This window comes from Nilaparvata lugens, chromosome 2, assembly GCF_014356525.2.
Source record: "Nilaparvata lugens isolate BPH chromosome 2, ASM1435652v1, whole genome shotgun sequence".
NCBI lineage: Eukaryota > Metazoa > Arthropoda > Insecta > Hemiptera > Delphacidae > Nilaparvata > Nilaparvata lugens.
Window position 1 is genome coordinate 46026398 of NC_052505.1, and position 126539 is coordinate 46152936.

Sequence of the window (126539 nt, forward strand, 5' to 3'; positions counted from 1 at the left end):
GCGCCAATAAGCAACTTTGGGCGCTGGTCCAGTACACAGAGAGGCACGCCTGTGCGTTTGAGGCAAGTTGTATCAAGCTTGCTGTGCGGTGAGTCAAGTAGCGAGCTCGCAAGGCGGTGTAGTTTGCCGTGTGTTGTTTTCTCAATGCGCAATAGCCGTCTGTGACCAGTTCAGTGCGGTTCAGTCTCTCAGGGTACAAGATAGTTGATAGCTGGTGCATACACGTCGCAGCGTGCTTTGAGTTTCAGCCAGTACTGAAAATTTGAAACAAGTGTGTGAATGCTTAATATTAAACAATATAAACATACAAAGGTACAATGAAATAAAATATACTCTAGAGTGGGACCTAATCATTGGCGTCAAGCTAGACTATTAGGCACACGGTCACTGGAACCCTAAGGTTCAATGGACCAAGAAATGGGTAATAAAAATTAACAATTATCCTAGGTAAACTGGGTCAAAGATGACGGGCAGGAGGACCAATTTTTACAATTGGTCCAATTAACAATAATCCCAGGTAAATACTGGATCAAGAAATCTGGCCCGGATGAACCAATTTTTATGACAGAATCCAAGGGCAGGGCAGTGGACTGTGAATGATAGTTGGTATAAATACCTACAAATAAATCCTTGAATTCTGTGCATTAAAATACTGATAGCTTGAAGTGTGGTAAGTACGCCAATAAAAGACTAAATGAATCAACAAGATAAGATTTAATAATAATAAGATAATAATAGGCAGATGGCCACATACAAAAACAATTGTGTCAAATATTTTGGGATCAATAAAATAATAATAGGCAGATGGCCACAAACAAAAACAATTGTGTCAAATATCTTGGGATCAATAAAATAATAATAGGCAGATGGCCACATACAAAAACAATTGTGTCAAATATCTTGGGGTCAATAAAATAATAATAGGCAGATGGCCACATACAAAAACAATTGTGTCAAATATCTTGGGATCAATAGAATAATAATAGGCAGATGGCCACATACAAAAACAATTGTGTCAAATATCTTGGGGTCAATAAAATAATAATAGGCAGATGGCCACATACAAAAACAATTGTAAGTAGATTAAGTTAAATATCTTGGGAAAATTACAACATGTGAAAAAACGTTAGAGAAATACAAAATTTAAATGAAATTAGGTCAATGACATTAATGACCATTGAAGCCTGACAATAATCGAAAAGGTAGTATTAATGATACCTGAAATAAATATAAATTGAGTGCTATAATGAAAATTATTGCTGTAAGGTTCAATATAATGAATTATAAGAGGAATAATAATAATATTATTATTAATAAAAATATGACAATGATCTGCAGATAGTGTTCAACAAATAGAGTACATAAAAATATGCGACATAGGCCTTCAGTAATTAGAATGTCAAGATAGACTTCGACCAAACAATTAATAGGCGTCACTGGCCTTAAAATAACACTTAAGAGCTAAGGGTAGCTAATAAATATAATGTGAAGATTGTCCAGGTTAAATATAGGCGACATGGGCCTTCAATGAATTGAATGTCAAGACAGACATCAATTAGAACGATTAATAGGCAACAGTGGCCTCAGAAAATCACTTGTAAAGCCAAGGGTAGCTGTCAAATCCAAAGAATAATTGCTACTATTGAATACAATTATATAGGCGTCAGTGGCCTCAGAAAATCACTTGTAAAGCCAAGGGTAGCTGTCAAATCCAAAGAATAATTGCTACTATTGAATACAATTATATAGGCGTCAGTGGCCTCAGAAAATCACTTGTAAAACCAAGGGTAGCTATCAAATCCAAAGAATAAGTAGGCGTCGGTGGCCTCAGTGAATTGAATGTCAAGATAGACATTAATAAATCAATAAGTATATACGTAAATGAAAATTGAATAGAGCGATTTACATAACCTGAATAAAATTTTGAAGAGGAGATGCAGCCAGGCAGACAGGCAATGACACCGCAATACCCACAGAAACAGGACATCAGCAAGCGATGATGTGATCTGGCCATGCGATGACAAGCATGGAAACGTCCACTACAGCAGGCGAATCCCCCAGTGGAAATGTAGGCTGGAGCAAGTGGAATTCCAAACGAATAATCCGATCTTCAAGTTGTGGAATTTTTGGATTGATTTCCAAACGGTAGAGATGATGAACTTGAAAGTTTGAGTTTCATGAGGTGAAGCCAATTGTAGAAGAATGGCAATTGAAGCCTACACGAGGTTGTAATTTTTGACAAAGTTTATCAAAGCAATATGCGAAGCAATCAATGAATAATTTAATCACAATTGAAGAATAGAATAAATGAATCAATTTGTAGAATAATTCACACTTTAAAAACGTTCTGTAGATCAAATGAATAGCGATGAACGCTCACACAAGGTCGTGAACTTAGCAAAGTTTATCAAAGCAAATATGCGAAGCAATCAATGAATAATTTAATCACAATTGAAGAATGGAATAAATGAATTAATTTGTAGAATAATTCACACTTTAAAAACGTTCTGTAGATCAAATAAATAGCGATGAAACGCTCACACAAGGTTGCAATTTCTGACAAAGTTTATCAAAGATTTAACAGAGTAAATGAGTGAAGAAATTGATGAATAATTGAATCACACTTGAAGAATAGAACAAACAAATTAATTTGAAGAATAAGTCACACTTTAAAAACGTTTCGTAGGTCCGATGAATTCAGATGAAAAGTTTAGACCGGGCACAGGATGCACGCCTGACGACCTCCATTGAAAGACAACAAGCAAGCTAAAGGCGCCAGCAACAAAAAAGGGGAAGGTGGAAATGACAGCCACGAACAAAATACGTTTACAAACGCATGGTGAAAAAGTAACAAATATCTAGAAAGTAAGATGCCTAAAGACAAGATTAAATTCCAAAAAATCGAATAGTAAAAATATTAAAATTGCAACGGCAAATAATCCGACGAAAAAGTACGAATAAAAGTATAGAAAACCAGCTTGACTAAAGCAGTGTCGAAGAACTGACTGTGACGTCACTGGTCAGCAGGACGGACAAAATGACGACATGATGTCTACGTAGTAGCGGAACGAGTAACAAGTGGAACCGTTCCAATAAATGCTTTGTCAGATTTTACAGCTTACTAAAAATCATTGATTTAAAAATCATTATTTTATTTCTGATTAGTCTAATGCCGATAAATGATATAAGTGTTCTGTCTGTCTGCTTCCTTTATCCATTGCTTTTTCGACAATTTTATCCTTATCGTTCGATTCACTACATTGCTACTATAATGATTTGAGGGTCACCTCTTCTTTTGCGTCTACATTTCACATTTCACAGGAGAGCATCCATTTTAATTGCATATGTTTTCAAGTTTATCAAGCTATACCCTTATTATTTTAATCTAAATGGATGATATAATTACTAGTTTTTATTCTGATGCGTTGGCATTCAACAATGCTATGTGTCATAGTGGATCACTCTTCATAATGCACCAGAATATTAGGAGTATCAGTAGGAATTTTGATTCGTTCATATCATTTGTAAGCACGTTGTATACTAAGCCCGATGTGATTGTTCTGACTGAAGCTTGGTTAAAGGAGGGCAATGATAGTCTTTATCAGTTTGATGGCTATCAATCGTTATTGGTGGCCGGCCGCACACGGGCTGGTGGCATCGTTGTCTTCTATTCTAAAGATAAGCCTCTCACTTGTAAACAAACAAATGTTCTTATCGAAGGAGCTGACTCTTTAATGTTCGACTTGCTGTTGGGAGAGTCTGTTTACTGTACTATTCTGGCTATCTACAGGTGGCATAGTCAACCTGTTGCTGACTTCCTCAATAGTTTTTCGAGCGTAATAGCTGGAATAGGTACTAATCGTACCGCAATATGCGTAGGTGATTTCAATATTGATTTGAACTTGGATAATGAGATAGTTGATAGATATAAGAGTATTTTTAGTGGCAACGGTTTTGAGAATATAATTAACTTAAATATGAGAGTGACAGACACCACTTCCAGTTGTATTGATCACTTATTATTCAGAAGTAATAAGCCACTTATGAATGAGGCCTTTGTAATTGATCCTCAAATAACTGACCATCGAAGCATTGGTTGTTTATTGGCATGCACTTATGAGCATACTACCCACAATGTCAGTGATGAGAGAGTAATTGTTGATTACAATATATTGTTAAATATCCTTACTGGGGAGTCGTGGTCGTCCATGTACTCGGCTGATTGTTGTAATAAATCATTTGACTCTTTTATTAAAATACTGAATGATTCAATTGCTGAGAGTAAAGTAACTCTTGCTCGTCCTAGTGATCGCCGCTTGAAGAAACTGAAACCTTGGATGACGGATGGGCTATGTCTGGCAATATTGAATAGAGATAAACTAAGGAAAAAAGTATCAAGGTCGCCTGACGATGCTCGACTTCGGCTTCAATATAATAATTTCAAGCGCAAAATTGATCTTTGGATTAAGGAAACAAAGGAAAGATACTACAGTAGGCTGTTTGAGAAGGTCAAGGATAATTCCAGAGCTCAGTGGAGGGTCATTAACTCTTTAGCTGGCAATAATAAGGCGAAAAATTGTGTAAAGAGTCTCCAGATTAATGGTAAAACTGTTGACGACCCAAAAGTTATTGCTGAACAATTCAATGAGTATTTTGTTAATGTGCCTAATTCATTGTCAACTTCCCTTATTGCTCCCAGTATAGACCAAAAGGAAGCATATTATAGAGTTTTTAATGCAAATCACGTTTCAAATTCTTTCTTTTGGTCTCCAGTATCTTGTGAAGAAGTAGAATTATTTATCTCAAGACTGAAAGGAGGTACAGCGACAGGTGATGATGGTATTTCTACAGCTCTGGTCAAGACAATTTCACATGTTATTTCTCCTGTGCTGGCTTACATTTTCAACAAATCATTCGCAGAGGGCATTTTTCCACAAAATATGAAAATCGCTAGAGTTGTTCCCATCTTCAAGAAGGGACAAGCTCCTTCGATTGGCAATTACTGACCAATATCTTTGTTGTCAGTTTTTTCAAAGGTGTTTGAAAAAATTTTAAAATTTAGATTGATTAATTTCATGGATAAGCTGAATGTGATTTCTGATGTCCAATTTGGTTTTAGGGAAGGTCTGAGCACTGAGATGGCCCTTCAGAGGTTCATGATGATGGTTCATAATAGTTTGAACTGTAATGATAAAAACCGAGTCACAGGTGTCTTTCTTGATATAAGAAAGGCATTTGACACGGTTAATCATGATATTCTCCTCAGGAAGATGGAAAGGGTTGGAATAAGAGGACTGGTACATAAGTGGTTTGCATCGTATCTGGAAGAAAGGCATCAATATGTTTTCCTCAATGGTCAAAAAAGTTCACTGAGGAAAATTGATAGTGGAGTACCACAAGGTTCGGTCCTTGGGCCAATATTGTTTCTTATCTTCATTAATGATCTGTACTCTTCATCATTCAAAGGAGAGTTTACAGCTTTTGCGGATGATACGGCCCTAACCTACGGTGAAAAAACAACTCAATTGCTGATGGAGAGTGTTACTTACGATGTTAAAATGCTGTCATTGTGGTTCACGTGTAATAGGCTAAGTCTGAATATTGAAAAGTCTGTAATTGTTAATTTTTCACTGTCTCAAGGTTTTCAAATGCTCACTCCCATTAAATATCATTCAATTGATTGTCAGGGGCGGCTAAATGATTGTCCTTGTAGCAGATTTCCACAAACGGATGTTGTAAGATATTTAGGTTTAATGGTCGATGAAAAGCTCAGTTTTAAGCAGCACATCCTATCTCTCAAAAACTATTTATACATGTTCATGCGCAAATTCTATTTTTTGAGATCTCTGTGTCCATTGAGTGTCATGAGGCAGATTTATATTGCATTTGTGCACTCCAGACTAAACTATGCTATTACTTGTTGGGGTAGTACTTATCATACTCTTGTGAAGCCGCTATCTGGATTACAGAAGTCTTTTGTAAGAATAATGATGAAGAAAACAAGATTGCATGAATCCTTTCCTCTCTTTTTAAATTTAAATATTCTGCCACTTAGATATATGTACGTTTTTAGAGTTTTGCAGATGTTCTTTAATAGGAGTGGCAATGCTGGCGCAATTGTGGATACTATTCGATTTTCATCGTGACATGGTAATAGAGCTCAATTGTCAAGACCAAGATCCACCATGTTCCAAAAATCTTTCTTGTTCTTGGGTCCAAAATTCTTCAATAATTTGGCTGACAATGTAAGATCTTGCCAATCGTACCCTTTGTACAGTAGATTGATAAGAGAGTGGCTATTCGGTCTTCTTCCGGAGGCGGTCGAAGCTATGTTTTTTGTTGTTCAGTGAGAGATAACATTTCTCAAATTCTAAAAGTTATTTTAATTACTATTGTTTCGGCCAGAGCATTCAAATTGTAGCGCCAATCCCAGACTACAATTCTGCCCGTAGCAGGCTTGTGCGCTAGTGTCGATCGTCCAGCTGTTTGCCTTGCCATCTTTTCTAGCCCAGTCATCTTGTTCTTGTTCAGTCGTTCTTGTTAGTTTTGTCTTGTCTCGTTGTCTTGTTGTGGAGACCGAGTTTGTATTTTGTAATGTAATTTCCATCAGAAATTTCTAGTAATTGACTATTTAAGTGTCGTGTGTGTGAATAATAAATATAACAGCGTAAATAGTGTTAAATTGAATTAATATGCATCAGTTTTGAATTTATAAAGAATCAGTTTGAGCTTAGTTCAAACATAGTACAGTATACAGAGCCTGCAAGTTGAACACGGAAAACCAGCCTGGAAGCGAAAACCTATCTATTTCCCAGATTTCTTCCCACCTCGAATCTGACCAAAACACCTAATAAAGGCTTCGAAGGGCAAGTAGACAAAATTGGATTAAATCTGGTGAGTTTTTGCTCTTTTTATTGTTCATTAATGCAGAGTTTAGCTGTACCAATAACCTGGCTCAAATTGAAGACCAAATTTAGCTCATTGTTAGTATTTGATAAATTGAATAGTAAATTACAGTCCACTGGTAGCTCTAGCCTGAGCTTTGTTCAGATCATTTTGGTCCTCCGGGCCGGATGAATTTAAATTTGTAATTTGTTGATTAATTCACACACATTGGATTTAAGCAATTTCGTATTTGTCTAATGTTGGCATGTTCAGAATTGTCTGATCTATGCACAACTTTAGTTTGTTGTAGCCTTATTCTAGAGCAAGGTTTCTTGTCAATTTGTATTTGTCTGAAATTAAATTTATTTCAGTTGAAATTGTAATTTTTCTGAAACTAGGCTCATTGTGCTCTTTTTCTCAGGAATTTGTTTGTTGGATTTTGTATTGTCCATTTTGTATTGTACATGTTAGTGAAGGTTAATCACAGCATGATTTTGTTTGTTCAATTCAACAAGTTATTGTTTGTTTGTGAGTTGTTGGAAGAACATTATCTAATCATATAGTTTTGTCTTCAGCAGTAACTTGTCTTGTGAATTGATAATCAAAGTTTAACTTTGATAACTTACTAGTCGTGATTCTTCCTTCCATTTAGTTTTGAACTCATTCTTGTTTTTTTGTCTGTTGTTTTGTATTGCCGGGGCTGAATTGTTTTGTGTATGAGTTCAAGATGGAGGAAAAATTACAGAAACAAATCAGGGTTCATCGCGCTAAACTGGAACAATTGTATGCCAGATTGCAAAAAATTTATGACCTGTCTAAAAATGTCTCTGATCCAAAAGTTGCTGAACAATTTTTAGTGTTGTATCCTCGGGTGTCTCAGACCATTTTGGATTATGAAAAGACAGAATTAGTGGTTAATGAGTTGGAACTTGAGTTGAATAAAGACCATGTTGTAGCATTCAACGACTCACATCTAGATCTGTTTCAGTATATTGAAGTAGCGGCTAACACTATCAAACAGAAAGAGGCCACTGATGCTATTGCTCAATCTTCGGCAGCTCCAGCAGCTAGTGCACAGCCGGTCGTGTCCGAGTCAGTACTGCCCAAAATCGACCTTCCAAAATTTGATGGGAACCAGACTCAATGGTCGGTGTTTTATGAATTATTTAAGGCATTGGTACATGACAACAAGAGTTTGAATGATCAGCAGAAGGTCCAATATCTTGTAAGTAGACTTACTGGACAAGCAGCAAATATTTGTCGTCATTTGCCACCATTGGCTAATAATTATCTAATAATTTGGCAGGCATTATTGACCCGCTATAACGATCCACGAGCGCAAGTCGATGCCTATTTCAAACAAATTTTTGAATTTCGTCCAATAAAATCAGAATCAAAGGCAGGTTGTATTGCGATTTTGGATGGGTTTTGCAGTTCCATCAATGCAGTGAAGAGATTGCGACTCACTGATTTGTCAGACTCGATATTCCTCTATCATGGCTTGAGATTGCTGGATCCAAGTTCTCGTAGAAATTTTGAATCGGCCGTACGTGACAAGGCTATGCCAACTTATGCCGATTATGTCAAATTCATTGAAAAGCAAATTAAGACTCTTCCTTCTGATGAGAAACAGACTGAATCGTTTAATATGAAGCACAAAAAAGATAATAAATCAAAGGTGTTTGTGGTTCAATCCAATGATTCATCTAACGATGCATCTAGTAAAAATCCCAATTGTCTGAAGTGCTTAAAACCGGGTCATCGGTTAGTAGATTGTGCTAGTTTCTTGAAAATGACTCCTTGGGATCGTTATTGTTTGATTAAAGGAAAGTTTTGTTGTTTTCGTTGTCTTGATGTGGATCATTTGAGTAAAAATTGTCGTAGTAAAACTCAGTGTGCTCAATGTCAAGAATCTCATCATTCTTTATTGCACTTTTCCAGATCAAGTTCCAATGAAGGTGTTGCGTCCTCGTCGAACTCCAAGGCAGGTGGCACATCACCTATTAGTTGTTGTTCTACATCCAATGATGTAGAAAATTCGACCGTTGTGTTGTCGACCGTCACTGCACATATTCGAGATTGTAATGGTCAGCTTTGTGATGTTCGTTTCTTGATTGACACCGGGAGTCAGTGTCATTTTGTTACAGCCAAATTGTGTCGGCGTTTGAGACTACCATTCCAGCCCATGAAAACCGTTGTTCGTGGATTCGGTGGTGGTACTAGTGAAGTTCGAGGTCGTACTTGTGTGTCGATTCAGTCGAAGTTGGATCCTACCGTCAAATTTTCGATGGATGCCACAGTGGTAGATAAAATCATCGACAAGTTGCCTTCTTGTGAAATCGACAGATCCAAACTTCATCATCTTGAAAATCTCACACTGGCTGACGACAAATTCTACCTTCCTAGTAGAATAGATGGCATCATTGGTGCAGAGTTAGTTCCTCACTTGCTACGTGGGAGTCCTAGTACAGGTGAATCGCACGAATTGATGACTGTTAATAGTGTCTTTGGTCACATTCTGATGGGGAGAGCGCCGATTCTCACTTCAACAAAGAATGTGTCGAATTGTTTTACAGCCATCTGTAGTCCATTCGTTAGTAGTCCATCATTGGATAGTTTTGTGGAACGTTTTTGGGAGTTGGAATCGTGCCCTGCACCAAGCTGTCAACTGAAACCGGACGAGTTGGAGTGTGAGGTAAATTTTCGGAAGTCTGTACATCGTGTGAATTCTGGTCGTTTTGTTGTTGCCTTGTCATTTGCGGAGCCGCCCAGCAGCTTGGGAGATTCGTATGCTGTCGCCGAACGCCGACTGCTGAGTTTGGAGAGACGACTAGAGCATGACAGCAATACTCGTATTTCATATCATGAAATATTGATTGATTACCTACGTCAGGGTCACATGTCGTTTGTAGCAGATCAGACAGACCGAGGTGGTTACTACATACCGCATCACGCCATCGTGAAAGCAAGCAGCACTACCACGCCCATCCGAATTGTATTTGATGCTGGTTCCAGAACATCATCGGGTTTGTCATTGAACCAGGTTCTTCATGCTGGTCCCAAATTGCAGACTGACATTTTTGTTTTGTTAGTCAATTTTCGTTTGTTCCCAATCGCACTAACTGCCGACATTAAACAAATGTATCGACAGATATTAGTGGAGGATTCCTGCCGTCGTTATCAGCGTGTATTGTGGAGATTTTCGCCGGAAGATCCGATCGAAATGTATCAGCTCAATTGTGTTGTTTTTGGTGTTTCAAGCTCTCCATATTTGGCACTTCGCACCGTCCACCAGCTTGTAGAGGAGGATGGAAATCGTTTTCCAGGAGCCAAGGCGAGAATACCAAGAGACATGTTCATGGACGACTTTGTCACATCTGTCGCCACAGAGTCAGAGGCCGCGGAGCTGTATCATCAGTCCAAGCAGCTGTTTGAGGGAGGAGTTTTCTCGCTCACAAAGTGGACGTCAAATTCACCATCAATGCTGGAGAAATTCTCGGAGGAAGAGAAATCGTTTTCGTACAAGGATTTCGAAGCAGACAACTCCTTGGCTATCTTGGGATTGAATTGGCAACCTAGTACTGATCTGTTTCAGTTTTCCGTCAAGTGTGGTGAGGTCGTCGCTACTAAGCGTTCTATTCTGTCAGTGATGGCTCGTATCTATGATCCACTTGGTCTCTTGTCACCGTTTATATTATTTCTCAAGTGTCTTGTCCAGAAACTGTGGAAATTAGGAGTGGATTGGGACGAGAAGCCGCCTGAGTCTATATGCACTCTTTGGGAGAATTGTCAAAAAGAGTTGCCTCTATTATTAAAATTTGCTGTTCCACGTCATGTTGGTTTGTTTCAGAATTCTCACATCAGTTTGATTGGTTTTTGTGATGCATCATTGTCTGGTTATGGTGCAGTTATCTATGTGAAGTCGCAGAAGGAGAGCGAGGAGTCAAGAGTTGTATTATTGTGCTCAAAGTCCAAGGTAGCACCTTCTAAAGTTGTCTCAATACCTCGTTTGGAGTTGTGTGCGGCACTCTTGTTGGCAGAACTCATGAATTCAGTAGTCACTATTATTAGTGAACGTTGTCATGTGTCTCGTATTGTCGCACTCTCTGATTCGACAGTCACCTTGTGTTGGATTAATGCTCCATCCGCAAAATGGCAAACTTTTGTTGGTAATCGCGTCGCAAAAATACAGGACTCTTGTATACAGGAGTGGATGCATGTTGCCGGAATTGAAAATCCCGCGGACTGTTTGTCTAGAGGTTTATCACCAGTTGAGCTTGTGAACTTTCCGTTGTGGCTCTCAGGTCCATCATGGTTAGCAGAGGACGAATGCGATTGGCCCGTCCGAACTCAAATGGAAGAGATCGTGGATCCACCGGAGGCGAAAAAACCGTCAGTGTTGACAGTCACAAAATCTCCTGATTGTAACAGCAATGCAGTATATTCATTGATTGGTCGTTGTTTGGATTATGGTCATCTTTTGAGAATTGTAATTCTTGTTCTCAAATTCTTACGAATCTTACCCCAATCAGAGGAATCAGATTTCGATGTTGCTGAGAGGTATCTATGTAAAGTGGTACAGAAGATACATTTTTCATCTGAATTTGTGCAATTGGAGAAGGGAGAAGATTGTTCTATACGCCTACGTCGCCTGTCTCCATTCATTGATAAAGGTGTGAATCGCGTCGGCGGTCGTTTGTCTCATGCTGGACTGGAATTTGGGACTTGTCATCAGATGATCTTGCCAAAATCCGACGCTTTCATATCGATGTTGATTGATTATCATCACAAGAAGATTTGTCATGCTGGACCTTCGTTATTGTTGTCCTTGATCAGACAGAAATTCTGGATACTGTCTGCTCGCTCTATTATTCGTATTTGTGTCTTTAAGTGTAATTGTTGTTTCCGTATTCGACCTAGTAAAAAAATTATATCCACTCCCAACTTAATAGTTGTTGTGATTGTTGCATTTTTTTTCTTTTGTGTTGTTTTTTGGTGTTGGTGTTTTGTTCTTTTTGTCATGTCTGGATTTTTCCCTTCCTTGGTTTTTTCAGTTTTGTAACTTGGCTGAAAAATAGTTTTTCAGAGGCGGGGGTATGTTTCGGCCAGAGCATTCAAATTGTAGCGCCAATCCCAGACTACAGTTCTGCCCGTAGCAGGCTTGTGCGCTAGTGTCGATCGTCCAGCTGTTTGCCTTGCCATCTTTTCTAGCCCAGTCATCTTGTTCTTGTTCAGTCGTTCTTGTTAGTTTTGTCTTGTCTCGTTGTCTTGTTGTGAAGACCGAGTTTGTATTTTGTAATGTAATTTCCATCGGAAATTTCTAGTAATTGATTGTTTAAGTGTCGTGTGTGTGAATTATAAATATAACAGCGTAAATAGTGTTAAATTGAATTAATATGCATCAGTTTTGAATTTATAAAGAATCAGTTTGAGCTTAGTTCAAACATAGTACAGTATACAGAGCCTGCAAGTTGAACACGGAAAACCAGCCTGGAAGCGAAAACCTATCTATTTCCCAGATTTCTTCCCACCTCGAATCTGACCAAAACACCTAATAAAGGCTTCGAAGGGCAAGTAGACAAAATTGGATTAAATCTGGTGAGTTTTTGCTCTTTTTATTGTTCATTAATGCAGAGTTTAGCTGTACCAATAACCTGGCTCAAATTGAAGACCAAATTTTGCTCATTGTTAGTATTTGATAAATTGAATAGTAAATTACAGTCCACTGGTAGCTCTAGCCTGAGCTTTGTTCAGATCAACTATTTTCTCTGTTGTTAGCTTTCATCTTATTCTTTATTTGTTGTATGACTTTTATTTTTGTTTATCAATGCCTTGTTTTTCATTTCCTAGTTATAATTACTGGATACATTATGTAAGGAATTCAATAAATAGAATAATTTTTTTTACTATAAGAGAGTTTCTAGGGTCTGCAGCAACTCCTCCATGCGTACAGGGAAGCTTCCCTTGCATGAGAGTATTTATTGTCAAGACAATTAAATGTATATAATATTCATAATATTTGAAAGTTACAGAAGATTTTAAAAATGGCGATTTCAGATTTTACATTTTTTCATGATTTTACTGTTGATCAAGAGTTTCTAAAACGAGTCTGATACATCATAGAAACTCACGATTGATTCCAAATTGTGGACAAATTCATCTTCTACGGGCTCAGTTGCCTAAAATCCATCTTGAATCACTTTTCCCGATCATAGAACTTCCAAAACCGTTTATATGAGAAAAATATCTATAATTTCCGGATTTTTTCAGCAATCAAATCTCACTTCACGAACATATTTTTTTATGAATCGTTCAGAGCAGATGAAAGATTGTACATTTCAAGATTAAGTAATGATTTTTTATAATAAGGGGTTACCGAGATACATAGCTTTGAATATAGAAATTGGCCATTTTTTGTATATTGGAATATGGGCTTAAGTACACTCAACAATAAATTTTCCATTTTTTGACCGAATTTGACTCATGATGCATGATTTTAGACTGCCTTGACAAGCCGAGAATGAAGAGTAGTACGATGAAATCTGAGCATTGTGTCAAAAGTTAAAAGTGATTGAAATTTTGATCCTTAAGGTGTCCTTAGGGGCGCCTCTCCACTAGGAAATACTGAAATGCATCTAACGGGGATTCACATAGATCATAATATCATGTACATATGTCATTGCGTGAAATATTAATGTGAGGACAATGTAGTTGGTGATTATGGTTGAAGCTGAAAATTAGGTGTTTTTCACAATACAAGGAGCATTATTGTTGTCAGGTGTACCTGGAAATATATATGAGATAGAGCGCTCTACCTGATCTCAGATTGTAGAGCACAAAAATACGCCCAGAGGGATTTTGAATTATACATCTGAATGGAAACAATCGGAAGATATTGTTGATTAAAAACTAAAATTCATCAAAATTTATTTTTTCTTCAAATTTCACTCATTTTTGAAAAATAATAACTCAGTACTCATTGGAGATAGAGAGTTCCGAATGATCTCATTTTATACAGAATTTCATAATCTAAAAAAAAAGGCGAGAGAAAATTTTTCTGTCCGATTACGAGATTTGGCAGAAATAGCTAAAATTTTAAAATGAGCCGAAAATATGAGGTTTTTGGGCCACTCTGTATCTAGCACGGGGAGATGTCAGTATACACCACCGTCAAAGTCAGACACATCCATCCTAGCACTGAAAATCAGTCTTGTTTTTGCGGTGGCTGCTTTTGTCGTTCTTGTGCTGAAAAAGAAGTGTCTTGTTCTGGCGGGGCGAGTCCGTGACTAATTTCTCTACCTGTAAAACAGTCTCTGGTTGTCGCTATCACTTTTTGTCGTCTATGCCAGTTTTGCGGGAAGAATGGCGAGGAAGTAAACTGGTTTGCATTTTGGCACAGACTGTACCTTCTTGGAAATATTCTATTTATAACCTAGTGTGACTGGAGAAGTGTGTGTGACCATTCATAAGACAATACTCCTGCGTGACATTGTCTCTTATCTCAACCTTATCCAGTTCTGTTGCTTTCTCTCACTCTCTCTCTATCTCTCCCTCACCCTCAACCGTCTCTCTATCAGTCCTGTGCCACTCTATCTTACACACACACACACTCTCTCTCTCTTACCCGGTTGTGTGCTGATGGGAATGATACTATTTTATATCCTTCTCAGAGAATCGAAAATTCAAATGGCATTTAATCATTATTCTAATTATTAAATTTTTTATACAAGGAAATTCGTCGTTTATATAATACTGTCATTTGATGTAAATCAATGTATAAGGTACAGTTTATAGTTCACTATATTATTATATTATAGACATTCAAATTGCATTTTATATTCATTGTGATTAGTAATATTTGTCATACTTCTCTCCTTTCTTTTCTCTCAGGGTTTTGTTATTATTTCATACAATGCTTCAGCGATATTATCTTCTACCTATATTGTATTTGACTTTCCCATGCCTACATTTGTAATTTTTTTTGTGTCAATTATATCCATTACTATCAACTCTTGCTTGTAACATTGTGAATTCCCCCATTCCACTGAGTAGGATTGTATGATATAATATTGATGGAGTATCATAATGGAGAATGCGAGAGGTTGAATGTGAGAGAAGGCCGGCTGTGCAACAAAACTAAAGCAGTGATTCAATTGAATCCTCTCTTCTTCACTTTCTCACTATAGGACTATATCCCTCAGAAACATACTCTACTGTGAAATATACCCCCTACATTGAAATAATTTGACTCCTTCAAGTTATGTGCTTCCAACTTGAGCATACCGCCCGTTGTTCTCTCAATAATATTCATTGAACGAGCGTTAGCAAGCTCTCACTTTTTACCCAAGTTCAGAGTTGTAGCCAGTCTGTGGGTTTGTTTGTTTGAATGTACTACAATAACTTTGGAAAGAGTTGATCGATCAGCTTCAAATTTTTAATACTCACTCTTCAAACCTTTCTACAGGTCAAGTTCGTTGAACAACAAAATATTTTACTCACCTTTTTCAGGAAACAAAAGTAACATGTCTGCCTTACTATTATTCTTCAATAACATACGCGTAATATTGATAATACAAATCCTGATGGCAGTTTGCTCTGACGTTTGTATTATTAATTTTACAAATTTGAATTTTGATTCTGAATCATTCACCCATACGGAGAAATCTGTGAAGTTCTATGGATTCATATAGGCCTACAGCTAAATATTAATTGGAAAACAACTTAATGCTCCTTTTCGAAAGATAATTTGACAGTGGGCTCCACTGGGAAATCCTATTCAAATTTAAAAAAAAAATCTGTAGGTAGCTTCAAAATTTTGGTCTTCCATCTTGATTCATTGGTCATTGAATCTAACATTTTTTATGGGAAGGTTTTAATACAAGATTCAAAAATAGAATTTCAAGAGATAATGAATAGTGGAAATCGCCCATCAATTTATATCAAACCGTTTCAAAGAATATTCACATTCTAGTGTTAAAGTTTTTGGATATCTGTGATACAGAAATATTGCTCGCCTAGAACAGGATAGATTATTCATCACATATTCTTATTATTATCGTTCCCTAACAACCTATGTTAAGCGTTTATATAGTCGCTGCTGAGAGAGATTTCTGTGATAGATATATAACCGAATAATACTATAATATAAATACTATATAATCGTACTATATTCGACTAAACAACGAGAGACCCAAATGAAGGGATTCAAAATATAAAAAAATGAAAAATGGGAATGCGAAAAATATTATAATAATTGAATCTCCAGAACTTATCATTAATTAATAAGAGACATTTATGGCATTAATAATTTTCTGAAAAACATTAATAATTGGCAATAATAATTCAGCAATATAGCACTAATCGTTTTAATTTTAGATTAGTCTCTCCTGGGTTATTGAAATCTCTGTTGGAGATTCCTCAGTGATTGCTGCATCATCTGAGAAAACCCCGTGAAAGTGAGCTCTGTTTGAAATTAACAGAATGCTCAAGTATAGAGATTTAGAAGAAAACAACCATTTCATTTAATGTTCATTGAAATCGACCACATCAGTATTTCACTTTTTGTGTAGTTGAGAAATTGATATTGTGGTAATTATTCATATTGAATGAAAAAGACTAAGAAATTGTCAAAAAACACAGATTTTTCTTAATCAGATTAATCTGTGGTTTTTTGACAATTTCTTAGTCTTTTTCATTCAACATCAGTATTTACTCATGAATTACCGGTTGCGTATTGTTAATGTATTAAGATTTGAGAAGATAATATGAGAAACTTATTGGTTTTTCTCTCAATGATTGTAATGGACGGCTTAATTGCTTTTAAATAATTATAAAAATATCACAGTTTATTGACCGAACGTAGTGAGGTCTATGTTTTAACACGGATTTTCTTTTGTCTGTCACGCATGTAATGCAATTACGGCCAAACGCGTTAATAGAATTAGATGAGATTTGGCAGGAATATTCCTTTTTCAACTGCGCGTCGATGTATAAGTTACACAAGGTTCTTTGAAATTTTGAATTTTAAGGATAATATGAAAAGAAAAGGAATTCCTCCATACTCTGATATCACTGTATTTATATATCATCTACTCTGAAGATAGGATTAATCAGACTATAGAATTATTCATAACAATCAGCTGACAAGTGGATTACAGAGATGTCTGGAAAAACCGTGTCAATTTCTATAAGGTCTACAGTTTTGCCGTGCTACCAATTTCTCCTAAATCGGTTGGATAGCAAATGTTCACCTATTAACCTAAGGAAGGTTATCGGCTCCAACGTAATAGATTCTTGGTAAACTATGAATGGATCTATCGCCTATGAATGAGAAATCCAGTTTTCAGAGCAAATGAACTTATAATCTTCAGAAGAATTTTGGCAATATACTACACAAATACACAAAGAACAATATCTTACACGTTTAAGCATCTAAAGTCACTACAAGCTAAATACTTATCCAGTTTATATAGTTGAAAAACAATGGCTATAGGCTTGCATACACACAAATCAATTATAGACAAAATAGAACACTATAAACTGTTCAAAACTCAATTTAAAACATTAATAATTCACTTAAACAGAAAAATATTCAGAGAGCACAAAATTACAACACACGCAGCCAGCCATATTTTTAGAGAGAAGAAGGAACAGGAAAAACCTAGCTACCAGGAACAGAGCAAAGCTTCTTCAGTGTCGATGTTACGGACACGTCACCAAAAAAAATTATAAATTACAAGTTTAGAATTCACATTTTATATTTGTTCTCAATAGAACTTAATTTTCAAAGTTATTCATTATTTGACAATTTTAAGTGATTAGTGAGTGTTATTTTGTTATTCAATTTGTTTGTAGATAATCTAAATTAGACCTTTTTTGTTTTTAAATTTTTGGACTGAAAATTGAACCTGAATGGAGGTGTATGTAACATAGCCTACTTTCTGGACTATTTATAGTATGAAAAAAGATTAATGTATAAATAAAAATTCGGGGAAGAAACAGTTTTGGGCTGTGCCTGTTAGTCCTTCCCCAATCATTTTAAAGAATTGTGTTCTTTTTATCAATAGTTTATAAATAAGTAACGAGCGAAGCTCGGTGCCCCGATATTGGTATTATTATGCGTGCCCATCATTATAAATATTCTCACTTTCGAAAAAAACTAATTTAATAGTTGATTAAAAATAATCAAATGAACTTAATAATGCTGAAGAGATTATTATATTTTTTATTGTAAAAAAATAATTCTCATCAGATAGAAAGATTATCACAGAACTGGATGAATTATATCATATGGAATACAAATTCAAACGTGAACTAAGTTCTTTCAAACAGGTGACATTGGATACTTGTGGATGAGAAAAGTGCGTGAGGTCTACTGTTCACAGAACTACTCAATACATTCCAGTACAAATTATCTTGTTTCAAAATCCAATATCAGGGCACCGAGCTTCGCTCGTTATTATTTTATTTATTGATAAACAGAATAAAATGATTGGGGAAGGACTAACAGGCACAACCCAAAATTGTTTCTTCCCTGAATTTTTATTTTGAGGTCGTGTTTATATTTTTAACAGCTGGCTATACGTCAGTTTACGAATTTCGGGGATGAGATATTTTGATTTTCCACAGATGCACTCGCTCACTCACTTTATTATCCACAGACGACGAAAATCTCAGCTATTTTTCCAAGGATGAATGATCCTTTCAATTTCCTTCAGCGAGTTTTACCAGGGATGAGACCTAGTGCAATCAAATTTTTATATCATAAACCTACTATATTCCAAATTTCGTGAAAATCGTTAGAGCCGTTTTCGTTGGACATAAATAACCAGGTATAGAAATAACCAGATAAATATAAAAATATATACAGAAATTGCTCGCTAAATATAATGGGATTTCTAAGTAGAGTTCATAAGTATCGTAATCTTGCCATACAATTACCATACAATAATTGAAGCTGATTTCATTCAACTTTATTATACTTTTCAAAGTTTTTGTACAGTATTCTACTCATTTCCATTGACAACATGCTCACATATCCAATCTTCCAGGAATTCTATCTTATATAAATATGCCTCTACATCCCCATATTCCAAGAAAAGGGTATTTCTATGTTGAGGAAGCTAATACTAAAATTAGCTTATAACAATCAGGTAGTTTTCAGGGAATATGAAAAGATAGACCAATTGTCTCAAAGGTCTATTGCTGGTTTTCAAAAAAAAGGAAATTCAAAATGAAAAACAATTCTAAAAAAACTATTATCTTCAAAATACTCAATGTTCGAGTATATTCACCCTCCAGTAGACTATACATTCAACACAGTAGAACCTCTATAATTTGTAGCCTACGGGACCAAGCACTGAATACAAATTTTGGTGGGTGACGAATATATATCAAGCTCTGCAATATCAATATAATATTATATATCAGGCTCTGCAATATCGTGGCTGATAGAACAAAATACGAAAAAATTGTATCATGGATACTGATCCCATCATTACCCATAATTAATTCATAATATAGCCTCTATGAATGGATATTAGAAAATATTGTTATAAATATCAATTTGACATACTTGTAAAAGGTTCCAGAGATCAATAGGTACCTGTTCATGAGCGACTTCTTTAACCCAGGGTGTATCTAGTTATATTATTATATGTGAATCAATAGAGCTTTCAATGAACTCATAACTGAAGTTATCAGTGTTACAATGGCATATTAGTGTATTTATCTTTATGGGAATACTAATTACAGTGTTTTTGATGGCAAAACTACGAATTATAGAGTTATCGAGAGGTTTCAGTGTACTCACTAATCTTGAAATTTAACTATAAAGTGAAGTTATTTTTGTTTTGAGTCAAGAAATTCACTAACAGCTCTATTATTTATGCTCCAAATAACTGCAGAAAAGAGAGACAACTGCACAAAATAGGAATGATATACGAGTATAACGAATTATACAGTTACAAGATAAGTCATCGCCTGATATAACTACTAAGAGAGATAGAAATGAGTGATAGATTTCAGAAATAAATTGTCAATGGTCTTGTTAAGAATAGCCTACACATGGGGGTTCATCAAACGATGACCATTGTTTGAATAAGAGAAGACAGCTCTGCGTAGTACAGTCTGTCCAAGAAGTGTAACCTAACCGTCTTCTTCTGGAAGTGTCAGAGATTCGATGTGTCTGACTTTGTCGTTTCTGTACGAATGTAAAAGTGTCCGGTTTTGGCGCCTAACGCACACGCCAATTCGAAACTCTTTCAAAACAGTCTTTTCCTGTCGCTGGCATACGGTGGTGTCGATGGATGAGATAGTCGCTGTTTACTCCTGTCATTTATCTTGAAAAAACATTCCTAAATCTTCAGTTCACCTTCTCGCCTATAAAAGTGTAAATCCACCTAACGGTACACGATGGTTCGACCGAATAGAGGCACACCGAAGAATGAGGTCAATGCTCCGAAGCCAGCTATTTCTGGAGCATTGTCCGAAGAGACCCTCCTCATTATTCGACAGCAAATCGAAGAGTCTGTCCACAGTGCTGTATCAATGGCTGTGAAATCTATTTTCGAGGAACTTCAGGCATTGAAGGAGGAGAACAAACAGCTGCACGATAGAATTCGTGAGCTGGAGGTGTCTTGTCACCTGAAGGTCGACGACCTCGAGCAATATGGGCGCCGACATTCTATACGTATTTTTGGGATCCCGGAGAGTGACAAAGAAGACACGGACCTGCTGGCGCTCGATGTCTTTAACAAGAAGCTGAACGTGCCCGTGACTTTGGCGGATGTCAACCGCTCGCATCGCGTTGGAAGGCGTCAACCACCTCAACAAGGGCAAGCTAAACCCAAGGACCGACCCATCATAGTTCGACTCTGCAGCTACCGGACCAGGAAGATGATCTTCGACGCTAAGAGGAAGCTGAAGGGTTCCGGCGTCACCATTCGCGAGGATCTGACTGCGGAGCGCCTCAAGATCCTCAACGCTGCGGCCGACCGTCATGGGCATAGGAATGTCTGGTCATCGGACGGGAGGATCAAGATCTCTATCGGCGAGGGAGGATCCAAGAGGGTCCACACAGTCGAGAGGATGACCGACCTTCAAAAATAAAGGTAAATTAAATCATTTCAGGATTCGATTACTAAGGTGCCCTTCACTACAAAAATAGGAAATTCGTATTAAAACATTTCACAATAGATATACCTTGGCATTTTTCATGAGCTGGCTTTCTGTTCTATAAATGAATCTTTCCACTGCTATTTATGATTATGTATGAGGCAATTATTTCAAACTAAGGAGATCCACATTTGTTAATACTGATTAATAATTTATCTTGATATTAATTCCCAAAACTACGTTCAATGCATCAACTACTATACTCCAGAGGGTACTTAGAGAATCATTATCTCTATTCTTACTAATAATTATTACATCTCTTACCAAAATTATTTCCATAATTAATAATTTTCGAAATGCTGAATTTCAAATAAATTGGATGATTAACATACGTTATAGATATGGATGTAATCTATAGGTAAAGATAGTAATCTCTTCTATATTAGGTGTACATAATGATATCTCCTACTGTTGCCACAGCTCGAGCAAATGTGTGAAGAATTATTGATAGAACGGAGGGGTGGGTAGTCTGTTCATATGCTTATATAGGGGCTGTGTTTCATTTAATGTTATCTTAGACATTCATCACTAAAATATTACAGTTCTCAATTTACTACTTTTATTGTTATTGCAACTCCCAATAGTTAATTATACTTCTAATACTATATAATATTTTTCACACTTCACCGTTCAATCCTATTTAAAACTCATCTAAAATAATCTAGCACTTTCTCCATCGTCTCCTCTACTTCTTATTTTTCTTTCTAATTTCTCTTCTTGATCTTATATTTATAATGATTACTTGAATATTGTTGTTTGCGATGATGATTATTATTCTTTTCTATTCTTCTTCTTCTTCTTCTTCGTCTTCTTCTTCTTCTTCTTCTTCTTCTTCTTTTCTTCTTCTTCTTCTTCTTCTCTTTCTTTTTCTTTTCTTCTTCTTTTCTTCTTCTTCTTCTCTCCTTGATTAATTCAAGATCACAATACGATGTTCTATTTCTTATTCTATAGTTCAGTTTCATAAGTTCTTCTCAATTTGTGCACATTCCTTCTTTCTCTTCTTTTCTTCTTCTTCTTCTTCTCTTCTTTTCTTCCCCATTGTTATCATTATTTTCCCTGTGATTTTTTCACTAGCTATCCAGCATGTTCAAATGTTTATTTCTCTTTCTATATCTATTTATCTTCCTACCTTTTCTCTTTCTATCTGATTACCTTCTACTAGTATCCATATATTATATTATAATATCCATATATTTATCCATATAATATTCGATTCTTTCCCACATTGAATCATACTATTCCTCTTCAATTTTATGGGGATATTATTCATTATCAGTTGTATTATGTATCTTTTCTCAATTGATAACTTTCTTCAAAGATTTTTCGTTTTTCTGCTGGCTTTTTCTTCTCTTTTTCAGTTTTTACTGGATCCCATTTCGCTCTATCTCCACCATGAACACGATCTTCCACTACTGGATTCCATCTCTCTCTATCTCCACTTGGACTCGATTTTCCACCACTGGATTCCATCTCTCTCTGTCTCCACTTGGACTCGATCTTCCACTACTGGATTCCTTCTCGCTTACCTCCACTTGGACCCGATTCTTCCACTACTGGATACCTACTCGCTCTATCTCCACTTGGACCAGATCTCCCACTACCAGCTCTTCCTCAATCTTCGTCTTATTCACCATTAGGATTATTCATCACCGGAACTCCACACATCTACATCTTATTGTGTTTAGTGAATTTTGTTTTGAACTAGTGCTTTAAATAGTGAAGGGAGCCGAACTGTCAAGGCATGCTGAATGCACTCGAATCAAGAGACTTTTTCATTTAGGTTAAGTTTTATCAGTTTCATCCCCATTTTCCCCGTCATGTGTTGTTCTGAGGTCGGTTCACGATTGGTCTGCTGCTTCCATGATGCCTCTCACTGACACGTCAGCTCGCTCGCCCTCAAGTAGGTATGATTATTTCAATAATAGTAATAATGACGCAGGTATGTTTCTAGCAAATAAGCTCCACTCTTTCAAAAAACTTTTCAAGGCTGCTCACCTTAACGTACAATCCCTCAGTTGCCACATTGATGAACTCAGAGCAATCTTCCGTTTTCAGGACTTCAATATAATCGGAATTTCCGAATCATTTTTGAAGCCTAGTATTTCATCAAATTTTGTTGCATTGCCTGGATATAATCTTTTCCGGAATGATAGATTAAATAAAGCTTGTGGGGGTGTAGCAATTTATGTGAAAGAAGGTATCAAAACAAAAGTTTTAATCACATCTAAACAAGAGTATTGTTCCAGACCAGAGTTTATGCTACTTGAATTATCCTTATCTAGTACTGATAAATTACTCGTTGGTATCTGTTATCGCCCACCAAAAATAGGTCATTTCACAGATTTCGAAAGTGCCTTGCTTTCTCTTATGCCTTGTTATAACCGTATACTAGTTATGGGGGATATGAACACCGACTTGAACATGACAAATCGTAACTTTGACTACTTTCAACTGACTACAATTTTCCAATGCCTAAACATGACTATTTTACCTCTCGATCCAACTCATCATACTAATGAATCAGACACACTCATTGACCTTCTCATTGTTAGTGATCCCAATGAGGTTGTTCAAGCAGGCCAAATCTCAGTCCCAGCTATTTCTAGACATGATTTGATCTACTGTGTACTTTCCCATAAGATACCCAAGCCAGAACAGAAAATTATCACTTATAGAGACTTCAAAAACTTTGATGAAGCCGCCTTCCTGACTGATGTGGCTCAGACTCCATGGCATCAAATTGAAGCATTACCCTCAGTTGATGACATGGTCAAGACTTTCGAGAATTGGACTTTGACTTTGTATGACAAACATGCACCTTATGTGACAAGGAGGATTAATAGAAAACGACGAGTACCGTGGATGACTGAAGACATACTTAAGATGATGGGACGTAGAGACAAAGCACATAGAAAATTTAAAAAGACATTTGACTTGGACAGTTTGATAGAGTATAGGAGCCTTAGAAATAGGGTTAAACAGGAATTACGGAACTCAAAGATTAGGTACTTGAATTCGTTTATGACAAACAATAGACAAGACTCTAAATCACTTTGGCAGGGAATAAAAGAATTCGGGCTTGGCAAGAGAAATCGAATCCACAAATTGACTTACCATTGAATAATATAAATGACCATTTCGTTTCACACTCTAACCAACGCGACGAAGTTGTCATTGCTAATCACATTGATGATCTTGAAGAGCAGGTTACAAACTTAGATTTACCAATCACTGATCAATTTCATTTCCATCCAATCTCAGAAGAAGACACTTTCAGAGCAATTCAACGTATTCATAGTAATGCTATGGGTGTAGACAAAATTCCTATTAAATTTATCAAGAAGATGTTATTTGCTGTTTTACCAACCATTACATACATTTTCAACAAGTCACTTGAAGAAGGCATTTTCCCTGAAAACTGGAAGTTTGCTCTGGTTCGCCCTCTAAATAAAGTTCCATCACCCAATAAAGTTGAGGATTTTAGACCAATCAGTATTTTACCTGCATTGTCCAAAGTGCTAGAAAGACTCATTCATGCTCAAGTTGTAAAATTTCTAGACAACAATAGTAAGCTTCATAACTTTCAATCAGGCTTTAGAAAATTCCATTCAACTGAGACAGCTCTGCTTCGTGTCACTGATGATATAAGGTTAGCTATGGACCAAAGAAAATGCACCATCCTCACCCTATTTGATTTTTCTAAAGCATTCGATACTGTTGATCATACAGTCCTTCTGAATAAGTTGGCTATTCTTGGTTTCAGTCACAACTCGTTAGTTTGGTTTAAATCCTATCTATTAGGTAGGAAACAATGTGTATCTGTCGGTGACAAAAAGTCAACTTGGAAAAACGTTATGCATGGAGTACCACAAGGTTCAATTTTAGGCCCTCTCCTCTTCACTTTGTATGCTAATGACCTTTCTTCCATTATCAAATTCTCCAGTTTCCATACTTATGCAGACGACCTTCAAATCTATTTAAGCTGTCCCATAACAAAAATTAATGAAACAGTTGGAATAATGAATCAGGATATCAATTCGATAGTGGAATGGACAAAGAAAAATGGCCTTAAGCTTAATCCCATCAAAACACAACCCATTATAATTGGATATTCTCGTCTTATAAACAATATTGACCTTGAATCGATTCACAAAATTAGTGTAGACGGTAATGACATTCCTTACTGTAGCTCAGTTAAAAATTTAGGCATTATTATGAATAATACTCTTGACTGGTCAGAACAAGTGAACAAAACTTGTAAAAAGGTATTCTCAGCCATGCATGCATTGAAGAAAATGCACGATATCCTCCCTAGAAACATTAATTATTATTGGTTCAATCTCTCATCTTCCCACATTTAATGTATTGTAATTCTGTTCTTAACGATATGCAAGTCACTCTGAATGATAAACTACAGCGTTGCCAAAATTATTGTCTACGTTTCGTCTACTCTCTCCAACGCCATGATCATATCACCCCAGCCCACATTGCTAGTTCAACATTAAAGCTTCCCGATCAGAGGCTTTTTCGAATAGTCAAGCTTGTTAGAGATATCTTGATATACGGTAATCCGAACTATTTTAAAGATGATTTCAAATTTGTCTCTGAAGGTAGGAGGATAGATGCTTCACATACTAGAACCGGAGAAAGTACTTTAAGGATACCCAATCATCGAACTACTATTTTCACAAAATCCTTCTTAGTCAGTGCCTGTCGTGCATGGAATGCACTTCCTGTTTCTATCAGGTCCATCGAGAGCCGAGCGAGCTTCATCCTAACTTTAAAAAACATCTTTTGGAACAAATGACTGAAACTGTCCGGCCCTAGAACGATCACATGACATCCATCCCCCACCCATCCCACAAATACAAACCTTTAAACCATGTTATAGAACGAATTGTATATATATATTATATAAACTCATGTTATTTCAATTATCCACTGCATAATGCTGTATATTACTGAAAGTTGATAACCCTGATCTACTTTCAGCCTACTTCATTTTATTAATCAATTATTTGATCTTATCTACCTATATAATTATTTTACTCTATCAATTTCTGTTTTTTTTTCTCTTTAATATTCATATTGATTAAAACTTTTACAATATTTCCATTAATAAATAAATCCTTAGTTTAAATAACGAAATTAACGTTTTGGTAGAGAGTTAGTGGGGAGGATATTTTTAATATTCTTTCCGAAGAATGGACATTGATATGTCCAAAGCTCCGCCAATTTATGTAGATGCATAACAATATGATTATTATCTATAGTTATTATATTACAAACTGCTTTTTCATATCATATACAGTTCAATAATTATTTTCTTAGTCTATATTATGTAAATTCATCTATAATTTTGCTGTATTGTAAGCTATTGTATATAAGTGTATAAGCCAGTATATATTGTAATCTACAGAAACAAACCAACTTGAAAATCAGAATGAGTTGGTTGATGAATCATTGAAGGAGTACAGGTTTGTGGTGAAATCGTTCAACCCAAACACACCTTTCAAGATGTGTACCGCAGAGTTTGTCGATCAGCAAGTTACTCACCTGCTGGCAGATTTGAACGAGCAAGAGGAATTAACTGTTGGTAATGGGCGAAATGTCTGTTTGTTTTGCACAAAATATGAAGCCAGCAGGTTGAGTATACCCTGCGGTCATTGGGGTGGGGTGCTATCACTGCATTTGTAATTGGGTGAGAAAGAGGCAGTATTTACAGATGACAAATGGAGATTGATCGATAAGTAGGCTACTGAGTATGAACACGGAATGAATATACCATATTGCAAGTTCTTCTATTGTTCTACCATACTGTAAGTGCTTCACTATTGTAAGTTTGAAACACATTCCAGTGTGAGAGCTTGTAGGCTATTAAGGTGTGTACAGATATACACGCCACAAACATGAGCAATTCACTTCTAATCAGCTGACTATATCTGTATTTTCACAGAAACGGTAAGATATAGATATAAACAGCTTGGCATCAGCTGATTAAAAGTGAATTGTGCATGTTTGTGGCGCGTAAATCTGTACGCACCTTTAGATGCAATATTGTCAATTGATTGTTTCGAAATTGGTGTTTGGAGAGATATTTCTACATTATATTCTCAGCACCAGAAAGTCACATTTGCCTAGTTCATTCAATAATGAATGGAAATTCATCAGAAATGAAGATTGTTTAGAATATTGTAGTCTATCAGAATATTTTTGTTTGCTAATTGGAATCAATTTTAGAAGCTTTTAGAGTTGAAAATTCGAGTTTAGCAGCCTATGACACATTTCAGATCATGTAAGCAGAACATTATCATACTATTCTGTTGGAGTAGGCATATAAATTGTGATAAAAGTCTTATCAACTACATCAATTTTAAGATAACCCAGAAACTTTTGCAAAGTATTCATCCTCAATATTTTTTATACATATGCCTATTACTTTTGAACTGCCTTGGAGGCCTGAGAAGAATCAGTTATCACGCAATGTGGAAAAATGGTTGGTTAAAATTCTCAAACTAGGGGGCCCCCTCCTTGTTATAATTATTATTAATGATTTATAATTTATCATGTATAATGTACCTATGTCTTCTGCAAATATGAAGAGTACTTTGTCTTCATTATCTCAGCATGTATCTGTTTGTAAAACACCTATGTATAAACTAATCACATCAGGACTTAAAAGTAGCCCAGTTTGGCGGCATGCAACTTTGTCGTTTGGTGACAAAATCTCGGGAGTGCCAGTTTGTCATTGCATGCACCGCCAAACTGGCACTCTAAGGAATGCAGCCCAGTTTGACGGAGTGCAACTTTGTTGTCTGGTGACAAAATCTGAGGAGTGCCAGTTTGTTGTTGCATGCACCGCCAAACTGGCACTCTAAGGAATGCAGCCTAGTTTGACGGCGTGCAACTTTGTCGGTAGCCCACTTTGTCGTCAGCCCAGTTTGTCATCGTCCCTCAGTTAGCACCGTATCGCGCATGCGTTAGAAACAGTTTTTTCCCGTTCCATTCAGTCAGTTTTTTGAATGTAACGTTCTTTGTGATGATGGTTACCGAGCACCGTAACTGGAGCCGTCATTCCATTTTGATGATGATATTATTATCCAATGATGATTTATCATTTAATTCGATTTAATATTCAACATATTATCATCATTTCATTCAATAAAAGAAAGAGTACTTTTCAATAATATAATTAATAAAATATAATGGTTGTTATTTAACTAATGTTTAAAAAAATAAACCAAGTCAGCATATTGTCATTCCAAAGCAAAAACTCAACCCCCTAACCTCCCTTTTCATATTTGAAACATTGTTAAAAATAAATCTCAGTGAAAACTCTTAATCCCTTCCAGCATATTGCAATTTCAAACCAAAATCCTAACCCCCTAACCTATCTTTTCACCTTTGAAATATCAAAAACCATAATTCTACCTGTACCCTTTCTAGCATATTGCAATTTTAAAGCAAAAACCTAACCTAGCCTCATGGAACATTATTAAATATAACTTGAAAACCCCCAACCCGTAACCCTTTCACATTCAATATTTTGGATTTCAAAACAAACTCCTTACCCCCTAACCTATCCTTTCACCTTTGAAACAACAAAAAACATAACTCTACCTGGACCACAACCCCTTCTAGCATATTGCAATTTCAAAGCAAAACCCTAACCTATCCTTATGAAACATTATCAAATATAACCTAAATAAAACCTAACCCTTAACCCTATTTTGTCAATAAGTTCAATTTCCACATTGTTGATAAATGATGTGGCAACCTTGCAATGCGTGTAATAGATAGCGCCATCTGCTTTGTTGAACAATACACAAGGATAGCAACACCATTGCAAATCACACACTGCCATTATAACGTGGACCTCACCATAGGTACTCAAAGAATACTTATGAATAACTATGTGATAACTGTGACCGTTGCTGGCCGTTACCCTGTATCAGGGACAAAGAGAAGCTGCTTACCAGAACGCGAACTGGAGCTACGGTTACCGTAACTGTAGCCACTGTGCACCATTCAGTTTTCAGTTTTGTTTCCGCAGCTGACCGGAGTAAACGTCGAAATGTGTTATTTTTTCATTAAGTTAGTTATTCATCTTAAAATCTATTATTTTATGTAACGACTAAAAACTTTGGGATGTAATTTTACTTATAGATCGCTGATTAAATTACAAATTTGGTGGGATGGAAATTGCTCAATTACATTTGGCGAAGGCAAATAGACCACAGCGTTTGTGTACTCGCTACCTGGCTCTCCAGTGCAATATCACAGAATAGGTACAGAATGGAAACTTGTAATCAAACGCCTATCTAACCAATGCTTTTTACGTGACGCAAATACTAGACACATCACGTGACCTTAGGAAGTTCCAATCCTGGTCTTCTGATTGGCTCGTAGCAGTGAATGAGATCAATTGATCCGGATCATTGAAGTGATCCGACCCTTACATCAATACTATTACAATGCGGCGCTTCCTAACAAGATGTTTGAAAGGCCATACTATTCTGTGGATGAGTTTCTGAGTTTCTGCAGGAGTGATATATATCACTCTGTACTCATACTATCATACTATAGTGATAGTGTTTCTTGTCTTTGATTCTTCCCAGGTCCTTGTACATAGGTACTCTTGACTAACTGCAATTTTATATATACTGTATATATATATATTAATATTTCATGTGACTATTGTATAATTACAGCATTTTATCAATGTATTAAGATATGTGTTGAGAACCTCCTTTAGGTTGTTCTTCTTGACTTATCCTCAGTCTGATTATTCGGATGTTTGGGATGCAATGAGAATAATAATAATAATGGCGGATTTTTGCGTCACTAGCCAAGTTTCCATACTGTATGTATACTGTGGCCTTATCACAGAATAGGTACAGAATGGAAACCTGTAATCAAACGCCTATCTAACCAATGCTTTTTACGTGACGCAAATACTAGACACATCACGTGACCTTAGGAAGTTCCAAGGAAGTTCCAAGTTCTGATTGACTCGTGGCAGTGAACGAGATAAATTGATCCGGATCATTGAAGTGATCCGAACCTACCATCAATACTATTAATGCGGCGCTTCCTAACAAGATGGTGGATTTTTGCGTCAGGGTACTAGCCAAGTTTCCATACTGTATGGGGTCGCATGAATTGGGAATATCTGGAACTCAAAATATCTTGCAGCTGGCCGGAATTGGAAATATATGGAACTCCGAATATGTTGACAGGGGGAACTCCGAATATTGTGCAGACCGGTGGAACTCAAAATATCTTGTCAGCTGCTGGAATTGGAAGTATGTGGAATTAGAAATATATCGAATTCACAATATCGATCGTTATTAGCAAGACTGTGTAGATGTGGGATGAAACAAATTTATCGCAAAACAAATGAAGGGTTCTATAGTTAGCCTAAAATGAATTCATCGACACATCAACAGTCATCAGTCTTGTTTGTTGAAACAGATAACAGAGTTTTGAAAACTTGCATAATATGTATGAATATAATGAATATAATTGATTGAGAAAGAACGACAGACCAGGTCCAAAAGTATTCTATTCCCAAATTTTGATAATGAAAAACAAGTCCAAAAAGATCAGTCAAGTTGATCTACTGTTTGAAGTTCAAGTCCAATATTTCCATTCAAAATTAATAATATATAATGAGCTATGAATTACCCTAAGTGGGCTAATTAGTCCATATCATTCCAGAAAATGAGTCAGACTTGAACCATTTCTCAATAACAAACACATTACCAGTACTCCCACTTTGGCACTGATATTCTGAGTTCCAGATATTTCCAATTCCGCCATCCGACAAACAAATAATTTGAGTTCCAGATACTCCCAATTCCGCCTAGCAACATATTTCGAGTTCCGGATATTTCCAATTCCGCTGTCTGACAAATATTCGGAGTTCCACCCAGCAACAGTTTTCAAGCATAGGACGTTTAACATTGATATTTTTAGTTCCAGATATTTCCAATTCCGCGGCCCCACTGTATGTATACAGTGGCCATATGTCACGCCTAAAACTAGATCGACTGGAGACTGCATTCCTTCCAGAGACCAAGATACATGCGGTAGACAGTAGGTCTTAGCTTAATTGACGGAGCGAAGTGAGGTCTAAGATTCAAGTCGACGGTTTTGCATTTCTCTTAATGTTTAAATGTTTATATGTTGCGCATTTACGGCGAAACGCGGTAAAAGATTTTCATGAAATTTGACAGGTATGTTCCTCTTTGAATTGTGTGTCGACGTATATACAAGGTTTTTGGAAATTTTGCATTTCAAGGATAATGCAAAAGGAAAAGGCCAATATTACCGTAAAAATCAGACTAGAACTATTCATCATTGTAAAATCTGACAAAGCATTTATTGGAACGGTTCCACTTTGTTACTCGTTCCGTTACTACGTAGACGTCATGTCGTCATTTTGTCCATCTGCACTGTCCAGTGACGTCACATTCACGGTTCCACGTCACTGTCATATCAAGTTTATTTCTATTATTCGTCGTTTCAATTTTAATATTTGTATTATTCAATTTTTTGGAATTTATTTCGTCTTTCAGGCATCTTACTTTCTAGATATTTGCTACTTTTTCACCAAACATTTGTAAACGTTTTACGTACGTGGCTGACATTTCTGCCTTTTTTTTTGTTGCTAGCGCGTCTAGCCAATACCTACTACTACATCAAGCCCCACAACTGGAGCTCCAATGAACTATGACGTCATTACATGTAGATCACTGATCTACTGGCGGTAGGCAAGCGAAATAAGAGCGCTGATACTTGTTATTACATCTGATACGGTAACCATCGAAATTTGTATTACGAATTCTATTTTCACGGTCTATTATTTCAATAAATATAGTTTGTTTATCATAAATCTAATATTTGTCTGTGGAAAGTAATGGTGAATGGAGTTTTAAATCATGGGATTCTGTTGTTGTGTACCCAACTGTCGCGGGAATTATCAGAAGACTTCAAAAGTTTCTGTATTTTCTTTTCCGAAAGATGAAACTTTGAAAAGAAAATGGATACAAGCGATAAGAAGGAAGAACTTTAATCCTACAAAATCTTCAAAGGTAAGTTATCATATTTTAATTTTAATTGCCTCAAGTTTTTCTGCAAAGGCTGCAAAACAGACATTCATTAATAAGCATAGCTACTTTGAAAAAATCAAAATTCATCATAAGTTTATCATAACAGACAAGCGTGTTTTTATTTTTTTGGAAATTTTTTTTCCGAAAATCTTCAATATGTCTGCATTTTATGCAGAATTACTCTGTAGTTTCTCAACTAATTATGTTTATTCAGTTATTATTTGAAAAATGTTTATCAGTTAAAATATCTATTTTTGTAAGAATATTAAAGTAGGCTAGATGTGTTGAGAAATTTTTCATCCTAATTCATAAATTTGTTGATCAGTGGAGAGCAGGGATGAGAGGAGAGAAATGGAGGACCTTTTCTTGACAGGTTTAATAAATTCGCACCTTTGTTTCAGGTATGTGAAAAGCACTTTGATGATAGGGATATCATCAAAGTAGTAAGAGCATACAACGAGCATGGAGAAAATCTGGAAGCCAAACTCAATAGAGTCAAGTTGAAAGAAGGTGCAATTCCCAGATTCTTTCCCAATTGCCCAAAACATTGGTCAACTAAATATTCTTCAAGAGAAAGTGTTGAAGAGAGAAGAGAGCGTCAAGAAAACTATCAGTTGAATCAAGCAATTCAGAAAAGTTTGCAATCAAAGAAGAAATACGATGATGAATTCAAATTTAAAAGTTTTATTGAATTATCAAATTTAGTGGATTCAGTGAGAGTTGAAGTACCAAGTGAATGGAGTGTCGTAAAAAAACCAGACAGTGTTCTCTTCTTGATTGTTGAAGCTGTGCCTGTGCCTAACATTGTACTTTCAGCCATGGTGAATTCAAATTTACAGTTTTCGTTATTTGTGGGGCAAGTCGAATTAAAAGCAATGAACAATGTAAACTATCCGCGTGATGTAAATGACATCAACGATTTGATTGAAACATTGCATTCATTTACCAAATTCATTCAAAACTCTAATGGGAGGCCAAATAAAAGTGATTTATTCAGCACAATTGATGGGTGTCTGAGCCAAATTGAGGAATTGGAATTTGCCTCCAACTCGGAAAAATTGAAGTTTATTAAGGAACAATTAAATCTTTTAGATACAAATAAGTTTTCCAACCGTTACTCAACAGAGTTCACCGTTTTATGCAGTATTTTCCATAGCATTTCATCTCATGCTTACAGATACTTGAGAAGTTCGGGCATACTCACATTACCTCATCCGAATACACTTCACAATCTATGCTTGGTTCACAATTCAAATCCAAGTATAGAGCTAACTGATAAAAACTTTCTCAGTTTTGCCAAGCGCAAATTCAATCTATTGAATAAGAATGATCTGACTGTTTCATTAATGATTGATGAAATTCATATCAAGCCGTATCTTGACTACACTGGAGGAGGAATTTTGGGCCATGCTTACTATAGTCAAGACATGGCAAGTTCAGCACATGTCTTTATGATTCAGAGCCTATGTTCTTCTTTCAGAGAAGTGATTTTTATTCTACCAGTGAGAACTATCAAAGCAGAAACATTATTTTATCACATAAAAAAAGTTACTGTTGGCCTACAAGAAATAGGTTTCAATGTAATATGTGTAATAAGTGACAACAATGCAATCAATCGCAAAGCTATGTCATTATTCAGTAATCCTCCTAATTTGAGTATTGTGTATCCACATCCTAGTGACAAACCCAGGTAGCACAGAAACGTTGAAATAACGTTACAAACACGTAATACCTTAACGTTGAAAAGACGTTGAAATTCAACGTTGAAAACACGAAAAAATGTCCGCCGTTTCCACGTTATTTTCAACGTTGAATAATAGTTGAAAAAACATTGTAACAACCATTATTTTCAACTATAAATAGACGTTGAAAGCACGTCGTGACAACCATTATTTTCAACTATAAATAGACGTTGAATTAGCCATACTTTTGAACCGGTACCTTATCAATTACATGGTAATATTTCTAAAATCATTTGAAAAGAGATGAAAATACGAAATCATATTTCCATTTATTTACATATGATTTCATGTAACAGAAATATTACCGTGCAATGCGGTACATTGGTAAGGTGACATTAAAAACACACAATAAAAACCATATTACTTCATCTCTTTTCTGTATAGGGCTACTTTTTATAGAACTAGAAAGAAAAATAAAAATCTCAGTACCCTTTTTGAATTATTTAATCACTATTATTTAAATGATTCAAAAAGGGTACTGAGATTTTTATTTTTATTTCTATTTCCATATTACTTCAATTTTGATCCACAAAAATTAGTATGATAAAAGTTTGTTTAAAAAACTGAGATGGTTACAACCAAATTACCATGGTAATTTAATATACTCTGCAAAGCTCAAAAACATTTTATGTCTGTAAGAAACATACCTAACTTAAAACTATTATTTCAAGAATTCAGCAGTTGTTTTAAAATCTTGAATTTTTAGTATGATAATTTCATCTGTGGTGAGTAAAAATAGCTCAATTCTTTCTAGCAAATAATATAGATCATCTAAATTTTTACTTGACATTTATGCCAGGTTTAAACTATGCCAATTGGCAAAACAATAATAATTGTCTTCTTAAACCGTCAGCTGATGTTGTCAATAATTAGTTTTTATTTAGCCATGCCTAGATGATGGTTTTAGAATTAAAAGATTCAATTGATAATTTACACCAGCTGTACATTTCAGAAGACAATATTATTGTCTTGCCAATTGGCATCGTATAAACCCCCCTACATTTTAGTTTTCAGGTATGATGATTGTTTGTGATTTATGTAATAGCCAAACAAATATTTTATTACAGTGTTTCAATAGAAAGGAACTTTCAAAATAACTTTCCACTTTCATTTCATAATACTTTAATATTTTATTAAATATTTGTGTAAAATAAATATAAATATAAACATAAATATTAATGTGTTTAAATATTTGATTTTATACCTTGATATTTTTAATTACCGACAAAATTAGATTGTTTTTTTTTCTCCACTGAAAATACTCTGACCTCGCATATTTTAGCCAATCCTTAATAGCGTCTTCAATTTGGGTCTTAATGCCCACAGTCGACCCACAAGATTGTTTGATAGAATCTGAAACATAAGGTAATATAAATTTTAATGAGAAATTCTATAAATATGAAGGCAGATGAAATTTTGCCACCACATAGGAGTTATTATTTGATACAGGTGTTGCATGGTTAAAAGGGACAAAAGGGATAAAGGGACAAGTACAAAAATTTTTCTCAAGTGCACATCTAATATTTTGTTATACACATTGATATTTTGAATCACAAGGCGAGGTGATGACTGTTTTTTAGATATTCGTTCAAACATTCAAATTGACTAAGAATAAAGTAAGAATATTGGGTTTCCAAATTTTGTAGCATAGACGAATTTTAACTTGAAATACTCCTCTTTCATTAGGCCTATAGAACTAAACAAATAAGGCTCTATATAAAAACGGTAAAAAAGTTACTTTTTAGATTTATGAGTAAAATGTAATAGTTACTGTAGGTACATACTTAGTTTTATGAAAAAAAAACAGTTGTATGCCGATATTTTAACCATTTTTTATTGGCCTACTAAATTTTGTAAACCTAGACCAAAAGTTAAAATCACAATGAAATTAATCAAAAATATCCTTGACATATGAGTTGTAAACATTCATAAATTAATTGGAAATTAAATTTTAAAATGAACAAGTTTAAGCTAAATTTCGTCACCATGGAATGACGATATTTGGAAAATGTTAATATTTATGAGGTGAACTCCGGGCACCCGTTTCCAATTTCTTGGATCACCGAGTTAATTACCGGTACTGAACTTGTTAAAAGCAATCACTTTGATGTTAGCCTACATAGACAATTTATTAGTGCCATAGCAACAGACTTCCATTGTTTGCAGGTTAAATTGGGTTATGTTTTAAAAATTTATATTTTTCATTATATTATTAAGTTTCATTCAATTTCTCAACACAAGCAGTCCTGTGACAAAAACAATACATAGATAGCATAATGAAAATATTTGTGTAGAAATCAAAGTAATTGTAATTTATTTGGAAGTTAAGTAGTAGGCTACATGTACAATACTTAAAACCAAGCTTATTGTATTATATTAATTTTTAATATATTAAATTAGAGCCCACTAATTTAACAAATATACCTAACCCTAACCTCGAATGTAAACAAGTGTAAATAACACACAATATTTGTTTTCAAGTTTAGACAATAAATCACCAAACAATCTCATTTTTTAAATAAAAATAATAAATTAAAGAAACTTACCAAGTAAAAGTGGATTGGGTAGACACTTCTAAAAGAGTTCACAGCTTTCATCAACGTGATGAAAATAATTCTAACCATGAAATGGCGTCGATCGGTCGTTGACGAAAGTTTCTAGATCCGTTTTTGTAAGGACTACATACTGTAGCGCTGTGAGTGGTGGAATTGGAAGCTCGTTTTCAACGTGTTTTTAACGAGAGATCAACCGTTGAAAACAACGTTGTATTTAAAACGTTGAAAAATTCAACCGCTAACGGTTATTCGACCTCAACAACCAAATTTCAACGTTGGAAACACGTAGGTGTGCTACCTAGTCATAAGCCATAAGTCATAAGCCACTTTTCTATTTATTCGACACTGTGCATATTTTGAAATGCGTAAGAAACAACTGGATCAATCAAAAGGATACTGAAAAAACAATCAAATATCCAGAAATAGAAAGTAATGAGGACACGCAGTAAATTTAGTTAGTGCTTCATTTGGTTGTTTGAAAAAAGTTTATGATATTGAGAACAAATCAGCAAATGTCATAAAATTTTCACACACATTGTCAATGAAGACACTTTCACCCACGAACTTTGAAAGGCAGTGTGTAAAATTTTTTCATAATGTTTTCAATGAGCATGTGGTTGAAGGGTTGTTGGCCATTGGAAGATTACATTCAATTGAGCACTGTGATTCAACAGCAGACTTCATCAAGTTCATTTCGAAGTGGTGGAGAATTGTGAATGTTAAAACTATGTTCAAAGACATACGTTTCAAAGATGACTTACAAATGCCTCTTGCTCCTCATCAAGAAAACTTCAAGTTTATGGAAAAGTTTCTAGATTGGCTTGACGTTTGGAAGCAAAAAAATCTTCAAAAAAACAAATTGACAAAAGAGAGACAGACACATGAAGCATTAAGTCACACCACTCACGCTCTTCTAGAATTGACAAATTATTGCATCAATATGAGCTTAATTTCAATTATATTCTTCCTGGAAAAATTCAAACAGATGCACTAGAAGCACGTTTTGGAAAGTAGGTATAGAACAATGGCAGGATCACAATACCTGATCTCGTTACGTCAGGTATTTGAGGTGGAATCAAAAATTCCACTGCAAAATCTACTTCCACTAACATTGAAATCCAGCAAATTTGGCAATATTCAAGTTGAATTGAGTAAAGAGGTATTGAATAGTACAAATGATCCTTTAGATCAATCAGTGAGTGGATCAATTCCAAAAAGTTTTGAAGACCTTGTCTTTGAAGAAGAGGACTTTGCAAATATTGAAGACAATGTTCCAGTACTCATGTATTTAGCTGGCTATAGTGCAAGAGTGGTGTTGAAAAAGAACAAGTGTGATCACTGCCGTCAGTCACTCGTCCTAGCTGACAAATCATTCATTGTTGAAGAACAGAACTCTGCAAACTATAGTATGATACAAAATATTGACAGAGGTGGATTATCATATCCTAAACCCGAAGTTGTGAATGCCATTATTTTGAATAGCATTATGATTCAAAAATTGGTTGAGAAAACCAACGAAAAAGAGTTTCTTCAAGTTGAAGATCAACGGCAATTATCAATGCAACTCACAAAAAAATTGATGGATGAATATGGTTTATTCCAAAGAAGTCTAAATTGTGGAGTGCATAGCAGAGAATTGGTGCTAAATAGTCTTCTGAAGGCATCTACGAACATAATGCTCAAGAACTATGTGAAGATAAAGAACGATAATTTTTCAAAAAGTAAATTGAAAAAAAGAAAGTTGAAAACTGTTCAACACTGAAAAGTTTTGATGAGTGAGAAATCGTGTAATAACTTTGGAAGAACTGTACATAAAGTGTGGGACAACAGTTTACATGAAGTGTGAAAGGACAGTGTAAGAGTGTGAAAGGAAAATGTAATTAAAGTTTGAAAGAACAGTGTAAATAATGTGTGGAATAACATTGTGATAAGAGTGTGAAAGAGCAGTGTAAATAAAGTATGAAAGAACAGTGTAAATAGTATGTAAAATAACAGTGTAATTGGAGTGTAGAAGATCAGTGTAAATAAAGTGCGAAAGAACTGTTAAACTAATGAATTAAAAAGTAAATGAAAGTTTTAGAACTGTCCATAACATCATAAGATGGAAAGGTTTTACCTAACTAGAAAACATTCTAATAATAGGTTTTTCTGTAACCACAGATTTATTGTCATCCAGGTCTTGGGAGCCTCTTTTCTGAAAATGAGTTACCTCTGATTTGGTTTACCTTTGCATTATCTCTCCTTTGATTCTGATACAGGATGTTATTAGGTATATTATTTGGTTGTTATTAGGCTGTTATTTGGTTGAGATGAATTCATCAATATCTCTATCACCTAATCAAATATGTCTATTAAGCTGAAAGTATGAGGAAATTATAGCATTAGTCGAATAAAGTGTTTTTATTTTAATAAAATTCCTATTTAATATGTAGTTTAAATATTATTTCACCCGATAAAAACCGATATAGCAACAAAAGTTGGAGAGCATACAATGATAAGCTAGTATAAACTACTATGATTCTAGGAAGAATCAATCTACATGCTATGACGTCATTAATTAGTTGTGGGGCCTGATGTAGTAGTAGGTACTGGTCTAGCTAGCCTCTTGTCTTTCAATGGATTCTAGTCGGTGAGTGCACATCTCGCTCCCGGTCTAAACTTTTCATCCAAATTCATCTAGTTTACGGAACGTTTTTAAAAGTGAATTACTCCTTCAAATTAATTCGTTCAATCTATTCTTCAATTGTGATTCAATTATTCATCAATTTCTCCACATATTTACGCTGATAAACTTTGTCAAGATCACAACCTCGTGTTGGCGTCTATCGCCATTCTCCAACAACTGGCTTCACCACTTGAAACTCAAACTTTCAATTTCATCATCTCTACCGTTTGGAATTCAATCTAAAAATTCCACAACTTGAAATTCGGATTATTTGTTTGGAATTCTACATGCTCCTGCTCACATTTCCACTGGGGGAATTGCCTACTGTGTTAAACGCTTCCATTCTTGTCATCGCATGGCCAGATCACATCGTCACTTGCTGATGTCCTGTTCTTTTGGGTACCGTGGATTCCTTGCCTGTCTGCCTGGCTGCATCTCTTCTTCAATTTTATTCAGGTTACGTAAATCATTCTAATCAACTTTCATTTACGCATGTATTACATAACTGTTCATGAAAATGCTACAGCGTGTCGATACTGGACCACGTTGTTCTCTATTTCTAATTCAAACATTCTTGTGTGCATTCATATGATTTTTGTAGCTATCATTCAACTTTTTCGGCAATTAAAAACATTTAATTGTCCATACCTTTGGCAATCGAGCCTATGTACATGAATTCAATATGTTACAGTGTATGTCTCATTGAGAGCACTGTCCTACATAATGTCAAGGTTATAATATGTACTTCATTCAATTTTGATAGCTACCCTTGGCTTTACAAGTGTATTAATGTCGACCAAGACACTCAATTTTGTTGATAGCTACCCTTGACTTTACAAGTGTATTAATGTCGACCAAGACATTCAATTTTGTTGATAGCTACCCTTGGCTTGCAAGTGTATTCCCATATCTGAGTTGTTCAATTGATGTCTAGCTTGACATTCAATTCATTGAAGGCCCATGTCGCCTGTATTCAACATTAACAATTTTTACATTGTATTTGTCAGCTACCCTTAGCTCATAAGTGATATTTTAAGGCCACTGACGCCTATTAATTGTTCTATTGATGTCTATCTTGACATTCGATTCACTGAAGGCCTATGTCGCCTATATTAATGTACTCAATATTAACAACTATTTCATTGTATTTGACAGCTACCTTTAGCTCATAAGTGATATTTTAAGGCCACCGACGCCTATTTCAATGTGTATGACATTGACCTTTGAACTTACTTGTGTTAATGTCGACCAAGGCATTTTCATTTCTGAACTTACTTACTTGTGTTAATGTCGACCAAGGCATTTTCATTTCTGAACTTACTTACTTGTGTTAATGTCGACCAAGGCATTTTCATTTCTGAACTTACTTACTTGTGTTAATGTCGACCAAGGCATTTTCATTTCTGAACTTACTTACTTGTGTTAATGTCGACCAAGGCATCTTCATTTCTGAACTTATTTACTTGTGTTAATGTCGACCGAGACATTCAATCATTCTAAGATTATTTGTATTAGTGTCAATCAACATTTAACCATTTCTATATATATAGCCTATATAGAGCATTATCTACATCTCATGGTCATTTGTTATTATTCCTTTTTTTTAAATCATCAAGATTGAATTTTTCAGCAGTAACTTTATCATTGTATCACTATCTTAAATTGTCTATTCTCAATTCAGGTATCATTAATAATACCTTATCAATTATTGTCAAGCTTCAATGGTCATTAGTGTCATTGACCTAATTTCATTTAAATTTTGTATTTTTTCTAACGGTTTTATAACATGTTGTAATTAAATTTCTAAAGATTTTATTCGATTTAATCTGCTTACACTTGTTTTTGTATGTGGCCATCTGCCTATTATTTTATTAATATTAAATCTCATCTTGTTGACTCATTTTGTCTTTTATTGGCGTACTTACCACACTTCAAGCTATCAGTATTTTTATGCACAGAATTCAGAGATTTATTTGTAGGTATTAATACCAACTATCATTCACAGTCCACTGCCCTGACTTTGGATTCTGTCAATCATAATAACCAGCTGTCTAGTAGACTATAATACTACCTGTTCAAAAACATCGAACATCTTGAAAATTTATCTTTACATCAACGTTAGTAGACAATTGACTATAATACTACCCGTTCAAAAACATTGAACATCTTGAAAATGTATCTTTCCATCAACGTTGTAGACAGTTGCAGCCAGACCTGATAACAGCGCTCACACATTCCGGGACGACACGTCACGGTACGATAGGACAGAATGCTCCATGTTTATTTAGGATTTTTTCTAGACATTTTAAATTTATAAATTATTTATTACCGTAATTTTTGAGAAAACATAACAACAGGTCAATGTAACTTACTGAGCGCGAGGTCTACTGTTTACAGAACTACTAGTTGTAAGGTCCATATTCACACACAAGGCAGAACAGCAACAGACGTTGGGCAGAGACGAGGCGCGGGTATGGCAAGTACTTGACGAAAGCGGGCGGGCGGGACTGAAACATTGAACAATTATTCTATTTCATTCAACAGGTTTTTTCTGTTCTTATTTCAAAAAAAGTAGCGTGCCCTCTCTTGTATGCCACAAGTGACATGAACCGCGTGGGAAGGTGATTCCAGCGCCACATCCCTTCTTGGATCATTTCTTTGCATGGAAGGGACAAAAGTCCGCGCTACACGTCTCTGCCCAAAGTCTGTTTGTTGTGAATTAGGCGCAAGTATAAAGACTTAATATATGGATTTTATTATCATATACCGTATATTATAGTACGGTATCTAGCTTTTGTTTATTATATCTTATGGGATGGGAGATATCATCCTCCCATCCTGGAGTTTTCAAATATATACTAGCTGATCTTGGGGTATGATCACACTGGATGCACCTATGTGCAAGAGCACACTTGCTGGTGTGAGCAGCGACAGATAAGTAACAACGTGTTTTATACGTGCTTATATGGATCTTTCCAGATTTTGTTCTCATCTGCAGGTGTGATCATGTATGGTCTCAATTTATTGCACTTCATGTGCATCCAATGTTAGCATAGGCCTACTGTACTCTTAAATTCAGTATCATCCAATGTTTTAGAGCTTTTTAGCAACAAATCTTTTCCTGTGCTAATAATTGCCAATTTGCCATACTAACTGTAGGTATGAATACATGAGTTACATGCGTATATACATGAGTTCATCTATAACAGCCGAGAAGTAAATTGAGCTCATAATAATTCACATTATGCCAATAAAATCGGCATCGCTGTTTTCCTATCTTTCTCTACTGTCATTATAACGTGGACTTCACTATATAAATCTTAAAAACCAGGATAAAAGAGAAAACTGGGATGAGAGATCTAGGTAAGTGAAAGGGTGAAAATGAGGCAACTAGGACAGAATAATCAGTACCTACTGTAGATGTGGGATGTTAGCAAAACTTAAGGCTGTGCTAAGGCTAAAAATAAACTTTCTACTGGTGATATTTTTGAAAGTTTATCAATTTGTATATCATCAACCTATCAAAATGAAAAAGTTTTATCAGGAAAACTTTTTTTTATCATTACTTTTTGAGATATGAGCGCCTGAAGTATCAATTTTTGGGACAGAACATTTCAAATTCGGTGAGATATAAATCCATGAGATTTACAGGATAGATTCTTCATGGTATTGCTGATCTAGTAAAACAAAAATTTTCTGAAAATATCATTTTTTGAAAAAGTTATTCAATTTACCAAAAATTACTCAACTAAAAGTTATTTTTAGTTGATATTTTCAGAAAAATTTTGTTTTACTAGATCAACAATACCATGAAGAATCTATCCTCTAAATCACATGTATTTATCTCTTACCTAACTTGAAATGTTCTGTCCCAAAAATTTAAACTTTAGGCGCTCATATCTCAAAAAGTAATGATCGGAAAAAAATTTCTTGAGAAAAATTTTTCATTTTGATAGCTTAATGATATTACAAATCGAAAAACTTTGAAAAATCTCACAAGTAGAAAGTTTATTTTTAGCCTTTGCACAGCCTTAACAACACGTGCTTGAGAGATTGCAGAAAAAAGAACGGTGGGCGCCCAAAAGTAATACATATAAAAAGGGTGATAATGATGAATCTTGTAGTTACGACTGAGAAATGAACAAATTTATTTATTACACTTCCAACAAACATTTATTGATAATTTAATTAAAGTTAGAAAACACAGACTATATGGGAAAATGGATAGTTGATTTTAATTCAATTTCTATACAATAATGTAATTAAAAATGAATGTGTAATCTGAAAATTGTGTACAACAAATTTGATAACTTTAGAATAAGTGTCAAATAAAAGGTGTAGAAAAGCACAAAAATTAAATATCACAATCAATCACATTATAAAAAGAATTTTACACCAAACCTTAAATTAATAGTATATATTTTGTCCACCATGTATTATAATATACATAATATACATTGAAAATTGAAATTAGACAATTGTAAAGGAGTTAAGGCTTTCTTAACGTTTGTATGAAGTACTTTCTCAAGTACATAAATTGTTAATATCTCCAACAAGTGTCGAATAACTCCATGATTGGGTTGAATAACTCAATCATCCTACTACAAAGCTAAACCAATTTGTGAAAAACCTAATTGGAACATAAGAACAGGAATTAGGCCTATGATTGATCAAAGCAACTATCTATATGAGAACTATCTAAAGCAACTATATGAGAACAAAATACTAAATTAAAAAAAATAAATGTAATGAAGAGAATCTCAATTCACTAATGACAATGATTGTCACATGAAGAGTATAAAAATATAAATACACTTATATTAATAGTGATGTTTAGATATTGCATTCTACTTTGAAGAAAATAATGTTAGGGCGACCAAAATGGACAGTTCAATTCTGAATAATAATAATAATTTTTGTTAATTAAAATAAGAAGTAGACTAGTCGTAAATAACTCGATTGAAAATAGCCTACATCTTATTGGTGTTAAAACTTTCAATGGTACAATAATACAATTTGAGAGTAGTTCTATAAGACATTTTTTCAACTAGATTCAACCCGATTCCATAATTATTATATCCCTCACCTTGATCTACTTCATTTAATATGATGCAATCAAAAAATAATTATTTGCATTTATTTCAACATTATCCTTTCCTCTAATAAACTTATCTAGCACAATCTTCATTCTACATTGTATCTCCAAGTTGAAATACTGTATTTTTGTAATTATGCATGCAAATACAAATAGTTTTTAGAACCGTACTGTGATATAGAAGAGAGAAATAAATTATTAAAAGATAAACATTCTAGCACCTTAAAACATAGGTATTCTCATTTTCCTGCGTTTTATCTATTATTTGATCAGTATAATTGGATCTCATAACAAGTTATATTAGATTTAGAAGCGGACGGAGAGAATGGTAATGAGACGGTATGAAATATTATTAGTCAACATTTGTGATTTTAGTATTCGGTTCAATACTATAAATGATTGGTGAACAGCATTTATGGATTTGAAAATATTAAACTACCGGTATTCAGAGTGAATACCAAATTAAAACCCACAATTTAAAATAAATAGATTATGTAATATGTTTCAACAGTTAATGTTGTATATTGATAGTATATCATATTTAATTAGAATCGATAATTAGTGGTATGATTCTATTAAGAAAAAAAAACGCTTCTCATTATTTCCTGAATGAAAATGCAATACGAAATAAACTTAGGTGATAGAACATTTTTTCTCAATATTCATCATTACCTAGATTGGTTCGGAAGTTAACCATTACATGTGAATTGAATCAAATGTAACAGTAATTGATAAAAATAGTGGGCCTGTGATACAGAACATGTTGCTCTTACACCAGACTTGCTTAGCAACTAGCAAGGCGTGCTAAGTACAATCTATGATTTCATGAATCAGGTCCTTTGCTTTGGAAATCTTTCTATAAACCACCCGTAGAGAATGTTTTCATAAATAAATAATAACATTGTAGTACACAAAATAATTTACTAACTTTAGAGAGCGTATTTGCTAGTGTCTAACTATAGAAACAGTGAAAATAATCCTATTGATCAAGCTCGATTAGCCTACATAATTACTATATTAATAGAAGTGAGTTATTGAAGATTGAAAAGAATGTAGTCTAACGAGTTCTCACATTTAAACAAGATATTAAACTAAACATGCATCATATTTACATTTGAACTTAATTGGTACAATAATGAATATTAAAAAATAATAACAAATTTATAGACTCTACATGTACATAATTATGTGAATTCAAACTAAATTGATAAGCTAAAATTATTATAATTTTATTAAAATGAGAACAAATTTTATTACATGGGGAATGTTCTCATTAAATTCACATTAAATAAAAATTGAAAGTATACGTTAATTCTAATACTGTATCACAAATCACATGCAATATAAAAATGTTGAGGATCGATGAGCCTCTTCCATTACAGGCCAGGAACGAACGATGATAATACTCCCGCAAAATTCATGCCTTGACTCGAAAGTGAGCATTTTATGGACTGAATCCAACAACTTTCTACATTAATATCATGTAAAAATATTGCAATAGTAGATCATATCCTCATTACTTTTCCCCATCACACGAGAATATGAAAAAGCTTTAAAATAAAAATTGGTTATAGATAAAATCAAAATCATGATACATCATGCAACAGTACTTTAATGTCGAGAAAGCTAAATTTTCTAGTATACAAATTCACATACTGATTTTTCCAATGACGGATTTCGGAATAGTTGAAATATTGATAGACCAATTGATCCAACTGATCGAGATGACAAAAAAATGTTAAATTATAAACGAGAAAATATATACGATACTACATCGTTTGAAACGTATTGACGTTTACTACATCAATACATCCGTCAGATTCGAGAAAATATCTACTCATCAAGGAATAAAATGCATTCTAAAGAGAAACTTACTTAGTTGAAAGAACTTCTGAACAGTGAGTTGGGATGGTGGAGGGAGGGGGGTTGGAGGAGTCTCATTAGAAGGGTAAAATCCTCAATATTTTCGTCTCTAGCCAGTTGAGATGATTTAGCACAGTAGGTCTTTGTCGAAAGGAGCTTCTTGTAGTCGCTCACTTTATGCTAGGCAACATGGAGCTTTCCGGGCACCACGCGGTTTTTCAAGACGTTATTTTGAATAACTGATTTTTGCCGATCGTCATTGACGAATCATGGCTCACACAAAGAACATTATTTACGACGCCGTGGCTGAAATTTCTATTACTATGCTGCAAAGAGTGGAGACAAACTTCAAAGATTTACTTCAAGTTCGCACAATGAAGTTGCGATTATGATTACATCGATATGAATTTCAAAAATGCTTGGGAATGCTTTGAGGATATTGCATCCTCAAATTAAGAAAGGAATATGGCAATATTAAAAGTACTTTCGTTTTTCAAAGTACTTTTTGACCTTTCAATTAAGTAAGTTTCTCTGGTACTTTCTACACTACACCTTTGGCAATCTAGTTACTTGGACAACAAAAGTCTGCTATCCCAATTCAATTATAATTGATCTAATTACCAGTCATGGTGGTTGATTTTGTCGAATTTGAAATGTTATTAATTATATCAATTAAACGATCGTTAAACTCTTAAAAATATAATACAACTAGATAAAATATTGTAGAATGTGGAGGTGACGATGATAATGATAAATAAATAAGAGTAGACTAGACTCTATATACAATAGACAATAATAATTGTAAGATTTTAGAGAATGAAATAGAAGGATAAGTGAGTGATGTCAAATCTAAAATAATACATGGATATAAAAATGTAATAGAGAATTATTCAATTGCAAGGGATATTCAAGGTTGATAAAAAATAAGTAAGGCTACTTTTGTTGATTGAAAAGTTAACCTGCCTTGTCGAGTAGTGACGTTAATTGGGACTCACTACCCAGCTGCCAATGGGGCCCCGGCCAATATACATTCTGTTAATCACATCATATAGGGCCAGTCACATGTATTATTGGGGCACTAACCAATTTTCACAATAGTGCCAACTCAATACTAAAAAAATGTTGCTTGGTGCTGGGTAAAACCTAACTAATCTCTTCTATTGAACGATATTTTTTTAGAAGAAACTGATCAATCTTAATAAAAAGGGTTTCAACTTCCATGCTTAATAAACAGAGGGATGCAAAAGTAGGCATACTGCGATTGAATATTTAATAGAAAAGTAAAGGATTTTACACAAAAAATAAACAATCTATGTTTTACAATTAATTTTCAATGTTCTAAGAACCAGACATCAACTCTCTTGAAAGTGTTGTACTAGACCAATACATTCAATCCCGCTTGTGTTGCAACAGTATGCTGTATAGATCACGAGATTAATATATACTTTGCTGTTCAGTGACGATAATAGGGTTCAAATAGCAGCGGTGTGAGGGGAAATGCTGAATTGCGCATCCTAGCCTACCTAACCGGCCAAGATATTTTTCTTTAGCCATCCCCGTGATTCGTATGGTCACAGAGTCGTATGGTTCCATCTGTCTGAAAACAAGTGTTAATTCATGTCAGAGGCCCTGAAATTGATCGAGCGAGACTTGAAAACTCTGGAAAAAACCTGAGCCAGTCAGGTCACTCGATAGCTATTTATATTATTTACCAACTAACTAGTTGCACCCCTCTGTATCGAGTAATAAAAGTTAGACCGAGAAATCACTGTCGATCACCGGTTAGCTAAAACTGTTAGCTAGAATAGTTATTCGATATCTTATCATACTTTCAAAGTAATGTATTCATATTGGTAAAACTATTAATAGTCAATATCACAACATACATTGCACACACACACACACACATACATACACACAAAGTGCTTTCAACAACAGTAACGTATAGGAACATACAAAAAATAAATCAGCTTTGTGTTTATAGTAAGAGTGGTAAGGTGGAATGGTATCACAGAAAGAGGTCACTGGTGTCTAGGCAGGTCGATGGTCTGACTGTCGAGGCTGTATCCGGTGATGCTGTCTGCGCCAGGGCTCTGCAGTGCGGCGGCCGAGTACAGCGGGTTGATTGGCACCGGTATGCCCCCTCCGCCTCCGAACCCCACCCCTGCCCCCGCGCCAACACCCTCAAACTGGGTACTGTCATAGACGCTGTTGCTCTGCAACAAACAATACATTTTTTACATTTCATTTATCTATCACCTCTCACATAACAACATTATAAACTTGAGGGGAAACATTATGAGGAAATTGATAAGAGTAAGTTATATTTAATAATAATTAAATCAATAAGAGAACTGAAGGACCACATTACAGTCCCCACTTAAGCAACTATTATGCTACCTCTTCGATCAAGATCTGATACTAGATAGCGACTACCTATGATCATTCTATCTATATTTATATAGAAGCGAAATGGCACTGATTCATTCACTCACTCACTCCATTCATTCATTCATAATCAACAGAGCTGAAAATCTACTGGACCAAATAAGTTCAAATTTGGCAGGTTTGTTAAGTATCTAGAGGCGCACTAAGAAAGAATTTGACAAAATCCAAAGATACGCCCAAAATCTGCGTTTTCTCAGCTTTTTTAAGAACTAATAGCAGCACTAATTCAAGCAGCAAGCTGGAAGTCGAATATGGAGTACCCCAAGGAACCGTCCTTGGCCCTAAACTCTTCTTGATTTATATAAATCCTCTTTGCAGTATGGAAATTTGAGTAAATATCACCACCTTTGCCGATGACACAGTTCTTTTGCTTTCGGGGCCAACGTGGACAATAACATGGAATAAGGCTGAAATGGGACTAGAGAAAATCTCACATTGGCTCAATCAGAATCTGCTCACCCTAAACTATGACAAAACCAACTTTCTAACTTTCTCAGCAACACAGCATGGACAGCCTACAGAAAATCTCTTAACAGTCAACCTTTCCAACAGTACTGCATTCACTATCCACAGAAAACCGACAGTAAAATATCTTAGAGTTATAGTGGATTCTTTTCTACGGTGGGACAATCATATATATAACCTCTGCAAGAAGCTGAGAAAGACCATTTACAAGTTTAAAATGCTGAGAACATTGATTGATGAGAAGTGCATAAAGATGGTCTACTATTCCTTAGTTCAGTCTCTGCTTACCTATGGGATTGTAGGATGGGGGGAACAAACTACGTGCACCTTGACCCCCTCTTAAAAGTGCAAAAACTAATAATGAAGATCATCAAGCAGAGGCCACCTCGTTATCCGTCAGACCAGCTCTACAATGAGTTTGGTGTGATGGACATAAGACAGCTCTACTCCTTGGAAATAATTTGCAGACTACACAAAAACCCGGAAAGCTTTCAACAAAGGAACCACAGTCATAACACAAGTAACAGAAACCTTCTTATTGGAAGGCAGTATATCAACGACACTTCAACCACCTAGCACCATAACTCCACAATCTACTTCCTGCACAAATCAAGTCAATAGAAAACCCAAGAAGATTCAAAACTGCTGCTAAGAACTGGATTATTTCAACTGGAAGACATCATATAGAAAACATAATCTCAAACAATATGTGAGCTCACTTACCCAACGTATTCGCAGTTTGCACCCCCACCCAGAATCTATTACTACTACTAACACCTACTCTAGTACATGGGTTTCCCATAGTTGAGTAGGCTAATTTCCAATAGAATTAAATTCCATATTTTTCATATTTTTAAGGAAATAAATTTATATATTTTATATTATATTATATATTATAATAGGAAAAAAATCATCAAACTTGGTACACAGGCTCACCTGAGGTATAAAAGTGTTGTATTGAGAGTTAAGTTCCGCCTAAGATAGGCGGTTTTTGAGCGTTTTCATGAACAGATCATCTTCAAAATTCGTACAGAAGTTCAGCAAGGGTCTATAAATTCATTCTAAAGAGGACTCAGTTTTACAATCAAGATAGGTAGTTTTACTGCGTTTTCCCAGCGTTCCCTAGGTATAAAAAATCCCTGAAGTATAAAAATGTTGTATTGTGAGAGTCTTGGAATAACGCCCAAAATCCACAGTTTTTGAGCGTTTTCTACGCCTTCTCAAGAACTACGCAAGGGTCTAGAAATTTTGTCTTGAGAGGACTACACAATTATGCCAAAAATATACCCAAGATGGGCGGTTTTACTGCGGTTTCTATGCGTTCCCTAGTGTTTTTTTCTGCATTTCCTCATATTTTTCAAGAATTAAGAGAAAATGTTCTAACTTATTACAGAACTTCAGCTTGGATATAGAAATTTTGTCCTGAGAGGACTTCAAAATTACGCCCAATATAGGCACTTTTACAGCATATCTCCAGTAAATTTATTCTTGATAGGGTTAGATATGGATGTTTGTTAAGTTCTGCATTGTTAAGGCTGCTGGCAAAACAAAAGCCCTTCCTTCACCAGATCGCTGATGAGTCTGGGTAGAGGTCAGGTCAAGCAGTTGATTGCCCTGATAACTGGACACGGCCACTTCAGGGACCATCTCCACACGATTGGACTCAGAAATGGAAGGTGTAGGCTTTGTAATCTCAGATGTGTAGGCTTTGTAATCAGTCTAAAGAGACTGCCAAGCATATCATACTGGATTGCGAAAGACTTGGGGCTAAGAGAAGGGCTCTGTTTGGCTGCAAGCAACCAGATGATGAATGGGATGTTAGTATAGGGAAAAACTCCTGTATCTTGTGAAGGACACAGGTATTGGTTTGCCCAAGTAACATACTTGGGACACACAATAAGCTTCGGTTGACATGTGAGGTTCTTTGAACCTTTGAATCCGTCAAGTTCTGCATGTTATTCCTGTTGGGAAATTCAAAGAACTATCAGACTGATATACAATAGTTCTCATAATATCCTAACCAAGTCTCTAATTGAGAAATAACTGAATATTCATTAATTCTGAAAAATAAAGATTTTTGCAACCATGCACTTCATAATTCCAAGAAAACTGGTGATTGAATCGAGTCTGAAAGTCTCTTTTGACTTTTTGACGGAAGGAAGAAAGCTTACGCGAGCCTGCTGATTCTATATTTTGATGAACCAGCCGGGGGTCCAGGGGATTGCCGTCTAGTATGACATATTAGGACTGGTTTTACACCGTCATATGTAGTATCAGAATCATTGAATCGGAAAAAACCCTGGTACAGAATTTAACTGACGCATTTGAGTAACAAACCTTTGAATCAATCCTAATTTACCGTATCAATTTCAAAATGAGTTTACAGCTATGACTTCAACTATTTAACCTGAAAAACTTCAAATTAATGAATAACAAGCATAAACGAAAGAATCAGAGGAAAGAAAATGGTGGCTTTTGGGGAGAGACCAAATTAGGCGTTTTTCAGACGTTTTCAGACAAGTCGGCAGGGCAGGAAGCTCTCCAATTGGCTGATTGGGTTGGCATTCGGGAATCAGCTGATAATCAGCTAATCGGAGTGCTTCCTACGTGCTCTGCTGCCGACTCATATGAAAACGCCTGATTGTTTAGACAAGTGAGATGAAAAGTAAGTGAGGCTTGAGCCAATTTCCATCGATTCTAGTCAACAAGTTCCGAATCAACTCAAATTTATTTGTACAAACTGTAGCAAGAAAATAATGATCACTGCTGATTTGACAAGTAACAACTGAAACCAAAAGCCGAAGATGAAAGTCGCGCCCTTGGCATCGAAAAATTTTGATGCAATACTATTCTACAAAGCAGTTCCATGTTCCATTATTCCATGATAACAACCCAAAAATAACCTCAAATCAAGATTACAAGAAAGATTCATTACTTCAACTCTAACTTTATAGACAAATATTCGACTAGAGGAACTTCGAAAATATTATGATGGTGTGAAAAAATTCCTGTATTTCATCAATAATTTAAATCAATAGAGGTCTAGTCCTATATATTAAATGAGCAATTTATGTTTATATGTTTATATATCTGTATGTGACCGGATCTCGAAAACGGCTCTAACGATTCTCACGAAATTTGGAACAATTTAGGTTTATGATATGAAAGTTAGATTGCACTAGTTCTCAACCCTGGGATAACTCGCTGAAAGACATTAAGAGAATAAATACGTCCTTGGAAAAACAGCTGGAAATTTTGTCGTTTGTCGATACTGTAATGGAAGAGAGTGAACGAGTGCATGTGTGGGATCATCCAGCTGATCTCACAAGAAGAAAAATTCAGCAAAACTTATTTTCGTTTATTTCTCTTTTTTTTAGAAAACATGTTTACTTCAGAAAGTCCAAAATAGTAACTAGATGCTGTTAGTGTAGAATAGTACATAGTATATTAACAAATATTGTAGCAAATATAGTATATCATTCTAAATCGAATTCATAGTATATCTATTTGTAATTGATGATTTGTTTGTTTTTTGAAGTGTGAATAAATTTTTATTTTGATGAGTGATAGTAGTTTAACCTAGATTTTGATTTGGACTGTAGTATACATTTGAAAAGGGACAGTTTTGGGCATAAGCCTGTTGTGCCTCCTCATATAACTGTAAAAATAATTGTACGACTGAGAAAATGAATAAATAAAATATAAACTATGAATTCAATCTTTCGTTACAAATTTTCTATGCTTTTACACTCCAGAGCAAAGCTCTGTCCCCCGATATTATGGATAATAGCATAGCCACCTCTAATACAAGGCCCCGGGCCTACGATATTGCCTACGTCGCAGCATAGGCCTAGAATCTAATACATGATCGGTGAAAAAGATCAGCTGGTATTTTTTAAATCTTTTTCACCAATCATGTATTAGATTCTAGGCCTACACTGCGACATTGCAATATCGTAGGCCGGGGCCTTGTATTAGAGGTGGCTGTGATAATAGTGATAATCCAAATCACCTGACGAGAAATTTAATATTGGTAGTAATCGGTTATAGATTTGATATGGAACTAGGAAGAACGAGCAGGTGATGACTTAGGTCTTATAAAATAATAATGTGATCATAAATTAATATGTTTCATTAAGTTTCTTTACATACCTGATAAATGTAATCAGAATCTGTTTTGAGGGAAGAGAAGGATTGCTGATGAGGGAGAGAGACAGTGTCTTCCTCCATTGTATCATCCACTTGCGCCTTGTATGAAAACATTATACTTGGTTGCGAGACACTAAAAATACGGGAAAATGTATTATCTTACAGAAGCCATTATATAACAAGGATTCAATAAATTTCCCATCAATCAGAGCATTATTAACAAATCAATTTGGTATGAATGAAGTGATATAGAATTAATACTTTTGTACAAGTAACAATTTTCAATTCACTGTTTTTTTTTGGAAAAATATACAGTCATTCGATAATTCAGTTCAGATAGTAGAATGAAATGAAGTGATAAAAAATTTTTGAATTGCAGTTTAAAACAGTTTTGAATTTTAACTAAGCACAAAATATAATAGCAAAACGTTTCTTCGGAATATGAATGAACTGTGAAACAGTGATAAAATAACTTATTCATTTACTTGAAATTACGAACATAGGACAATTAATTCCTAACTTTAATAGAGGCGGATTTTTACAAATCAGTACCAGAGTCAGTGACCGGTACCTGTAGGCCTACTGGTATATACAGTATTGTCATTCAACTTCAAAACTGAGAAATCGCCGGATACTATGTATCCTTTTCAATGTCATTTTATGAAATGAGATTTCTTCAATTAGGCCCAAGTATGATGTTACTAACAGTTTTAGGATGCGAGTTTCGTAAATTTGTTCTGATCTTTTGCCAGGCTTAACCAGAAATTTGCAACTAAATATTGGACTCAGTGTTCTTTTACATGAAGACAATATCCTCATGTAAATGCGAAACTGAAGGTTGAGAAGAAGACTATCAAGCAAAATAATGAAATTGGACTCTAGGGGTTGAGAGTGTAGTAACATATACTACAATATATTATACACTCGCTCTTCTCATAAAAATAATTGATCATTTGACTGCCAAATTTTCCATAACAACAAGTTTTGCAGCTAACATATTTGAAAATGTTTTAATGTAACGGTAGTTGAGATTTATGTGTTGAAATACAACGTAAAATAAAGAAGGCGCTTTTATGTGCTGAAAGTGTGGACTTACTAACCAACCTATGGAGAACTGCACAAACTAGAGTTTATAATCTTCTTCGCGCATAAGATGTGTTGCGTTTTGAGTATCAGCATAAAAACTTGAAATAGAGGTTTGCTCAACCTCATCAAATATCGAACACGGAACTCAGCAAAACATACCAAAAGATGAGTTTTCAGAGTTTAACATCTCAAGTCACAAAAAATTGTATGGTAAGTTTTCACTGTAACAGTGAAAATATTATTGCCATTAGTTCTAATGGGATTATTCCTACTCAGGGGGGCGAGTAAGTATGATCATAGTTCCATTAGAACTCAAGGAAAAATATCTTCACTGAACCGGACACGGACTCTGATATTTGGAAATCAGCCTTTAGGGCTCCCTTTCACTAGAAACGTTTCGCCGAACTGCCAGTCATTGACAACACATGCTTATTGACGGCCGAAATAAACTTCCTGGACATCCATTACTTTGTTCGATTCGGTTCGGACGGAGTCAGTTCGGTTCCAGTGGACCTAAGGCTACTATAAAGGCAAAAGTATTACATCTTAAGTTGAATATTTTTTCGAGTATTGAAAGAAAACTCACCCAAAAAATTCACTGAGGAAAGTATGATAAACGAGCGGTGTGTAGAGGGTAAAGTACAAGCAAGTGGTGACGTCCACCACACAGAGGCCTTGCCACATATTGTAATAAAGCATTCCACTCCCTATCGATGAGCAAAGGTTGAGGAGAACCAGCAATACTATGTACACATAGAAGGATTTTTTCGCTAGAAAAAAGAACATCCAACATTTATTATATACAATTGGTAATTCATTATTATATATTGAATTTAAGACTTAATTAAATGATTCTTTATCAGGATGATGGGAATGCTATTGAGAACAAGATGATGCATTGAAATAATAGAATGATGGATTAAAATGTATTGAGTGATAATAGCTTATTAGTCAACAATCAACAAGGGACTGTTTGCTTCTGACTAATCTTATTGTTGTTTCTGTACACTTGAGACGTTCAGACCTCTTGATTACCATAACGTAGATAATTCCCAAGTGATATATAGGTTTTTGATACTGTATTCAATGTACTATAAATGTCATGATTTATTCCACATTATTGTGCAATCATCTTTAAAACTTTGATCGAACGTTATCACGGTCCAGACGTGATTTCATATCCTCTTACTTCTTGAATGATCAGTCAAAAGGTATCATCAGACAAGAGGTTGCGGAACTATTAAACCGTTTGATGCTTTTACAATGTAAAAATTCAACTCACAATCTCTTGTCTATTATATAAAAAGTAAATTAAAAGTTCACACCTGGATCGGGCTTTAGATTAGTGTTTGAGCCCTAAATATAGGATTGCAGTGTTATTTTGACTCTTCAATCATTCTCTTACAATGTAGATTCTATCTATATTTTTTCCTCTGTATTAAGCTACAGCGCCTTAAAATTAATAAATAGAATTAGAGAACGTGAAATGGATGAAATTTAATCTCAAATGGAAGAGTTTATTATAGACAGTTTGTATTGAATAGATTATCTTTGTATTCTACTAGCGGGAGATTACAATAATGTTACGTACTTGCATGTACAACTTGAACTATCACATTAATGTCACTTTGATTGTTAAAGCTGAATTGTAAATTAAAGGGCAACTTACTTGGTAGAGCAAGACGTTCTCTTAATTTTGTCCACGGCAATATTAGTATACTGATATAAATCTGAAAATAAATATAAAATATGATGATCAGCCAACTCGATTAATTAATATTTCACATCATAACATCACATCTATAATAGGTTCCATAATAATCAGGTTCTATAAGAGCAGGAGACTAACCGCTATTCACGAGTGAACAATTTACTCCATTCGATATTAAATTTAGTTCATTAAGCTCGGTTCATTGAGTGGGGTTTTATTGAGATTCAAGATAGAAGCAAGCACATGTGAAAAGTGCATTCATTCGTCGATAAACATACAATAATTCTCTATTATTTGTATATTGATACAAGAATATCAGATGTCGAAACATAAAGTTACACAGAAGTTTGAACAGAGCAAACGTGGAATACAACCAAATAATAAATTTGTAACAATAGCTTAATAACTAGAATTCTATTATTTTTTGCTGAGGGTGATGCCCACATGAGCTCTAGGTTTCTGCGTGAGACGGTTGATATTACAATTGGGGTTCGGAAATTCTTCCAGTGAGTGATTGCTTCCATAAAGCTTAATCAAGGAAGGCCTTGATTCGCTTTAGTTACCTTCATAATTTTTTTCCATTTTAGAAATAATGGACATAAATTACTATCTAGTGATTCGATGTGTGAGTTGGTTGATAACTACTTCAACTTTATACTCGAATAATTTGATGAGACAAGTTCATGCGTGAAGAGTAATATTCATCATTTCGCATAGGTAGTTGATCGGTTTCCAATTTTATTTTACTTTTATCAATGAACAACATGAATTAATTAATTCGAATTTCAATTACTGAAATCATAGTAAAAATTGGAATAAAGTCATTTTTAAGAAAATACTTGCAATGCAGCGAATTTCATGTTTAAAATCCACAACTAGACCATTCCAGAAATACAATACAAAAATGGTCTAGTCCTCACGAAAAGACAACAACTATAATAACAATAAAAATAATTATTCAATATTTACTATTTTTCCTAGTTTTGAACCGTAAATTTTTGCAACCAGAAAAACGAAAAGTTAATCATACTGACCACTGTAAAAACGATCGAGCTGACAAACCAAAAGAGCATGCCACCGTGCCCAAACAGTGTGTAGTCCCTGGAATGTATGACGAAGTTCTCATCCGGTGCGAAAACCTCCAGGTATCCTTGTGATGTTGAAAATGCCAGCGATATCAGAGAAGTTGCCAAAAGTACATATCGAATACTGCTTCTACTATCCAAGTGACCTGAATCATAGAAAGTGATACATAAGGCCGATATACCCTGAATGGATGAAATACATAAGACACTGTGACACATATCCATAACGGTAATAATTGTAGTATAATTTTAATGAACTCAATTTATCATTGTAACCAGAACTTCAATCAAGTTTCAACTGGGTTCTCAATTAATATTACTTTTGTTTATGCCGTATAATGTATATGAAAAAAATATAGGGTTTTAAATTTAGATATGGTTCTCAATCGAATGTAGGCTTTAATTATTAGACTTCACAAACAACCTATCTATTGAGTATATTCTACAAACCGTTGTAGACCAGAGCTATCCGGGTAAGTTAGAAATATCCAGAAATATAATCAATAAAATTTTATGGTTGTTTCCCGGGTTCAACAAGTTAAATCTACAACAAATATCGATAAACAAACTATTGGTTTTTGAGAGTACTCGACTCCGCTACCAAAATTTACTTCCTACAAAGATAGTGACTTTAAAATCAAGTCTTTATAGCTGATAAGTTTCTGATAGGAAATATAGCACAGTAGCTATGAACTGACCGAACGCAAGGCCGAAAATTAGCACGCTCATTTCGGTAGAGAGCAGGAAAAATCGCACCGTCACCCACAGCACGGTGTCCACGTAGCCACCGACCACAGCAGCCGCATTCACAGACATCGACACGATACATCGCACTACACTCATCACAACATTTAAAACAACCTGCCAACAAAAACATCATAATAAGGGTTTAACCTGTTGTCTCCATGTATGTATTTATGCAATAAATAAATAAAATCATCAATCAAACAACAGCAAAATTAGGCCTCCATCAAGCATTACAGAAATGGAAAACAACTGACTGTCACCCTTAGGCTCACATTAGATTAGGACACCACGCTGATACACCAGTGATTAGTGGTGTCCGTAAGTAACTCCGTAAGATATCTACTCCTAATGGGTTAGTAAACTCAGCCAAGTTACCATTGACACGAGGCGTACCACAAGGTTCCATTTTAGGCCCATTACTCTTCATATTATATATAAATGATATTCAATTCAATGTTCCTGTCACTGATAAAATTACTCTCTATGCCGATGATTGTACCTTGCTATTTAAGAGATCAGATCTCATAGACTTGGAGATTGAGGCAAATAACATGGCAAATGAGGTTGTGCAGTTTTTTAATGATTCAGACCTCACTATAAATTCAAACAAAAGTCATGTCATCAGCTTTGATTATAAGTATCGTCCTTTTCACCCCACCATAACACTTGGTGAAACGAACATTGAAAGTTGTACTGTTGTGAACATGTTAGGTTTGTCGATGGATTCCAAGCTTAATTGGGGGGATCATGTAAACAAGATATCATTGAAATTGAGTAGGTCACTTTTTGCATTTAGAAATATTATTAAACGGGTGCCTAAAACAACAGCAAAAAGTGTCTACTATGCACTGATTGAATCCCACATTACTTATGGCATTGAATTATGGGGGAGTACCTCGAAGCAAAACATTCAAAGAATTTTTGTTCTGCAAAAGTCCGCAATAAGATACCTGGAAGGGCTCAAATTTCCACAGACATGTCGGGAGTCTTTTAGTAGCCTAAGTATTTTAACTGTTCCATCATTGTACATTTTCAAATCAATATTACATGTGAAGGATAGGTTGAATTCATTCCAAGTTAACTCAGATATTCATGGCTATAACACTAGAGGAAGGAATAACATTTCAGTTGAGAGACATAGGCTGAGTGTATTTGAGAAAACACCTACTTATAGGGGACAAAAGTTTTTTGCGAAACTTCCGGCTGATTTGAGAAGTATTGTTGAAGAAAAACAATTCAAAACAAAACTATATTCTTTTCTCAGTGAGAAGGCTTTCTATGAGGTTAACGAATTCTTGTTAGAGTGAAAAAATTATTATCTAAATTTAATGAATAATTCATTGTTAAATGTTATTAGAGTTTTATTTTAAGATTGATATTTTATGTTATTATGTTATTTATCTGTGACGTTTTTCAACTGTATTACATTGTTTTTGTTATACTTATATTGAGAAAATATTAAAAAAAAACTGCAATTATTCGGTTCCCTGACCTATGTTAATTCTTCAATACTATTGTTATCCCAGATCAGAGCCCTGTTGCATTAGAAAATACAAGCTAATATTTTTATAGTTTCCTGAAAACAAGCTGAATACTAATATTATTAGTTTGTATTTTAAAATGTAATAGGCTCCAGGTGTCACTAATCTAATGAACGCAGCAAGAACTAATGGTTCGCGACTGGCGTTCCAGTATGTCCTGTGAAAATACTAAAATGATATACGATACGAGACTGAACATCTTAATTTTCTAATTCATTAGCATAAAGGTATGCCAGAACGTAGAAAGAAATGGAACGTATATATTTCTATTGCATCCTCAGACTTAAATTCTATTAATAATAGTTCTTTGAGAATTAATTAGATAATTACCGACTTGCAATTAGTTTTAGTGGTGAAGACAAATTATTGCTTGGATACCGCTTTAGAATTTGAACGGTTCATCTTAAGCAGTTATGAACGACGTTTCCAGTCCCCAAATTTGAGCCAGATATTTTTATAGGTGAACCAGATGCATTGGTAGGCATTTTAGTAATGTGATCTCTAATGATATTATTCTGCTTCTACTCCTAGTAAATCGACAAATATAAAATGAAAGAAGCTTCCAACAAAGATTTTAAAGTAGGAATTTTGAGAAATCAAATCAAATCAAATTATTTGCCTTATAAACAAAAACAATATAGACATTTTAATAAGAGAAGCATAATGATTCATATTTTGAATTTTCTTTAATAATAAATCATCATTAATACTCACAAGGCCATAAAAGGCTAAGAATATGGGACTACTAGTGGCTCGCAACTTCAGTCTCGCCCTATTGAACCTGATCAATAGGAAGAACAGGAATAATAGATTCGGCACTAGAATTATAGCATCCCAAACTCGAACTCTGAAAATAGAATATACATATACATAGCAATAAAAGTATCTGAATCAATTCAATGCAATTATATTTATATGTTTTAAAGATATTCTAGCTTTCTAAACATCCTGTTTTATCTATTATTTGCAGAAAACCTATTATATTAAGCGAACAATTTCTGTATGTATGTATTTATTTGGTTATTTATTTATGTATTTATGTATGTCCAACGGATCTCAAAAACGGCTCTAATGATTTTGATGAAACGTGCAGTATAGGAGGTCCTTGATATAAAAATTCGATTGCACATGGTCTCATTCCCGGGAAAACTTGCTGAAGGACATGAAAAGGATAATAATTATTCATCCTTGAAAAAACAGCTGAGACTTTCGTCATCTGTCGATAATGAAAGATGCGAGTGCCGTTTGTGGGAGTGAGACAGAATTATGTTCAGCTGTTGAACTTTTGCATTCAATCAGTTGATCTCACGAGAAATATTATCTGGTGAGAAATTAATCGACATTATCAACAAATATAATTTGTTGACATGACCAATAATATGATTTTATTCAAGATCCATTATTTTGTTATTTATATTAACTAATATTGTAGCAAACATAGTATACCATTCTGAATTAAAATACCTATATCAAAATTTTCAAAGTTAATCATTATTTTACAGTTTTAAGTGATTAGTGAGTGTTATTTTGTTATTCAATTTCGTTTGTAAAAATATAAATTTGAACTTTTCTGTTTTCAAATGTTTGGACTGAAAATTGGACTTGAATTCAAGTGTATGGAACATAACCTACTTTTTGGACTACCGTATTTATTGCGTATACATCAAAATTCGGGGAAGAAACAGTTTTGGGCTGTGCCTGTTGGTCTTTCCCCAATCATGAAAAGAATCGTGTTCGGTGTATCAATAAATAGATAAATGAATATAAACTATGCTTTTATGCTTTTGTATTCCAGAGCGAAGCTCGGTGCCCCGATATTATTCATTATTAGGCCGGTTACAGAGCTCAACCGACCGTCAGTCGGTATGAATCATCCTGACCATACGCATCCATACATCAGTTTTTCAGTTTCAGAGCTCTCCTGACGAACGAACTGATCTGACTCACAAAATGGACGCGTTTAAAAATTGTTTAATTGCTGATTTCGAATTTCAATACAACCTTGCCTCTTATAAAACTTCTTGAGCTATGATAGTATTATATAATAAATGTACCGTAAATAATAATATCTGATTTTTTTCTAATAAGAAAGTTGGAAATAGATGAAGAAATATGTGAAAAAATTCTTATTTCAAATAATTATGATATATTTACTATTTTTTTTTTTTTTGAATTGAATTCATTCATTATATTATTCAATTCAATATCAGCTGATTGTCGGGCAGAGGTGTCAGCGCAGTGGCTATGGCGCGATCGGGCAACTGATCAGTACAACTGTGAACGCTTCTATTTGCTTCAATAGCGCGTCAGTCGACCGATGGAACGGATGCGCACGAGCTCGACCGATACTGATAGTCTTCGTACGCAGTGTAAAACGCATGGTACTGACCTTACGCATGTGTGCGGTCAGTCCTGCTCTGTACGGATACATGGAACATCTATGGAAAAGACAAGCGCGACTGACGTACGCACTGACGGACGGTCGAGCTCTGTAACAGGCCTTATAGTAGTGCATTATTTTCATTATTGCATTATTAGATTTGTGAAAAGTGATTTATGGAAAATTCCCTATAATGTAATGAACAGGACATAATGATGCATTATTATGGCATTATCTGAAAACTTGAAAAGAATGTTTATAGAAAGACAAAACTTTTCATGAAAATTGGTAAACTGTTCTAACCAAAAATGTAAAGTTTGCTCTGAATGAAGTGGTGAATTATCAGTGATTCACCTTCAATCTTACACGCTTAGCTGAGTCAGGTTATCCGCGAATGGTTTTGTAAAAGTAATAGCGGTACCGTAAGCATTTCTGACTCACCTAGCACTCGGGTAAAGATTCTGATTCGGATATTGAATAACATATTAATGAAAAGCTTGATAAGAATGTTTGTAAAACAACATTATATAAAATTTTAGTGATTGAAATTTTCATAATTTCTAAATAAATAAATCTCATCAAGCTCTTCAAACGATGAGAATGAAATATGCCAGTTTCTCTCATTCAACAAAAAAGAACCTACATCATTGAGCCTGATTGAATCTTCCCATTGCTTGATATTGAAATGAAATATCCCAACTGATTCAATATCAAAATTCTGTGTTTGACTCGAAAGAAAAAAAGAGATGACGTGAGAGCATTTATATTTTAAAATGAATTGGAAAATATTGATAAGGTTATTTAATAAGTGAAAAAACCCAATACGCTATGCCTAGTAGAAGAGAACCCACCTTGATTTGGGGAATTCTGTATATAGAATTAGTTTACAGAAATTCTCTTCTTCCACTGGAATAAACGGAAGATCCGAATGAGATGAATTTGGTTCAGCAGTGGATACGGCTGAGAGTTGAGCAGCCTCCAATCCAAATCTATTGCCGGAAACTACCATTTTCTGTGAATGAAAAAAAATGAATTGTGTAAAAATATAACACGAATTTCAAGCCTAGGAAATAAACCATTGACATGTTTCAATTCGTCTTTCGTGAAAATTTATTGCGGATCATGCGGAAAGAAGCTCTTTGCTTGTGCATGAGTGATTGATTAGATGATCAAACTATTTCCATAATTTCCAATACTTATTCCTGGATAGATCGAGTCGTTAAAGCAAACACTATTTAGTCATACTCTGACTAATTGTCATAAAATACAAATTAACTCAGTTAACAAGGTTGGCAAGACTCGGCGTTGAGATTAAGTCACTCAGGTTGTTGTCAGAATACTCGTTCGGACTAAAATAGCTCCTCTCAATCAGCCACTGAGTAGCATTACATTATTGAAGGTACTGAAGCAAAGAAGGCACACGATTGAACAGCTTCATTGCCAATGCTGGAAACAGGCTTTCACTACAGAAAGACGACAGCGGGGTCTGTTGATAATGGCTCTTATTCTGATATTGTGTTCATGAATTTGTCCTCTTACAGTGAAGGATTCGTGGTGAGATTTAACGTGTGGGAGAGATGCCAGAATGTACTGCCCACAGACGGTGTGTAGGCTCAAACGACCGACGGGTCTACAGTGATCGTTGAAATCACTCACTAAGCGTCATTGATCTCAGAGCTTTCTTCTGCAGCAGTATGATGTCCTTCAGGTGAGCCGTGTCCCCAGATGCCATTTTGGATGTTGCTGAATGGTACAATATCAAAAGGTGCCGAATGCCAAGCTGATTTTTCATTTTTCTGATGAGATATAGTACTCTTGATAGTCTTTTAGATACTTTGCTCATGTGCTGCTCTCAGCTGAGTTTATTATTAATACTGAAGCCTAGCAGAGTAACTGGTGCAGCATTCAGACTAGCTCTATCAAGAGTACAATAGTATCAGCTCCTGCGTTTCCCCTCATTCAGCAACAGTCTGTTAGCCTTTTGCCTCCTTAAAAAGGTTTAGAGCTTTGTTTCTGGCTTCAAAAGTTTTATTACCACGCCCAACAATTATGGTATCATCTGCGAACAGCAGACTTGATCCATCCAAACTAAGGTCGTTAATAATAATGAGAAACAGCAGGGAGCCCAACGCAGAGCCCTGCTGGATACCGTAATTTACTACTTTCTCATCAGACGTAGCACCTATCATGCTGACAAGCCTGCCGATGATTCATCAAATAGCTATCAACCATTCTCCATGCATGTATTGAAACTTTTGGCAAATTATATCAGCGATCACTATAGAAGGCGGTGGCAACACAGAGAATCAGCTACTCTGTAGTCTTGTCTTTCCACTGACTTTATAAGGTGAATCTTACTCCATACATTGTAAGCTCTCTCAGCAGGACATCATGCGGCACACAATCAGATGCCTTGTCAAGTCACACAGTGTCAGCTTCACTGACTAACGACTCCCAAAAGTCTGATGTATGGTCTCAACTAGAGATAAAAGAGCACAGGTTGTCTATCACCTTTATGAAAACCTTGCTGCATATCACCCATCAACTTATTGAATTCCAGATACTTTGTCAACTGTCTCATCATTATTGATACAAGTATCTTGGCAATAATAAAAACTATAGAGATAGGCCTGTAGTTACTTGCCATAGTAAGGTCTCCTTTTTTGAAAATTGGATCGTTCTTAGAGGCATAAGGCAAGCAGGGGATATTTCATTTAACAAACAGGCATTCAGCAGTACAATATCCATCCCACCCACGATGTCCAAAGCTGTTGAAACCATAATGAAACAACAATTGGTGGAATACTTTGAAAACAATAACCTCTTCAACAACGCTCAACATGGCTTTAGGAGTAACCGCTCAACAAGTGCCATCATTGCCCTCACAAATGAAATCCAAAATGCTTTTGAGACAGGTGACACACTAGCCCTGAAACTTTTTGACCTGAGTAATGCTTTTGACTGTGTTCCACACAAAATCCTTGTCAGTAAGCTGGAAGGGTATGGGATTGGTGGAAAAGTCCTGAAGGCCATCAGCAGCTATCTTGAGAACCGGAAACAAGTTGTCTCAATAAGAGGAGCAAGTTCTCAGATCAGAGATATAAAGCATGGAGTTCCGCAGGGATCTGTACTGGGCCCACTGCTGTTCATACTGCTAACAAATGACTTCACACCAGCTACCGACTCCATATTATTCGCGGATGACAACAATTATTTCAAGAGGTAATTCAAGAAACCGGGTCAATGCAAGAAATGAAATTCTCACCCGTGAGGCAAAAGGATGGTTCCTGACAAATCGCCTGAAACTAAATGAAGACAAATCCAAAACTCTCATTTGCTCATTAAAAAATGAAGCTGGGAATGTTGAAAATGTGCCAGTGAAATTGTTGGGATTCTGGATTGACAGGAAGCTGAAATGGAATGTACACATCACTCAGACTTGTACGAAACTTTTAAGAGTGCTTCATCTGCTCAGAAAGCTGAGATATGTGGTGACGATGGATTATTTGCTGACAGCCTATCACTCACTGTTCCACAGCCATATAACCTACGGGATTTTGATTTGGGGGCATGCTTCAACTGCATCGGACGTGCTACTGCTTCAGAAAAAGGTAATCAGAATCATAACCTTCTCGGACCGCCTAGAACATTGCAGGCCACTGTTCAGAAAACTGAGAATTATGACAATGTTCAGCCAGTACATATATTGCTCATTCATATATATATATATATAAAAGACAAAGTGGACAGCCTGAAGAAACGGAGTAGCGTACATGTTCACCAAACCCGAGGTGCAGGGAACTTGGATATACCCCGTAGCAGACTTACAGGGACCCAAAGGAGCTTCCACATAGCGGCTCTTAAATTGTTCAATCAGCTCCCCAGGTATGTTAAGGATGCTGAAAAAAATGCTTTCAAACGCACGATAAAGGAGCAACTGGTAGAGCGGCCCATCTATTCGCTGACGGAGCTGGAGGATGAGCCTTTATTCCACCAACGATGTCCATGGTCTCACCAGAATCTGAGGGAACGTGCCCCTCGTCTTCCTTGACACAGTCTGTCTGATCATCCCAGCTAACGACGAAGGATTCAAGTATCAAGTAAGTGCGAGTGGGGGATCAATGAAAACATCTATGATCCACTTCAACAATTCAACAGAGACCATAATATATATCATGACTGTATGAGGCCTTTTCAATTGGCAATCTTAACCAGACACTCACGGTCAACAGCCCTAAATGAGCAACAAACCAGCGGCACCTGCATAGCTGGATCAACAGCTAGAATGGGGATGCCTTCAACTAATTCGGTGATTAAATCAAGGAGAAAGTCATTCCCTTCATCGGGACTGTCCTTGCATTCCATTACCGGTTTCAAATTGTACGAATCATTTTTGAGTTTCCAAGCAGCCTTTACAGGATTGTGATCCTCTTGTATAAGCATGCATTAGCTTTATTAATTTCAATTCTTTGAATAGTAATAATAATAATAATGGTATGGATTCTATTGGTGGGAGTCCCTGTAAATACGTTTAGCTCTGAGATGGTTTCTGTCTCTCACGTCAACAGACAGGCATTGAACTCTGATTTTTACTGATTGTGCAGCAACATAGCTTAACTATTATTTTAATTTGCTCATGTTCAGATGTGTGCCACACATTGCACTTTTTCATTTTACAAGGCTTCGACGATTCCCAGACTAGGATTTGAAAGACACAGCAGGATATGCTTCATCAAAGATATACGTAGGACAATAACATTTATATCTACCAACGGGATTCGAATCCACGACAAGGCAGGGCATCTAGTCATGACACAAGGACACAAGTTTGAGAGTAATAATAATTATGAATAATTCAGCCCACGAATCGCCTAACTTGTGCGGCAGGAATTTTGAAATGATAAGTAGATAATCTCTAAAGACAATTTTTAATTAAAGGTCAAAACATTATTCGATTTTTTCAAAAAATTTAATGCATTTTATTCTATAAATAAGCGGACTGCGGTGGCCAGTCAGATAAGTCGCACAATCATCCTTTGACCGAATGTTCGCGTCACCCATTCAAATTAATTACCAACCCATTACCAGCAATGGTGCTTATTAGGTTTTCTCATACAAAACATATGAGACTAATGACTGGTAGCCCATCACCTGAGTTCTCTATAACATAAATGAGAGGGGGTCCATTGCATGAGAGAGCAAACTTGAAAATAAAACAAGTAATATTTTGTATACTAATAATATAAAAATACTAATAAAATAATATTAATATTATTTCAATTTGTTTTCTATGAGCATGTCTCTATGTATATTCAATACAAGATCACTAATAAGCTTATTTAATCTAAACACAAAATATAATTATAGTCTATGTACACTAGTAGTTCTGTGAACAGTAGACCTCACGCAGTATTCTAATCCACAAGTACCTGATTGAAACTATAGATTTTAAGAAAATACAGCAATAGACTGGCTTCTCCACTCATCTGTGTAATCACTTGTAAGCTGATTTATGATGAATAATTCTATAGTCTGATTTTTACTCTAATATTGGCGTATAAAGGAGGCTCCTTTTTCCTTTTATATTATCCTTGAAATGCAAAATTTCCAAAAACCTTGTATATACGTCGATACGCAATTAAAAAAGGAACATACCTGTTTAATTTCATGAAAATTCATTACCGCGTTTCGCCGTAAATGCGCAACATATAGGCCTAAACATTTAAACATTAAGAGAAATGCCAAACCGTCGACTTGAATCTTAGACCTCACTTTGTTCGGTCAATTATTTCGAATTCAATACATTATAGTTTTAAATAAAAACAAGCGTCAACAACACAATTAGACTACTGAAGACACTCTATGTTGTGTTTTTAAATTCAAACAGTTTTTGAGTCAATAGTTGGTAAGGTCTTTGTTTCCAATTCATAAACAATTGACAATAAATGATTATCCTTCTATTTATTACATTATTCATTTACTAAGAAAATCATTTTTGAAACTATAGATTACAAACGAGCAAACAAGCAAACGAGCTGGAACAATTTTGTCTAAAGCTAAACCGAGTGAATCCTATTTTACCGAATTTCAAGGTATTATTAAGAAAGAAGACAAATCTGTGTTCAAGTTATATTAGTTTCCATTTTGGTTTCATTACATAGCAGAATATCTACCTACTTACAATATACTTGATAAGATCTCTTTCCACTTCAAATTTTAGTGAATGTTTATACTAAGAATAATAGCCAAAATAAATCTATATTGTATTCATAAATATAAATTTTACTGTACCTTCTATCAATGAGTAATCTCATTAAGCAAAACCAAATGTGAGCTGTTTACATCTAAATCATTTCATCCCATAGTAAGATTTGTAAAAGCTATAATATTTTAAACATTTTATTAATAATATAGAAACAATTTATACACAATATAAGATTTTTACTTCAAACACAGCAACTTTCACAGCAGCTATTTCCCAATAATTCTTCCATATGTTTGTGTTAGTCAGCTGTTGTTAGTCATTTACATTTCTGCCAACATAATTTATTATTATCATCTAATATGATTCCAAATCTAGTGTAGTTTTCAAGGTTTGCTAGGAAACCCCAACAAAATAAGACAAAATTAATTCTACGTCCTAAAGTTTGATCATCATTCTGTGTTTTTGAAAGTGTACTCTATCCTTGTCCATCATTATTTTTGTCAATGCGTTATCATTTTCTACCTTTGCAACATTCCCAGATTGCTTTTTAACAATATAGAAAAATGATTACCATGATAATTGACAGAATATTTTATCTCAATTATGAAAATGTATTATTAAATCATTGAAGAATATATTTTTCAAATAGAATAATTAATCATTCTTAACAAGAATAAACAGTTGATATTTTAACAGATGTAATGGAATCAGTGATATTCCTTGGAAGTCCATATTATTTCAAAGAATGACAACTTAAAGTAGGTATTCAAGTAAGTCAATGACAATGCGTGAAAAATCGGCAAAGCTGCTCTGCTATCTTTCTCCACTGACAAAACGTGGACCTCACTATACAAGTTACATAAGCCAGTGTCACTATTTGAAAACCCATGCTGTGTCAAGAAGTGACTCGGGGCGCAGTCTCTTCTCGACTTGATTAACGTAAGTGTGAGTTGAGCCTAAGTTATAATTTTATTAATTTCCAAAAAAGATGAATCCATCTATCCATATGTATATATATATAAAAGCGAAATGGCACTCACTCACTGACTGACTCACTCACTCACTCACTCACTCGCAGAACTAAAAATCTACTGCACCAAACGTTCAAATTTGGTAGGTATGTTCAGTTGGCCCTTTAGAGGCGCACTAAGAAATCTTTTGGCGATATTCCAACTCTAAGGGTTTAAAGTTCGTCTTTTAGCATGTATATTCTTCTTATTCCAATATCTTAAAATTATAATTGAAATGTCCATACCATATGTTAATATAGAACTATAATCTAGAGAGTACCTCTTTGAAACAGTTGTTCTGGTAACTAAATTAAAAATTTTGTCAGGTTGGCATTAAGTTGAGTTGACTTTGTTAGGTTGGCACCAAGTTGAAGATTGGAATGCATTTATCCAGGACCTCCAAAATACCAATTTATCCAGTACCTCCTAAATAGGTATTAAGAAGGTCCTGATTTATCGCAGAGAAATTGATTGGGTACTGCTACTTCAATCAGAGCTATTCTTGGGAATATTATATTACTAGCCGTCAGCCTCGCTTCGCTTGCCATATCCATTTAGCCAGATGTTTAGTCTGGACCCCTGACTGGATCATCCTAACATATGATAGAAATATGACATAACATTTCAAATTTGGTAGGTGTGTTCAGTTGGCCCTTTAGAGGCGCAATAAGAACGGATTTGGAAAAATTTCCAAAGATACACCCAAAATCTGTGTTTTTTAGCATTTTCTCAGCTTTATCGAGAACAAATAAACAAAAAATGTTCAAATTTACTACAGAAGCTCAGCTGGGGTGCAATAATGTTGTGTTAGAAGGAATTTGAAATAACGCCAAATATACACCCAAAATTAGCATTCTCCCAGCTCTTCTGCTTTTCCTCACCTTTTTCAATAATACTGGGATGACTTGATTTCTTGTCTTCTTGAATTGTAATTAAGGGCTACTTATTTTCATTCATGAAACTAGCCATCAGGCTCGCTTCGTTCGCCAAATCTGTCTAGCCAGGGGGCTCCGCCCCCTGGACCCCCCACTGGATTGTCCAGAAATGAGATCAAGGGGCTCGCTTTGCTCGCCTGCATGTAGACCTCAGTGGAAACTCTGTACCGAATTCTGGAATCCGGACTGGATTGTCCAAAAAAGAGATCAGCGGGCTCGCTTCGCTCCCCTGAATGTAGACCTCAGTGGAACCTCTGTACTAAATTTGAAAGTATTATGTCAATTTGATCTCGAAAAACACCTGTTACTATATTAGCGTATCTTTGGCGAACAAAATTCTTCCACCTCAGCTAAACCTGTGTACTGATTTTTTAACCTTTTTCAATAATTGATGAAAATATATTTTTTTAAAATCAGTACACAGGTTTAGCTGAGGTGGAAGAATTTTGTTCGCCAAAGATACGCTAATATAGTAACAGGTGTTTTTCGAGATCAAATTGACATAATACTTTCAAATTTAGTACAGAGGTTCCACTGAGGTCTACATTCAGGGGAGCGAGGCGAGCCCGCTGATCTCTTTTTTGGACAATCCAGTCCGGATTCCAGAATTCGGTACAGAGTTTCCACTGAGGTCTACATGCAGGCGAGCAAAGCGAGCCCCTTGATCTCATTTCTGGACAATCCAGTGGGGGGTCCAGATAGACGAATATGGCGAGCAAAGCGAGCCTGATGGCTAGTTTCATGAATAAAAATAAGTAGCCCTTAATTACAATTCAAGAAGACAAGAAATCAAGTCATCCCAGTATTATGATCTGATAATAATATTGTTCATTCTTGTACAATGTTAATTATAAATATTATAATTATATATTATTATACATTTTTCCAGATCAAATATTTTGACAAGGCCTAAAATAACATTATTGACATTGCAATAATAACATTCTATCATCCAGCTAAGTTTTAATTATTAGCAATTTGAGTCAACCAGCCAGCATGCAATAATTTCTTCAATTACTGCAGTCAGGCATGAGAAATTGGCTTCCTTCTATCTCTATCATTGAAAAAGATTCAACAGCATTGTCAGTTTCCTGTGTTACCAGTGCTTTTTATAATAGATAGCATTCCTAGTGAGAGAGGAAAGAAGATTGGCTGCATTCGAGGCATGGTGCTACAGAAGAATGATGAAGATCAGTTGGAGAGATATGATTACAAATGAGCAAGTTTTTGAAAGAGTGGGAGAGAACCGGAACTTCTTGAAGTGGATCAAGCAGAGAAGAGCACAGCTGATTGGCCACATCATCAGACATGACACTCTACTGACAAGGATAATGGAGGGAATGGTTGGGGGAAGGAATATGAGAGGAAGACCTAGGCTGGAGTATATGAAACAATTGCTACGGGATATGAGATGTGGATCATACTACGAGCTGAAGCGGAAAGCGGACGACAGAAAAGCATGGACAGCTGCTGCCAACCAGCCCGACGGCTGTTAACCCAAGAGAGAGCATTCCTAGTACATCATCTTATAAAAGTAATTGTTAGCTCAATTATATTTTTAATTATTATTTTCAATGCAATCCAATATTGAATTTTATTCCAATTACAATATTGGAATTTGATTTTAATAATTAATTAGTTTTTTAAATGGTCCAAAAACTCAGGCAAAGTTGTGGAGGTAGAAAAGAATAGTGTTATCAGCTATGTACAATGACAGACAAGGATAACGTAATTTTGTAATTGAGTACTTCATAACGCAGACCTTACTACAGAAAATGGTTTGAGAATGCCGTTTTTTATTCCCAGGTGAAGCACACTCTTCAAAAAACTGATCATCGTCTACTCTTAATTCATGCAATTTAAATTGTTGTTTTCAGCTAGAAGTAAAAGTTTCCAAGCTTAGAAGTAGTCTATATTAGACAGCCAGCTTCACAATCGGTCTAGTCAAAAATTGAATTAGGTTTATAAGGATTAAGAAATCAAATAAATAATTAAGAATAGCTTTTCTTCGATAATTATTTACTTTTGAATATCAATAGTTCCTGAACTTTCACGTTTTGTACCTTTCTTGTAAAAATCTTCTGCGGTAAAATTTTACTATGTTGGTATCACCCGCCTGACTTTATATTTTAATTTGAAAAAATATTAATTTATTTTTAAATTTCTGTTTAATTTTCTATGTCTTAATATTTATCATGAATTATATTCAAAAGGAAACATGTAATATTTAAATATTTCAAATCGCATATTAGCCACTTAAATTTTAGTCATCTGGTTAAAAGCTCCCCTTATCAATATTGATTTTCGGTTATCACAGACGTTTGACAGTAAAGCAGAAGGGTGGTGAGAGTGGAACGCGGTTCGCGGTGATATCAGGGGATGAATTAAGCTGACAATGCTCCATTCAGCCATTCATGATCCAAAACAAATAGCTGGGAACACAAAAATGTACGTAAGTTTTTACTCTATAATTAAAACCAAAAAACAATTCTATAGATAGATTATGTACTATTTTATTTAAAGCTGATACCACTGTGCGGTGCCTGTATTATTGTATTGCTTGATATTGACAGTTTTTTCTCATAAAAGTGGTGTTACAAATTATTTTCCTAATGGAACTAAGGAAAAAATTAGATTTAAATAATAGAAACTAAGTATTTTTTCTAGATTTTTCTAGAAACTAGATTTTTTATCAATATCATGATGTAAGTTTTTGTCACAATAATGTGTTCTGCGTTTTCATTTAGCCTACTCAGTATGGTATTTATGTAAACTCAAAACTCAAGTAGCCTACAGTACTCAAATGAAAATTATGCAATTGTATTAAACCCTTCTATTGAAAAAATACATTATTTACTATATTGCTGATGAAAATCAATTAATTTTAGAAATAAACTTCAAAATGGACGTAGGTTACAGTACCAAACTTACTTTTTTTTCAAAAAAAATGTCATTATAAATAAGATTTGCTTCTTTATATTTTTCTTTTTCTATATCAGCCAATAAATTAATATATTTTAGTAAATGTAAATTATAATGCATAATTCCTTTTTTCCATTAGCTGTAACTCAATTTTTAAATTTCGATTTGTAAATTTGATGTTTTATTCTGAATATTTTTTATATTTCAAGATACAAGAGTATAGTGTTGTATCATTAACTTATTGCAATTCAAAAAAAAAACAAACAATTTAGAATGTCATAATCACACATTTATTTTATAGCAAGTTTTACTAAGAAGAATTCAAGTCAAAAATATATTTATATATAGGCCTACACCTATACATAAATAGTCTATTTATCACAATATACATATATATAATCAGCCAGTTATCATAATCCTACATTTTCATTTTGATTTAATAGTCGTCCTTCTTATAGGATTACTGTAAAACTATAAACAAAATGGAACATTGTACAACAATATTATTATCATTATATCCAATATTTAAAACTTGTACTTGATTTGAATGATAGTAAAAACTATGCTGGTATGACTTCATTTATTCGAAAAATTTCTTTGTTTGTACAGGTTTTTTAATAATAGCGTGAAGAGCTAATAAAATAGCAGGCTACTTACTGATAGCTTATTTATGGATGACAGTGGTTTTGATAGTGATCCAAAACGACAAATAATCGAGGATGATCAACTATTTCCGGTAATAATTATTTTCAATAAGATTAAGGCCAGTTGCATTTTAATTGGTTAATTCCACGAGAACCAATCAGAGAAGCCGTCTTATAAAAAAAGCCTTCTCTGATTGATTCTTGTGAAATTCATCACTGTTAAAATTTAACTGGGATTAATTGTTTTTCTTTATTAGAATCTACCTTGGTTGCAGTCCAGAGAGAGCTAGTTCCATGATCTATGATCACCATGACCATTACAGGCCCTTGAATGAATTCAATGAAAACGACATTGTTTTATGGATAAATTTAGGCCTACTTGACAAAGAATTAATACAAGTTACAAAGTGGGGCATAATGGACTTTCCATAGTTTCAAACAATCATTGAAGAGCTCACGTATGAAAAATTAGGGTTAGATGAGATTATCGATTAAAAAATGGTGCATTTCTGTTGTCATTACGCTGTGGTCTGGTGAACATCGTTGAGGTTTTGTCATAGAATCATTCTCTATAAGAAAAAATAGTATGACTTTTATATTCAGTCACGTGGTAACAGTAATGTTCTCTCCACCATTTAACCACGTATTTGCCAAAAATTAAAAATAGCCTGAGCTACAATACAAAAAATGGTCATGAGACAATAAGAATGATAGAAGCAAAAATAAAAATGAAATCGAATGAAGATGGTAGTTCAATATGAAAATTAAAAAATGGGTGTCATTTATATGAATGTGTAATATCTCAAAAATGTGTGAATATTTAAAATTTTTGTTATTTTTGTTCATTATATGAAATTATCAAGACATCTATAATATAATAAAGGATAGAATCGGCTTAAAAATGTAGGGGATTGGAAATTCACGAATGACGCCTCATCACGTCTCAACTACTGAACTGATCAACTTGAAAGTTTGCATATACATTCTTAATTTACCGAGAATGGTTATAACTATTTTCAATTATTCAAGATTTCATTAAGTCAAGTTTTCAATTCATCATGCTTCCAGTTTGTTATACATTTTTTTTGTAGGCCTATAATAATTTTTTTGTATTAATTTTTTCATATCTACACTATAATATATACAGAGTTGGTGAAAAGTATGGAAGCAGCTGAATATTTATTTTAAAAGGGAAATTTGACAATAGATCTGATTGGGAATCATATTCGAATAGAAATAACTACTGTTCTGTCGCATCAGAATTTTGGTATCAATATCTCAAACCATTCAAAAGCTAAAAAGCTATTCACATTCAAAGATACTAATAAATCATTTATCACAGGCGCGGATCCAAGTCTCTGACCCGCGGGGGGGGGGGGGGTTGACCGGAGATCCTCCCCCCCGTTCGACACCCCCAACCCGGAAAATTGTAAAAGTTTTTATTCGAAAATAGCATTTGAGAGCTTTTTTAATATTAATAATTCGATTTTTGGATTTGTTCATTGAAATGCCAAGGTTATGATACTTATTCATGCAACTATAGTGAGGTCCACGTTATAATGGAAGAGGAGAAAGATACGAAAAAACCGTTGCCGATCCTCTGTCTTGTCAATGCCTTTTATAGACGGTAGCTGATAAACGTTTATTAATGTAATATTAACTGTTCATTCTCGTTAAAAATAATCAATATATTTTATTGAGCGAGAAATTATCATTTCATAATGAATTTTCATAATTGAGATTGAATATTTTGTTAATTAATTATTAATTCTACATATTTAAAAGACAATCTGGCAACAGAGCAAAGCGAGAAAGATAGCACTATCCGCTTTGTTGAATGATAGACAAGGATAGCAATACCATTGCTAATCAAACACTGCCATTATAACGTGGACCTTACTAATCTATACTAACTGTAGTTTTTTTCAAACACCACATGGAAAAGTTTTGGGGGGGGGGGGCAATCGTCCCGATCCAGATGTCATTAAACTGGTAAACTGGTTTACTGGAGATTAACAATATTGTAGATAGCAATTGCAATGCTGCATCTGCATGCAGATAATCAGTTAACACTTAATATTAACTCAGTGCATGTTGAATGTAGCTATTTCAAATTGTATGAAAGCAAGTTGTAGACAGCATAAGATTTTTTAATTTAGATAAATGTAATTTGTAACAAAGTCAACTAGTTCTGATCACCCATTTAGCAAAGCCAATTCTTGAGATTCAAATAGCTTTTTAGCAATTTATTTATTATCTATAATTTTTTATAGATGCGATTCTAGTCACATTCTTTCCAACTCGTTCACTTCTTTTTAACCAGTTGAAATTAATGTTGGCCCACAGGTTAGCGACAGTTCATCAAGTAGCGCTGCAACAATTAATTCAACACCAAGGAAGAGTAACAGAAGCAGAGAGTTACAGAAAAAATTGGGTATGAGACTTTTATCATCATTAATAGAAAAAAGCACTGACAGTGCAATATGAAATACACATGATGGAATATGAAATACACATGATGGAATATGAAATACACATCATCACTACTTACACTACTTACTGTATAGTAGTCTACAGGCTATCAAAGCTTCTTGGACTGTTATTACTCGAATCTAGATTTTATTTCTGCTTTGGAATATATTGAAAAATGCGATGATTACAAATTTAATTATTGAAACAAGTAAATAATGAACTCTCTTGAAAGCAATAATATACCTACCGGTAAAACAGTGTTTCACTATTCGAAGCTCCAGATCAATCATGAATTATTAATGTGCGTACAGATATACGCGCCGCGAACATGAGCAATTCACTTTTAATCAGCTGACTATATCTGTATTTTTACAGAAACGGTAAGATACAGATATAAAAAGCTTGGCATCAGCTGATTAGAAGTGAATTGCTCATGTTCGCGGCACGTAAATCTGTACGCACCTTTACAATAGCATAGCATTTATTCATTTGAATATAATTGAATTAGATCTATACATCACCTCATCCATATCTAGTATATGCCACGCTCTACGTGAAAGAAGTCTAGACAACCCTAAATAAATTATAAATATCATGAATCCAACAATCTGAAACAAAACCTACTTTTCCAACATTCCCAGCTCGTCGAGCTTGGCATTGCTAGAGATGGGTGTAGTATCACTCAACAACTAATGTTGATTTTTTTGGCAATAAGTGTATGGCTAACAATGATGTACACCTACACACAATAGACGGGTGTATAGTGCAATAAATAGTGCTTGTCAAGTGAATGATAAACTGTTAGAATCTAACGATTTAGTGCCGGTTGCACAAAACCCGGTTAAATTTGAACCGTGATTAATTTCACGAGAACCAATCAGAGAAGGCCTTTTTGATCAGACGGCTTCTCTGATTGGTTCTCGTGGAATTAATCACGGTTAATATTTAACCGGCTTTTGTGCAACTGGGTCTTAAACTTTCAAATTTTATTAAACGATCCCTTGTTTTATAGATTCATAATTCTATTCAGGTTGCGTAGACATTGATTCTTTCTAATACATGCTTTACTAACTATCAAATAATGTTCTCTTTCTGTAATGCCAACAGAAAGACGTATCGAGCAAGCGAAAAAGATACATAGTAAACAAGAGGCGAAAAAGAGTCCATCTCTAATTCCAATTCAGAGACTTCCGATACCTGGCGGAAGACCCTTACCAAACATCAAAGAGCAGCATCCACTGGTAAACTGGGATTCAGATGAGAGGTTTGTTACTGTTACTTCTATACTTCTAGATTGGTTTGTTTGTACCTCAAATTTGGCTAGCATAATTCAACAATAATTGACACGTAATAATCATAGTAAGAGAAAACATTAGACAAGTATCTTTCAATGTACAATATCTGTAGTTCCACGGTTGAATCTTTCTTTTTGCAATTGCAATGAAACGTACAACAGAAGTGAGAATTTTATAAAAGTTGTGATAACTGCTGCACATAGAATGCATAGACATTTCCTTTGGGAAACATCCTAAAAGTAAGGTGCATTGTCCGCACCCAGCAACGATCCATGAACTAAGAAGGTGGAGAAACTGCCATCCCCAAGATTTACTGCACTGTCAATACAATGTTTTCATAACAAGCTATGAACGCCAAATAGGAGCAGATCTTTCAGATGTGGAAGATACATCTTTCGACTTATTGATTATTATAGAAGTATGAATGGCATGCTGAGTTCATAAATAAAGATTTTGGTACTTGTTTTATAAATATATTCGTGATATGACATTATTTCATGATTACCAGTCTTCTTGTGCCATTCTGTATCCTTGACTCAAAATCCTATCACAACAAAATCGGTCAGTTTTAATTAAGTGGGACTCTAAATTGTTACAACTTTATCTCCTTGTGTGGTATCATATTAATTTATTGATTCAATGATACAGGACCAACAGGCACAGACTTTGCACAGGAAAACTTTTCCTTCCCTGATTGTTGATGCAAATACTAGTCCAAAAAGTAGGTTACGGTATGTTTCTTTCACTCATCAATTTGTGTATAATTTTCCAGTGCAAACTTATAAACAAGAAATTTTGAATTTAGATGGATGGAATCCCAAATTAAGTTGAATAACAAAATTACACTTGAATCAACATAAACAGAATTTTGAATAATTTTAAGATTAGCATAGAAATTGTGTATGCCACACAATCTTCAATCCTTTCCCCTTATTTTTGTAAATGTTACCATAGGCAACAGCCTTGTAACAATTATCAATAAATATATCTTATATTATTTCATTCTCAATGTTGTTTCGTTTTCCACTTTTTTCCTTTCTTCCAGGTCTCCTTATCTTTTAATTCTATCAGGCACATTATAGTGTTATTTCTTTGCTCTTCGCAATGTCCTTCAACAATGTTGAATCATAAAACATTGCTGAGTTTAGCCATGGTTATAGAAAAAAATTAAATCTAATACCAACAAATGTGGACCATAAATATGACATAAAATTCTTGTACAAACTATTTTTTGTGAATTATTGGTACCTAATACAGAACCTTTTTTATATCCCAAGTTTTCCAACATAACTGTTGATACAACTTTGTTACAAGTGGAATAATTCAGCCATTCCGAAATATCTTGTAAATTGTGGAAATTTGAAATTAATCTTAAATTAATAACCAATTTCTTCCATTTAAAACTGAATGTACGTACATCTAGCAAAGCTGTGTTGTTGGTTTGATTTTTTTGCAGTGAAGAATTGGACTTTTTCCCGGTGTCTAGAACTCGAGACTCCAAGCAAGAGTTGACCGACACATTTAGCATAGAAGACTTTGAACTGACACCAGAAGAGGACGATCTGGATCTTCGTCCACCAAAAACAATGAACTTGTGTTGCAATTGTCGTAACTATAAATTTAAATGTACAATATTATAAGATTTTTTTATCTGCGATTTGGGCCGATAAGTTAATGATAACGAATTATTGGTTTTTCTACAAGTATTGTGACTTTGTATAAATAATCGATTTTGATTCACTCGATATCGCATGACAAATCCGAAATATTCATCTTCTAATAATAAAAATTCGTAAAGTTACATAAATATCATGACAAAAAAACACATTTACACGAATCGAGATGACGTAGCTTTAGTGATTTTGAGCTTGCTGTATGAAACAACAATAATAGTTGGATTCTCTTGATATTTGAGAAGTGAATTTTACAATTAAAAAAACGAGAACTGGAGCCTATTAAGAAAATAGCATCTACAATAGAATCGATTTTTCAAATTTAACTAACATAAAATTGTTATACTTGAATAATAGAGAATAATAATGATCTCTATTTTGAGCTCAAGTAAAATTTATCAAAACCACCATCTTGGGAACAACATATTGAACAAAATATCTGTAAATGTTTATGCTAAAATTAATTGCTGATTTTAACAAGGTTATAATCTGGTGTTATAATGGGGCGATGTCAAGATACACCACCGTCAAAGTCAGACACATCCATCCTAGCACTAAAAATCAGTCTTGTTTTGGCGGTGGCTAGTTTTGTCGTTCTTGTGCTGAAAAAGAAGTGTCTTGTTTTGGCGGGGCGAGTCCGTGACTAATTTCTCTACCTGGAAAACAGTCTCTGGTTGTCGCTATCTGCTTTTGACGCCTATGTCAGAATATCTTGGAAGTAAACTGGTTTCAATTTTGGCACAGACTGTACTTTCTTTGAAATATTCTGTTTATAACTTAGAGTGACTGTAGAAGTGTGTGTGTCACGACCGTTAGACAATACTCCTGCGTGACATTGTCTCTTATCTCAACCTTATTATTTTAGTTCTATTGCTTACTCTCTCATTCTCCCTCTCGCTCTCCTCCTCACTCTCTCTCACCCCCTCCCTTACCCTCTCTCTATCACTCCTGCGCCTTTCGCTCTCGCTCTCACTCTGTCTCACACACACACTCTCTCTCTCTCTTACCCGGTTGTGTGCTAATGTTCTCCTTTCTTCAAAACCCCTCAGGGTTTTGTTATTATTTCATAGAATGCTTCAGACATATTATCTTCAACCTATCTTGAATTTGACTTTCCCATGCCTAGATTTGTAATTTTTTTTGTGTCAATAATATTCATTACTATCAACTCTTGCTTGTAATATTGTGAATTCCCTCATTCCACTGAGTAGGATTGTATAATATAGTTAATGTAGCATCGTACTGGAAGTTTGATGGTTGAATGTGAGAGAGGGCCGGCCTTGCAAAAAAACTAAAACTGCAATTCAATTGAATCCTCACTTCTTCACTTTCTCACTATAGGCCTATATCCCTCAGAAACACACTCTCTTGTAAAATACTCAATCCCCTACACTGAAATAATTTGACTCCTTCAAGTTAGGTGCTCCCAACTTGATAATACCGCCCGTTGTTCTCTCAATAATATTTGTTGAACGAGAGCTAGCAAGTTCTTACTTTTTACTCAAGTTCAAAGTTGTTGCCAGTCTGTGGGTTTGCTTGTTTGTTTGAATGCACTACAATAACTTCAGAAAGAGTTGATCGATCAGCTTCAAATTTTGAACACGCACTCTTCGAACCTTTTTACAGATCAAGTTCGTTGAACAACAAAATATTTTACTCACTTCTTCGTCCTTTTTCAGGATATAAAAGTAACATTGAAAGTACTACATGAGACAAAATAACTTGCTCCTGAGTGTCTGCCTGACTATTATCTTTCAGTAGCATACGCGTAATATTAATGATACAAATTGTGATGGCAGTTGCTATGTCGTTGGTATTATTAATTTGACAAACTTTGAATTTTGATTCTGAATCATCTACCCATACGGAGAAACCTATAAAGTTCTATGGATTCACGTAGGCCTACAGCGTAATATTAATAGGAAAACAGTTTGATGTTCCTTTTCCCAAGATAATTTGACAGTGGGCTCCACAGGGATTCCTATTCAAATTAAAAAAAATCTGTAGGTAGCTTCATAATTTAGGTCTGCCATCTTCGTTCCGCCACATTGGATTAAACATTTTCTTTGGGAAGGTTTAATACAAGATTCAAATAAAGAATTTCAAGAGACAATGAATGGTGGAAATCGCTCATCAATGTATCAAACCACCGTTTCAAAGATATTCACATTTTAGTGTTGAAGTTTTTGGATATCTGTGATACAGAAATATTGCTCGCCTAGAACAGGATAGATTATTCATCACATTCTTATTATTATCGTTCCCTAGCAACCTATGTTAAGCGTTTATGTAGTCGCTGCTAAGAGAGATTTATGTGATAGCTATATACCTGAATAATAGTCCATAGTCAATATTCTTTATTACATATTCTTCAAGAATAGCAATTGTTGTCAAGAATAAAAATATATATAATTAAATATATTTGAATTGTTTGTATTCGAAATTATATTTTTGTTCACTGCCAGTCTGTCTCCTGTTTCAAGAAATTCACATAGTTCGTACATGGGCCTTCCTTTGAGAAACTCACTAAGTCTTTTTTTCAATGTCACACAATCCAGCCTCTTTATCTTCTCCGTTAGATGATTCCACAGTTTTCTGCCCACGTATGAAGGTTTCTCTTCGAAGATTGCAGTCCTGTGCCATGGGAGTACATAGTTGTCTGCCTGCCGAGTGACGTATTTATGAACATCTGTGCCTCTTTGGAGATTTAGTCGGCTAACATGGGTGATGACTTCCATGATATTGTAGATGTTGGTCACCGTCATGATGCCGAGATGACGGAAGGCATCTCGACATGTCTCCTTTTGTTTGAGACTTGCCAGTGTATTAAATACTATCAAATACTATATTCGACTAAACAACGAGTGACCCAGAAGTGAACTTGCCAGAGTATTTAATACTATTAAATACTATATTCGACTAAACAACGAGTGACCCAAATGAAGCGATTTAAAATATGAAAAAAGAAAGATGGGAATGCAAAAATATTATAATATTTGGAACTCCATAACTTATCATTTAATTAACAGACATTTATGGGATTAGTAATTTTCTGGAAAACACTATTAATTGGTAATAATAATTTAGCAATATTGCACTAATAGTTTTAATTTTAGATGACTCTCTCCTGGATTATTGAAATCTGTGCTGGAGATTCCTCAGTGATTGCTGCATCATCTGAGAAAACCCCGTGAAAGTGAGCTCTGTTCGAAATTAACAGAATGCTCAAGTATAGACATTTAGAAGTAAACAACCATTTCATTTAAATCGTTTAAATAATTAAATAAACCATTTCATTTAAATAATTTGTTCATTGAAATCGACCCCATCAGTATTTACTCGTGAATTACCGGTAGTGTATTGTTAATGTATCAAGATTTGAGAAGATAATATAAGCATCTTATTAGTTTTTCTCTCAATGATTGTAATGTATGGCTCAATTTCTTTTATATAACTATAAAAATATCACAGTTTATTACATTCCAGTTCAATTATCTTGTTTCACCATCCATTTCTAAGTAGAGCTCATAAGTATCGTAATCTTGCCATACAATTACCATACAATAATTGAAGTTGATTTCATTCAACTTTAGTGGCGCCATTTCACCAAACTGCTAGGGAGGGGTGGGGCAAAAACCAAGAGGTATTGGGGGGGGAGGAATACCCCCAAAGGATAGAGAGACCTGGGTTTTTCCCCATAAACGTTACATTCGAAGATGTTATTATATGCTTCATTTTTTTCCAGTTTTACATAAATGTGGTTGAAGTATCAATACAGACATATTATACATTATTACTTATTAAATTCAATCATGAAATATTTATTAGAAATTTAGGTCTACAGAGAGGCCCTAAAGTAGGAATACACTAAAACAGATTTCTTAAAAATCATGGAAAAAGATAAATTTTTCTGTTACAATGACAATTTCATTGGGGAAAATATTCTTATTGGAAAATAACTTTTAGTTAGAAAGCTAAAGATACATCAAGCTGTTCCCATAATTCTCAACAACTCTTTACATACATTTGATTGTCTGATTGTGCCCTTTGTCTTGCTTTCACTGTGACATCTTGCAACTTGTTAATTCTCACATTGAAATTTATTCAATAACTCACTTATTGTGCTCTGATCAATAAGTGTACCCATTCTGTATTCAAACTATACCACAGAGAAAAATATATTCTATTACTCTGTACCCATACTTTCAAGGCAATTTTGCTACATTGTTTATACTGTAGAAGGAACTATACTACTGCTGTTAAAAAAAAGTATTAAATTTTCATGAGACTCTAAGGATTCGTGTAGATAGACCCGCATTTTCATTATTTATCTGATCCTTGAGGGGGGCTTAGGACCCCCTTTTCACTGTCCCCCTTATGACTGATCAATTTCAAGGCCTCTGACATGACCTAACGACTGTTTCCAGGCAGCTGGGACTGGCAGTTTAACGTTTCCAACCGAAACACGGGAGTGGTATGAGAAACATATCTTGCCCGGGCCGGAATTTGTTATACATTATTTTATAATAATAATAATTCATTGGATATTCTAATTAGTTATTATTATTATTATTATTTTATTCTAGCAGTTGGTCCTCGGCTGCGAGTTTTAGGATTGGTGATACCGCCGTTGTGCAAGAGGCGGATGATGTGGAACTTGCACCAATTTAAAAGAATATATTCTAAGTTATTTATTTTGTTGTCCAAGTTGTTTTAGGTAGTTTATAATCTCTCAATTATTCTTCATCCCATATATATTATAATAAATTACTTTAAAAATGAATTGGTTGTTCACTATATTATACATTATTTTAAATATACAAGACCGTATGAAAATAGTCTCATGAGGGTAAATGCAACGTTGCCAAATAAGATTTGATCAACTTCGTCTATATCTTATAACTAGCTGATTATAAGTAAGAATTAATATTGATATTTTCATAATACAGTACACCTGAAGAATTGGCAAAGTTTATGGTAAGGGGTGAGGAGGTACTCAGCTCTTCCAACTAACATCGGATTAGTTTTATGCAGTCTACTATAACAGACGTTCCCATATGGATGTTACTATAGACGTATTTACCATCGTATTCCATTTCTGTTTGTTAGTTTGTTTGTCAGTATGTCTGATGGAAATCGAAAACGGCTTTAACGATTTTGATTAAGTTTGAAACATAGTATATAGTTTGAAATATAGTGAGTTTGTGATACGAAAATCATCATTTTAATTAGGACTCATGTTTAGGATAACTCACTGAGGGAACTTAAAAATGATCAGGTAATAATATTCATCAACCGAGTAGCAGCTGACTGAGAGAGTTTATCACCCCCCAGTAGACTACATTCAACACAGTAGAACCACTATAATTTGTAGCTTACGGGACCAAGCATTTAATACGAATTTTGGAGGGTGACGAATTATATATCAAGCTCTGCAATATCGAGGCTGATAAAATAAAATACGAAAAAATATATCATGGATACTGATCCCATAATTACCCATAATTAATTCATGATATAGCCTGTATGAATGGATATTAGAAAATATTGTTAAATATTAATTTGACATACTTGTAAAAGATTTCAGAGATCAATACAACCGTTCATGAGCGAGTTCTTCAACCAAGGGTGTCTCTAGTTATATTATTAAATTTAAATCCATAGAACTTTAAAGTTCACTCCGTATGGGTGAATAATTCACAATCAGAATTCAAAATCCCTAAACTAATAATACCAATTACTATAACGTTAAATGTATTGCTATCACAAGTTGTATTAACTAATACATGTGGGTGGGCTATGTTGAAAACAAACAATACCTAGACAGGCAGACAGACATTAAAGAAAGCGAGTTGATGTAAGTTTCGTATATTAATCAGCTGAATTCAGCGGAGTTATCAGTTACTATGGCATACTAGTGTATTTATCGTTATAGGAATACTAGTTACAGTGTTTTTGATGGCAAAACTACGAATTATAGAGTTATCGAGAAGTTTCAGTGTACTCACCAATCTTGACTATTGAACTATTAAGTGAAGTTATTTTTGTTTTGTGTCAAGAAATTTACTAATAGTTATATTATTCAAGCTCCAAATAACTGCAGAAAAGAGAGACAACTGCACAAAATAGGAATGCTTTATATAACGAATTATACAGTTACAAGATAAGTCATCGCCTGATATTACTACGAAGTGGGATAGAAAAGAGTGATAGGTTTCAGAAATAAATTGTCAATGGTCTTGTTAAGAATAGCCTACATGTGGGGATCCATCAGAACAATAACCATTGTTTGAAAACCCAGACAGCTCTGCGTAGTACAGTCCGTCCAAGAAGTATACCTTTTGGAAGTGTCAGAGATTCGATGTGTCTGACTTTGTCGTGTCTGTACGAATGTAAAAGTGTCCGGTTTTGGCGCCTAACGCACACGCCAATTCGAGACTCTTTCAAAACAGTCTTTCCCTGTCGCTGGCGTACGGTGTCGATGGATGAGATAGTCGCTGTCCACTCCTGTCAGGTTCTGGGTGTGTCGGAGGACTAAGGTGGCGCGTTCCCTTCCAGCCTATTTGTGAGTGTTCACTGTGAGTTATTCATTTTGAAATTATTTTTTGTACTTATTACAAAATCACGCATTCGAGATGAGTTCTTGTGGCAAATGTATGCAACCTGTCAGTTGCAATACAGATAAACTTTGCTGTAGGGAGTGTACGTCTTATTTCTAAATATCATGACAAAAAAACACATTTACACGAATCGAGATGACGTAGCTTTAGTGATTTTGAGCTTGCTGTATGAAACAACAATAATAGTTGGATTCTCTTGATATTTGAGAAGTGAATTTTACAATTAAAAAAACGAGAACTGGAGCCTATTAAGAAAATAGCATCTACAATAGAATCGATTTTTCAAATTTAACTAACATAAAATTGTTATACTTGAATAATAGAGTATAATAATGATCTCTATTTTGAGCTCAAGTAAAATGTATCAAAACCACCATCTTGGGAACAACATATTGAACAAAATATCTGTAAATGTTTATGCTAAAATTAATTGCTGATTTTAACAAGGTTATAATCTGGTGTTATAATTTGGTTTCAATTATGTTGCGTAGTCCACAAGTTGGAGCAGAATTACTACCCCTCAATCATATTACTATTCCTAATTCAGGTGATTCAAGTAATTTGATAAAATCATTCGATGTTAGAAAATGCTATTCATAACTTGAGAATAATAATATTTCCTGTAGTTTTTTAAGCTTGATATAAATTCGTGAATATTCAACTAGGTATACTGTGGTACTTTTCTGTAAGTTGTGCAATTCTGAATGATTGAATGAATAAATAAATTTAAACCTTGAAATATAACATCTATGAAAATGATGAACTAAAATAACAGTGGGGTGTACCACACCCCACAGCCGACAGTTTCCTTTGCAGACTGAGCACTAAGCAGTAGCACACTGACAGTAAAGGCTGATTTACACAGTGCCAGTCGGCTTGCCAGCTGTTAAGGTAGCCAGTCACTGGGTGCCAACTACTGGCACTGTGTACACGGATCACGCCAGTAACTGGAGAAGCCAGCAAGCCAAGGACGCGCCAGCAGCTGGCAGTTCTAGCACAACAAATACTGTTTTACTGGCGCGCCAGCTTCCCCCTCTACCGCGTAACCTCAGTGGCGCCAGCCGACAGACACTGTGTCAACGGCAACAGTCGCCTGCCAGTCTCAGTCACTGGCCGGAACAATAGCAACGTGTTTAGTAGTATTGTTTGTAAATTGGCTAATAAGTGACTAAGTTTAATAGGTTTCTGCCAATTTTTAAAAAAAAACCAAGTCTTCACATAAACCACGCTCGCTGTGGAACTACCCCAACACATCCGACTTGTTCCAGTAGCTGGCAACGTGTAAACAGGGTGCCGCTTTTAAGCTTTGATATTGACTGGAAGGTCACTGGCGGCAAGCGGCGACTGGCATGCCAGCCACTGGCTCGTGTAAATCAGCCTTTAGTGCCAATGGGGCAAATACATAAGAATAACATAAATTGAATTTACATAGATGTCAATATCCCAATACTTTGTTCTAAAGGAGGAATAACTCAAATAAAAATTGTTGGGGTTTGGTGAACCCCAGTGTTTTGTTTAAAGGTAAAGAGTAGTTGGTACTATTTTGACCTAGTCAATAATGTGTTCACTCACTAACTTTGTGTCATTAATTTTTCAGTGCAGATTCAGCTCAAAATAAAATAAAGTTTTTTCATTGAGTTATCAGTTATTAACAATAAATTTATGCACAGCCTAAAGCTAAAACTTGGTGTGAAACTATGCTGTTTGATAAAATGTAAGCTTCCTGCAAGTGATTCCATAGCACAACGAAAATAAAAAGATCAATAAAACGTAATGCTAAATATGTTATTACGCTCTTGTAGATTTTATAGCAGTAAATATTTGTATATCAGTAAATATTTGTATAGCAGTAGTTTGTGACTTTGAAGTTTCTACAAGTGATCAATGTTTTTTTATTGTATCGCATGTGTTAAGTTTGTGATGGAAATTTGTAGTGATGTAATAAATTTTCAAAGTTAACCATGTTGAGCTTCATTAGTTTATAGAAAATAGAGCATGAGTTATACCACGAAACGTATTTGTGATAATTTCTCAAATCTAATAAAGATCTACCGTTAAAATTACTCAATAGAAAGAACGACAAATAATTATAATTCATACGCAACTTTATTTGACAGATTATACCTATCTAATGTATTTCTTCAACATAATAAACATATGAAACATAACTTTCAAACAATTTCCCTTTGGTACATTTCTATCATGCACAACTTTTGCATAATTGTTTTATATACACTAAACATGTTTAACAATACACTCATGTAATACCGTTTGATCTACAGAAGAAATAAAATAATCCTTCTGTGATTACGGTAGTAAATTGATAAAAAACACACCTAATTAAAAGCTTAAAGTAAAGGAATGATAAGACTACATAGAATGTTTGATATTGATAAATACTGTACTTGAAAAACATGCACATTGATTTTAAATATTATAGTGGGCCAATCCCAGTACCGTCGAGAACCCTATGATTATGTGAATAAATAATGCATCACATTGATGGCCTGGCACATTCTTATCAAAGATCTATCAATTAACTTTTCTAATTGTAAAAATTCAACCAAAACAATATTGTTTACACAAAATGATGCGTGTGACGACTATACATATAAATTACAAACATGGACATAGTCAATGATAATCAGTGCATACAAATAAGAGAACAGATAAAGCAGGTACCATTTGAATGAATGTTTTTGAATCTTTGCCATGGGATTCATTATGTAGACGTAACACCTTTCCTCGCCACAAGAAGATTTAGAACAGGATGCTTCTTTATGTAGTCGACGGCTTTTTTATGGGTGACCATTGTGAAATCATATCCATTGCACTGAAACAAAATGAAATTATATTATCACCTGCGTTTGTACAGTATCCAACCTTCACGAAGTATGTTATACAGAATTAATAAAATAGCTTCATAACTTTGATATATTTTATTTTTCGAAATAAGAGCAAGAAAGTGAAAACAGAGCATGTTCAACTATTGAAGCAACAATTTCTGAAAGAATCTTGAAAAGAATCTATTGAGAGAAAATTTTCAAACTTTGTACAGAAGTTCAACTAGGGTCTAGAAATTTTTTCTTGAGAAATTCAAAATTACGCCAAAGATACGCCTAATATAAGCAGTTTTACAGCGTTTTCCAAGCGTTCCCCAGTGTTTTTAGAGGGTTCCTTTTTTCAAGTTTTTCATTAAGTTTTTAATGCATTTTTAGTCTACATTTCTCAAGCAATTCATACCTGAGAGTGTTGGATATGGATCTTTGTTAAGTTCTCCATATCATTTCTGTTTCAAATTTCAACGAACTATTCTATTAGACTGAAATACAATAATATTCTCATAATATCATAACCAAATCTCTACTTCAGAAATAACTAAATATTTATTAATTCTGATAAAAATAAAGATTTTTGCAACCCTGTACAAATTAATTTAAAAAAAACTGGTAATTGAAATTGCCTATAGTTGCCTATAAGATTTAGTGACTATTTTGATGAGTTTGGTTTACAAAATTGTTATTTTGTGATTAAGGAGATAATCGATTATTGAAGAATGAGTGAATTAGGCCAGAATTTTTAGTAGTATTGTCTGAAGTAATATTGCTTGTCTTAACAGATAAAAATATAGTAATAAGCTAAGTCTAAGCTGAGTCTTTAAGACACTTTGAGTAATGTGGATAGTTATTATAATAGCATTCAATTAAAGATTGAAAGTTGACTCCATTCTAAAATAAGAATAGTTATCGTGATCCGATAGGGAATTAAATGAAAAGATTGATAGCTATCAGAGTGATCTAAGCCTCGGTGAGTTGTAATACAGAGTGTCCACTAAAACAGGCTCAGAAAATTCCCGTACATTTCCCGTATATTCCACGTTTTTCCCGGTTTTTCTCGCTGGTTAAAAAAAGATTAATATGTAAAAATATAGGTTGGGGGGGGGGGGTTCATGGGGGTTACTCAGAAGGGGGGTCAATTTGGAAAAATATAATATTCTTAGATAACATTTCAAAAGTGCACAAGTAAGTTTATACATTGGTGTTTGCAATATATATTGTAGTTCTGATTTTTCAATATATTGTTTGGATACATTGGAGAAGTCTAGAACCAATTTTTCATGCGAAATTTCCAATATCTTCCAATTGCCACAATTTGAATGTAAATTCAAAATCCCTCTGGGCGTAATTTTGTGCTTTTCAACCTGAGACCAGAGAGCGCATAAAATTACGCCCAAAGGGATTTTGAATTGTACATTTGAATTGTGGCAGTTGGAAGATATTCTTGATTGAAAACTAAAATTCATAAAAATTGATTATTTTGTTAAAATTTTAGTTTTATTTTAAAGTTTTTGTAACTCAGAACACATCAGATATAAAGATCAAGTGATTTAATTTTATTCAGAATTTTATAATATGAAAAAAGGCGAGAGCAATTTTAACTGTCCGACGACTGGATTTGGATGATATAAGCTGAAAACTAGAAAATGAACCGAAAATACGAGGTGTTTGGTCATTCTGTATCTAGCACAAGGAAATTTTGCATGCGAAAATTGTTTCTGGACTTCTCTTATGTATCCAAACAATATATTGAAAAATCAGAACTACAATCATTATTGAAAGCACACCCCCTTTTTCATGTCTATATTGACTGGACTAATATTAAACCGTACATTTTAGATTCTAAAAAAACACTTGTGTGATTTGATTTACTATCAATAATTTCAACATCGATAATATCTTCACCAGATACGGAACTATACCTCAAATGGATATAAAGGTATTTCCACACATGCCGAACCGAACCTCGAACAGCGTAGCGAATCGTACAATCCGCCGTGCAGCGAACATTAGTCATATATTTCATAATGTTAACACTCAGCTGTTAAACAACTGCCGCGCAGTTCTCAGAACCGCTCGTCGTCCCACTAGCCGCTCTTTTAACCGTTCTCCACGCCGTTCGCCGAACTTTTCAGCCAATCAGAGCGCCGTGCAGCTTGCGGTCCAATTTTGGTTATCCATCAGAAAACATGTGAATACTTTCGCGAACATTAATACAGTACAGGTCTCTTCTCATAATCTATATTTTGAACTATTCATTGTCATGAATAATAAATGTATAGGAATCGATAAATAATGTTTAATGCAAATAGAATACAGTGAAGCACAGTGGATCAGATCTTCACATTGAGACAGGCAATGAAAAAGTGCATAGAGCATGAGTCTTCACTGAGTATATAAATCTTCATTTGAGCATTTGACAGTTTATACAGGAGAAAGCTACTTGAAGCACTGGACAAGAATAACTTAACTTCAAAATTAATCAGACTAGTGGCAGCTACCCTAAATGAGACCTACTCCAGAGTTAAGGATAGGCAAGACTGTTTGGAGGCGTTTCCCTGTAAAGTATGGAGTAAGGCAAGGAGATTAGCTGTCTGCATTATTGTTCAATTTGGCTCTCCATGAAGCAGTCGAAGGTATCACCCATAGAAGTACCATAGTAAATAGACTATGGCAAGTTTCTGGATATGCGGATGATCTGGTCATAGTAGCGAGAACAGTACCAGCCTTGAGAGAAGTCTTCACATCCCTAGCAAGCACTAGCAAACCAATGGGATTGGAGATAAACAAGGCCAAGACAAAATACCTGAGAATGTCACCAGCAGTAGGTAGGAGAGATGCTAGAAACATGAAGATTGGACCCTACACATTTCAACAGGTAGACGAGTTTGTCTATCTGGGAACACTTGTGACAAGTAGTGGGAATGTCTCAGCAGAGATTAACAACAGAATCATGGCGGGAAACAGAGCATACTATGCCAGTATCAATAATTATTTAAATCTCGAATGCTGTCAAGAGCTACAAAATTACATTCATACAAAGCATTGGTGAAGCCTGTGGTGTGTTACGGATCGGAAATATGGGTGCTTACTGCTGGAGATATGCAAAGACTGAGTTTTTGAAAGAAAGGTGGTGAGAAGAATCTTGGCCCCTGTTTTTGAGAATGGTCTCTGGAGAGGAAGAAAAAATTTTGAAATAGAGGAATTCTTAGACAAAGAAGACATAGTGCGGTCGATAAAAGCTGGCAGAATAAGATGGATGGGGCCTATGTTGAGAATGGGAGATGGAAGAGTGGTGAAATGTATATGGGAGGAGAAAAATATAACAGAAGAAGAAAAGGTCGACCAAGAAATAGGTGGACGGATGATGTGGAACGCGATCTAAGGACGCTTGTAGTTCGTAACTGGAGGAGGCAGGCCGAGGATCTAGACAGATGGAGAGGCTATTTGAGGGAGGCCAAGGGTTGTAAAGACCTGTAGAGCTGAGGAGTAAAAAGTAAGCAAATAGAATATTTTCTGAAAAATTAATGATTGGATCAATTTCAATATTAAAATATTGTTGACCAAGAACTCAGTATCATGTCAATTATTTCCTTTTAAAATTATAATCATTTTCTTATTTTTAAACTAATAATTAATTTCACCAACTAACCATAAGTTGACTGGAATAGATTCTGTAATTTCCATATCCTATTTATTTTAATAAATACTACAGCATATACTAACTCACAAAAAGTGACACCTTTATAATATTTTCCACTTGCCATCGATATTTGTTGGTAAGAGCATTGATCATTGTTATTTCACGAAAAAGTGGGTAGAGTTGAATAATTTCCCCCAAAAAGTGTCTGGTTTGGTCTATGTTTTGGCAATCCAGAAAACTTACTTAGGTGGATAGGACCTTTTTAGGCAAACCAATCTATATTATAATAAAGTGAAGAACTGGCTTATATTAGTACGGGATAGGAAAATTATGTTTGGCGCATCATCACGTCTGAACTACTGGTCTGATCAACTTGAAATTTTGCATATAGATTCTTAATTAACCGAGGATGGTTTTTAATTAAATTAATTTTAATTTGGCCTGTTTTAAATTCTTCAAATTTTCATTAGGCCTACGTCAAGTTTTAAAATAGACCCTAGCAGAGCACGGGTTACCTGCAAGTCAATAATAAAGTTTTGATCAAGGAATAAGGGAGTGTTATTTCCATCGATTTGCAACATTCAGAATACTACTGAACTGTACTCTGCACGACACTTCACAGCGTTATCGGCCGACTGTACAGTGCGTGAGTTAGTCTATCAGTGACTTGACTTAATGACTTAAATGAGGAAGAGGCTGAACAAATTATAATTGAATAAAAATATCATAGAGATTTACAATTGATTGATGCAAATATAAACACATCAAATAATGTGTTTTTGCATTGCGGGTACATAATTAAAAACTAAAAAAATAAGCAGATGAGAACAATTTATCCAATATGTTGCTTATTTGAAATGACCCTGATCAAAACCGAATAAGCAATGTGGATAATATTAATTTTCCGTGATAGGTTATTATAAATACTCTAAATACTTTTGTTACCGAATATATTATAATATCCTAGAGCCTGTTTGATTGAATTCTCCAATTGGTTTTAATTTATTCAGTACCTATCAATTCCAAATTGTTGATCAAATTATTGATTGACAAGAAAGTATGATAAGAGAATCCAAATTAAATAATATTCTAATCATGTTTAGAAAAAATCAGTGATTACATTATTAAGTCTTGAAATTATTTTAGATATCATTGACACTACGAAAACTGCTGATTTGAAGACGAAATTAGTAAAATAAATCAACAGTACAGATATTTCATTATTAAAATTGAAAAAGATTCACCACTTGACAGCATTCTATTGTTTGAATTCGCTGAGCGGTTCGCTGCACGGCGCGCTGCGCAGCGAATTGCACGGTTCGAAGTTCGTTTCGGCATGAGTGGAAATACCTTAATAATGAATATCGGAAGAAACCTCATCGTTACGACAGAACCTATCGATACACGGCTCCGATAAAACGCCATATCGATACACTTTATTTATTAAACGCCACATCGATACACCAACCTGCATCATCCATCACTAATACACCACTCATCCACTGGCTAAATTTCAACTCTGTCCTTAATTAATATACAATTAGCTAGTTGACGAAAGTGTCAAAAAATTCCCGTATCTCGACAAAATTCCCGTACAATTCCCGTACATTTCACGCCCAAATGAAAATCACGTACAATTCCCGGATTTCCCGGTTTTCCCGCCGCGTGGACACCCTGTAATAGTTATTGTGATGATGCGGTAATAAGCAGGAAAAACAATGGAAGCAGAAGAAATAAACTTTTGATACGCTAAGGTTTTTCCTGAAATAAGTTGACTAAAATTGACTGACTCATGTTATTTCATCATAGAATTTCCAACAAATATTTCATTTCAAGGTTGAGATAACTCTAACAATGAATAATTATTATCGAATGCTCAGGAAGTCTAGAATGGCTGAGCTCAATCAACTAATGACGTTGTTTATCACATCCAAACCATTTCTATATAAAAATTATTTATTGTAAAACTTTATGGTCTCATGAATTCTGTAGGAGAAGTATCCATTATTGAAGCATTCTATTTAAAAAATATCAAAAACACTTACCTGTAAAATTTTATCGTGCATTCTCAATCCCGATTTTGATGCTGGACTCCCGTCGTGAACTTCTGTTACGTATATCCCCTGCATCGGATAATAAAAAAAGAAATTAGAAATAGAAAGGTATACTGCTGAAGATGCAAAATATTAAATGTATAAGAAAGTCCAATATAATTAATGTTGTAAAACTTTTATAGATCGATTAAGTATGAAATTTCACTTTTAAGAGCTTCCATGTTGGACGTGTTTCAAGGTTTTGGGCCCCATCTTCAGTGTTCAGAGACTATCTTGACATCGATGTATAGCAGGAGTATCAATGCCTTAAAGCGCGTCACCTCAAAATGTAACTAATGAACTGTAAAAGTGGATTCGATTGAATTACAGTAGGGACAATAAAATAATAATGACTGATATTCAAAAATAAAGTGAGACTCCGGACTGGGAACTCGCTCAAAATGTCACTGAAATTTGATATTCGAGCAGCTATTCTATTGAAAGCATTGAAAAGTCAAGATAAATAGTTTGAGTAACTAATAATTGCATGCAATCAATAATACAGCTGACAGCTGATTTTTCATAAAAAATTATCAATTTTTTCTTAAGCACTTTGAATGTTATAGTTTTATATCCAAAAAGAACGAAGGAGTAAGTCGATTTCGTTGGCTAAAGAACCCGATCTGTATAATGATTGAAAAAATAGGTTTTGAAAATTTGAAGTTGCTGGATGATAGCATTCGAAAGTTATCGTCGAACATACAAACCCACAAGTGGACGACGACAACAACTATAGTCTATATTTTGAAATAAGTTGATACTTGGCCCTCCATCCGAAGATGGAGTATAATATTGTATGTTGGATATCATCCCCGATATTTCAATAGTACTGGAAAAGTTTCATGGTTGAAGGATTTTTTTATGAAATCAAAAACATCGCAAAAATATTATTTCTTTTGAATATCACTTTCCTCAGAATTATGGGGTGTCGTAATAAGTACGAATTTTATACATAACAATAACGGAGAGGATATCTCCTCTCTATCGGTGTATGTAACATTTTGTATGTACCAGTCACCGTACAGAAAAATCGCTCTCGTATTTTTTTTTAGATTATAAAATTTTGATTAAATAAAATTATTTGGGCTCTCTATCTGCAATGAGTACTGAGTTACAATTTTTCAAAAAAGGGTAAAATTTCAAGAAAAAAAACAATTTTGATTAATTTCACTTTTCAATCAACAATATCTTCTGATTGTCACATTTCGAATGTATAATTCAAAATCCCTCTGGGCGTAATTTTGTGCTCTACAACCTGAGACCGGGTAGAGCGCTCCTCTATCTCTTGTAGATTTCTAGGTGCACCTACTAACTATGCTCCTTGCATTTTGAAAAAGACCTTCAACCACCATCACTAACTTCATTGTCCTCACATTGAGATTTCTCACAATAATATAAGATCATAAAATCATTTTCCATGAGGATCACCCTTTAGATGCACTTAATTTAGTGTAGAGACACGTATAAGGAGACCTTAAGGATCAAAATTTCAACAGTCATAGCTTTTGGTACAATGATGGATCTCCTTGTACTACAGCTTATTCTTTTTGGCTCCTCAAAGCGGTTCAAAATCATGTATCATAAGTAAAATTCTTAAGAGAAATGTAAATTTTATTGTTGAATGTACTTCAACCCATAAATTATTTCCATACACAAAATAATGGCCAATTTATCTTGTGAAATTCAGAATCTAGTCAAGGATGTGGAGAATTCTCCTCTCCTCACTCCAATGAACACACAATAATTTATTGTCAATTGTCAACACACAATTTCCCAACACTGTAATTTCTTCGAATGGAGGACTAATTCTCAACTCGTTTTATACAAACTATAGAGCCTGATGTCAAAATTAGGAACTAGCCACGCTCGTTCAGCAATCGATTCATTAATTAAAATACAATTTTTGTGTTTTGGCAACTACAATATTACTATTTTCTAATATTTTTCTTTCAACTCCAGGATGATATTCTTCTTTCAACTCCAGGATGATATTCTTCTTGATTCCTGCGTTTTTTGGACAACAGGCGGCCAATGTAAGTAAGTAAGAGGCAGGTTGTTGTTGAACAAAGGCTGAAATCATGAAGCAGCTCTCTGAGAAGACATAAAGAACTCGAGACAGCAGTTGGAAAAAGATGTCTGTGGGGAGAACTTGCAATATTGTTTCTTATTACAAGACTGATGGCTGGTTATCCTCTCCAATATGATGATTGGAGGAAACTTAATTAGATGACTCCAGATGTGGGAGCATTATGAAGGACTAGCAGGAACCCGTGCTACGCAAGGGTCTATTTTTAAAATTGACAAACTGAAAACTTGACGTAATGAGATTTTGAAGACTTGAAAATAGGCATATAACTATCCTTGGTTAATTAAGAATTTATATGCAAAATTTCAAGTTGATCAGTCCAGTAGTTCAGACGTGATGATGCGTCAAACCTAATTTTCCTATCAGTTTACACCCATCAAATTTCATTTTGAGTATCTTGGTTCACCAGTTTCCGGTAAATAAAATGCTATTTTAAACAGACTTTGTTAATTAAAAGATAAACTATGACTTCTTTTTCTTCATAAAGAGCAACCATATTACATACAGAATAGTCTCTTCTGCTGTTGTAATTTAAATTTTCCAATTTTAAACCATTTTTTTACAATTTTGATCTAGGCAACCACATATTATATTGTCTAATCAGTATATTGATGACATGGTATATTGATATATTGATAAAAAAACATTCTGGGAAACATAAACATAAACAAAACCATACATAGCCTTGATGAGTGAAGAACGTTAATTTTAGAATTTTTATCAATATATTTAAAATGCAAAGATTAAATGTTGTACCAAGTCAGACAAAATATCATCAATAATCAAATCCAAAAGTTTTATAAGGAATAGAATAAGTAGCCTGTATCTTTTAAAATACCTGATGCGTCCGTTCTGGACTAGTACCTACCTTACTACTCACATCTCAACTCGTATTTTTTATTCACAAAATATTAACAAAAAATATGTAAGTTACTAGCCGTCAGGCTCGCTTCGCTCGCCATATCCGTCATTTCCTATCAACACTCAAGTTAATAGGTTATATCTTGAGTTCTTCATGTTTTCTCACTAAAAAAATGCACTTTCACTTCCTGAGTTTCTATTATATAAATTTTAAAATCAAGAAAACTATTTTCAAAAACAAAATCTTAAAAAGCAAAAACTATAAAAATTTTGATGATAATATTGAACTGAAAATTTCACATTACAATCACATTACAAGCAGACTAGTGTAACATTGTGTCGTGTTGCTTCTATTACAAGTCAAAGAGAGGATTCAAATTCAAATTCTTTATTTTCTGCATAAACCAATAACAAGAAATGTCTGTATACCGCAGTCGTCATAAGTACAAATATATACATATTATACTAATTTGGATCGATCAATTTTTGCGAATGACAAGGAGATACTCACTGTTAAATATTGGAGATAGGCAATCTAATTCTCGTTTGGGCACAGAAAGTAAATAAGAACTCATTTTCACTGTATATCCCAAAATAATGCAATAGATTATGAGGTGAATAAACTTAATTAAAATGATGAAAGTGATGCTATTTGCTATAAATAATTTCACAGCGTCATTCAATGGATTTAAGCGAATTTGGAAATAAAGTGAGAATATGTAAGTTACGTGAAAAATTGGAGGGAACGAAGCTGTGAAATATAAAATAGTAGAGCGGCGGAGGTAGGATAAAAGATAGAATGGATCGTGAGCATCTACATGCATGCATTATTTGAACACTCTCTGCTATTTTCTCTGAGATACACTCTATTATCGCCGCTCCACTTTTGACACTTGGTGAATAACTCCAGCGAGTTATTTAGCTCACCACCATTATACAATGATGAAATGGCAATTATTAGTAAGTCAATGATTGATGGTTTATGATCATTCTTTCCTTTCCGTGAATAAAAGTAGCCTACTTACATTATCTGTATACCCTTGTGGACTCTTTTTATAATCCTGATCAATGCCGCCACCGATTTTGAATCCACACTTGAGTACTTCTCGTCCTTCTGGATCAACTCCTGGTTCTTTTTTTAATGTTATCGGTATCTGTGAATGAAAACCAACAATTAATTGAAAAACGAAACTGACTACCATAGTTATAGTATTATGACTAAAGCTAAGTTCACTCTATGTCCACACTATCGCCAAGTCGCTGGTAAGCTTGACCACGTTGGTGAAATCGGAGAGATGGCAAGCGGAGGCCAGTGAAGGCGAACGTTGGCAAAGCAGCCATCCACATTTTCGAAATTTCGTCATTTGTAGGCATCGAGCGAGAGTGAGATGAGATGCGGGATAACAAAATTATTGATAAACATATTTGTTAAAAGCTTGAAACAGTACGGACAAACAATATTCGCTCATAGAACAATAACTGGCAAAATCATGTTCAAACTTTCTAGAAGAGTATTTTTGTAGAGAAAGTTTTACACCAACGTGGTTTTGCTCCGTACCAGCCTCGATTGGAATAAATAAGTCGTTTTCCATTACATTAGATGAGTCAATTCACAGTACCGTGGCATGACGCTTTGCAACGACACAACACCGACTTCCGTAACATGTTATCCGACAATCATGCGATAGTCTGGAATCGTGCAATAGTCTGTCGTTGAAGAATAGTAGTGTGTGAAAACGCCCAGCGGCATGGCTTTTTAGTCCAGGCAATGAAGACATAATAGGGGAAAAAATTCATGTATAAGCCAAAATTGGTACAGTTGTAGGGGAAGGCTTCTTAAACAACATACTAAAAGTACTGACCGATGGGGGAGGGGGGTCTAAAGGTGCATTTTCTCGGTTTCTTGTAAATAACTCAAAAACTATGGCCTATAGGAAAAAGGTTGTCAATAGTAAAATTAAACTACGTAAAATTCTCTACAAAAATGGTCCTATGCATTTTTTTTGATAGAATTAATAATAGTGGAGATATAAAGTGGAAAAAATAGGGAAAAATATTCATTGTACAAAATTGCCATAGTTTATGGTTACAAATTATTCTACTTATACTACTACAAATAATAATAATACTATGTGGAGTTTTTAATACCGGTTGGTGCGAGTAATCCTAGTAAAGGTATGGAGGGCTTCAAGTCAATATCGTATGGCTGTGTAATGGGGGGAGCAGACGGCTGGAACGTAGTGGCGTGCTAAACCCCCACCCCCACCACCACCACCGCCGCGCAGTCACGCCAGTACCTCTCGCCTCTCACCAGTCAGGCGGGAAAAATGAAATAAAAAACTAAATATAACATAAAATAAATAAAAAACAATACGGCGAAAACTGTATGGTTGTGTTTGATGGTTACACTGATGTCAACAGCACAAAACGAGCAGAGCAGAAGCGAAGAAGGCTCACAAAAACAACGGTTGACTTGAACTTTCATGAAAATACGACCATCACAGTCCAACAGGAGCATTTCCTAGCTAATGAAAAGAACAAAACAAGACTGATCGACATGTGAATTGAGAAAATGATGGAAACAAGTATTGAAACAAATGTTGCCACCGGAGATGCTGATACCACCATTATGAGGTGTGGGTTGAATAAAGCTGTTCTACATACAACTTTGATAGTTGGGGAGGATTTTGACAGTACTCCTCATTGGATTGGCACCACCATCTCTACAAACATATTCTTCATGAAACCAGGACGTCAAAAAACAGAGACGAAACTGTTTTCAGTAAAAAAACTCCAACAGCTTTCATTCGCCGAGACGATCCTCCTTCGCAGCTTCTCCGGATGTGATACAACCTCGACGATACATGCAAAGAGCTAAGTGGGAATGGTCAAGATCTTCAAAGCGAAACCTGACCTCACTCAAGACATCTCTGCTGTCTTCACAGATCCCTCAACATCACCAGAGACTATTGAATAGGCTGGCGAGAAGCTGTTTTTGGCTGCATACCATGCTCCTGCACAGCAACAAAATTTGAACAAACTTCGCTACTCGGCTTTTTTGAAAGCATCAGTAGAGCCTAAATCAGTAAACCCCCTAATGGGGGTGGGGGGTTAGCACGCCACCACGTTCCGCCGTCTGCTCCCCCCATTACACAGCCACATGATCTTGACTTTAAGCCCTCCATACCTTCACTAGGATTACTCGCACAAACCGGTATTAAAAACTCCACATAGTATTATTATTATTTGTAGTAGTATAAGTAGTTTATTTGCAACCATAAACTATAGCAATTTTGACTTTTGTACAATATGTTTCCCTATTTTCTCCACTTTATATCTCCACTATTATTAATCCTATCAAAAAATGCATAGGACCATTTTTGTAGAGAATTTTACGTAGTTTAATTTTCTAATCCTTTAGGATTACTCGCACAAACCGGTATTAAAAACTCCACATAGTAGTATTATTATTTGTAGTAGTATAAGTAGAATAATTTGCAACCATAAACTATAAGCTATAAACTATAACCATAAACTAACCTGAACAAGAAGAAGAATTCGAAGATTGACTGGGAAATTTTGTCAATAGAAAAACTTTTGAAGACTTGAAGAGGCAAGGATTGTTGTAGAGTTCGTCCTATCAATAAACCACCAATCTCATTTCTCTATTACGATGGTGATTGTTATTTTACATTTTCAACTCCACTACTTTCACAACAATAACAGTGTACATATGATTTTGTATCTTAAAATATTACTGCCTAGATTTTATACTTTCGATTGAAATATATTTTCTCTTTAGATCCTATTTGATGTATTCTATTCTCTTTGATTGGCATTATCAGTGTGAAAATCGTACGCTATTGTGCTATTGTACTGTATATCAAGTTCCACAATAAAAGTATAGCAATTTTGTACAATGAATATTTTTCCCTATTTTCTCCACTTTATATCTCCACTATTATTAATCCTATCAAAAAATGCATAGGACCATTTTTGTAGAGAATTTTACGTAGTTGTTTAATTTTACTAATGACCACCTTTTTCATAGGCCATAGTTTTTGAGTTATTTGCAAAAAAAACGAAAAAAATGAACCTTTAGACCCCCATCCCCCCCCTTAGCTCCACCCCACCGGTCAGTACTTTTAGTATGTTGTTTAAGAAGCCTTCCCCTACAACTGTACCAATTTTGGCTTATACATGAATTTTCCCCTATTTGTCATTTTTTTGTCTTCGTTGCCTGGACTATTTGTCTATTGTCCACAGCGATTTTTGCAATAGGCTACGTGTTAAAAAAGCTTAAGCTAGCGCATTTCATATTTTATCAAACTTTTCGCCATTGTATTGGTTGAAACGTTGCAATTGATATTAAGATGTGTCCCACGATGTGAAATGGATAGCTACATGATTTGCGCAAAGAAGAAAAATGACACAGCCACGTTTCTGTTAAATGGTCTTGAAATAAAACATGTGGAATTTTTTCATTTAACCTTCCGACAGTCGCGCTGTTGTAAATCAAATCAAATTCTTTATTTATACATTGTTGTACAAAAAAATAATTGTATCATATAGTGTATCGTCAAAAATAAAATCAAAACATAAGACATATATGCTATACAGTAGGCCACTACATCAATCATGTTTAGTATGAGTAATTTCTTATATTATTGTAAAATTCCATTATCAAAAAACTCGTCAACACTATAAAATGCCCCTTTTACCAAAAATGAAAAGACATCTTTTTTGAAATATCTGCGATTTCTACACTTGATTGCAGATGGCAGGTGATTAAAGAGCTTTACTCCCATGTAAGTAGGCTTCTTCTCAAAATGCCTTAACCTATGTGAGACAACACACAAATTACCCTTGCCTCTATTATTGTGTTGGTGAACCTGTGAGTTTGTTGAAAACTTTTCTTTATTATCATATGTTAGCAAGAGTAATTGATAAATATAGATGCAAGGCACAGTCAGAATACCCTGAGTTACGAAAGCTCCTCTACAAGATTGACAAAATCAAGTCCAGCAAGGCATCTAACAGCTTTTTTCTGTATGGGAAAATTTTTTATCTCAAATTCAAATTGAGTTTATTCACAGAAATCATTACAAATACAGTACACATGTATAAATAATATAAATACTTGTGAATTTTCCCCACATAGACAAGTCTGTGTGTGGGGAAAGAGTTCTAATGAAAAACAACTTGGTACTAAAAAGAAAATTATAAATATTTACAATATAACTTGAAAAATAAAAGTTGATTAAATTTAGTGGAGAAAGGATATATGTTTTGAATTGAAGTAGTACAATATAACTGTTATGGTATATAGCTTTAACATGGCACACAAGATAAAATTTAGAACTTGAACAATGATAAATTATGAGCAATATATTGATGATATATATATATATATATATATATATATATATATATATATATATATATATATATATAGATATATATATATATATGATAATGAATACAAGAAAAATATATACATAGTATCAAAATCGGTAAGAGGAGTATATGAGCTGATCAGCTACATCCCTGCCGGTTTCAAATAACCACATATTTAAAAATCGTTTGTATAGGCCTATGTTAAGGCTAAGGGGTTCTATTTGCTTTATGTAAGCGGGTATATTTCTATAAAGAATATGGCATATGTAATGACTATTAAATCTATTGCAATTGCTAACTAATCTGGGTTGTAGAATTCCAAATATATTTATATTTCGTGTTTGATAGGGATGGATGAGAGGATTAAATATTGCATTTTTATTACTTCGGATGAAAATTAAAAGTGATTTTATGTATAGCTGTCGTACATCAAGGACCAGAAATTCTTGATAGGCCAGTTCTGTCGGATAGCGACTATCCTGGTTCTTGCAAGTCTACTGCTCGCTGTGCAATTCCGACAGCTCTCAAAGTGAACGAGGACGCTCCACCCCAGGCCAGGATTCCATAATTTATAATTGATTGAACATAGGCGAAGTATGTCCTTCTCAATTGATTGACTGAAAGAACCTCCCTCAACTGTCAAAAGGCATATATTAGTCTACGAATGCGACATTTGAGGTATTCCATATGAGGAGTCCAACAAAGCCTGCAATCTATGAAGACTCCAAGATATTTGTATTTTTCCACCTGTTCAAGCGTCTCACAATTACAGGTAAGTGACAGGTCTAAATTTGCTTTACTGGCGCTACAGTGTCACAAGTACAGCAGTGTCAGTTTTTTGCTGTATAAAACTATTTAATGGGGTGGTGTCAGTGAATGAGTCACCTATTCATTCCAGAACTTTCCCCTATCACTCCACTGAGTTGCAGTATCAACTGAGCAATGGTTCAGTCTTTAGGTGCCATTTAGTCGCGACAGTGCATAAGATGGGGAAAGACTGTATACGGGGACTGTGGACTGTAAACGAACCAATAACACAGAATTGATGGCTTTGCTTGATGCACCTTATTGGGCTATGAAATGGTAATCATCCAAATGTTCATAGGCGTAAAATAATCCAAGAAGATGGAAAAAGTAATTATAGGCCTACAATTAATTAATAATATGTTTTGACAGTAAACAGAGTACATAACACTTGAAAAATTGTATGTTGTAAAAAATACAACAAGCGACTGCTCGTGTGATTAGGGCCCTATCATTTTGGGGCAGAGTTTGTTCGGATAGGACTGAGAGTAAAAGTCCGGCTGTTCTGGTAAAAAGGATAGATATTGCTCTTGTTTTATAATACAGTTTTCCTGCCGCAGTTCGGAAAGTTTAAATATAATTGTATTATTAAATGAGACAGAATCTGAACCCGATTCACTAGTCCAGTTATTTTGATTTTTAAAATAATAATTTAACGTCGCGTTATCAGTGATTGCCATGCAGAAAACCATCTTCGAAAAGGTAGGTGTTTTCTTTTGTTGAGTTTTCCTTTAGGCTATTTATTTTACCACAAAAATTTATTCATTGCAGCAAAGCGAGTAGCCCTTAATATTGTTTTTTTCTACTCAGTAATTGTGATTGTTTATTCAAAACCGAAATTCCAAAACCAAAGTGAATATAGTATTATCTCGATAACGAATAAATAAATTTTATATTAACTGTTCACCTTTGAATTTATCTTTACATCCTCCCAATCTGTTGGTTATAGATTCAGTCTTTCTTTATCGTAATGACATATATTTTCTTTTCCCCGTCACATATTTGGTAGAGGTCCTTCTCACAAGCTCATATTATATTTGTTGCAGGCGCCTAGCTTACATATTTGATCATGTGAATGAGTAGGGCGCGACTACCGTAAGGTTAAGACCCAGTTTATAGAAAATTTTTAATGAGAATAAAATGATTTTGTAGAACAATGGTAATTATCTAGAACGGACGCATCAGTGTTTTTTCTTTTAATTTTCACTCATTTTCCCCAAACACTGACAACTTAATTTCATCACATAAGTTAATCAAAACTAAAAGTTTCATGAGGAATGAGTATTATTTTTTAAAATACCTAATGCGTTCATTCTGGACTAATACTACAGAATTTAAGTCAAAAACTAATAAATAGAAAATAAATCGAGTATTCATAACCTATAATCCATGTGGTGTAACTTACACTGAGACACTCCATGGCAGTCCCTGCCTGGTGTTGAAATGCCATTTTTGCACACATGATGATTTTTTTGTTGACTTATTATCCCAAGTTGAAAGATTCTTAAAGAAATTTAGATATTTTAAAATGCTGTTGCAGCGTTGTCAATAGGTACCACTGGTCAAAAATCCAACACCGTAACTCGGATATCGTTTAGAATACCTTATACTAAATTAGCGTAATTGTTTGTTTATACAAAATTAAAGTAAGTTTCCAATTTGTAAAAATAAATTAAATGAGATACGTTAATTACTGCAAATAAATAATACTGGATAGTAGTATCTGGTATGAATAATTTTGACTTTGAGGTGTGGTTGCAGACTTGCAGTTCCAAATTGGATGGGATTGGATATGGATAGTTGGAGAGTTAAAATCAAAAACATAAACACTCAAAAAGAGACAGTTTCAATTCCTCTTAATTTCAGTTTGTCCATACATCACAACCATAACCTCTGCTTAATATTGAATAATTCTGTTTCAAATATGGAAGGGTAGGTTGAAGGGTGAGTTTCTTGAATCGCAATGATGTTGTTGGTATTTTTCAAAGGGTTCCAATATTATTTATCCATTTATATAATAGATACAAAAAACAAAAATATCAACCAGACACAGACAGCTGATTTAAGAATAACTGAAATCTATTGTCAGATGCCATGAATGTCATCATTCTGTTGAGGTGGAACCCTTAGACCAGTTATAGAATAGACACGGCTCATTGTATATTCGGGGGCGCGACAGTCGAGATCGACGACATTCGAGGCCTGCGACAGTAGAGGACTGTTTTACAGTCCTCTACGGTCGTAGGCCTCGACTGTCGGGAGTGTACGAAAATTGAAGAGTCCTCTACTGTCGCCTAACGCAGGCGACATTTGAGGCAATCTTTGTGAAGAATTACAGCTTAATCAGTCAAGTATTTCAAGCGTGATGATCTCACATACAAACAGACAGACACCATCTTGTCTTATAGACGGATAGAAGATAGATAAATATTTAGATTTGTCAATTAAGGAGGCATAATGCAGTAGTAATGGATTCCCACTACTTAAAAATATGTTTAGGACCATCCACGGTATTTAGATGATATCTTCTTCTATATACCGTGGGACCATCATCCAAGTACTGGAATGTATATGACTTGACCACCTTTGTTGACGAAACTCAATTGGAGGATGGAAAGATGCTGGTATCTTTATTTTACATGCTGAACTTTCAAAGTTACAAGAATTTAAAGTTATAAAGAATTTAAAAGTTACAAAATTAATAAGCTTCAGAGAATAGAAAAAGGTTATAAAGTATGATGCTCAGAGTAATGAAAAAAATTACCATTTTATATAATCTAGGAAGTTGATTTGAAAAATCAAAAACTTTACATAAACATTCTTTCTTAAAATATTTTTTATAGCCCACAGCCATTTGCACATTGGAAATGGGAAAAGAGGAAGGTAGAGGGTGATGATGAGGTGGAAAGGGAAGTTAGATGAAATAGTGGAGAGGAAAATGGAATTGAATCGAATTATGAAATTAAGGAAAAACTTGGAGAACAGAATGAGAATGTACAAAAAATGAGGAAAGATGTGGAAATGGATGAAAGTCAAGGTATGAATTTAGAAAGAAATTAAAAAGAAATATTGGCTAGTATTGGAAAAAGTGAAATTGATAAGAATAATTATAGAATGAAGAATATGTATGAATTGATGCATACTCAATAAAGAGAAGGAAATTAATGAAAAGCAATTCCAAGTACCCAAACAGCCAAAGAAAGTCAGTCTTACCAAGCAGTGTTGCATGTAATGCTTATGTTTTGTTCACGTTCGTTTCATCTTGTGTGTTCAGTTTATGTTTGTTTTATTTTCCATGTCTTGTTTATGTTTGTAATCCTTTTCATATTCATTTATTTATGGCTTGAGGGCAAGCCAATTTGTCAGAATGGCAGAGTGTAGGATATGAGATTGTAGCTATGTTCATTCTATTTTCACATAATGATGTTATCATCATATAAAAGTAATAATGTGTGATTCATTCAATAAGCTACATCATTAATGAAATAATTAATCAATTTAGTTTTTACGAGGAAAGCTCAATGTATGGATCAAGAAATCGTAAAATGTGAATGTGTGAAATTAATAAAAGTTATTGATTTGTAACAGGATATGGATTTGTAGAATAATATTCAACATCTATAATGTACTGAGAATTTGACATCCAAGTATCAAAAAGATATTCATGAGTTTGAAAATTTCGTTTTTTATGAAGAAGCAGCTAAGGTATATTTTCAGTTGTCATATAAATTAACAGATATCGTTTTTGCCCGTAGCTAGAAATAACCTAAAAACACCATGAATCTGAAATAGACACAATCTGAAAGTTTCCAATACTATGCGTGACGTCACTGTTGGGCGAATTTGGCTTCAGAGGCTAGACTTCCCAACGTGTCTATTCTATAACTGGTCTAAGGTTCTTACTAAAAGCAGTGAACTCTATACTAACTGGAACGGGCTGTCCAATGCTAAGCTACAGCAAAAGTGTGTAAGGCGGAGTGAGTGAGACAGGCCTACCGTGTGGGATTCCCTTCTCTCTCGTACTCATACATTTAAGCAGGTTTTGCAGCTCTTGAGCACGATTTTTCATTTTTAAAGTTGAAAAACGAATTTGAATGAGTATTAGGGCTATCAGTATTAGATCACAACCTTTTCTCTTAAATATTGTGATGTATTTGTCATAAAATGCGTAGAATTGAATAAAAATACGACCGAGAAATGGTGATGTATTGTGTTGCATTAGGATGCAAGGATGGGCATGCTGAAGGAAATGAAATACCATTTCACATGTAAGTCAAACATTTTTAGTCTATTAATTAATTTGAAGAAACCTTTTTGTTTTACATTCATTTCCAATACTTTTTTCTATATTGATCAGTTTATTTGACCAAAAATAAAACAACAAATTTGGTTATATTCCTAGTACCAGTATACGGTGATAGTTTCTATGCTAATTGAAAATTTAGGCCTACTTTATAGCATCTAAAATAAAGAAACATAGTTGAAGAACAAATTAATCCTTATTTAAAAAAGAATTAATACAAATGATTAATAATTCTGTGTTATCATCATGAGATGACATAATTTATGTTAGGTACCTACTTTTATTTTGAAAAATATGATACCGATATTGCAGCTGAATTGTGATTAATTTTTGAAACCTTTCTGTTTCAAATAAATAATTGTTCAATTTACAATATTATAATAATTATTTAGCATATTTTACTGTTTGCTTATCATAAAATACAGTTATTAATATAAATGTTTCTTCATAGATTTCTTTGCATCTTTTTTGAAACTCCCACACATATACAAGATTTTAAATGTTATCAGAATACCTAGTATATTGCTATCATCACATATTCAATAATCCTGTGTTATTGAATAATTATCATGAGTCCACATAATTCATTTTATTCACCTACTTTTATTTTTTAAAATATGAGATTGTTATCAGCTGAATTGTAATTCATTTTTGAAACCTTCTAATTTCAAATTGTTCATTTTACTCTGGTAATTATGTAGCATATTTTACTGTTTGCTTATCATAGTCATATAATATAATAACATGTTTCCTCGTTATTTGCTCCATTTCTGAAACTCCCACTCTTACATGATTTGAAATTACACCAATGCACACCTACATAATTCTACATTCATAGCCTGCTGTAAGTAGGCCTATATCATTAAATTGAGACATTTTCTTAAACAATAAATCATAAATCTTTCCTTTTACAATAAATCATATAATCCAAAAAACAATAGTATATCCCATCAAAATAAACATAAGACTGTGTTTAATAATTTCAATTAAACACAGCCCTCCTTTGGACTGTGTACGAACAAAACTCAGGATTGGAATAATAATGACTATGAGCCTGTTTTTTCATTACCAATCATTTCATGACAGTTTATATTTGTCCTTGTTAAATAAATAAAAATGAATAAATGATACGCTTCTCTGAAATCTGGCCCAAAGTTATTCCCTTGCTTGTGAAAAGTTGACAATACTAAAACTACTGCAGTCACGAATGAAAAAAATCTTTTCTTTATTCATATTCAACCTATTTCATTATTTTTGCTCTCAAAAAGTTAACAATGAACTGCTTAATAAAGGAAAAATAACGCTTCCATGGAATAAAATCAAATCAAAATCAAATCAAATTTATTGCCATAAAAACAAAATACAATTTCGTTAAAATTCCTTAACAAGTGATTATTATGAATAAGAATACATTTTTTCCTTAACAAAACAATATTCGCCATGGCACCACCAGCAAAAGTAAAACTTGCTCGCTGGTGGGAGTCTTTATTCTAACCCTAATAATATAGTTATTGATTTAGTTGATCTAATTTATACAAATGAAACAAACCGGAGTAGAAGAAAAAAAAATGAAAATAAGAAAGGAGAACATGAATGAGAGAAAAATACAAGAGAAGAAGAGATCAAGATGATTATGAACTTGCTAGGCTATTCAATGAAAATGTCAATTCAAATGAAACTCAATTCATGAAAAAAATTCATACAAATCCATTCGTTTAGACCATTCCTTTTATGATGTGTCAGAAATAAAGGCGGTACTAAATTGATGAATTTTGTGCTAATGTGCATAAGCTGTCTACACAACAAACTTAGACTACTATGAAAAATTTTGAATTTCCTTGTACTATTTGGTCTGAGTGAGTAAGTCGGCCTATCAGCCTCTTCAAAGTTATCTTTATAATTATTTATGTATTTTATTAATATTTTCAGATATATTTGTCTTAAGGTCATAACCTGGAAATCCCTGAAGACTTGCTGGGTGGGATAGTCTCTGGGTTTGCGAATTATGGTTTTAATTACAGCCTTTTGTGTTATAAATAGATTATTCAGGTGTGTGTCATAAGTTCCTCCCCATACTGCAATCCCATATCTTAAAATGGACTCAACTAAAGCATAATAGACTGTTTTTATTTGCTCTCTATCCAATATTCTATTGATTTTATAAAACTTATAGTTAATGAATTTTAATTTTTTATTGATAAAATTTATGTGATGATTCCATCTGAAGCTTTCATCAACAATAACACCCAAATATTTTATGGATACTACATTTTCAAAGGTAGGACAGCCGCAATCAGGAAGCATTGTAAGATTATGAACTCCAGCGACTATCTGATCACATTTAGTATGAAGTTTTAATTTTAAAAATGTGGGAGGTTTGCCAACTGCATTTGCTGAAAAAGTTATATATTTAGACTTACTAAGATTCAGACTAAGTGTATGTTGGTCAAGCCAATTCTTTATTAAAAACAATCATGTTCTGAATTCAAAAATGCTTTCTGCCAACTGTCATCTGAAAAAATGACTGCAGTGTCATCAGCAAATGAATATACTTTACCGTTTTTCAATTTGATATTCAACATTTCGTTCACATACAACAAAAAAAGAATGGGCGACAAAACTGTACCTTGAGGTAGGCCATAATTACTTAATTCTTTTTTACTTGACTGTTTCCCAAGAGTTAACATCTGTGATCGGTCACAGAGATAGCTCCTGAATAACTTTAAAGGCAAACCTCTTATTCCATATTTAGCTAGTTTATCCAGAAGACTATCATGTGGCACAGTGTCGAAAGCTTTTGCCAAATCTAAGAAGACTGCCATGACTTTCTTACCATCATTAAGTTTTTCTGTTATGTAATTTGTGAATTGTATTAATGCGTCTTCTGTACTTTTCTTTGCCTGAAATCCGAATTGGAATTTATTGATAATATTATGTACATTTAAATAATCCAATAAACGAACTTTTATCAATTTTTCCAGGATTTTGAGAGATTACTTAATAGACTTATTGGTCTGTAATTACTAGGTACACAGGGATCACCTTGTTTAAATAGTGGTTTAATTATGGCTATTTTAAATTTCCTTGGAAATATTCCTGTGACGAAGCACATATTAAAAATAAATGATATTGGTTTAGAAATAAGATGAGCTATGTTTTTCAGTGTTAAACTACTGATGTTATCTTCTCCAGGACTGGAGTTGCTTTTTAGTTGCTTTATCATATTTTCAACTTCGCAAGAGGTAATTGGTTTCAGGAAAAAAGAGTGCACAGGTGGTCTGTGATTTTCATCAATCTCATAATGTTTTAAACTGGAATTGCATGTTATGAGTTGAGCATTCGTTCTACCTACTGTTGCAAAATAGTTATTTAGACTAGCAGCATCAATTTTAATTTCCCTGTTATTATCTTTATCAATATCTATCGCCTGGTTTATGAGTTTCCAGAGGTTTTTTTTATCACTACCACATTCAGATATTTTATTTTTGTAGTAGTTTGTTTTAGCTGTTTCCAATGCCATGTTTAATGTGTTTCTGTACCTTTTAAACTCTTCCTTTAATGTGAGATTTGATGGATCTTTTTTTATTTTTTTATAAATTATGTCTCTTTTTAAAATTGAATTAATAAGACCAGGTATTATCCATGGTTTCAGAGGTTTCTTTTTACGAGAGATGTGTTTTTCTGTAGATGAGGATTCTATGTAATGAAATAATTTTGACACAAAACTATCAGTAAGTTTGTCGATGTTCAAATCATCAACAAATCGACTATTGTATAACCAAGACCAGTTTTCATTTAAAAGTTGTTCATTTAAGATCTTGTAGTCTATTTTTTTGGTTATAATTTTCTCATTCTCTTTTTTATTAGACTTTATTGAATTATTGTATCTCAAATGAATTGAAACAGAGAAATGATCTGTAATTGTAGTCTTAAGTATATTACCAATATTACGTCGAAATTTATTGTTAACTCTTTTAAAAAATATGTGATCCAAACAACTCTGTCCCCTGGTACTACCATTTATGATCATCTCAAATCCGTTACCATTTAATATACTCAAATAGTCTTGAACAAATTTATTTTCTTTATTAATGTCTATGTTTATATCTCCTGCTATACATACATCTATGCAGTGAGGAATATTTTTCACAAACTCTTCCAAGCTAATTAAGAAATCATTTACGTTACTATTAGGTGATCTATAAATTCCAACTATACGTAACAACGTGTTATCTATTTTTAAATCCAGACCTAAACAATTTGATTCATCTATTTTACAATCAATGACTTGAAATGAGATATCTTCTCTAACATAAATACAAATTCCATCACATTTATTCAAGGAACCAGGTTTATTTATTGCTTTGTAACCATCCATGCTACAGCTAAAAGGCATTTCTTGCGTTATCCAAGTTTCTGATAAGATAAGAACATTAAATTTTGTTTTCATGTTATCAAGTATGTAGCAAAGTTCATTGTGGTTTCTATTCAAGCTTCTGATATTAGATGCAAACAAATTAAAGAAATTGGAAAAAGTAGAATGAGTTTCAATTGAATAATTCAGGTAATCCTCTATCTCATTTGTCTCTCCATTATAATCATCCAGTAACGCATACAAATCCTCTATCCTTGACATAAAAATAACCTGATCAGTAACAATCAGTACGAAAAAGAAAAGAAAAAAAATGAAATTATAATTTAAATTTAAAACGAGAAAAAAATTTTTTTAGTCGCTAATAGATAACAGGAAAAGTTTTTCCTTTTTTCCTTTGCCCTACACTCACCGGCATTACTTATTAAGACCTATTTTCCGTATTCCATGATTTAAGTGGAACTAGCATTAGCCAATACCTAGCTGAACTCATTTATTTAAAATCTTTCAATGATATACGGTACTATAAAATAAATGTGACTCTGTTCATATTTTCTATTAACTCTATGGATTAATAAGAAACAAATAAATTTGAAGTCTTATAAAAATAAGCAGTTGAAGAGTTCATTTACTTTAAAAATGTGTAAGAGGCCTTGAGAAAAAAAACGAAATAGTTATTAATTATTATCGTCCAAGTCAGACTCACACTGTATCACTCTGGTCTCACCGCTCACCTTCATTATCTTGATGCGGCCAGCTCGATCCGCCCACACATACTTGATATCAGGATGACTGCGCTTGTAGGCCTTGCTCTTGGACAGTAGAATTCTTCTTTTTCGAGTGAGGGATAAGTTGATGAAGATTTTATTGTCGGAAGCCATACCCAGGTGCCTTACAGATAGGTCCTTTTTCGTCTTCTTGGCATCCAGAATTCTATGTAAATCGTCTCGATGTGTGAACTTTACCACGATATTTGATTTACCATCCGAGTTTCCTTTCGTTCGATGACACACGTCCATGCGTTCTTCACAAATTGGAACAGATAATGCACTTCCGAGTGAACAGATGATATTTTTTACATTTTCACCCTCAAATTCCGGTATTCCGAAAATCTCCAGTGTATTTCGATGTCCATACTGGTCGACGTCATCCACATGACTCTCCAGGATACACAACGATTTTTTTAGATTCACGTTCTCCGACTTCAACCGCTCCAATTCTTCCCCCTGTTCCTTCACAATATTAGATTGTTTCTTTAACTGATCTGACAAATTACTGATTTCCTGATGACAGAGTTCAATAGATTTACCTAGCTCTAGCTCAACGTTGTTTATAGTGTCCTTTATTTCCTTGGTGTATTTCGCGAGAAGTGATTCGACAATCTGTAATGTAAGAGGAGTTTCATCATTTACCGTACCGGATAAATTTAGGGGCGTATCTTCGGAAGTCGATCGGCTCAAACGATGTTTCTTCAAGCACTCTACACAGGTCCACACCTGATGTAGATTGTAAATTAATCACTCTAGATGAAAACTTATACCGTTTTAAAAAAGAAAGAATTCGGTTTGAAAATAACTTGGAAACAGTTCAAAACTTTCAAAATTTTGAGCCGGCGAGTGCAAGTAACGGAGTTCAGTAGAGCGTTATCATGAAGATAAGAGAGGTAGAAAAACAACTTCACTCTCCGGCTGTCCGAACTAGACTGACATACAATATAATAAGACATACAATATAGAAATAAAATAGAAATTGAAACTATGCAATGCATTTTTCCATAAGAGCCAATGTGTTACAAAATGACGAATCCCACAGCAATGCGGGTTGCCTATCTTTACCAGCTGCCTCACTTTCTTTGTGTTGCTAGTCCATTCCAGTTAGTATAGAGTTCAGTGACTAAAAGTCGATGAAGCCAACATCTACGAACGATCTTAACGACAGAGAAAACGCAAATAGACCAAAGGCAACCCCACGTGACCTCACTACCAACATAACGGTTTAAAACTTCTACTGATCATTTTTTAGGTTATGTTTAGCGGAATTGTAAGGATATTAGGTTATATTTTTATTTTATCAACAAAGAACAAACTGAACAGTCAACGAGTCAACTTATTTTCATAATCTGAAAATACATGAAAATAGCTAATCTGTTGGGTTGGTCAAGCTGGTTATCAATGGTCTATTTGGTTTTTCTCTGTATTGAGGTAAAGTCAACATCTACTGCCAAATCCACCCATCTTGACGTCACAACAGTGACGTCACGCATCGTATAGACATCGTTAAACAATGCATTGTTGTTAAAAATAGCTTGTTTTCCATAGCAGATTAACATTTATTTATGTAATTATCATTTATGAAAATGATAATCTCCTGCGCAGCATATAATTGCACTGAAATTCTTAGAAAAAAAAGTGGAATATCTGTTCATGCGCAAGTTGAAATTTATACACATAAATATTGTAAGTTGTAACTGTTATATTATCCTTGGTTATGATGTAAGTGAACTCATTGCAGCATGACAATAAATTAGTTTTGTAGGCTACCATACCTTATTATTTTCAAAACACATTATAACTTTGAAGCCGATATCACATAACACATCATAAATTAACAGATATCGTTTCTACCCGTAGCTAGAAATAACCTAAAAACACCATGAATATGAAATAAACACAATCTGAAAGTTTTCAATACGATGCATGATGTCACTGCTGTGACGTCAAGGTGGGTGAATTTGGCAGTAGATGTTGGCTTCAGAGGCTAGACTTCCCAGGGTGTCTATTCTATAACTGGTCTAAGAGTAAACCATAGAGAGGCTGTTGGTGTGCTTACAGCGCTCTCAATGTGCTACACGGCGAACTAAGGGCAGCCATGACAGAGAGAGGCAAGAAGAGCCTGTCTGCCACTGTAGGAATAGGTGTATTTTTGTGAATTAAATTGATTTCTATGACTAATTATTATATTTATGATGATGATGTTATTGCAAACTTGACTGGAATGAACTATAGACATCAGCTCATATTACATCAAAAAAATAACAAACTAAGGCCGGTGAACCGAAATATTCTTAGTGCGAAATAGTCTTAGTATGCTACGTCATTTTGACGTCACCGGGCATGCGCAGAAGGCCGAAATAGAAATAGTAGTCATGCGCACTGGTCGAAATATTCTTAGTATAATGTCGTCATCAATGACGTCATTGCGCATGCGCTGTACAGTTCTACACTATCACAGCAACAAGTTAATGCTCACGCACACGAGTCTGCGTGATCAGTGTTACCAACAATAGAAACTCTAAACTATATTTTCATATGGATTCCTACAGCAAGATTTCTTTCCTAGCAATAGCTTGGCGCAACATCAGATCATTTCTGTAGTAACTCAAAAAAGCTGTTTTGTGGGAAAACAGCTTTCATGTTTTTACTCTAGGGGAATTATCAGTGGCGGTTCTAGACATAAAAAACTGGGTAGGCAAAACTTATCATACTGTAGGTCTATTCATAGACCTAGGGTAGGGCTACTTAAGTAATTCATGTAAAAAAGACGTCAAAGCATATAGGTATTAAATGAAGATGTATTAATAAATATAAAAATTGTTAATACTCATATTTAATTGTTCAATTCGACACTATTTTGCTAATAGGCCTAACCATAATTTTGCTGTTTCAATCATTCTTTGAAATAATATTTCAATTTGATAGGCTATTTATTTGGAATATCGAAGGAAATTTCTGAAATAAATACACATTTTAGTATTCATGAAATCAACGGTTTATTACACTTTAACATTATTTAGAACATAGAGTAATACATTTTATATTTACAACTGTAGTCTTCTTTGCCCAACATTGCTGAACGCCTCTAAGATTTTTTAGGGTTCTTAATCAGCCTTTCACTTTCCTCTCGTTCAATAGTTAAAATTGAAAGATTAGTTAGACGTTGTGTTGTCATTGTAGACCTGAGGTATGTTTTCACCCTCTTCATAGTGGAAAAACTTCTCTCGGCGGCAGCGCTAGTTACAGGAAGCGTGAATAAAATCTGAACAATTGTTGTAAGATTAGGGTATAAGGACCGTTGTTCAAACAATTTGAAACAAAACTCCTTCAAATTTTAATATTCTAACCACTGTTTTCCAAAAATTGTGATATCTCCAAAAAGAGAGACTTTGCTGACAACTCGGCTAACTCAACAAAGCCCAAAAATCGTTCCAACAGTTTAGTTTTGTTTGTGTATCTGACACAAACAGACATTTGCTCTTTTGTTGAAACATCTCTTGCTTCATCAACAATTAATGAAAAGAAACCGTTGTTTTCTTCATTGATCTCATCAATAATCCCTTTTAGAACTAGTTTAGCTGAAATGCTCAAAAACTCATTCTGTGAGTCCTTGGACATGTATGTAGCATTCTTTGGTAGGTTGTCGAAAACAAATTTAATATCGTTAGAAGCTCCTTTGAGTAACTCTACAAGTTCAAGAAAATTCCCTTTATTTTTTGTATCAAATTCCTCTTTCCCTGACTCCCTATGACCTCGCAAACCAATTTCTTGGCGTGCACAAAACAGAGCTACTTGGCTTAAGGTAGATACTGCTTTTCTATTATTAGAAATGCTTTTCTGAAATTGTTCGCTTAATTGGGCCACAACTGTCCCTTTTTTTTGTGATGATAAATGGCTACTATATTTCGTAATTGAATCTTTATGAGCATTGGATTGTTCATGTTTTTGGCATTTTTGACTTATATTTTTCCAATCATGACAGCCAAACTTGACAAACGTGTCCTCCCGGTTTCCAGATGAACTTGTAAAATGCCGGCAAGGAAAACAAAACACCGAATCATTCTCTTGACAGTACTCAATCCAATTAAATTTTTGATACCATGTAGTACTAAAAGATCTAGGAGTGTTTCCAAATAATGTCTTTTTAAATACGATATTGATATTAGGCTGGGTAGGCCCGTCAGATGCTGAAGTACTTAGTGCAAGATTCTTAAGAGGCATATGCCTATCTAATATACAGGCACTTGATTGAGCATCACTATTCACATTTGAGCTTGATGTTGCATTAGCAGATCCGAATTTAGGGTCATCTTTACCAATATCCACTTTATTTACCTTGGCTGGTGGTTCAGGTTCGTCTGTGTCTGGGACATCTTTCACGTTAGCCTTATTTTTTCTATTAAAAAAACTTGAAAGTTGTAGTTGTTTGGCCATATTGAAAAGTCAAATGTATGTCATTCCACAACACAAACCATGTTAAATTTATTACACTGGTAGAGTTACAGGTCACATTAACATTAGAGAGTAGACTAATGTCAATCTCTACACGATTCTCAAAAAACAATGAACTACGAAAACAATAAAATGAAAAACATGTAGCCAGCAATGAAATGAAACGTATAATGATAGTGTATCACACAGAACACTGAGAACAGAATAGTTTGATCATACTGACAAGTGACAGAAGACACTGATACAGGTGTTTGGAACGCATCGCCTAGTCGCCTACTAGGCGAGTCGGCGAGTGGCTCGGCAGTATTGCCGACCTGGTCACTCAGAGAGTACACCACAAAAATTCCCCATTCTAAGCATAGAAAGCCCTGCGTTCATGCACTGCAAATGTGGCATAGTAATAGAATAGAATAAAAACAATTTTCTGTTGAATCGTCTAAAATATAACTCATGACTATAAACATTTAAATATACTTCCAAAATTTATTTTTTTATTTAACATTTTTAGGTTTACATGAAAAATTTAAAAAAATCTCATAAAAACTGGGTAGGCGGCCGCCTACCCAGCCTAGGCCTAGAACCGCCACTGGGAATTATCTATTAGAAGTGAGCTATAAACAATCAATATTCATTTGATGAATTAATAGATTACTATGGCATTTCTTCCCACCTTACCATTCATCAAATCGATTTTTTAGGCTAAATAATTTTTTTAAGGAAAATATCAACTTATTTCGAGTTGATACAGTAATGCATAGGAAGTTGAGTTCAAGTTTTCTACTTGATATCATCTGGTGGAATTTAAACAATATAACATTTTAATTTGGAGATTGATTTATTAGTTTATTGATCATATTAGCAATTATTAGTTTTATATTTCATTTCAAATTAAGGGTCAAGTTGAGGGTCTCAACCAACTTATTTTTTAATTCCTCACACTAACCTTTCAAATCAATGTGAAGTGACTGTATTCAAATTCACACCATTCTTCTACAACGGATGATTATTATTTTCAAGGGTGCCCAGGGGATGCATATTAAATGGGGGGGGGGGAGTTTCTTAATTCAGTGGGTGTGGGGAGGGTGCGTTCACCCTTGTTATCATAACAATAATTTCAATCTTTTAATTTGTTCCCTTCAATAGCTTCAATGCTTCACATTGAGTTGTTTGCCTATTGTAAATACCAACCAATATGTGGTATGCGAATAGATACTATAGATATTATAGACTAACATGATACCGTAAAACATAATTTCGACTTAGATTACATCATCATCATATAAGTATTTTCAATGTCCTTTTGAATGATATTCTATTGATTTGGAATGTTTACTCAAAATCAAGAGGAAGAAGACTTTCAATGATATAAAATGAAACACATGTTGCAATCTATTATTATGACAATAATCCAAGGTTATACTCCACGAAGTTCCATGATGATTTTGCAATTAAATATTCGCAATTGCATTTCTTTTGTATTCCAAATTCTCCAACAACTCTTCAGTTAATTATTAATTAAAATATAATCATATGAGAGATTTTGAATATTAACATTAATAATTAGAGCTTACACATAATATTAAAATTCATATTCATAATCATATTATGATGACTGCTGCAATAGATTGAAATATCAATATTTCGATATCTTTGCCTTTCAAGTTTTCTTCAATTTTTAAATGAGAAAGTAAGACTTTTAAAGATACAGAAAAAATTTAAGACTTTCAAGATACAGAGTATTGAATATAGACTTTTGAATACCGATTTCCATCCAAGATGAATCACTGAAGTTTATACGAAGTTTATTTGACCAAGCTTGTACTTGAAATCGTTTTGGATAGGGCCTATGAGATACTTAGGTTTCACTCCAATTGAAATTTCGTGGGGTTACTAACCCCCCTCCCCCGTCTATGCGTTCTTGAAATTCTTTGGTTCTCTTCAAATCAATAAAATTCTTGTGTGGGGGTCCCACAAAAGCTAGTGATGTAGTATGACTGACGAAAATTTGTATAGATGGGGGGGAGTGTGTGTAGAAGCTAATTTTTTTTCTGAATCAATCCCCCCATTGAGAGGGTAAGGGTTCAACCGAATAAAGCAAGTTTGATAATGATCTTGATGTGTTGTGAAAATCATTACTTCAATACTTCAGTATCTTATCATTTAGAACACTTTATAAAACTTTAATAGCCTACACTTGATAATACTTTAATATACTTAGCAATACACAAAATTATGGTGGAGAGGCTACTGATCCATGACAGACGGCAATCATAAGTGTGGTGATTTAAATTTCGACAATGTATAGGATGTATTGGGCCATCTATACATGGTCGAAGATTCAAGATAATACACCATAGCTCTCTAGAATCGACATCCACGAGAATAACATTCACAACTATTTAAAACTACCATAAACTAGAACTTCGCTTTGCTCTTTGAATAGGAAATAGAATTAGTGTTAAGAAGCCAATCTAATAAATGAATTCTATATAATAAGAAGCCAATCAATTGTGATAGTGTGAAATTGAGTGGGTATTATTGCAGTTGTTTTTTGTGTATCAGGTCTAAACCTGACGTAAAATTCTTAAAGTATTTTTCATTGAAGTTCCTGGCTCATAGTTATTAGTTGCTAAAATAGGTGACGATTAAATATTGCTGAGAATCTGTGCATTTGGATGAACGAATCCACTGTAAGCTTCCAACTAATCACAGAATCAAATAGATTTTTAATAGTAGTATAATGTCAGTAAATTTTACAGGAGAGGAGAAACTCTCCGCCGTTTACATTGGTGCACAACGGTGGGATAGACTGCAAGAGTGTCTTTCGAACCTCATGTCTAAGAAGTAAGATAAGAAAGAAGTAAGGATAAGAAGTAAGAACTTTAGTTAGTTCTTAGTTCTTGAAGACCTAAACTTTATTTTAGTTCTTTGTAATTAATATTGCACGTTGTGCCATGAAGATTAACTAAGTCATGGTATAAAGAAATTCTCGGCGACATAATTTGATATCCGGTGTGAGGTGAAGAGGTTTATAGAACACCTCCACCGGTTACAGATTGATATCCGGTGTGAGGTAAATTGATTTATAAAACACCTCCACCGGTTCATTATAAAATACCTCTCTAGTATTCAATGTATTGATATCACTGCGACTTTGATGCTGCCTCTTCTTACAAATAAATACTCCCCTCTCAATGGAATACTTGAAGAAAATGTTTGCAAACTGGCTAGGGAAACAATAGTCCCATCTGTACTCCCAGAATTCGAAAAACTATACTATAGTGTGAGGCTCAGCTATTGTTGTAGATATTCTTATTGTTATGAATATTCGACACTTTTCTTCGAAACCTTCCAGATTGTAGACTGGACAGAAAATAAGCCCTTGTGAGAAAAGCACCATGTTCCTTCCGAAAAGAGTTTCAGCTAGAAAAGGTTTTGTTATGGAATACGTTTGAACCTCCGATAACATAACCCTATGTTTTTGGCGACCCATTTCCCTCTTAGCAGGTCACTTTCGACTCATTTATGTAATTCGAACAAGAATGCAGCTTTCAAAGCCAAACAGCAATACAAACATGGATACAAAGAACTTCTTTCCTCTTCAAAGAAGATGAGTGAATATTTCAAGATGATAATACAATATTGTCCATATATGATTTTCTAATAATAAGGATGGAGAAGAGAATTACAATCATATTACTTTCTCTTATAATCATATTCATTCGCAAAGTTGAAATAGATCTTTCCTGTTGAATCCATTATAAAAAAACGTGAATTATCTCGATTTCCGAGTTTCAAAAATGGCCATGAAAATTTTTTTGTGGAATCTATCGATTGGAACTCAACAGTTATGTAATCAGGGTGATTCCCCCTGCCTAGAACTGTGGTTCTCACCTCTCAAATTTTCAAATTCAGTATTCTTTTGGTGAAAACGTGAATTTTCTCGATTTACGAGTTTAAACTAGCCATAAATAATTCCGTATTCAATTTTTTCATTATAACTTACTGGTTCTGAATCTACGATGACCTCCTCTTCATAGAACTTTCATAATCGATATATATTTTTGTGCTCATCTGACCAAAATACATTTATTTTGTAGAACTTGAAGGGCATTATTTTTTTGAATCCTGTTGTTCCAAATATTTACTTGGAACTATTGTCATAACTCATAAGGAACTGTAGAACTATTGATTCTACATCCAGAACAGTCAATTTTCAATGTAGTTCTGGATAATGTTCTTCCTACTTCACACTGACGTTGATAATATATAGTAGTCAAGCGCTGGCTTATCTTCGACCTCTATTATTCGTAGATTTGCATGCATAAACTCTCAATAATTCATATATTCTATATTTAATTCATACATCAAGAATCAAGGGAGAGAAAGATAATGATTACAGTGTGGACTAATGGCTAACTAATTAAGTTGATTGAATATTTTTTTAATCAGCTTATAATTCTGAAATTTTTTATCTGCCATTTTAAAAATATGTCAATAGTTTTTTCAATTTCAAATTTGCATTTTATAACTATTTTCATATTGTATTCGATTTTTTTTCAATATCTGTGATTGATCATTGAATATATTCATTATTTTGCAGTTTGAATGATTTATTCATAACTATCCATAATAAGTATCATCCTCCTCCCACTCCTCTTCCTCCTCCTCTTCCTCCTCCTCTTCCTCCTCCTCCTCCTCCTCCTCCTACCCCTCCATGAGACGGCGGCCCAGTATTTGTATTCAAAGGCAAAATGCAAAAACAACCCCTAAAAAGAAACTGGAAAATATATTCTTTTCATACGTGAACACATAGTTAAGACTAATCTAACATGATTAATGTGCCTGCCTGATTTTCCCTCTGCAAGTCTACAGAATAGTTAGAACAATATCTGTCACATAAGTGTAAAGTGAGATTTCGTCCCCGAAGATTGCATGTTCCAAGTTTTTAAAACTGAATTAATCATGGAAAGGGTAATTAAAAATGCTCTACAACATCTTTTTGTATATAAAGTCTTAAAGCTATTCTATGTCGGAGCTGGCAATACTGGTACAGAGAATTTATAATACAATACAAGAAGAATCACACAAAGAATGTTTCGTTTACCATAAGTCAATAAATCAATTTTCAAGCAATCGTTCCAATATGTAGCTCCAAAAAACTCCAATCAACTACCATACGAAATTAAATCATCTGAAAATATTAAGTCTTTTTACTTTCCTTGCCCTATTACCATAGGTAAGGAAAGTATTGCTTTCCGAAAAAAAATTAAGGTACCCCAATATACAAATTTCTATACCTTTCAAGGTCCCCTGAGTCCAAAAAATTGTTTTGGGTGTTGGTCCTTACACTATAATGATCCGACACGAACAATTTCGATCAAATGCAATAGAAGATGGCGGCTGAAATGGCGAAAATGTTGTCAAAAACAGGGTTTTTCGCGATTTTCTCAAAAACGGCTTCAACGATTATGATCAAATTAATACCTAATATATTCATTGATAAGCTCTATCAACTGCCATAAGTCCCATATCTGTAAAAATTTCAGGAGCTCCGCCCCATCTATGCAAAGTTCGATTTTAAATTCCCAATTATCAGGCTTCAGATACAATTTAAACAAAAAAATTCTAGCGGAAAAGATTGAGCATGAAGAACTGTACAATTAATGTTCAGTAACATTCTCACCTAAAATTGAAAATAAGCTTGGAATTCGAGAAAATGTTATTATTAAATTGCAAACTGTTGATTCTATTAAAACATTCACTATAAAGAGATAGCAGACTTCGTGTGTCTCCAGCGTTATTGTCCTGTCACCAGCTGGCACAGATCTTGGAATAGTAGACTTGAGATGCGCGTGAACACTAGCGTCAGGTGATCAATTTTCATAACGGCAAGGAAAGTAGTGTGAATGCGCCACACCAGATTTTTTAAAACTTTTAAGAGCTTGGCTGGTGTCTTTCCAAGAATTAGTTTTTCTTGATGCAACACTGACATAAGTATGAATATGTTTATAAAGAAACAGATACATAATAATATACAGATTCAGCATTATACATATACATTTTTTCTCTTTTCGATAATTAGAATCGTGAATAACACATGTGAGAGATAAATAGTTGAGTAGTAATGGTTTTTAATACATTCATATAAAAAATAATAATGATAGCCTACATTTTTTGAATATTCCAGATAAATTGTATTGGTTGTATATTTTTGTTCACATTGGTTTGCAGACGTCACGAAGTGCAAGAGATTTTTAATTAATGCTGGACTCAAAAATCAATGGATTTTATTTTGTATCATTTCAAATCAAGTTATAACCATTTATGTAATTTTTCTAGTAATGATGATTATTTTATTTTTTCTGTAAGTTGACCACGAATACTGGTTAGAGTGATCAACTTAGTACCTATTTTTAAACTGTAATTTGCTATGTTTTTGTGGAAAGGAATCAACAAATTTCATTTCATTTTTTCATTTTGAACGTAATTAATTTTACGAGAGCCATGAGAGAAGCCTTCTTTTATAAAAGGCCTTCTCTGATTGGTCCTCGTAAAGTTAATCACGGTTAAAATTTAATGGGCTTCTGTGCAACAAGGCCTAGCTTTTCAAATTCATCTGATTTTGAAGCTTCTCTTCAATTAGATTGATAATTAAGTTATAACTGTGTTATAACTCTCAATATAATGTCATAACTCTCATAACACTGTTAAAACATAATAATCACTTGATATGTATTGAGCCATACCTTTGGTTTTATTAGGGAAATTGATTTGGAGCATTTATTTGCATAGGTAGCGGATAGCAAGATGGACCCTGTTGTCTTTATATTTTCAAATGGCTGCAAGGGACCATTCCGTTATGCACTACCATTCAGGGTAAAAGAGGATCTTCGAGCAATAAACGTTCCCTTTTAGGTTATCTTACTGTTGGTTATGGATACTCGGCATTCTGTGCGACGTCATAGTTCCTAAGAATATTCTGGTGATGTCATAGTGACTAAGAATATCACTGCATGTGTATGCGCGTGCGTACGTTGCCCTGTGACGTAACGTACTAAGACTATTTCGTACTAAGAATATTTCGGTACACCGGGTCAGGAATCGTGACCCGACCAAATAGTACGGGCTACGAAGTTCTAGCTCGAGTCACCCGGAATCGGAGCGCTCCTATTGGTTGAAAGTTTCGCGTCGTCTGCTCTGGTCTGCAGTCAAGTAAACAACACAATTAAATGCAAATATGGAGGATTATTACGAATACAAACATGAGTTTGTTTTTGAAGGTATATTTTATAAAATAATTGGAAAGGAGGAAATTTACACATTATTGGCTGGTAAGTTTATTAATTGCATTTTTGACAATATTATTAGTTTAGTATAACTATTATATTAAAATATATTTGTGCTCATGACGTGATCTACGGTATCCAAAACTGTTACAGTAGGCTTTTTAGTGTTCATCAAGGAAATTGTGAATAATAAAATAAATAATATAATATTTTGTTAATATTATTCTGTGTAATCATGAAAGTTATTGATCCATTTAAATAGCATTTAAATATTTACCGGTACTTTTGATTTTGGCTACTTCTGTTTCTTCTTAGATTTTTATAGCTGTTTAACCTCAATACCTATTCGTATTTTGTTTATGGCATAATTTATTAAAAAATAAATAGAATTTCATTATCAAATTTCAGAATACTTAATCGGCTAAACATAAACTTAAACTTAATAAACTTCACTCATTTTCATTTCATTAAAAAGTTTGTTATTCTATGGAATAGGCCTATGCATTATAAAGATTATAAAAATTATCTCTTGCTTTCTATAAGAATAATTTTGTTTGCTATGCAGGTCCTCTGCATTTCATAAGATTTATTTTAATTCAAACTTATTAGGATGTCAAAACATTATTTTGTTAATATACTGAATCTAATTCATCTAGTTATCCAAAAAATAATACCATCATGAGGGAAGCAATACTTTACAAGAACGATTGGCCCTAACTTTGAGATTCTTGCATTAGGTGATTCATTTCTTCATTGTTGGTTTCCAATATCTATTCTGAATCTCAAAAAAATAAACATTTCTACAATAATCCAGAATTTTGATGACCTAATCAAAGCACTTAACACTGTCCTACAAAATTGAGAGTCTTCTTTAACAAATTAGTCATAAATTGAATCAAATACTGAATTGCTTCCCATTTTAACTAACTCTGCTCATACACATGACAAAACAAGATTCTCCAAAAGATTAGCTTCAAGATTTACCTTTAAGGAATACTAGTTCAAGGTTTGAATAAATCTCTCTATGGATAGCCTAGCTATCTAAAACATATAATATCATATTGAAGATTACAATTTTAATTACCAACTCTGATTGATAACATAAGATGATTTGATAGCCACAGTAAGGTAATAATTATGATTGTGATCTATACTTTTTTGTAGGAACTCTGTAGAGAAGCTATTTTTACTCAAATTATGCAGTTATAAATTTGTTACCATGATACAAATTATATACTCCATGCATGTTTCTATTTTGATATTTGACAATCCACATATCCTACAAAATTACAAAAATCCTACAATAATTTACAATTAGTTATTGGATCACAATAATTTGATTTGTCATTCATTAAACCTAATTATTGGTATTCTTGAAGCTAATCTTTTGGAGAATCTTGTTTTGTCATGTGTATGAGCAGAGTTAGTTTAAAATGGGCAGCAATTTAGTATGATTCATTTATGGCTAATTTCCTTAAAGAAGACTGTCAATTTTGTGAGACAGCGTTAAGTGCTGTGATTAGGTCATCAAAACTTCTGGAATTATTGTAGAAAATTTTCTTTTTTGAGATTCAGAATAGATATTGGAAACCAACAAATGAATCGCCTAATGTCAAGAATCTCAAAGTTAGAGCCAATCGTTCTTGTGGAGTTATTGATTCCCTCATGATGATATCATTATTGTTTAGATAACTAGTTGAATTAGATTCAGTATATTAACAAGATAATGTTTTGACAACCTAATAAAGTTTGAACTGTCAATCTTATGTCATGTAGCAATTTATTTCCTACTTCAACCTACAATTGTTCAACCCACCAACATCGTTTGTCAAGTTTTATTTTTGATTTTATTATATAAGTCATTGAATAAAATGATACTGCTGCAATTTGTGATAACTATCTTCAATGATGGAATGACGCCATTGTTGACATGTGGAAAATGTACATCTACCTTGTCTTCGTGTCGTCTGCAAATCAGATAGCTTTTTGAATGCCGAGGCATACGTGGATCGCGTCCACAAGGACGTACAGTGAATGTTGAGGCATATGTACATACGATTGTTCGCGCGAATCTGTACGGACGTGTGTACAAGGCTATAGCGAACAGTGTCCAGACGTGCGAATGCAAACGTACGTGTGTACACCGT

General features: G+C 34.4%; 4 protein-coding genes across 4 annotated transcripts; 2 read left to right on the forward strand and 2 right to left on the reverse strand.

The window, feature by feature from the left end:
- Nucleotides 1–31783: 31783 nt before the first annotated feature.
- On the forward strand, nucleotides 31784–34649 carry LOC111059702 (THAP domain-containing protein 2). Its single transcript, XM_039420098.1, has 3 exons — nucleotides 31784–32156; nucleotides 32576–32995; nucleotides 34623–34649. The coding sequence occupies exons 1-3, from the start codon at nucleotides 32004–32006 to the stop codon at nucleotides 34647–34649; spliced, it is 600 nt and encodes a 199-aa protein (XP_039276032.1). The 5' UTR covers nucleotides 31784–32003.
- Nucleotides 34650–43393: 8744 nt separating this feature from the next.
- LOC111047000 (transmembrane protein adipocyte-associated 1 homolog) lies at nucleotides 43394–68205 on the reverse strand. Its single transcript, XM_022332661.2, has 9 exons — nucleotides 67998–68205; nucleotides 62558–62718; nucleotides 60041–60173; nucleotides 57737–57899; nucleotides 56988–57184; nucleotides 55912–55972; nucleotides 54829–55012; nucleotides 53160–53289; nucleotides 43394–48310 (listed from the first exon to the last, which is right to left on the reverse strand). The coding sequence occupies exons 2-9, from the start codon at nucleotides 62713–62715 to the stop codon at nucleotides 48116–48118; spliced, it is 1221 nt and encodes a 406-aa protein (XP_022188353.1). The 5' UTR covers nucleotides 62716–62718; nucleotides 67998–68205; the 3' UTR covers nucleotides 43394–48115.
- A 3837-nt stretch (nucleotides 68206–72042) lies between these two features.
- LOC111047001 (protein FAM219A) lies at nucleotides 72043–87441 on the forward strand. Its single transcript, XM_039421330.1, has 6 exons — nucleotides 72043–72306; nucleotides 73389–73514; nucleotides 75769–75856; nucleotides 77002–77158; nucleotides 78646–79343; nucleotides 85930–87441. Exons 2-5 carry the CDS (start codon nucleotides 73449–73451, stop codon nucleotides 78827–78829), a joined length of 495 nt encoding a protein of 164 aa, XP_039277264.1. The 5' UTR covers nucleotides 72043–72306; nucleotides 73389–73448; the 3' UTR covers nucleotides 78830–79343; nucleotides 85930–87441.
- Nucleotides 87442–87569: 128 nt separating this feature from the next.
- LOC111047002 (tax1-binding protein 3 homolog) lies at nucleotides 87570–105062 on the reverse strand. The gene is made up of 4 exons (XM_022332663.2): nucleotides 104609–105062; nucleotides 98028–98156; nucleotides 94008–94085; nucleotides 87570–88315 (listed from the first exon to the last, which is right to left on the reverse strand). The coding sequence occupies exons 1-4, from the start codon at nucleotides 104663–104665 to the stop codon at nucleotides 88205–88207; spliced, it is 375 nt and encodes a 124-aa protein (XP_022188355.1). The 5' UTR covers nucleotides 104666–105062; the 3' UTR covers nucleotides 87570–88204.
- Nucleotides 105063–126539: the final 21477 nt, after the last annotated feature.

Excerpts from the sequence above, each read along its gene's own strand:
- LOC111059702 (XM_039420098.1), top strand. The coding sequence starts at position 32,004 with ATGGGATTCTGTTGTTGTGTACCCAACTGTCGCGGGAATTATCAGAAG. Across the intron at positions 32,157-32,575 it reads ATCCTACAAAATCTTCAAAG|GTATGTGAAAAGCACTTTGA; the intron begins GTAAGTTATCAT and ends CCTTTGTTTCAG. Across the intron at positions 32,996-34,622 it reads ACATTGTACTTTCAGCCATG|TATGATAATTTCATCTGTGG; the intron begins GTGAATTCAAAT and ends TTGAATTTTTAG.
- LOC111047000 (XM_022332661.2), bottom strand. The coding sequence starts at position 62,715 with ATGGTAGTTTCCGGCAATAGATTTGGATTGGAGGCTGCTCAACTCTCA. Across the intron at positions 60,174-62,557 it reads ACAGAATTCCCCAAATCAAG|AGTTCGAGTTTGGGATGCTA; the intron begins GTGGGTTCTCTT and ends TTCTATTTTCAG. Across the intron at positions 57,900-60,040 it reads TCTTAGCCTTTTATGGCCTT|GTTGTTTTAAATGTTGTGAT; the intron begins GTGAGTATTAAT and ends TTTTGTTGGCAG.
- LOC111047001 (XM_039421330.1), top strand. The coding sequence starts at position 73,449 with ATGGATGACAGTGGTTTTGATAGTGATCCAAAACGACAAATAATCGAG. Across the intron at positions 73,515-75,768 it reads AGGATGATCAACTATTTCCG|GTTAGCGACAGTTCATCAAG; the intron begins GTAATAATTATT and ends GTTGGCCCACAG. Across the intron at positions 77,159-78,645 it reads AACTGGGATTCAGATGAGAG|TGAAGAATTGGACTTTTTCC; the intron begins GTTTGTTACTGT and ends ATTTTTTTGCAG.
- LOC111047002 (XM_022332663.2), bottom strand. The coding sequence starts at position 104,665 with ATGTGTGCAAAAATGGCATTTCAACACCAGGCAGGGACTGCCATGGAG. Across the intron at positions 98,157-104,608 it reads CTGCCATGGAGTGTCTCAGT|ATACCGATAACATTAAAAAA; the intron begins GTAAGTTACACC and ends TTTCATTCACAG. Across the intron at positions 94,086-98,027 it reads CACAAGGGTATACAGATAAT|GGGATATACGTAACAGAAGT; the intron begins GTAAGTAGGCTA and ends TATCCGATGCAG.